At 35.0% G+C, this 141,130-nt stretch overlaps 15 protein-coding genes and 3 long non-coding RNA genes across 29 annotated transcripts in view; 6 read left to right on the top strand and 12 right to left on the bottom strand.

The window, feature by feature from the left end:
* LOC113719346 (uncharacterized) overlaps positions 1-1,376 on the bottom strand; it is a 2,565-nt gene extending 1,189 nt beyond the window's left edge. The window contains exons 1-3 of the mRNA XM_027244555.2: positions 1,239-1,376; positions 211-471; positions 1-49 (exon numbers count right to left, since the gene is read on the bottom strand). The exon at positions 1-49 is cut by the window's left edge and continues 15 nt beyond it. Coding sequence (XP_027100356.1) covers positions 1-49; positions 211-410 — 249 coding nt within the window. The 5' untranslated portion in view covers positions 411-471; positions 1,239-1,376. The remainder of the gene's footprint in view (positions 50-210; positions 472-1,238) is intronic.
* Positions 1,377-14,718: 13,342 nt separating this feature from the next.
* Positions 14,719-18,456, bottom strand: LOC113719514 (large ribosomal subunit protein uL15c). The gene is made up of 4 exons (XM_027244729.2): positions 18,282-18,456; positions 17,745-18,123; positions 16,631-16,782; positions 14,719-15,273 (listed from the first exon to the last, which is right to left on the bottom strand). The coding sequence occupies exons 1-4, from the start codon at positions 18,363-18,365 to the stop codon at positions 15,052-15,054; spliced, it is 837 nt and encodes a 278-aa protein (XP_027100530.1). The 5' UTR covers positions 18,366-18,456; the 3' UTR covers positions 14,719-15,051.
* Positions 18,457-18,746: 290 nt separating this feature from the next.
* Positions 18,747-19,486, top strand: LOC140021568 (uncharacterized). The gene is made up of 2 exons (XR_011825452.1): positions 18,747-18,905; positions 18,975-19,486. It is a non-coding gene; the product is annotated as an uncharacterized lncRNA (long non-coding RNA).
* Positions 19,487-20,698: 1,212 nt separating this feature from the next.
* On the bottom strand, positions 20,699-23,353 carry LOC113719290 (WAT1-related protein At3g30340-like). The gene is made up of 6 exons (XM_027244498.2): positions 23,101-23,353; positions 22,878-22,940; positions 22,641-22,757; positions 22,178-22,568; positions 21,798-21,949; positions 20,699-21,160 (listed from the first exon to the last, which is right to left on the bottom strand). The coding sequence occupies exons 1-6, from the start codon at positions 23,289-23,291 to the stop codon at positions 20,995-20,997; spliced, it is 1,080 nt and encodes a 359-aa protein (XP_027100299.1). The 5' UTR covers positions 23,292-23,353; the 3' UTR covers positions 20,699-20,994.
* Positions 23,354-29,998: 6,645 nt separating this feature from the next.
* Positions 29,999-32,762, bottom strand: LOC113719289 (WAT1-related protein At3g30340-like). Of its 2 annotated transcripts, XM_027244497.2 has the most exons (7): positions 32,409-32,762; positions 32,189-32,251; positions 31,926-32,042; positions 31,463-31,853; positions 31,046-31,197; positions 30,486-30,699; positions 29,999-30,414 (listed from the first exon to the last, which is right to left on the bottom strand). In XM_027244497.2, exons 1-6 carry the CDS (start codon positions 32,597-32,599, stop codon positions 30,528-30,530), a joined length of 1,086 nt encoding a protein of 361 aa, XP_027100298.1. In that variant the 5' UTR covers positions 32,600-32,762; the 3' UTR covers positions 29,999-30,414; positions 30,486-30,527. The 2 variants fall into 2 exon arrangements, with proteins under 2 accessions (XP_027100298.1, XP_027100297.1); XM_027244496.2 differs by having other exon boundaries at positions 30,387-30,699.
* LOC113719292 (uncharacterized) lies at positions 30,689-31,405 on the top strand. The gene is made up of 2 exons (XR_003454814.2): positions 30,689-30,822; positions 30,967-31,405. It is a non-coding gene; the product is annotated as an uncharacterized lncRNA (long non-coding RNA).
* A 973-nt stretch (positions 32,763-33,735) lies between the features above and the next one.
* Positions 33,736-36,104, bottom strand: LOC113719288 (WAT1-related protein At3g30340). The gene is made up of 6 exons (XM_027244495.2): positions 35,793-36,104; positions 35,626-35,688; positions 35,354-35,470; positions 34,868-35,264; positions 34,506-34,657; positions 33,736-34,266 (listed from the first exon to the last, which is right to left on the bottom strand). The coding sequence occupies exons 1-6, from the start codon at positions 35,978-35,980 to the stop codon at positions 34,050-34,052; spliced, it is 1,134 nt and encodes a 377-aa protein (XP_027100296.1). The 5' UTR covers positions 35,981-36,104; the 3' UTR covers positions 33,736-34,049.
* Positions 36,105-40,215: 4,111 nt separating this feature from the next.
* LOC113717627 (zinc finger protein JAGGED-like) lies at positions 40,216-43,324 on the top strand. The gene is made up of 5 exons (XM_027242396.2): positions 40,216-40,467; positions 40,621-40,718; positions 41,275-41,409; positions 41,777-41,876; positions 42,314-43,324. Coding segments are annotated over exons 1-5 (897 nt in total). The 5' UTR covers positions 40,216-40,465; the 3' UTR covers positions 42,876-43,324.
* Positions 43,325-50,960: 7,636 nt separating this feature from the next.
* On the bottom strand, positions 50,961-54,744 carry LOC113719500 (uncharacterized). Of its 3 annotated transcripts, none has more exons than XM_027244714.2 (6): positions 54,570-54,744; positions 53,915-54,047; positions 53,715-53,818; positions 53,054-53,225; positions 52,817-52,957; positions 50,961-51,598 (listed from the first exon to the last, which is right to left on the bottom strand). In XM_027244714.2, exons 1-6 carry the CDS (start codon positions 54,617-54,619, stop codon positions 51,239-51,241), a joined length of 960 nt encoding a protein of 319 aa, XP_027100515.2. In that variant the 5' UTR covers positions 54,620-54,744; the 3' UTR covers positions 50,961-51,238. The 3 variants fall into 3 exon arrangements, with proteins under 3 accessions (XP_027100515.2, XP_027100516.2, XP_027100517.2); XM_027244715.2 differs by having other exon boundaries at positions 53,915-54,058; positions 54,570-54,741; XM_027244716.2 differs by having other exon boundaries at positions 53,915-53,995; positions 54,570-54,724.
* Positions 54,745-55,689: 945 nt separating this feature from the next.
* LOC113719483 (caffeoylshikimate esterase) lies at positions 55,690-60,396 on the bottom strand. Of its 4 annotated transcripts, XM_072072851.1 has the most exons (9): positions 60,012-60,396; positions 59,843-59,872; positions 59,334-59,463; positions 59,066-59,212; positions 58,663-58,793; positions 57,686-57,823; positions 56,643-56,741; positions 56,398-56,515; positions 55,690-56,228 (listed from the first exon to the last, which is right to left on the bottom strand). In XM_072072851.1, the coding sequence occupies exons 1-9, from the start codon at positions 60,300-60,302 to the stop codon at positions 56,206-56,208; spliced, it is 1,107 nt and encodes a 368-aa protein (XP_071928952.1). In that variant the 5' UTR covers positions 60,303-60,396; the 3' UTR covers positions 55,690-56,205. The 4 variants fall into 4 exon arrangements, with proteins under 4 accessions (XP_071928952.1, XP_027100485.2, XP_071928953.1 ...); XM_027244684.2 differs by having other exon boundaries at positions 55,690-56,515; positions 60,012-60,395; XM_072072852.1 differs by lacking the exon at positions 57,686-57,823 and having other exon boundaries at positions 55,690-56,515.
* A 7,719-nt stretch (positions 60,397-68,115) lies between these two features.
* LOC113718602 (LOB domain-containing protein 23-like) lies at positions 68,116-69,262 on the bottom strand. The gene is made up of 2 exons (XM_027243496.2): positions 68,827-69,262; positions 68,116-68,427 (listed from the first exon to the last, which is right to left on the bottom strand). Exons 1-2 carry the CDS (start codon positions 68,980-68,982, stop codon positions 68,116-68,118), a joined length of 468 nt encoding a protein of 155 aa, XP_027099297.2. The 5' UTR covers positions 68,983-69,262.
* An 18,154-nt stretch (positions 69,263-87,416) lies between these two features.
* Positions 87,417-89,819, top strand: LOC113717724 (adenylate isopentenyltransferase). Its single transcript, XM_072071686.1, has one exon. It carries the CDS (start codon positions 88,147-88,149, stop codon positions 89,428-89,430), a length of 1,284 nt encoding a protein of 427 aa, XP_071927787.1. The 5' UTR covers positions 87,417-88,146; the 3' UTR covers positions 89,431-89,819.
* A 6,261-nt stretch (positions 89,820-96,080) lies between these two features.
* Positions 96,081-99,255, bottom strand: LOC140021415 (uncharacterized). Its single transcript, XM_072072178.1, has 3 exons — positions 98,759-99,255; positions 97,998-98,651; positions 96,081-97,230 (listed from the first exon to the last, which is right to left on the bottom strand). The coding sequence occupies exons 1-3, from the start codon at positions 99,253-99,255 to the stop codon at positions 96,081-96,083; spliced, it is 2,301 nt and encodes a 766-aa protein (XP_071928279.1).
* A 1,124-nt stretch (positions 99,256-100,379) lies between these two features.
* LOC113718601 (uncharacterized) lies at positions 100,380-101,289 on the bottom strand. Of its 2 annotated transcripts, none has more exons than XR_011825491.1 (3): positions 101,069-101,289; positions 100,804-100,917; positions 100,380-100,630 (listed from the first exon to the last, which is right to left on the bottom strand). It is a non-coding gene; the product is annotated as an uncharacterized lncRNA (long non-coding RNA). The 2 variants fall into 2 exon arrangements; XR_011825492.1 differs by having other exon boundaries at positions 100,804-100,910.
* Positions 101,290-110,670: 9,381 nt separating this feature from the next.
* On the top strand, positions 110,671-111,665 carry LOC113717710 (VQ motif-containing protein 8, chloroplastic-like). The gene has a single exon (XM_027242507.2). It carries the CDS (start codon positions 110,764-110,766, stop codon positions 111,373-111,375), a length of 612 nt encoding a protein of 203 aa, XP_027098308.2. The 5' UTR covers positions 110,671-110,763; the 3' UTR covers positions 111,376-111,665.
* Positions 111,666-121,307: 9,642 nt separating this feature from the next.
* LOC113718768 (uncharacterized) lies at positions 121,308-129,254 on the bottom strand. 5 transcript variants are annotated; one of them, XM_072071649.1, is made up of 9 exons: positions 126,617-129,254; positions 126,402-126,473; positions 126,236-126,303; positions 123,857-125,168; positions 123,514-123,547; positions 122,636-122,770; positions 122,411-122,542; positions 122,203-122,323; positions 121,308-122,108 (listed from the first exon to the last, which is right to left on the bottom strand). In XM_072071649.1, the coding sequence occupies exon 1, from the start codon at positions 129,037-129,039 to the stop codon at positions 128,026-128,028; it is 1,014 nt and encodes a 337-aa protein (XP_071927750.1). In that variant the 5' UTR covers positions 129,040-129,254; the 3' UTR covers positions 121,308-122,108; positions 122,203-122,323; positions 122,411-122,542; positions 122,636-122,770; positions 123,514-123,547; positions 123,857-125,168; positions 126,236-126,303; positions 126,402-126,473; positions 126,617-128,025. The 5 variants fall into 5 exon arrangements, with proteins under 5 accessions (XP_071927750.1, XP_071927751.1, XP_071927749.1 ...); XM_072071650.1 differs by having other exon boundaries at positions 125,080-125,168; XM_072071648.1 differs by lacking the exon at positions 123,514-123,547 and having other exon boundaries at positions 125,080-125,168.
* A 5,556-nt stretch (positions 129,255-134,810) lies between these two features.
* LOC113717747 (endonuclease 2) lies at positions 134,811-137,392 on the top strand. The gene is made up of 9 exons (XM_027242546.2): positions 134,811-135,168; positions 135,266-135,440; positions 135,822-135,926; positions 136,099-136,154; positions 136,300-136,383; positions 136,467-136,559; positions 136,652-136,719; positions 136,871-136,944; positions 137,057-137,392. The coding sequence occupies exons 1-9, from the start codon at positions 135,055-135,057 to the stop codon at positions 137,149-137,151; spliced, it is 864 nt and encodes a 287-aa protein (XP_027098347.1). The 5' UTR covers positions 134,811-135,054; the 3' UTR covers positions 137,152-137,392.
* Positions 137,393-137,431: 39 nt separating this feature from the next.
* Positions 137,432-139,820, bottom strand: LOC113717748 (universal stress protein A-like protein). Its single transcript, XM_027242547.2, has 4 exons — positions 139,197-139,820; positions 138,818-138,909; positions 138,206-138,324; positions 137,432-137,700 (listed from the first exon to the last, which is right to left on the bottom strand). Exons 1-4 carry the CDS (start codon positions 139,417-139,419, stop codon positions 137,622-137,624), a joined length of 513 nt encoding a protein of 170 aa, XP_027098348.1. The 5' UTR covers positions 139,420-139,820; the 3' UTR covers positions 137,432-137,621.
* Between the last annotated feature and the right edge of the window lie 1,310 nt (positions 139,821-141,130).

Below are 141,130 nucleotides of genomic sequence, written 5' to 3'. Positions count from 1 at the left end.
ATCCAACAACTCAGCTCCAGCTTTTGCATCACAAACCTCCTGCTGATGGCTGTAAAAGTTTCCACCACAGATAATAAGCCCATCATAAATTAATCTTCAAAATCATACCCAAATTAAAAAAAAAAAACAAAACAAAACTTGATAAAGAACTCAGGTAATTTTCTTGTATTGTACAATACAAAAGGGGGTCCATGTTCCTCAGATAATTACCTCACATGCCATCGAAGAGGTCTGATAGGGTCAGCCATAGCCGGATTAAGGCCTCCAACTCGCCTTGGTTTAGGGCAAACAACAGTTTCCCTCTCCCTCTCTCTCCCATGAGTGGTGAAATCTGGAACAATTGAACTTGGGACAGAGATGGCGACAGAGGCTCTCCTCTCCTCATAGGCAGCAAAACCGTTTTGCTTCATTTTCTCTTTTCTTCCTTGAGATTTTTGGATTTTTTTTGGTTATGAAAAAGAATCGCCACACCTGTTTCAAAAGCCACATGAATTAGATGCCTACTGAAGATAAAAGGGGGATTAGAAGACAAATATACCAAGAGACATAGCTCAATAGGGAATCTCCAAATAAACAATTAAGAATTAAAGAAGTAATTTTGAAGTAAAAATGTAATTTTTTTAGATCAGCATGGATCTGGTCAAAGTGGGAGCTGAATAGCCGGCTGCTGAGGAATTTTTGACTTGTAGGTAAAAACAAAAAACATGGCAATTTTCGGAGATCAAGCAAATCTGGATTAATCGATAAATTCAAAGGTAACTCAATATTTCAGATCCGTTCCAGAGATTTCTAAAACTTATTTTTTATATTCACCAGAGAAGATAATTTTTGAGGTTCCTAACGATTTCACCTCGTTCTAAAATATATCCTTGATTTCAAATAGAAACCTACTTTTTTTGGTAGCTGAAAAAAAATCACTTCTCAGATCCGTTAAATTTCAACTACTATTACCAAAGAAAACACAACAATTGACCCAAATCTTACAACACGCACAAAAGATATATTAAAACAAAGGGTCATAAAAAAATTATGAAAACCCAGAAAAATCATCGCAAAGTTGAAGTCGAAACTTGGGCAAGAAAAATTTTTTGACCTCAAAAACATTTCTTCCGACGTCTAAGCTAAAAAAGCTCAAAACTTTGAGCTGAAAATGGAAAAGCCAGAAGAGATCTAAGCTAAAGAGATAGAAGAAAGGGGGTATTTGAGAAGAAGAGAGAGAAAGAAGAATTGCCGGTTACCTGAGCGAGCTGTACAAAATTGTTAAGGAGGTATATTTTCCCCTCCTCTATCTATTGTTACAGGAGAATATTTCAAACAAGAGGGGAACACAAGGAGGAGAGAGGAGGAAGAAGAGTCGGTCTTGTCTTGGACAAGAGAAAAGAAGGTTCACAAAGGAAGCAGTCCATCAGATTTATACACATGGATGACAGAAAGAGTCAGAAAAAAGAAAAAGGATATTTTTCTTTAAATATTAAAAAAAAATTATAAGTCATGTGGAGGGAAGGTGTGGGACAGTGGGAGTGGGAGGCAACTACTGCACAGCATGTCTAAAGTATTCTAATTTATTTCAATTTTTTCAGCAGTACATGCTGTTTCAAAATTTATTTTGCAAGTATACTCCTTTAAGTTTGTAATAATTTGGAAACCTCTTTCCATCTTTTTTTTTAACTAATGCCCATCTTCTTGCCTTTCAAGCAAATCCTTGAACGAATGGATAAAAACGTTCATAGTATGAAACAATATATATTAATGACTGAGGGATCGAATACAAGTAACTTGCACAGCTAGGATCGTTCATTTTTTTCTAAAGGTATCATATCATGCACAAAACTCGCACAATTAGTTCAAATTCCTAAAAAGAGAAAAATGAATGCTAGAGTGTGATTACATGAGTTTGTGAAGAAAAAGTGCTAGAGTGTACTAATTTGATTTTGTAGTGATTATGAAAATCTTTTCCAACCTTGTAATTTGTTGACAAACTCTTGTTTGGAAAATATATACTAGTATGTTTAGATAGTAGATTATTTGGAATAATTTAAAAAAAAATTGCAGTGATATATATATATATGATGCAAGCAAAAGAAGATCGAAAAATGTATTACCATAATGAAATTTTTACAAATAAATAACTATCCAAACAAACCAATAATGGAATAGAAACACGTGATTAGTTCTTTCTTTTAAGGGAATATTTTGAAATATTCCATTGTGGTAACAACTATTGCCTCAGAAGTCACTTGTAGGTACGTAGGGTTCTTTTATTGTTGGGATGTTTTGGGAAAATTTTCTTTTGCTAATCTAGAATAGGATGTGATATATCGACTTGTAATTATTCTAATTGAAAGAATAGTTAAATTGGATCCAACTTATGTAGTATATTATTATTCATAGTGTAAGAAAGTTTTTCTTATAAGAAAAAGACGTAATTAATGAGGTTCACTAATGAAGTACCTAGTAAATTTATTACCTTGGCTCAGCTATTTAGTCAGCCTACTCTTTTAGTTTCCTTATGCTTTATGCATGTATTTTTCTTTCTTTTAAGGATAGCAAAATTGACTTTGTAAGTGCGCGCCATGCTCTTTCAATATTAATTGGCTCTTGCTAATTGTTACTAGTACTTGTGTGACAAGGGAAAAAAAAAAGGGACATCAAATGCTGAAGAAAATTAATCATATAACAATAAATCGAGTCATTTGAAAGAATTTCGTAAGGTAGTCTTTTCCTCTATTATATTTTTTTATCACTTGCTTATTCCTTAATGGTATATGTAATCATCATGTTTACAGTGTCGCAGCCCATCTTTCCAACTACTGCAACAATAGCATATATTAAGCAACAATACCAACACATTATTCTTATTTACTAGCACTCTATTACTAGCTCCATAGCTAAGAACGATGGCTAAGTGCAAAAATTCTTGTTGATAATAATCTCAAATATTTATATTGCATTTTCTTTGTAGGTTTTGGAAACAATCAAGAAATCAGTATTGTCGTTTGGATTGCTTGTTTTCGTGGGAAAATATTATCGTTTTCCGTGATCACATTTCCCTATCACCTTTTTCCCCTCACATATATCAAATCGCTACAGTAATTTTTCCATGAAAAATGACGAAAAATGCAATTCAAACACAACTGACGTCTTCTTGGAGTTTGGCACAACAATAAAAAGCTATTTCCAATTTTTGTAGAAACACTTTTTTCACAAAAAAATAATTTGTAAATGAGTAGGCATTTTGTTTAGATTTAGATTTTTCTCTCCAAATTCATAAAATCCCTTTTTCACTGTTTATTTATGCTGCACATTTATTGCCAATTTTGTTCGAAGCAAACTTTTGATGATTTGTGCCCCTAACCCGTTATTTGCTTTGAAACTTGATCCCTTGAAAACATGACCCAGTATCCGGGGACGTACTTTAAAGGACTATCATGCAATAATATAATGCAGTACAGATTACAGGCATACAAATTTGAAGTTAGAAATTTTGATCTAACCAAATGAGTTTATGGCATCAAGAGATTTTCCTTCTAAAAATGTATACAGAATCAATATGATTTGCCAATTGTATATATGATAAGTTTGTTGGGTTGACTCGTACTTTTAGACCATTTTAGTAATTATACAGTTGCATGTCAAATACTTATTATGGCTATCATGACATGTTACCTAAATATATAAATGATGTCATATTAAAGACTTTAGTTGTTAAAATAAACAGGTACTGGCATATCAAAGATGTTGCTTGTCATACTAGATTACAAGATTGTGGTTGCAGTGATACACTACTTAAGTAAACAAATAATGGCCTCTAAAGATTGTGATTGCTGTAATAAGCTAAGACATCGTAATTACTGTAATATGCTACGAGATTGTAATTGTTAATATATGCTAAGTAAGAGAGGGGAGAAAAATGTAAGAGATGAGAAATGGATCATTCTGATTAAAATCTTTCATGACATGCAAATCCAATTAAATGCACAATTACAACAACATCCATAAAAATTTACTAATGATAATACGGTCTATCTAACGAGTGTTTGTAGGGCATTCGTTAAAATATATTTCAAGTATTATGTTTTTGAAAAATATAAGATTAATTAGGTAGAGTAAATAAATACAATAAATGGTAGGTATGATTGAATAGGGAAATTATACAAATACAATAGAAGATAATAATTATTAGTATGTGTATATATATAATAGATTAAGTGAATATTATATATGTTAACGAGTGCTCTAAAACATTCGTTAGAAAAACCCTTGATAATATATATGACAAGTTAGGTGAATATTAATTGTATTAACGAGTGTACTAAGTATACCCGTTGGAAAAACCCTTATAATAGGTGAATACTATGTGTTGCTTTTATTTTTCGGATCATGATGATCTCCTTTTCACTTATGTACCATTTTCCATGATATCTACTTAGACTTCAATATGAATTTTACACAATTGTGCTCATTAATATAATATTTACTTTTGAGCTTGAACAAATAATAGTTTTAAGAAGTGGAAGATACATTAATGAAAAATATGTAAAGTCTACTTAAATCTATTAATTGAAGCTTGTGAGTTCACCGTTTTTCTTTGTATGTAAGCTACAAACGTTTGGATACTACAATTCGGAAAAAAAAAACATAAATATATTATTTTACTCGTATTATAAGTAGAATATATAATAACCTCTTTATATCATATATATCACATAATAAAAAGTGTTATAATATTATTTCAGATACTTTTTTCAAATTATCTCCTGTCCAATTGTTTTCATTTGAGAAAGTATTGAGAATTAAAAAGAAAAATTTTAGTGGAAAGTTGTGGCAAGTTTGGAAACAAAAGAGGCAAATCACAAACTTTGCAGGAGGTGAATGTAATATCTAGTTTCATCTGTCCTTATCAGCATATTTTAATCTGTTCATGCAGGCGGTGCCTTCTGCGGGAGATCTCATCGGTTTTCACACCAATCCTTAACCTAAAAAATTTCGGATTAGTTTAAATAAAAATCTACTATTTACATATCCTAGGCAAAACGACTAGTTCTAATCGTCTAAACCTCGAGCGGCTGAAATAGAGGGAAAGTTTTGTACGCGCCACAGAAACTCGAAACGTGGAGGGTAACATGTGATTTGATTCACGCACCGACTTGGTTAGGTCGGCCGATCTTGGACCATGGGTTTAATGCGACTCTGTTCTGTTGCGCTTTCTATCTTTGTGCCTCCCAATGAGATATTTTTTTTGACCAACAGAGATTTAAAAAATAATAATTATAACAATAATCAACATCAAGGTACACTAGTGTCTTATGAGTTGTTTAATTTTAAGGGTATTTTTTAAACTCTAAGGCTTTGTTTAGATTGTATTTTTCTGAATTTTTTATATAAAAATTACTATAGTGATTGGATACATGTAAGGTAAAAAAATAATTAAAAAATATGTTAACGGAAAATAAAATAATTTATCTTTAAAAAATTGCAATTCAAACACATCCTAAACATCTTTTTACGTCTAGATGTAACATGAGATGAGATGCAAAGTTGATTGAAAAATATTGTGTAAATTTTTCGTTAAATATATATTTATGAAAAGCATGTCCTAACATATAATGCCCGGTTCACAAGTGTGTGTTGTGTAGTTAGTAAAATTATTTTTTATCCTTTTAATCACATTTTCATCTCACACACACGTTAAATATCAAAAAGTGCTATAGTAATCTCCTATCCAAACACACTCGTCTCTCCTATTATTGTTTGTTACTTCAAAATATTACTAATTCTAGAGTTTGTTAAGAAAATGTGAGTTTTTTTTCAATCATCATATTTTGTGTTTAGAACCAATACATAAATGATTAATATTATATCTACTGATACTCTATTCATTATCAATATTAAATGACAATCTGAATTTGAAATTGAAATTTTACGTGTAAATTAATATTACTAATAATATATATATTTGTTAGTATATATAAGATTAATCGATAAAAAATTGTGATAAAGAAATATTTGGAAGAATAAGTTGCTAAAAATAGGTTTCGATATATATCCATCGCCAACTTGTGGGTTATATGCAGATTGAAAAGAAACGTGTACGTCGAACAAGGATGTGAAAACAAAGGAAATTATTCAGAGTAATAGCCTTTCTACATGTTATCAACTTGTGGGTACTTGTAAATAATTTAATTGCCTTTCTAGCTGTTACTTCTTGTCGTACGTGGACGGTGAACTTGGCTCATGAATCAGAAACTACTCCTCTCTCTAAAGAGAATTAACAAGTTGCCTAATTATATATGCCACAAACTCATAACCACAATTTGTTCAGTTGAATTACAGGTCACAGAACACAGACCTGCTGTTGATGTAAAAAATTAAAGCTCTTTAAGATGTACAAATATGAATTACTTAACACCAATACCCCATGTAAGATTTGATTTGCAGGCGAGTGCGTGTTTGGATAGTAGGTTATTTGAGATAATTTTTTAGAGAAAATATTATATCATATTTTTTATGTAATATATGTGAATAAAAATATGATTAAAAAATATATTGATAATGTAAACAAATAAATTGTTTAGTGTTCTTGCAGGTGAAATGTGTAGAATTAGATGTATAGAGCCATGACCAACCTAAAAACATTTAAAACTTGAATTTCTTAAGCACAAAAGAGGTTAAGACCCTTAATATATTTGGCACTCTCCTTTAATATAATCCTCGGTCCAAAGCCTTTATTTTATTTCATTTTGCCTAAATGATGCAAAAATGGAATCAAGCTTTCTGAGTCCATCTTGACCTTATTGATGAACAGAAAATCAAATTCGATAAGCTCAAGGTTAAGTCAAGCTCATGTCTGCGTTATAATCTGTAACGTGTCGAGTTTTAATTATTTGGCTGCAAAATTTTCCGTGCTCAGCAATATGATCAAAATGTACTCAGTAGTCTAGGGTCAATATGACTAGAGGTGTCAAAATGGGTGATTTGGACGAATTTAGATCGGGTAAAATGGTAATGAATATAAGTGAATCAATCCATTTATACCAATTTAATTAGATGGATATAAATGGGAAAGTCAAAAAATGAATTGTGTAACCTAATTACTCATTTATAACCCATTTATTTTAATTTTTTGTAAATTCATTTTTGCAAACTAAGTTATCAATTTATACAATCATTTGCATCTATCATTAGCTTTAAATATTTACTTATAATGCTCAATAAACCTAATTATCAATATTTTCCCATATGTACTCTATGTCGCAAAATTACATACTATTTAATAATTAAGCAATAAGAACATAAAAATTTGAACTAAGTACTGTAAAAGTTAACATAAAAATATTTTTTCTTGTGTAAATTTAAAATTTAAGATAGGTATTATTGAATAACTCATTTATATCCATATGCCAAAAATTTAAGATATCCATACCAATCTATTAATGGGCGAGTATGAATAAATTTAGTTAAATGGATTTGTTTGACAACTATAAATACGACTGACAAGTTTATCAAGAACTGCCAGAATCTTGGTGAAATTGGAAAGCCCATACTGGAAAAGTTTCAAAAGAAAAGATCAATCATACTTGAACAACTTATTGATTTATTTTGTTTTAAGCCAATTTTGGACATGAACAACTGATTTCAGCTTTGGAAAGACGGACCTGAGAAACTGCAAATACTTTCGAGTTGTTACGTTTTTGGCACGTCATAGCGCACTCCGTTTTGCTTGTTTTTTTATTTTTCCAACTCCAATTAAGGCCCGTAACGTCCATCTATATTCATTCGCCCTGACATTAACGTAAACCAACTCTGTTGAAACCTCTATTTTTTTACCTTTGTTTCTTGACATTCATGTAATGCTCGGACCTTATAATATTTCAATACTAGGGATTAGATATTTTTCAACCATCCGCTGCCATTGAAGTTCCAATGCTCCGTGTTAAAGTTTCTTGCATACCAAATACACTAGTTGCTCACTATTTTCTACCTAAAATAGTAGAAAGCAGGAAATTAAAAACTATCACTCGCCATCCTTTCAGACTCTTTTCTTCCCTATTTTGAATATGGAACCACTCTCAGAACAATACCCGGGATTTACATAATAAAGGGCAGTGTTCTTTGTATAAATTTCGGCGCTCGTTAACGTGGTAAACAAAAAAATCTTAGTCACTCAAAAATTTCTACTTTTTACGTGAATGCATTTTCAATCATTATTTTACCTTACATACATCAAATCGTTACAGTACATTTTTCTATAAAAACTTAAAAAAAAAATGCAAAACAGGTTCTTATACATAAGAACCATGGACTGGTTAAAAATGTCAAACGTTTCATTAACATTTGCTTATTTGGTTCGATGTCACATTCTGAACGTAGTGTTAACCAATAAGAACTGTATGGTTGAAACTTGAAAGCAATAACTTGTAGTATTATGAAGGAGGCAACAACAAACTGTAACTTGTTTTCAGCAGCGTCTTTTAATACATGCATACGGTCCAGCCGCTTGATATGTGAAGCAGTTGGCCGCGGTGCATTATTTATTTTTCTTCCAGTATAGGTTGTTAAATAATTTAAATGTGCAATGAAATTATTTTTCATGTACAACCATAATTGTTTCTTATTTCGTATGCATCAATAACTAAGACCGTACAAACATGTCTATATATGTCCACGGCAAAGTACAAACACAGCCACATAGTCTTTGCCAGCTTCATGCTGTACACTGGAGTAGAAGCAGATTCAATTGCGTCCTTTTGTATTCTGGACCAGCTTTATATTTTTCTTCTGCCCTAGACCAAAACACACATAGCAATATTGACTTTTGGCGGGAAAATTGGAGTCAAAGCGTGAGACGATTGGAACTTATATATATATATATCATGATTTGGAACTTATATATTTTCTTCTCTTCACCTAATCATAGAAGTTGTTGCTTTAATTTGTACTTCAATTTTTGTTTCCTCTATAGGAGAAGGAGCTAGCACATGGCATTATTACTTGGGTAAAAATTCTAATTTCCTCAGCTCAAGAATGTCCTTTGTCACCTTGTCCTTGTTAGAAGAGTTATTAATTTAGTCTTTTCTATAAAGCACATGACAAGAGTTATTTTGTGTCTACATTTAAAAGTTCTTCCACTCGCAATGGAAATGAAGGCCCAAATTTGAAATGCTCAAAGTAATACTCGCAATGGAAATGAAATCGGGTGTGTTTGGATTGTAAATTATTTGAGATAATTTTTGTGAAAAAGTACTCTAACACTTTTTTTGATATGATGTATATGAAATAAAAAGGTAATTGACAAATGTATTGATGATGCAAATAAATCAGTGGGTGTAAATAAGGTGTAAATAAAGTGAAATAGAAGACAAGGTGTAATATTTTGATTGTATCATAAACACATTTCTCAATTCATCTTTTTATATTTTTAATCACTTTTTTTTTATCTCAAATACATCGCATCACAAAAAGTGATACAGTAATTATTTCAAATAATATTTTAAATAACACTCTATCCAAATTGATTTGAGTAAAAATCTGCTCTAAAAACATAACAATATGTCAACAACAAACTCAGAGAAAAAACAGCAATCTGTAATCTTTGCTCTTTCTTTTTTTCCTTTTGGGGTTTCGAAAAAGTATAAAAGAATACCACCAATGCATTAAACAACTCAAAGGCCTTGTTATTTTTGGCCAAGTTTATCTGCTACAAATTTTTTAACAATTCTAACTATAATAATTTCAAAAAACTTTTTAGAATTTTTAAACTATACACTCCAAAAATTTGCACACTCTAAAAAAATTTTCTACAACTTCTACAGTAAATTACGGTAAAATTTTAGATAAACATTCAAAAAATTCACATGCCAAACCAAACTATAATTCTTACATATCGGCTGCTAACGTGCTTGAACTGACATGACAGCTGAGACTCAAAACTCAAAACTCAAAACGCTCCCAACACAAAAGACCAACTCCCCATTCGTTGACATAACTTTGTGTAAATCCAAGATCCCCTGATTCAATATAGAGAGTTAGATTGGAACATGATGACAATGCAAATATAATTATAGAGTTAAGATTGGAACATGATAAGTATTGGCTTATTCAACGCTAATCTAATTTTACATTGGGCGGGTGTCAAATTACGATCAAATCGGGTGCAGATCTGTTTCGGACCCCACCAAACACAAAGGGTTTGGACTTGTTCGCTGGTGACCCGAAAGAACATGTTCTGCTGCCTTCCTTCCTGGAAAGTTCATATTGCCATTTGCCCAAAAGGCCACGAGACGTGGACTAGCAGCTAAATTGATAAGCCTTATTGGCACCAGCCAAGAGTCCTTGGGCAAATTGCATTCGCAGTAACTTCGTCAAGATTGATTGTTGTTTCTGACTTTTTGTGGACCTTATGGAATTTAAAATGCCTTGAGGTCTTTTTCACCAGCTTTGGTCCCATACGTATTACATAATTTACATCTGTTAGATAACTATCAGACTCTATGCTGCTTGCGACTCATGAGAAATGAATATTGTTTTTAAATTTTCAAACATGCGTGTCATATTAATTGACGAAGTTTTTTTTTTTTTTTTTTTTTTTTGCTTCTTGTATTTTCCGTTGTGCATGTATGTAAAAGGAATGGGCGATTCTCAGCATGCTTGCGTGGCAGCCGTGCTGCCGTGAATTCAAAAGGGTTTATCAAGTTTTATCCACACATACTTGAGGGATTTGAAAATTCCCTGCTCAATTAGGAATAATGATAATAATAGTCCCTTAAAAATAGATATGAGTTTTGAGAAGGACAAAAAATTATTGTGCAGATGGATAAAGATACTTCTCATTTGATTGTTATTTTTATGAGTTTTTTTTAATATAGAAAAAATATACTGTAATAATTTGATATATGTAAGATAAAAAGGTGATTGAGAAATGTGTTAGCGAAAAATGTAAAAAAATTTTCTACAGAAAATCACAATCAAAATATTACAGTAGTATTACTTGACTAGGGAAAAGATTAATTTCAAAATAGTGATTGAAGTGGGTCCTGGAAAATGTTTTTGGAGGAAAATGCTTGAAAGAGCATAAATCTTGCTCTCGGTTGCTCTAGATTTTACAAAATTTGATTATAGAAATTGATTATAAAGAATAATTAGAATCAATAAAAATTACCTTTTAGGTGATTATAAATTTTATTTTTTTTGGTCATTAAAAGAAATCTACAATTAGAATACAAAAATAATTGAACACATCGGAAAAATTGATTAACCAAAATCAAAATCTATAATCAATTAAAATAATTAATCGAGAACAAGCCCAAAGTCTCGCATGTCTTGTAATTGTATTGGGCAACTAATTGTGTTTTACTCCCAAACCTCATCACGAACTTTTGAGGTGGAAAAGAAAATATAATTCTAAAAGTAGCATTCTCTTGCGTTTTGTTGCTTTCAGCAGAAGAGGAGGGAAAATCGAGTGCAAAGGTGCAAGTGAAATTGTCTTTGGCTAAGTTTCAACCTTTCACTTATTAAGGAAAAAAGATCTTGGAAGGGTTGAGTTGGATGTTCCTGTAAGTTTCAAGATCATTCACTTATTAAAAAAAAAAAAAAAAAGACCTTCGTAATAGATCTAAGTTTGTTTTGGATGATGAAATCTTTAATTTTTTTTTTTTTTTTTTTTATATAAAAGTTCGTATACACGGTGATACAATTTCTCTATTTTCTAAACAACCTTTTTAAGATATCCGGCATCTCTCCTAACTTATTACTACTATTTTTTTTTTGAAATGGTTTATCATCTTGGAACATGTTACTTGTTCCCTCGTAAATGTAAGAAAGCACATGAGATTCATCAAAGAGCAATCGAAACCAGCATTCTTGACACACGCAAGACTTGTACGTGTATGCTTCAGTCAGCTTAACCGGATTGAAATTTTTGAAGAAAGTTAATTGTATTGAATGTTACGGGAAAGGGAAAAAAAAATTTGAAAGTTTCAAATTGCAAATCCATGGCTCTTGACTTGATAATTGATATACTCTAAGCGACATTTACCTACTACTGGTAGGTTGCGCCTTGTGATTCTCAAAATTGAAATCCTTTGTCTACTTGAAGGGAAAACTTTTTTTTTTTTTGTTCTCAAATATTCCAATGGTTTTCCTCAAATTTGACATGGTAGGTAGCTTGTGGACTAATGTATTTGTACTGAGAGAGTGCGCACAAGCACGTAACAATTTCACAATGGATTTATTTGAAAGAAGCTTTTTGTGCAACTTGTTTCTGATTCGAGCTAGTTTAGGTCGGAATTTTTGAGGGTTTTTTTAAAAATAAAAATATTGTAATAACGTAATATATATGAAGTGAAAAGATAATTAAAAAAATGCATCAAGAGAATATTTTAAAATTTTTTCCAGAAAAAAAAAAGGAGTTATCCAAACGAGCACCTTTCTTTCAGCTGAACTTATGCGGAGGATGTGCAAGAGAGAGTTTTAAATGGGAATAGAACATATTCCTAGACCAATCAGCAAGAAAACAGAGGAATAATTGGCGGATTATTTCATTTGAGGTCTTGCAATTAGCTAACCACCGGTCAATTTGTTGCTAAATAGTACTTGTCTCTGAATAGTACGTAGATTCATTTGTTCACAGTCTTTGTCACTTTGCTGTTAACACGTTTTTCTTTTATTTTGGTTTGCTTAATGAATACTACTACCATGACTCTGGCATGATTTTTGACCATACAAGGTTGAACCTTATTATACTATCCTCACCCTCACCCTCCTTAGATATTTATACAAAATTTATGTTGTTGAACCAGATAATATATTACTAATTCATAGACTTACCTGACCTCCCTCATTGTCATCTTCAAATTAGAAATGAAATTGTGCTATCTAAATCACGATTAATTGGCTTTGTTTGGATATCAAATTTTTTCAAATAATATTTTACTTGCATCATCATAAGCATATTTTTTGATTTATCTTTTTATATTCTCAATTTACTATTTCATCTCACATACATCGTATCAGAGAGAGTGTTACAGTGATTATTTCAAATAATACTTCAAATAATGCAAGGAACGGGGAATATAGAGGTATCTATTGGCAAATTGAGAGGAGCAATGCATATCCCAAAAACAATGAACAGACTTTTTTTTTTTTTTTTTTCTGGTTCTATGTTTGAAGTGCAATTATTATTAGTTTTTTTTTTTTTCAAGGAATGCATGAGTTCATCACGGTAGTGTAAAATCAAGAATTGGTAGGTTGCTTGCAGATTTGACAAAAGATATTTATTGCGGCATGTTATACTACCATCTGTCTATAATTAGACATGGGATGACTGTAATCATGCGGGGCAGTGATTAATTTTGATTTGCGTCCCTGCTGTTGCTTTCATTGAATCTGTCTAGGCATTTTCAAAGCTTTCCGAACCGTCCTCCTCCTTTTTTTCTCTTTTGCTGATTTCTCAAAATGGGGCCATGAGCTCCATCTTTAGTAAAAGCTCAAATGGGCATCTTTCTTTTGTGAAAAAGAAAAAAATTTGCTTGCATAGACCAAAAAGAAAAATCCATTCGTCAAATCCAAACCAATTAGCCAAATGGCCTCCTAGCTCTTGCCAGTTGCCAGTTGCCACTTGATCCGGTTGTCAATTTTATCATAATGACACGACTTAATATTATACTACTAATTCATCACATGACTCAGCCCCTAGTCGTCGTTGTTCTGGTCTTTCTAGTTTTATTTCTTGAACTGAAAATGAAAAGTCCACCACCAGAGCGGGGATGGATGAGGGCGTCAAGGGTTAGGCCTTACAGTATATAATACGACAAGCACATGTTTTGGTGGGGGGATGATCGCAGAGTCTTAACAAACTTCTTCATCTGGAAAGAGACCTCCCCCTCCTCAACTCAGTCATCCTTAATTTGCGTAAGCACCACCCTTCATTGATTACAATGACTTGTTTCTTTTCCGAGAATAGTTTGGGACAAAACCACTCGAATTTGAATGGTCAAGGGAAGGCCTATTAAGATCTTTCTTTCTATCAGATTCAGAGTTTAAATCCATCCTGCGTTTAACAATTTTTTAAAAAAAAGCGATTAAAACGTTACTTAAAAAATAACTGAAAAATAAATAGGAGGCGAGTCATCTTTCACTTCATTTCTATCAAATATGGTTGAGCGCGGTATAGTCTATAAAATCTTTTTTTTTTTTTTTTTCAAAATATGAGAATCAGCAGTGAACTTCACTGACTTCTTGAATAAAAACACTATCATCATTTTTTATGATTTATATTGTTGTTACCTTTTGGTCCATAATTTTGGAGCCCAGAATGGTTGATACAGAGTTCAACGTTATCCTGCCTGAAAGACTTGTCCAAATTCTCAACTGTTTACTGTGATAAATAAATTGATTGCTGGAAAAATCCCTATTGATCAAAGGTGACAAGATAGGGGTTGAAGGGAGTCATTTTCTAGGCTTTAAACTTGACCCAACATGATTCGAACGTCTGTGGCTCCGATAGCCAGTAGGATTCCTCAGCAATGGCCGCCTCTGGGCCAGGAAACAGGTAACAGCCCAAATCAGTTGACAAGCAAAGAGAAGTTTCACATCCATTTCCTTTGTCACGGCTCCTCAATCACTTCCATCCATAGCAGTATGACGTTTTCCCATTAAAATGGAATTCATATGGCTTCTCTAGAAGAAAAGCACGTGCATTGAACCTAACCATGATAAATGTTGCGTTAATAAGGAGGATAATGAATGTTTATTAGTGCTGCAAGAATTACACAATAGTCTAATCCCTGCTGACTTATCTTTATCCTCTTAAAAGGTGAAAACTTTCAATATTCCAATACCTACAACTTGGACCACAACAAGCTTTGAAGGAATCAACAAAATTACCCCTATTGGACTCGATGGGAGACAGCTGATGCAAGAAATTATATTCTGATGATTTTTAGTAAAGAAAGAGTAAATAAGACAGCAAGATTCTAAATGTCTTGAATGTTGCTTTACATCCCTTTCAAAAGGTGACACCATCCCATTTTCTGGGTACTAACAAAATGGTGATCAAGAAGAAGGGTCAGCTGACTCAGCTGCAGCTGCATTTTTCTTTGCAAAATATTCTGCAGCACGAGCTAGGTTCTTGGCAACTGATGGTTTCACCCACTTCTTTCTGCCAGGGAGAACCATTAAAGAACAGCCAGCAGCTTCAAGCTTCTCTTTTGCCGATGCTGAAAAGGCGCGTGCTTTGAAGCTCAGCTTCACGCTAAGCTCTCCATCACCCAAGATCTGAATCAAGGACATGTATTAGCAAATGATATACTTAAAAGGTTCCCACAGCGCTCAAGACATTGTCACAAACAGGGTCACATTCCTTTTGCTAGCAGCTAATGAAAATCAATCTGCAACTATTAAAGTCTGTTGCTTTTCATACCAAGAAGTCCACTTATAGTCTCCACCCTCATAAATAGGAAGGCTAAACATAAATTTTCTTATCTCATTCCACATTTATACAGAATATGACATGTAAGGATTAAGGCCTCTTTAAATGGTATTACAACAGACGGTCAAAGGTTAATTAGAATCAAGGCCTCTTCAAAATTTATGGCTACATAAGTCTTCCCGAAGCAGTCCAATCATAGGGCCAACTCTCACGATCATGAAAGAAACAAACAAGCATAAGATCAATTTTGATGCAATATTTATTGCCAAATATCAATGACTTCATGTTTGTGACTTTGCTCCTTTCTCAATTGTTCAGAACGTGCATTAAACACTAGGGTATGGTAAGAAGAGAAAATTCTAAATAATGAACCAACACTTCAAGACCTTGCAGTATATATGTCGCAAAGTGACGATATATATGACTATAACGGAGCATTCGAATTACTATCTGATAGGTGTGTCAACTGTCTTTGCAAACTCCAGCTGAAACTCAATTTATTCTAATGTGTGACCAATTGCCTAACCAAGTTCGTTTGCCCAGGACAAGAATCTGCTCCAACATTTGCAAATTCAGCATACAACAAATAAGGCATCCTAAGTACGCAAATTTCGAACTCAGAAGAATCTAAAGAAGGTTAACATGACAGGAGCTGCTAGTCCTTAAGTTTTTACAAGTTGAACTAATCATCAAGGTACAACTTGAATGTTTCTTTTGGTGTGTAAATGTAAACCAGAATTCCCTAGCTCAAAAGGCAAACGCTTTTGAGTTAATAAATGCATTAATGCAACAACAGTAGCCATTTTGCCAGAATCTCAGATCCAAAAAAGCAAGGAAACCTACCATGTTATGATATTTTTTGTGCAACATTTTATGATTTCTCCCATTTAGCAAAGACAATCAAAATACTGGGTAACAACACTTCACGTGACATGTACAATCACCTTATTGCTCTGAACTAGTATTTTTGCCAGTTATTCAGGACATTTAGATTGTTGTGACCTACACATAAGCTGACTCATGGGCTGCATGTCGAAATTAAGTGGCCATTCGGAAGAAAACAACTCTTCTAGAATCTCTTTCTTACATGCAATCTTTTTTGCCAATTAATTTGCTGGGTCAAGTTTCCAAAAGCCTCATCTAAAGAAAACATATCCACAAAATGTCGCTAAACCAAATTGTGGTATTTAAGTATTATCTTACCTTTAAAGGAAGTCTCCTTTCTCTTCCTGATGGGTTGATCAGACCCTTCTTCTTCAATGACTCTAGGGATACCTCTTCTCCCTCTTGGAATCCTGCATCCTCTACGTCTTTCAGATTTACTGGGACATATTTTGGTAGTCCAGCATGCATACCTTCATTTAGGTGAAAATTACAAACCTTAGTAATAAAACTGGAAGCACTACAACAAGGCACATAGAAGGAGAAGAAGAAGAAGAACCTAATTAAAGATCAAGCATCCAATGACCTGTTTCTTGATCTCAACACCAAAAAGAATAGAAAACTATGCATCAAACATACAAAAGTTGAAAGGTGATGCCAAAAAGATGAAAGGTGAAACTATGCATCATAAAGATGATGCCAAAAACACATGCAAGTTCAGTTTGGTTACCAAGCATGAAAGATTCAAGTAAGATGACTTCCCAACTCTCATTTCATTACAACATAAAAAAAATCTTCTGCTTCTGCCAAGCTATTGAACATCAGTTACAAGCTGTGATCCTACACTAGTCAGAGATGAAGTTTTTACAAGCATGAAGCTTAACCTAAATAACCCACTCGCTACATTAAGTTTTGAAGTATTTAAACCTTGTCCAGATTCAGGATCTACAGTTGTAAGTCCACTAACACTAATATTTGTTGCATTCATGCCCACAGAAGAATAACAAGTACAGGATTAACCACATGAATCCCATTTTTGCACTCTGTTTGACGTACAGAATCTATCAGGTTAATCAGTTTGAAGTTCTATAACTCAATTCTCAGACCAAGCTAAGTCCTTGTCAAGCAAATATACATGACATCTATACTTGAACTCCATGGATAAATTCTACAAAAGTCATGCTGCTGAATAAGACATATATGATCGAGTAAAACACATTTTCACAAACACAGAATATACAAATTGCTTCCGAAAAGGTGTACTCCATCCATAGTCTCTTGCAAAAGTAAACATGAAGCTAAAGTTCACATAATCATTCAAAAGCTTCCAACTTTACAAATGGCCATCAAATAACCGATATGAAACTACAAGATAAACCTTTCTTGGTAACATCAATAATAAAAAAAAAAGAAACAAGAAACTTCAATGAATCACCTCCAGCAATGCCTCTAAGCTTAGGAATCCTTCGGTACAACGGCATTTGACCGCCTTCGAACCCCTTTCGGACACCTGGACCAGACCTTGATTTCTGACCCCTCATCCCAAATCCACAGCTACCCCCTTGCCCAGCAGAGTGACCTCTACCCTTTCTCTTCGCTTTCTTTGTAGACCCAGGTTGAGGACCTAAATTATTCAACCGAAATCGAAAGCTAGAGATACCAGAAGCAGCTTGAATTGAAGAAGAAGAAGAGTCCGCATAAGCTTTGTTCAACACTATCAATGGTGCTCTTTGCTTAGTCCCAGTTTTATCAGTAATTCTTACACTAGACGGAAAAACAAAACTTGGGTTTGCCTTAAAATTTCTCACATTCCCCTGTAAATATTTCAAAATGAGCAACAAGAAGAAAAAAGGGATTCTTGATTTTTGTCTAAAGTACTAAAGAAATTGACAAGAAGTACAATTTTGATTAGGAATTGTCTTAGAAAGGATGAATACGAATTGAGATATATGGGGGGCAGAGTATTGTTTACCTTGAATGGAGAAGAGGGATGGTGGTGGACGGCTGATGAAGTTCTTGTAGGAGTTGGGGAGGAGAGGGAGAGGAGAGCAGCCATGGAGAGGCTTGTTTTAGCTCAGTCTATCCTAAATGTTTTCCTAGCGGATAGGGGTCAATGTCTTTTCACTCCGGCTCCGGCTGAGAAAGGTTAGCCATTTTGTATTTTGACCTTTTTGAGTTTTGTGTAATTAAACTTGTTTAATTTTGTTTTGGGAAAATTGCACAAATCGTCCCTCACATATTAATGATGTGAAAATTTAGTCCCTGAGAACGAAAACGAACACTTTAGTCCATTACAAACAAAAAATGATCAATTTTGGTCCTTGTTAGCTTTTTCGTGTGAATTCTTGACGGACCCAATCATGTGAACATCACGTGACCAACTTTTGAGGGACAAAAAGGGCAAGTCACTCGGATCTTGACCAAAATGTAGAGGACCAGTATCTTTCTTCCTTCAAAGCACTTCAAATCCCTAAATTTCTTTGAAGTTGCCACGGGAGAACCACCAAACTGTAGTTGCGGTATACCAACCACAGTGAAGATTTCGTGGACAGCTAAGAACCCAAGAAAGAAATTCTATGAATGTGCCTATTATGAAGTAAGTTTTTGCTTCAAAATATTTTGTTTTCCTTTTTTGGAGAATCTGAGCTCCGTTCTCCATGACCAGCATAATAATGGCGGTGGCGGCTGTGGGTACTTCAAGTGGCATGAAACAAGCGGCTATGAGAGGTGCGATAAAATGGTGAGGCACGCACGAAGGTTAACAAAGAAGGTGAAAGATTTGGAGACTGATGTGAAGAAAAGAAAACTCAAAGAGCGCAGAATGAATCTGATGCTATTCATGGCCATTGTTGCTGTAATTTATCAATGGCTTTGGAAGAGTAATTTGGACGAGATTGACATGCCTAATACTGGCAATGACCTCAACCTCGTGCGTGAAAGTGGCATCCCTGAAAGCAGAACAATTCTTGAACCTCTTCAATGCCGCTTCAGAGCTTTCAGGCGACACACCCTTGTACACGTTCCCATACCCTCCTCTTCCAATTATGTTCTCCCTCGAAAAATTCTTGGTGGCAGCCTTAATTTCGTCAAGTGTGAACCTAACTAAATTAGTGCTCTCACTTATTGAATCCAACCTAGAAGTGGCGGGGCCAGAAGCTGAGTTTGCCTGGCTTAATTTCCATCGTTCGCTGGCTTTTATTTTCCTTTTCCTTCTTTGACAGCAGAACCAGAGCCCAGAGTAATTTGGCACTAGCAATGCCCCTTTTGTCCCTCAAAAGTTGGTCACGTGATGTTCACATGACTGGGTTCGTCAAGAATTCACGCGAAAAAGCTAACAGGGACCAAAATTGATCATTTTTTGTTTGTAATGGACTAAAAATGCTCGTTTTCGTTCTCAGGGACTAAATTTTCACATCATTAATATGTGAGGGACGATTTGTACAATTTTCCCTTTTGTTTTGATTATGAATGAGAAAAAAAGATGATACTATCATATGGTTAGAATTTTTGTCATATTGAAAAAATTTGAGTCATGTGACGAGATATAACAAACTTTATCAAAGTGATAATCCACTATAAAATTAAGGTGTTAACTGCTTAAATACCCAATTTTGATATGAAATTGAAGTATGAAATACACACACACACATATTAGCTTATATTTTTTTCTTCATAGATAAATGTATGAAGTACATCCAATATATATGATCCTTGTGTTGAAAAAAAAATGATCCTTGTGTTGAATGTCAAAAATAAAATGAAGAAAAATTTGAGTTATCATTTTCTGGTGCTTTAAACTACTTTTAAGAATCATACTTAATTGTCTCTAATCTGAACAAGTTAAGCCAAGTGTAACGGGAAGGGTAAAACAACAAAGGATAATAATTAACAATTTTTTTTTTGTAATAAAAAATCATTTTCAAATTACCAATTATAATATAGCCATTGCACATCCTGCTTAGAGATACATTTATGTTGTGATATATTGCACTAATATCTTCATTTCCTCTTAACTTTTTAATTGAAATGACTGCTCTAAATTTTGTTTAAAGATTTGATCCTCAAGTAATTAATAGTAAAAGAGGAACTCAATGTTTGCATGCTGAGTTGAGGTGATCCAAATTGTGTGGATGCATGTGAGATTCACCCAACTCTTGGGGTAAGTGATAAATATTGACATCTTTCACTTCTATTTCTTGGCTGCTATATTAGGATATAGTGTAAATGGTACAAATTGTTTGTCTCTCTATGCTTGAGATTTTTTTTATAGAGCAATCAGATTTGAACAAAAGAATTCGTATTCAACGATAATTTGCAATTCAAAGTAAAGGGCAGAAAATCAGGATGCAATCTTGCAAGAACATAAAACGAAATTAAAATTCTATCCCACAGAAATTATTTTCTGTGTGCACAGTCTATTACCTGTACACAACAGATATGATACATGAGAGCCGATCTATGGCTAACAATGGCGATAATGCTTTGCCAGCTACGACCGTGCCGAAAGGAAAAATCACCATGATGCAAAAATCGTTGTCTGTTTATTTCTTCTTGTGATTTCTGAACCTTGAATCTTGGTTTTTGATTAACAAATGTTTTATGGTCAGTTACTGGGATTTTTCTTTTTTGATCAGAAGTCTACAGTTCTTTAAAGATGCAGAGGAGCTTCAGTATAAGAGCAGCAGTTATCCAGAAGTTATTGAGCCAGCAGCTGTTGGTGTAGTGACTGGCAAGGTGTGGTTGCAATCTCCAACTTTTTCAGAAGCATTCTCGTGATCAGGGTCTGCTTCCTTGCTCTTTCCCCATAGAAGAATATACATACCAATTATAACAAGAATGGATCCCAAAATGCTGTCCAAAAACAAGTACCAAAATCATTAGCAAAGAGTAAAAATTGCCATGATTCTGAGGATTTATCACTAGTATGATATGGTCCTCCCAGGTATATTAGCCTGGTTCCATGTAAATAATGCTTCTTTAGCATGTCCATTTACATTCTTTTTTAGTATGATACAGTCAATAGGTTTTCAAGATCATATTTTCTCTTCCTTTTTTAGTATGATACAGTCAATAGGTTTTCAAGATTATATCTTCTCTTTCACACAGAGAGAGAGAGAGAGAATGAAAAAAGAAAAAAAGGAAAAGAAGTAGTGAAAATGTTAATTTGTTTGACCGTTAGTTTTAACGGAAACACTTTAATTCAAATTATGAGGGGTTATATGTAGCTTTTAAACTTGGAGGGGACAAGTGATAAAGTGCCAAACTACTGGGGGTAAAAGGTAATTTTTAGTAATACTAATGGCTAATGTTTGGTAAACTACCGGGGGTTATATATTGGTTTTACTTTTGGTAATACTAATGGCTTTTCTTTTTCCCCTTTTATGTATGATAATACAAGAACCACTTTTGAGAACTGATACAATGGTATATTGATCTGGAAATTCTTGACAAGAAAAAAAGGGAGAAATGGGACTTGAGACAGATTTACCTTCCAAGATTTATCTGTTCATGAAGTAAGGAGACACCAAAGATAGCAACAAAGATTTGTAGGAAAGGACTAAATGCTGCAGTGAAAACAGGCCCCCTTTGTTTTACACACCATGACATGCTTACGTAGCCCAGACCTGATCCCACGATTCCCTGTATAGAATTAACAGAGATTGGCTTGTTTAGTTCTGCAATTCCTTCCTGATAGTTACATAAAGCTCAAAGAATGAATCAATAAGCAAAGAAACGAAAGTAACTAGAGGGTTCTTCAGAAATCAGAAGTTTGATAGTATATAACTTGCTTTTACCCCCTGCTTAAAACTACATGTTGATTAAAACTACAAGATATGTTGATTAAAAACAGGTTCAATGCATGCTTACAGCATAAATGATAGTAAAAATCTGTAATGGTCCTTTGAGGGTCCAAGAATTGGGTCTTTCGACGGCAACACATAAGATGGCTGATTGGATAGCACTGAAGAAACACAAAAGAGCTGTGCTGCAATACTGATAGGGGTAAAATTTTCCAATCCAAGACTGAATGAGAAACCATGAAGCCCACACGATGCCACCCAACGCAAGAAATATGGAACCAATAACCCAATTTTCGGTATCATGCTTGGCTTTCTGGAGCATTGCAGGGGATGATTTAGGCGCATTGATCACTGGCATTCCTTTGTACAGGATTAGAACTAAGGCTCCTCCAACACAAACTATTGTGCCCAACACCTTTGCTCTTCCACTTGAAATTTTCAAGTTAACTTTCTCCTGCCTGCAAGATTTTGTGTAATTGATACATAATTCATAATTGGAGAGCCATCTAAAAGATTTGCTTACAAGTTACCTAAGTGGCAGGGCCAACATAAATGTAATCACTGGCACCACGTTAATGAAAGCGCAAGTGTACGTTGGTGATGTATATCTAAGCCCAACAAGGAAGAAGTATTGAGTAAGGGTTGCCCTGCAAACAACTCATTTCAATAACTGTCTGACATGAATTATACATAGGTAATTTTATCGTAAGCTATGGTGCCAAAATCGAGTAATTATGGCACAGTACTTAAAACAGACTGGCACTAACCCGAGTAGTCCACTGAAAAAAAGACTGCATAATATGCCACAAGTGAGATGTTTCCAGCATTTCCTGCGATAAGAGTACTATATTTTACAACACATCGTACTTCTGTTGGAATAAAAAGTATATTTATTCTCAAGTCTAATTTGGATTGAGCTCAGCCAAATTTGGCGAGAGAAAAAGGCATTACTGCTCTAAACAGAAATATATTCAGTACTTGTCTCTGTACCTTTCCCAGAAACAGACAATGGGGATCAAGAAAATAGCAGAGATGGATTGCCTGTAAGTGATAAAGAGCAAATGGCTCATTCCCTGATTCAGGGCCTTCTTGAGTGATATGTTAACAATGGCCGAGGCAAAACTAACGCCCACCATCGCAACCACCGGTTTCCACTGATCAAAACAATCCCTTTTGGCCATTGCATAGATTAACTCTGGTCAATGCTGAGAATATTATTTACTTAACAAACTAATATAATGAAGTTCCCTGAAACATTTAGAATATGAAAATCAAATTCTCCTTATCAGATAAAATCTTGGAAACCTACTGTGCAATTTTATACTATTTTTAGCAACTATTCCCCCCCTTGGATTGGATCATTCCCATTTGATGGACATATGGAATCACAGAAGCTCATATTCCATCCGTCATCTTCTTATGTCCTTACAGATGTTTCGTGCATTTTTTCACGTTTAGTTCTAATTTGTCCATCATGATTGAGAAGACTCTCGAGTCTGTCAAGTTCTTTTTTACACCGATTAATTATAGTGAATGGCAAGTAATTTGGAAACGACCAATCGGGCATCACTTTTCTTATGCATGGCATCTAATGCTCTTGGCCATGCAGACTAGTTCACTGTTTCTGCATATTTTTGGAAAGAACAATATGTCTAATCTCAAAACGCCAGGAGCTTCATTTCCCCCATATGAAATTAGCGGTGCCACTAAACGTAGCAAGGAAAAAGTGATTAAAAACAATTATCTTGTGGTGATGTTGACGAATATGGTGATTCCAAAACTATAGAAGCACATTAAACATGCAGCAGTATACCAATAACAATGGCGAGAACAGAAAGTGAGTTATTAATGAAATGGACAGTATATTTACATAATTAACAATTACAGCGGATTTTTGAAAATGGTTGACACAATATTCTAATAAAATGGAAATAAATTAAGAGCAAGGAAGGAATATGGGAGATAAGCCATTTTTCAAAAAGTAGAGAAAATATTGGCAAAATTTGAAAAGAATCTCGTGTCATTGGAGCTAGAGGTGCGAGCTCGAGGTCTAATTCAATTTGATTTGCCTTGCTCAAACTCAATCAAATCTAGCTCAAATGGATCTCAAGTGATATAAATTAGCTCTTTTTCAAAATGTAAAGAAGATATTGGCAGAATTTGAAAAGAATCTCAAGTTAGTGGAGATAGATGTGTGAGCTTGAGCTCGAGATTGATTTGATTTGCCTAGCTCAAACTCGATCAAATCTAGCTCAAATGGATATCAAGTAATGTAAATATATAATTATATATATATATATATTCTCTCCTCCCATAAAAAATGTCATGTTTCTTTATTTTGGAATATCCTAAAATGCTTGTCATATTTAGGATTAATCTTTTTTATACTGACAGTTAGACGCTGTCAGCGTTGAATAAATGACAACTATGCAAAACTTGAATATGAAATTTAACTTTTGAACATATGTTAATGTCATGGATTCAAAAGTGATAGTATATATACAGTCAATATATATGGGATTTACTAATTACTAAAGTCAAAGTTATTTTTGATCTTTTCTTCCAATCTTATCTTCTCTTTTTTCTACATTTCATATTAAATTTAAACTTGAAATTTGAATTTTTGAGAGCAACTTTGGAAACAAATCCACAAATATCCCCATCAAACCAATGTTTTTAAAAAATTGGAATCCCGAAATGTGATAAATAATTTGGGATAGAGGAAGTACACACAAAAAATTAGTCTACATATACTAATAATGTACACATTAGCGGATATAGACACACGCATATTTTACAATCTTTCATGCTACATATGTTAAACTCAAATTCAAACTAGTCAAGCTATTTAAGCTGTTCGAATTTGGATAAAAAATTAGTCAACCTGTGTTTGATTTCAAACTTTGACGAGAAAACTCTTGAGTAACTCGATTTAGTTTCACTCATTCACACTCCCAAACTCGAGGTCAAATACGGCATGCCCCAACTCCTACCCCTCTTTAGCTACGCTCCAGCTTGGGCTCAGTAACTTGTGAAGGAGGGGCTCAAACATGTGGGCCCAATGAGGAATTGTTCAGCACTTTTGTTGCCGTGACAAGGGGAAAGGTGGTTTGGGCTTGTATGGGAAGCCTGAGTTGTCTCTCGGTGCGATCTCTCAGCCCTCAGGCTTTCTGCCTTTGAACGGAAAACGAATTTTCCAAGGAAACTGGAGCTTTTGCTGATTCGTTAGACCAATTAAGAGGGAAAAGAATCCCAGATTTCCTTTTTGTGTAATTGGTGCACTCGAACTAGGGGTGTTTCGCGAATCGAGCCGCTCGCGATCGATCGCGAATCGAGCCGCTCGCGATCGGCTCGAATACGAGCTCGACTCGAGCTCGTCAATATCGAGTTCGAATCGAGTTCGAGCTAATTAAGTCGATCTCGAGCTCGAGCTCGAGCTAAAAAATATTAAGCTCGTTGGCTCGCGAGCTCAATTATATATATTTTTTTATTTTTATTTTAATAGTAAAATTACATATATATCCCTAATATTTTATTATTTGTTAAAAAAATTATTATTTTATTCATTTTTTTTAAAAAATTATTTTTTATTTTTCAAAAATAAAATAATAATAATTATTTTTTTTTATTTTTTAAGCTCGAACTCGAGCTCGAGCTCGAGCTCGATATTTTGAGCTCGTCGAGCTCGAGCTCGAGTTCGAGCTTCATAAAATTAACTCGAGCTCGGCTCGATTAGCCAAAGATCGACTCGAGCTCGGCTCGTTTGCACCCCTAACTCGAACCTTTAAAGGTCAAAGCTGGTGATACTGCCTGAGCAGAAATATTGCTGCCAGAACTGTTTGACACAAAAACCCCAAATTGCCCTTAACTAGTCAATAGTCATATCTCCCTAACTAGCCATATTAATCTCTGTCTTCTTTAACTGCGTATAAGCCATGGCACCCAGCCACAGTTGAAGCATATTCAATTGTGAAGTTTGATACCAAATGAACATGACAAAAATATCCCAAAAAGAATATCCACAGCAATTTATCCATCTCATCCATTTGCTTCGAATTTTATCATAGCGGTAAACATTTCCATTGTCGTTTGTTTCTAAAAAATTCTTAAATTACATTCTTCTAGAGAATGGCAATTCTAGCAACATATGTCGTGTACCCTCGACCAGGTTTTCTTGCCCAAACAAATTCATCATTCATTTATAAAACCATAGATCCAGCAATGGTTGGAGAATTGGTTTTACTATTTTGGGACCAAAGTGTTTCATATCGTCCGATAAACTGTTTATAGTTGTAAGAAATCAAATATCATCAATGTATGCACTTCGTATGTAACATTCTCCTGTCTTGAATCCTTAACTAAAACTTGTAAGGAGAAGTAAAAGATGGCAACAATAACTTGTACGGTGAATAAAAATGGTCCTCTTCGTTTGGCCCACGTAGCACAGACTAGGGTTGTCAATGGTCCGGGTCCGCCAACATTTTCCGGGTACGGATAGGTATATAGAACCGCGACTCGGATCCGGACCCATTTTATCTAATAAATTTACGAATCGGATACGAAATATACCATTTCGACCCGTATCCAACCCGAACCCGTTTTAATTAATTAATAATTAAAAAATATATACCTATCTTTACTACTTTCATTCCCAAATTTTTCCAACCTTAATACCCACCGCCGCACATCCCTTTTTCCCCTCACTCTCTTCTCTCTTTTGCTCTGCCTCCCGCCTCCCGCCTCCCGCCTCTGCCAGTGACCAGTCCGCCGTGAAACACTGAAACCGGCGACGCTCTCAGCTCTCTGACTCTCTCCATCTCTAGCTCCAAAGAAGCCCAGCTCCAAAGAAACCGTCGAGTCTGGCCAGCTCCAAAGAAGCCCAGCTCTTCCAGTCTCACTCTCTTCTCTTTTGCTCTCTCCATATCTGACGCCGGCGAGCTCTCTCTATCTCTGATGCCTGACGGTTGCAGCTCCAAAGAAGCCTAACTCTTCCAGCTCTTCCAGGCTTCTAGCAGCCCAGCTTTCTTTCTCACAATCACAGGTCAGTGACAAATTGCTAAGAGGGAAATTGAAAAGGGGAAATATTCATATGCTGTATGTCCCTGCGTATTGGGAAACCCAGACATAATGCTAGATGTGTATAGATGTTTGTCTCTGCTATATAAGGAGGAACCATCGCATTTTTTTTTTTAGCCCAAGAACGACCCCATTTAAGTTATCATTTTTCATGGCTCTCTACAACCTGTTATTTACTTTCTTCAATGTGTTTTTTTTTTAAATTTTTTGGGGGGTTTCCCAAAGTGTTTCTTCTGAGATTGATACAGGAGAAGATGTTCCCAAGAATGCTCCATTATTGTTTAGAAAATCCTTAGTCTTTCTTTATTGTAACGTTCGAGGCTGCTAGCTCCTCCTCCAATAAGGAAATGTGCGCGTGTACATGACTGTGGTAAACACGGATTTAGAAGGACTCCAGTTTTCCTTCTCTTAGAAGTAATTTTATACGCGGTCAATGTTCACAAATTTCCTGAAAATCTTCACGAATATTTATGATTGCTAGTGATTGTGACCCCAAACGCTTTGGTCTCTTGGATTCGCCATTTTTGTCTAGGTATTGGTAGTTGGAGTGGAATTTTCTACCAAAAATTGGGAGTTGCATTTTTTTTCTTGTTGGTAACTCTTGAGCTGTGGTGATGTTAGGAAAAACGATTCATCACCTTGTTCCTTTTTGTTTCTCCTTTGATGTACAAATTTCTAGTCCTTTCTTGACCTGATAGTCCCTTCGATAATGGTGAGAGTATTGATTGGATTGCATATTGGAACCTTCATGGGGTCACTCCTGAGGGGTTAGCTATGCTTTTGAATATAAGAGGAGAATGTGATAAAAATCAGACTGCATTTTCAAGTGCTGAAGTTGTAGCATGAATAGGTTTTTGACGAGCCTTTTGTCGGGTAGGCCCGACACTGATCCGGGACCCGTCGGGTGCGGGTCTGGTAGAAAGATAGGAGACCCGTCGGGTATTCGGGCCGAATCCGAAACTTATGCAGTATAACGGGTCTGGATCCGGATTTATTAATTCCGGTCTGGACCCGACCCGTTGACAGGCCTAGCACAGACCTGCTCCCACAATTCCCCGAGGTTTAATCAAAAGCTGGTTGTTTGATTCAGAAATTTATTCATCTTTCTTTACATAAAAGGAAAAAAAAAGAATGCAAAAGTAAAGAAAAATATCTATTTTTGTCTCTCTTCCACATTTTCACACTAGTTATCTAATTATCTGCAACTATGAAAACAGCAAAAGAAAAAAAATAGAAGAAAAACAGTTTGAAGGGTTAATCACAAAAAGTCCCTTTAAGGTTTGGTCTAAATAGTAGTTTATACCTTAACATTTATTTCTTCTCATTTCATCTTTATTTCAATCCACCTCATCAAGTTGACTATTAAAACATTTGAATTGACAAAAATATCACTCATTGTAACCATTTAAAATTTGTGATGAAAATGCCCTTCTACATGATTTATAAGGAAAGACCCCATAACATTTTTTGGATGTTCAAATTATAAGTTTTTGTTTTTACTATAGAACAATTATTTTTTAATCTTTTAAATAAAACAAATTAAAGTAGTAATATTCTTTTTCTGCTTAGAATCGTCATGCATATAATTACTTTAAGTAGGTAGATTCTGAACTTTGCGAAAAAGGAATAGAAATATGTGTTGTATTGCAATCAAGGAAGAAAAAACATGTGATATTTTGTAAAATTTATCTTCACATATAAGATATAATGCACATGTGTGACTAGATTTGGTCGCGACAAGATCATGGGAGAGAGGAAATATGAGTGCGGGAAGAGGGGAAGAGAGGAAAGAGAGAATAGGAGGATGGTGGGTAGAGGAGAAGAGAGCGAAAGAGAGGAGGGGAGGGGAAAGAAGAAGGACGTGGGAGAAAAGAGGGAAAGGGAAGCAAGGGGTGGAAGGAGAAAGTGAAAAAGAGGAAAGGAGGAGGGAAGGGAAGGTGGAAGAGGCACTAGGAAATAAGAGGAAGGGCGGTGCAGGTGTGCACAGCAGCAGTAATGGAAGTAGAAAGGATGAGGAAGAGTGGTGGTGGAAAAAGAAATGGCATATGTGTCTTTGGGTATTTTGAAAATTTTAAAAATAGAACTTAGACTGTTTTAACAAATAAATGTAGATAGAATTTTAACAAAACTTTGTCTGCTAAAAAAAGGCCTAAAATCATGGTCCAAATACACCTTACACTTTTCTTAAAAACTAGTAACTGAGAACCCTCTAAATGAATGCTTATTGAGCACCAATTAGCTAAACTGTTTAATAATTTTCTTATCAAAAAGCATTTTCAAATTACCAATTATAATATAGCAACTAAAATCATGCTTAGAGGGCAGCTATTTTGGTGGGATATATTCTTTGATCGAATTATATACACTTGTGATATATTGCACTAAGATCTTCATTTTCTGCTAACTTCCTTATTCAAATGACTGCTCTTGATTTTTTTTTTTTTGAAAAAAATTGATCATCAATTAATTAATAATAAAAGAGGAATTAAAAAGTTAATCTTTGCATGCCAAGTTGAGGGTTGATCCAAATTGTGTGGATGCATTTGAAATTCATTTAAATCTGGGGTCTGATAAATATTCATATCTTTCTCTTCTATTTCATGGGTGCTGTTTAAGGAAATAGTGTAATACAACCATCCATATTGTTTCTTTGTTTTAGAAGGGATTTAGACACCAAATCCGCAAATTCTCCGTGGTTGATTTAATTCTAGAGAAATTAAAAATGAATGCAAGAACTTTTGTGGAGCCACAATTTGCATTTCAAAGTAGTGTGCAGAAAATTAGAGATATGCAATCTTCCAAGAGTATAATATGGAAATTGGCCTTGTTTGAATTGCTATTTTCTAAGAAAATTTTTACATTTTTTGTGAACACATTTCTCAATCACCTTTCTATTTTACATATATCAAATCTTACATTACATTTTTCTACAAAAACTCCAAAAAAAATTCTATCCCACAAAAGCTATATTCTTTTTAGACAATCTATTACATGCATACAACAGATGCAAAGTATCAAAGGCAATCTATGGTCAACAATGCAGATAATTCCTTGGCGGCTATAGTCGTGCCCAAAAAAAGAAAAAAAAAAACACGATGGTGAAAAAATCATTATTGTTTCTTTATTTCTTCTTGTGATTTCTGAACCTTGAATCTTGGTTTCTGATCAAGAAATCTTTTGTATCCACGTAGATTTCCTCCTTTGATGGAAAATACCGAAATATACTGTCTGTTTACCAAATGTTGTCAGTTACTGGGATTTTTTTTTTTGGGGGGTAAATATTTCATGAGAAACCTTACAATTCTTGAAAGATGCAGAGGAGCTTCAATATAAGACTTTAGTTATGCAGAAGTTGTTGATCCGGCATCTATCGGCGTAGTGACTGACAAGGCGTGGTTGGTATCTCCAACTTTTTCTTGAACATTCCTGTTATCAAGCTCAAGGTCTACTTCCTTGCTTTTTCCCCACAGGAGTACATACATACCAACGACAACAAGAATGGATCCCAGAATGCTGTCCAAAAACAAATGTTAAAATCATTAGCAAAGATCAAAATTATATTATGCTTCTTTTTAGCATAATTATGCTTCTTTATGATTCCGAGGATGCATCACTAGCATGATATGATCCTTGCAGGTACTTTAGCGTTGTTCCATATAAATTGTGCTTCTCTTTAGCATGTCGACTTATGCTCATGATTCAACTTTTTTGTTTTTCGGTTTTCTTCTTGTAATACTTTTGTGTTTCTTTATGTGTGATATGACATGATCCACTTTTCAGAACTGATACAATGGCACATATTGATCTGGAAATTCGTGATAAGGAAAAAGGAGTAATGAAACTTGAGACACAGGATTACCTTCCAAGATTTATCTGTTCATGAAGTAATGAGACATCGAAGATAGCAGCAAAAATTTGTATGAAAGGGCTAAATGCTGCAGTGAAAACAGGTCCCCGTTGTTTGACGCACCATGACATGCATACATAGCACAGACCTGATCCTACAACTCCCTGTGCAGAATCACAACAACTAGTTTAGTTTCGTCTCAAATTCCTTTACTTTTGATTACATAAAGCGAAACTTAGTAGGCAAAGAAATGAAACTAGCTAGAGCGTTCTCCTCTGAAATCAACAGTTGATGTGAAAATCTCATAGCTGGACATTCTTTCTTTGAAGAGTTAAATGATCGCAACAGCAGGAGGATGGGTATTACTGTTTCTTCCCTGTTTAAAATCACAAATAGTGTTGATGAAGAACAGCTTGAATGTTCACTTACAGCGTAAATGATACTAGAAATCTGTAATGGTCCTTTGAGGGTCCAAGAATTCGGTCTTTCGATGATAGCACATAAGATGGCTGATTGGACAGCACTGCAGAAAGACAGCATGGCTGTGCTAGAATACTGATAAGGGTAATACTTTCCAATCCTAGCTTGAATTAGAAACCATGAAGCCCATAGAATGCCACCCAAAGCAAGAATTATCGAACCAATAACCCATTTTGCTGTGTCATGCTTGGCTTTCTGGAGCATTACAGGGGATGATATAGGCGCGTTAATCACTGGCATTCCTTTGTACAGAATTAGAACTAAGGCTCCTCCAACACAAATTAGTGTGCCCAACACCTTTGCTCTTCCACTCGTGTTTTTCAAGTTAACTTTTTCCTGCCTGCAAGATTTTGCATAACAGATAAATTGTTCACTGTTGGAGAGCGATCCAAATGATGTGCTTAAAACTTACCTAAGTGGCAGGGCCAGGATGAATGTAAAAACTGGCGCCATATTAATGAAAGCACAAGTGTATGTTGCTGATGTATTTTTAAGCCCGACAAGGAAGAAATATTGAGTAAGCGTGGCCCTGAGAAGTGCAAACAAGTTATTTCAAGAACTCAGTCTTAGATGAATTATGAAAAGATTCACTTTATCCTAGAGCCAAAATCAAATAATTATACATGGCAAGATACTAAAGAAATGGGAGTGCGGGACACATATTATGGCACTAACCCAAGTAGTCCACCGAAAAAAAGACCACATAATATGCCACCTGTGAGATTGTTCCAGCATTTCCTGCAATAAGAGTACAATATTTCAGTATGTGGTAATTCTGATGGAAGAAAAGTTTCTGGGTTCTAAAGTCTAATTTGAATTGAGCTCAGCCAATTTTGGCAAGAGAAAAAGCATTAATATTCTAAACACAGATATACTCGAGTTTTTTCCTCAGTACCTTTCCCAGAAATGGGCAAGGGGGGTCAAGAAAATGGTGGAGATGGACTGCCTGTAAGTGACGATGAGCAAATGGCTCATTCCCTGATTCAGAGCTTTCTTGAGACATATGTTAACAATAGCCAAAGCAAAACAAACGCCAAACATTGCAGCCACTGGTTTCCATTGATCAACACAATCCCTTTTGTCCATCGCCTCTGGTAAATGCTAAGAAGATTATTTGCTTGACAAACTTTTATAATGGCCTATAATGTTTCCCTGAAACATTTAGAATATGAAAATCTAATTCCCCTTATCAGATCAAATCTTGGATCATTGACGGTGCAACGTTTTGCTTTTGCCCCTTCTGGTTGGATCATTTCCATTTACTAGATATATGGAACCACTAGAGCTCATATTCCATGCATCATCATCCCATGACCTCACAGGTATCTTTCGTGCATTTTTTTCACATTTAATTCTGAGTTGTCTACAATGATTGACAAGACTCTCGATTCCTTCTATTTTTTTTAATTACAATTTGGAAATGACCAATCAGGCATAACTTTTCTTATGCAGGGCATCTAATGCTCTTTGGCCATGCAGACCAGTTCTCTGTTTCTGCACATTTCTGGAACTGGAATTGAGAACAATATTCCTTATCTCAAAGTTGCAATTATCATGCGCTAGGAGCTTCTTGCCACAAATAAATATCAGCGCTGCTAATCGAAGCAAGGGATGATTAAAACTACAGCATCGCAGTAAACATGCAATAGCATATCAAATAACAATGGCGCCGTGAACAGAAGTGAGGAGTATATTTACCTTAGTGACAATGACAGCGGCTTTTTGAAAATGGTTATCAGAATAGTCTATTAAAATGTAAATCGATTAAGAGCAAGGAAGGATCATGGGAGATAAGTTCATATTTGAAAAAGCAGAGGAAATACTTTTTATTCAGGTTTGTGGCCTGTGGAAGACAAAAACAATGGCCAAGCTGGAGCTTTTGCTCATTCGTAGACCATTTGAGAGGGAAATGAAGATGGTTTGAAGGAATTCCTGATTTTCTTTTTGTTCAATTGGTGTATTCAACCTTTACGAAATTCAAAAAAAAAAAAAATCTTTAAGATAGTTCGAGCATATGCCAATGAGAGGTGTGATGCCAAATAAACATGACCCAAAAAAAATTCCGGCAACAATATATAGTACACTAAAATTTCTGGCCGAAACAAATTCATCATTCATGGCGCAGTAACGGTTTGCAGTTGTAAAAAATCCAATATCATCAATGTATGCATTTCGTCTGTAACATTCTCCTTTCTTGAACCCTTAACTAGAACCGTCCGAACTGGATATAAATGGAAAGTTTTATCATAGCTGCCTGTTGAAAAGCTTCTAAAATCTCATGCTTATACAATTTTTATGTAAATTACAAACTCACAATCTGTATCTATACAAAACTTTCCTTTTCTACCAAGATATCATCACATGGCAGAAGTAGCAATCCTGTTATTTTTTTCCACCAAAAGTTCTGTATTTTCCACTTCTTTTTTTTTTTAATCGACAAATATCTGCTGCATTCTGTAGTTTTCACTTGTACATTCAACACCGTTGCTGTAGTATGCAGAGGATATTTTTCTAACAAGAACAGAGTCCTTTCATTTCATGCAGAATTTGTTGAGCTGACAGCAGTTGGTGTAGTGACTGGCACAGAATTTGTTGGGCTGACAGCAGTTGGTGCAGTGACTGGCAAGGTGCGATCGCAATCTCCATCTTTTTCTTGATTTGCTGGCGGAACATTCTTGTGAAGGTCTATTTCATTGCCTTTTCCCCACAGAAGAGTATACATTCCAATAACAACCAAAATGGATCCCAGAATGCTGTTCAAAACAAGTATGACGAAATTATATGAGAATAAAAAAAAAATTGCCGGTGATCGCGAGGGAAAATCTCGATGTGACATGCTGCTGGCAGGTATGATTAACCTATATGTTAAATTTTTCGTACAAATTAAGTTTATCAACTTAGGCCTTCTGATTTCGGAAATGTTCTCGTGTCTGTTTGTGTTTGAGATTGAAAAATCACAAGTAGAACAACCAATTCAGGAGATGTAGATTACCTTCCGAGGCCTATCTGTTCATGAAGCAAGGAGGCATCAAAGATGATCACAAAAACTTGTATGAGAGGGCTAAATGCTGATGTAAAAACAGGTCCTCTTTCTTTCACACACCATGACATTCCCACATAGCCTAGACCTGATCCCACAATTCCCTGAGGGTTCACAAAAAATAGCTTGATTGATTCTGAAATTTATCTGTGTTTGTTTACATACAAGAAAGAAAAGAAAGAATGCAAAGGCCAAGAAAAAGAACCTATGTTTCTGTGTCTCTCTTCCTTGTTTTACTAGTTGTTTTTAACTGTGAAAACAGCTAAAAAACATTGAAGGAAAAAAAAAAGAAAGAAAGAGTTGAATCTACTTACCGCGAATATGAGACTCGATATCTGAATTGATCCTTTGAGAGCCCATGAAATGTGTCTGTCAATGACAAGACACAGAATGCCTGACTGGATGGCGCTGAAGAAGGAAAACATGGCCGTGCTAGAATATTGATAGGGGTACATGTTGCCAATCCGAGCTTGCATCACAAACCATGAAGCCCACAAAAAATTACCTATAGGTGGAAATGTGGAACCAATTATGCTAGCCCAATTTATCCTCCCATTCTTTGCTTTCTCAAGCAAAATAGGTGGTGATTTAGGAGCATTCAATACAATCCTTCCTTTGTATAGTATCAGAACTAAAGCTCCTCCAACACAGACAAGTGTGCCTAACACCTTAACCCTTCCACTTTTCTTTTTCATGTCCAATTTCTCCTGCCTGCAAGAGATTAATCTTAGTGACATATGCAGTTGAGAGATTAGGGGTACAAAAAATTGTAGTCTTGTGAATTTTGTGCTTGAACTCACCGAAGCAGCAGTGCCAAAACAAATGTAAATACAGGGATCATATTGCTGAAAGCAGTAGAATATGTTGCTGATGTATATTTGAGTCCAGTGAGGAAGACATATTGAGTAAGTGTGACCCTGCAAACAACTTGATCAATTCAAAAATTGATTCTTTTGCTTGAATGATAACAAATTAAAGAAAAAAAAAAGTAAATTTATCCATTTTTGTCTGTAAAAGATTGGCCTGAGATATATAGCTAGGACAACTGATACAAATTATTAATGCCACTAACCCTACTAGTGCATTGCAAAATAGACCACACAATATGACAGCTGTGATATTCCTCCAGTATTTCCTGCAACAAAGTAAATTAGGATTTATCAGCTCACCCAAATTTGGCGATAGAAATGAAAATAGTGGAACTTGAAATGGAGAAAAATGTTATATTCATATTGGTACCTCTCCCGGAAATAGGCAATGGGGACCAAGAAAATAAGGGAGATGGATTGCCTGTAAGTGACAATTAGCAAATTGCTCATACCCTCAGTTAGTACCTTCTTCATAGCTACATTAACAACTGCAAAAGCAAAATAAACTCCCAGCATTGCAACCGCAGGTTTCCACTCATTAAACACCATTTTAGTCATTGATGAAAATGACAAAGAAGAATTAGTATCGCTAGCTTATATGACTGACTTCCCTGGAACGCGATGAATATAAAAATCAAATTGCCCTTATCAGATATGCAATATTATTTTTTACTCCCTTTTGCTGGATCATATTGAACCAGCGAGTTCATATTCCATGCATCATCTTTTTGTAACGCAATAGTTTTGATGCGTTCTTTTCACATTCCATTGTTCCCTTTCCATGATATTTGAGCGGTTCCCTAGCCTTCTTTGGTACATTAACAATTTACTTAAGAATAATTTGCGTCAAAGTGGGAATTTCTTGAAAGTATATTGGAATTGACCAAACGAAAATAACTTTTTGTTGTGCATGGCATCTAATACTACTTCTTTTGGAAATTGGGACCTCTTCTGTTCTTCTGCACCATTTTCTTTTTCTATATTGGAAATAAAGAACATTGTGTCTAATCTCAAAAGTTACAACTACCATGTGTTGGAGCTCCAACAAAAGGAAAATAGTAAAATACATGTGTGGGTTCCGCCTGTAACTGTTTTTTTTTTTGTAACCATACAGTGTATGCAATAATCACATACGTATGATAATTTAAGATGAAATAAGAAAACTGATGGTGAAAGAAGTATAATGACTCAAGAAAACTTATGTAATCATTGTATGAATCATATGCTCTACAAATTGGTCCCTAGACTAAGCATTATAAGTATTTTGCAAATACGTTTTGATTCAATTGATAAGAACGAAACATTTTCTTATAAAAAATAGATCGTGTATAAGAACTCCTCTAGGATCCAAACTAAGCGTTATAAGTATTTTGCTTGTATGTTTTGATTCAATTAATAAGAACGAAACATTTTCTTACAGAAAGTAGATCGTGTATGAGAACTCTTCTAAGGTGTATGCCCTAACCCATGGTGACTCATGGGTGATTGGAACTGAATCCATCCAAACTAATCCCTACCAAAGAAAAGGAAAAAGCACGCAAGTATTTTCGTCGAAGAAATTAGAGAAAGAGACTGTGTGCCCACTATTATCATGCGAGTTTCGGACTTTAATTTGCAGCCCCCTATCAGTTGGAGAATATGGGCTATAGCTTCAGGATTCTGTAGGAGCCTGAGCTGTGTCTTTTGGTCTGAGGAGACAACATCCATTGTTACGAAAATTTAGTCAGAGGACATTTAATGGGCTTGGCCTGATGTATAATAGTTTACTGAGGTTCAGTTAGAGGCTATTGCACTGGGCTTGGCCTGATTTAGAACCGTAATGTTGAAAGCCCAAATGGAAAAGAAAGAAAGCGGGGAAAAGTAAAAACCAAAAAAGAGCAAAGAAATAAAAGAAATTCAAGCGTGAAGAGATTAAAATGAGTAAAAAGAAAAACTCAAGCATGCTCTGTTTAAACAGTTAAGCGTAGTTAGACTTCAACAACTGTAAGAAAACACACACACACACCCGGATCTAAGATAACGCCACCAATTTACCCAAAAGGTAATTGCTGTTAAGCGTAGTTAGACGCTTTGTCAAATTTTGTAGCAAAACCGCTCTTTTGCTCATTTGAGGGATCTTTTTGGAGGCAGGTAAAGTGAAAGAATTCCCGAAGAGAGATGATCCATTGACCTTTAAAGAAATTGAACGGTTCCCTTTCATCGTCCGAGGATATACCAACATGAAGTTTGAATACCAAATAAAGTTGGTCCTTCAAAACTCTTTATTTTTTTTGGAAACTAATTATGAAGAAATGGTCGTTATGAAAATCATCGAAGAATTCTCCACATATGCATTAAATCTTATGAAGAAATATTGCTTAGAGAATAATTTGCTAATTTCAAAGAAAAATGTAGGATATATACCTATAACAAATTTGAATTCTACCAATTTCGTCGTCATCAAGATCTGCATTTGTTTTCTGATGATTAAATAAGGGATCGTGCTGCAGTGACGACAAGTCACCTCACGAAATACTGAAATAATGCTAGTTACTGGTAGTTGTCTAAATTACCCACCTTTAGCAACAATTTTGGTCTTTTAGCGTCTTTTCTGATTCCATTAAAATAATGATTATAAATTCTATGTAAGTTTTTTTTAACTAAAATGGTAGGTTTGTTCACTAAACTAGTAACTTTAATCATTCAAAAATTTACCAGTTTATTTATAAAACTTACCATTTTTAACAAAAACTTACCATTATTTGAATTAAACTTACTAATTATAATTGTTGTAACTTTCTTAAGTAAAATGGTAAGTTTGGACAATTCACCAATTTACCAGTTCATTTGTAAAACTTACCATTTTTCAACAAAAACTTACCATAATTTGAATCAAACTTACTAATTATAATTGTTGTAACTTTCTTAAGTAAAATGGTAAGTTTGTGAAATAAAGTAGTAAGTTTGGACAATTCACCAATTTACCATTTTATTTGTAAAACTCATCATTTTTCAACAAAAACTTACTATTATTGAATTAAACTTACTAATTATAAAGTAGTAAGTTTCATTAAAGAAGTAGTAACGTTTGATATTTAAAGAGTAAATTTCATATCACACTTATAATATACCAATTTTATTACCAAAGTTACCATATTACCACCTGATGTTACTTTGAATATTGGAAACCTAAATTAACAGTAGTGCAATTGTTACTACAGATATCAATTTTGGATGTGGAAACCACTATTAACCGGTTGTACCAGTATTTTAATGTAAAATATTCACAAGTTATTGTAACGATGGGCACTATAGCATTATCCCAGTACTTCTCCTTGTGTTTTCTAGCTCTTCTTCTAACTTGTAGCGTGCTCAATTCTCCCCCACCATCCCCCTCCTCCCCCAACGGGCGACCGGCTGCATTATTCCCCCCCCCACCACACAAACCCCCAGTCCAATCGATCAAGTCATTCCATGACGTTACATTTAGGAACACAAGTTCAGTTTAGGTTCGCCTATTTGATCCGTTTGCGATATATGTTACTATTTCGAGTTGGGTAACCTGAAATTCTGATTCCACCATTCAACATAAGAAAACGACTCCTTTTTGAGTGCAGTTAATATTGTCTTTATTTTTCTTATAAGTTGCAACTGTACTGAAATGAAAATCCTTGACAAGATTCATATGTATCCTAGTGATGGAAACACTTCAATGATAAATGGGAAAGTCAGGATACTGCATTTGATACCAAGAGGCCCTAGGCTTCCTGTACGCATCATAGTATCTATTCTGCAGCATGCATGCTCGATCTCCTACAAATGATGCCAGTTTATTATGACTAGACAGCATGAGTTAGAGGCAAGGTTTCCGGCCCCCCTCCTCTTTTTGTCTTGACTGCCTCCAGAGTATGAATGTCATCTTCTGCAGGCGAGGACCCTTGTGATTTGTGAAGTTAGACCGACTGATTAATTTAAGAAACGAAAATTGATGTTTATTCCATCTTGTCTTGTACGATATAGGATTTTTTGTTGTTAGATTTAGCTCTTTAAACCGGACCATGAAAATCATTATCATTTCAAAAGTTGTTAAAACTATTGAAGGTACATCTCTTTTTCTAAACGTTTGAAATGCCAAAAGTTGTACTTAAAAGCACTTCAAGGTCACTTAAATTAGCTTTTTTTGTTTTTTGTAAAGTGGTTTTTAACTTCAAACCTTGACTATAATCGAGAGATTATATGCCATTTTCACATTTTGGGGTTCAACAATTAGAAGTACTAATTGCATGAGAAAATCGAGATACAATGGCATTTAGTGTAGAAACTAAAAGACTAGAGTGTTGAAATCGATGTTCTTCACTGCGGTATCTACCATATTTTTAAACCTTTTCTAACTTTCACTCTTTACCGCACAAAATTCAAATGAGAAAATCTCAACAATGGATTTTTTTTTTTTAAATTTTTTCCAAACAACTCTTGATAAACACTCCCCCGACTATACACGAAGTATAAATGCATGTTGGCTTATACACATGCAACAATTCACTATATCATTGGACATGAGACTAGTAAAGATCCTCCAGCTAGGGCAATAAACCTAGCAGGTAAGGCCAACACTTGCACCTTAGAATGCACACAAATACTTGAGAGGCCACGTCCCTCTCAATATCTCTCTCCCGCTCAGTCCTAACCAAATGACAGCACCAGCCCCAAGCCCTCCTGATCCCTCCTCTCAATCCTATTCCTCTATCCATCTCCCACACTCCTTTTTAAAGTCACGAGACTCTCTGTTCCCCCCCCCCCTCTCTCTCTCTCTCTCTCTCATATCTATATGCTTTTTCAATTGGAAAGAAATGTCTCAAGAGAGGGTGGCAGTAGAACTGCGAGAGAGATTTTTATAAGCTCCTTTCTTCATCATCACTCAACAACTCAACTACCCCTTCTCTCTACATTTCAGTCCCAAACTGAAGTCTTATAATTCCCCAAGTTTTAGTTATTATCCCTTCATCTGTAGAACAATTTTTTTAACCTCATATTTCCTTCTGTCCTTCTCTGTCGGTCGGTGCCATGTAGGTTTCCAACACACACACTCACACTCACACACAAGAACAACAACATTCACACACACATACTTTTTTCCGTTTATCTTCTTCCTTATGTCTTGTTTCTTTAAGCAAATTTTGCATTTTTGTTATTTCTTGCCCTTTATTTGTATTTTCCAGGAGATCAGAAGAAAACCCGCTAGACCTCAACAACTTACCAGAGGATTATAGTAAAGATGGCAAACAAGTCATAGAAGACAGCTCTTCATATGCTGCTGGTACATCACTTTGTCTAGTGTACTATTTGAATGTCCCTCACTCATGAGTTCATATATCATCATCTTTTCCTCCCCCAACTCAAAAATAAAGATGGTTGTCAAAGAGAATAAGATCTTTCCGTGATTTTAACTTGAAGTAATCAACGAGAATCAGCTAAACCTTTTCCTTTCCCTTCTGTTACATTTAAAACAAAATATTACATTTTTGGATTTCCTTAAACCATTCCTGACTTCTTTGCTTTTGTGTAAAAAGAGTCTAAAGACATGATAATTTTTTTTTAATGGAATGCCCTTTTTTCCCTACTGTGATTCAAGACTTCTTTTTTCTTACTACTTTCTTCTATCTGTTGATGATTTTGGACTTGATCGAAGAGCCTAGCTAGCTAGGTGGAAGTTTTTTCTTTCTGTTGTTTTTTTTTTTTTGGTTTTTTTTTTCTTTTCAATTAATAGTTGAATTCATCTTGTGCTGCTTAGTGGCCTTAGGGTTGTCTATGGTGGTTTAGTAAGGTACAAAAGAATGGTCTCATCAAGGTTTCTTGAACTGGCATTTTTGCAGCAGGCTATAGGAGAAAGAAAAGCGGCGCTAAGGATGGAAAAGATGACAGTGGGAAGGTCTACGAATGTAGGTTTTGCTCCCTCAAGTTCTGCAAGTCTCAAGCTCTTGGGGGACACATGAATCGTCACCGCCAGGGCAAGTCTTTTCAATTTATTGCCACTTAATTTTTTTTTATATCTAATTGCCAGTAATAAGTTCCATATATAAGAAGTATATTTATTTATCCGTTTGTTCCAAATTCCAACCAAGACTGATGGAGTAAGAATTAAAGTGAAGTCTTGAGTCAGTTGGCATTATTAAATTTGTTTAACTTGGACAGAGTAAATTCCTCCAATGATTTTCCATGAAACGAAGTCATGTCAATCTTGTTTTCCACGAAAAAACAGAAAATTTTGAGAGGGAATTTTTTTTGCTGAAATTCTTGGTGGGGTTTGGGTTTGTTTCATTCAGCAAAATTTTGATCTGATATGATTTGATGTTTTGTTGTATATTTGTTCGTCAGAGAGGGAGACAGAAACACTGAACCGGGCTCGTCAGCTGGTCTTCAATAACGATCCCTTATTAGGACAAGGACCTCATCACCACCACCACCACCACCTAGGGTATGCATGCTCTTCTTGCTGTGCCAGTGCCATCTGTCTAGTCTTTTCTTTTCTCCTCAGTTTTCCCTAAGATTACTTTCATTGATATACACAGATTTTGATGAGGTTTTGTATACCACCTAAAAATTGCAAGTTTTAATGTTTTTGGCACCAAAACATTTGATCCTTTTAGGCCCTCATGATAAATCCCACTTTCATAGTCAAATGGTGTTTTTCTTTCTTTTTTTCCATTTTTCACTAGGGCTTTTAGTCCACCTAGTATAAAAAAGTTTTCAGCTGATGCAACTACTTTTCTTGGCACCAAAACCTTTTTAGGCAAAGGGGTTATTTTTATAATTTACTTCTTTGAGACGGACTCTTGATAGCTTTAGCATTGTTCTATTCTTGATCATTTTCATCAAACATGTACGAATGAGCGTGTAATATATAATAAGCAGCCAGCCAATGCAACAAGGAGGCTTTCATCAAACCGCGAATTTAAGTGATCCAACAATGCCATTTCGATCAGTCTACCCAACAAGGCTATTCTCGGGTTCCACCCCCACCTTGCTTCCACAAGGGCAACCATCACCTCAGTCACCCTACATGTATTCATCGCCTTCCCGGCTCGTTCCCTTTCCATCCCAGTTTCCAGCCGTGAACGACTACTTCGTCGGCCATGTCGTCCAGGGGGGAAACGCTGCTTACTCAAGCTGCAGTCCTAACCAAGCAGAAATTACTGGTAACAACTACACTTGCATTGGTGCACCGGTTATAGGGCACGCATTTAATGGAAGCATCACCCGAGGGAGTAGTACTACTGATCATCATGCCTCAGGAGGAGGAGGAGTTGGTGCTGATGATGTTGGTGGGGGTCGTAGTAGAGAAATGACACTGTATAATAATCATGACGAAGGATTAAATTGGGGACGGAGCGGCAGCTGCACAGGAGGAGCAGGAGGGACGACACAGAAACGTTTGGATCCTTCATTGATCAATCGGTTTCAAGATGGATTCTAGTAGTAATTAGTATTAGCTAGAGTTGTTATTGGTATCGGTATTTTTTTTTTTTTTTTTTTTTGGGGTGAAGTGACAGTGGTCTGGCTGACAAACCACTCAGACAAGAGCGAAGGAGAATCCCAACAAACTGACAATGGAGGGGTCGGGGAGAAAGAGAGAAGTTTTGGTTTTTCTACAGGTCTGGAAACAGCTTTAAAAGAGCTAGGACTTATGCTCGCAAGATGGTTTGGCTGGAAGCTAGGTGGGACTTGGGGAGGGATTGGCTGGATGAGAGACTTTGGGAGGATTGTCTTGGAATGTAAGGTTAGACCATACTAGAACGAATTGTCTGTAGAATGGGAACTAGACATGAGGAGAATTGCTCGTGCAAATGAGACTGGGACTTGGATTTGAACTGAAAGTAAACAAAAACCCTTTTGCTTTTCGTTCCATGCATGAGATTTTTACCATTTTCTTTTGTTTTTGCTTAAACACAGACTCTCTCTCTCTCTCTCTCATGTTTAGTGGCTTTCATCATCTATGTGGATCTTCTATTGACGGTAATTAGTAATTACTAGCATTTAAACATGAAGCCCTATCTGAAATCCACAATATGCAATTCAAGTTCTCATGATATAAATTTCATTCATTTCTAAAGCAATTTGGTGCTAATTATCATTCCATTATTAAGTCTAGCTTTTTGCAAATGATTGTGAAGATGTCCCAGGGAATTTTTTTTCCAATATCTTTCTCCATTTTACCTCTTCATTTTTAACATTAAAGAGTTTTATTTCTATGCTTAATTGGAGCTCAAGTCAAGAGCTATAACTTTTGGAAGTATGAATTCTTTTTGAAAACTCACTTGCCGATTCTACAGAAACATTTACGTTAATATATGATCATAATCGAAATCTTTAAAAGAGATAGCAAGTATCCAAAGAAAATAAACTATGCCATTCACAAGGTTGTAACGGCAGTAAGGCGTTTCTGTCAAAGAGTTTAAAATTAACATTTTGGATAACCGTTTTTAACATTTTCGGATGTGACTTCTTGATAATAATTCTCCAAGAATTTTCGACTGAGTTGACTAAATAATGAAAAAAACACAATGCATACTTAATTCATATCTAGGATTTTTTTTCAGTCCTTATTGTGATTTAACATATCACATGAACTTGTAAGAGAAATATATTTTTACACCAACAAGTATATACACTATTCAATGATTGTTTTTGTTTAGAAACTTATAGAAGCAATTTTGACCAAGCAATTTTCTTGATCTTGTATAATAGATCAATTACGATGGGAAGGGATATTAGCCTCATTAACAACTAATTCTAAGAGGGCTTATTTATATTAATTTCTTCCCATTTATAGGGTGTGTTCACTTATGCATATACGGTTTATAGTATATGTACCCCTCCCATTTGAGATGAAGAAAATTATTATTTAGCTTAAGAAAATGCAAATAAATCAAATATCACCAAGAAAGTAAATATATGACTAAAAGCTCAGTTACCACGGACAATTATTCTATCTCTTGGGAAAAGCATTTCTAAGTGCCCAAGTACAATTTCTATTACATTATAAAATCTCAAATACAAGTGTTCAAAAGATGACTATCTAGAACCTTAACGTAAAGCATTGTTGACCCCCAAGAGAAAAACTAATGAGTTATAAGGAGCTGTTACTGTAACATTTCCCGAAACTCCACTATTCCATATAAAGTGATGCAAAGGTTCCTTAAAGCTTATAAAGGTAGTTTAATTCGCTAATAAGGCCCCAGTTTTCTAGTAATGTTAGAGAAAAAGGATGGACAATGCTAGATATTGGGTTGCAGCTACACACCACAGAAGTGTAGTTTATGATCTAACAATACATTTGTTCCTGTGTTACTTTTTGTATACTAATCACTATGGCTCTTACAGAAAATGGAGAAAGATTATTGAATATGGTTTAACTCGGAAGAAAAGCAGATGAAAAGGTATGATTCTTCTCTTTTCTCCAATGAAGCATTGTAATTTGCGTTTCTTGATAACAGTCCCTTGGTTTTACACCCTCTATTAAACTCTTCATAGTCTCATTTGGCAAGTGAGGATGTTTATGATTTTTTTGTATTCTCAAATTTCTAATGTTTTAAATATTTTCAGAGGTTTATGATTAGTTTACAGAAATCGTCGTCGGACCAAATAAAAAAAAAAAAAAATGGGGGTATAACAATTAAGACAACTGACCTAGCTATTCACCCTTTGCTCTTGTGTTTGATGAAACCAAAAATCAATAACAGTACTGCTGAATGATGTCCATGTCGATGTCTTCTAACCCAGAGTTCACTCCAGGCCTAGCTAGCTTGATGCTTTAAAGTTTAAACCGCAGTCATCAGACTCCATTGGTTGGTCATTGATATAATCAAACAAAGACCCGGATACAATTGCGGACAAATATTTTTCGGCTAAAAGCTGCATCAGTTTTTTTTTTTTTCCCTTGGTTAATGAGAATCAATCACTGAGAACAGCTATCTAGCTAGAAGTGCCAAAACTAGGATCCAAGTGTGCTTGAGCCCAGAAGATGGACTCTAATTGGCAGGTCAACTCTTATAGAGCTGTTAATTAACAAAGACATATGGAAGTAAAAACCTAACACTAGCTCTAACATGACTTGTGAACTCATACACTGCACTAGGTTATCCTGGACTACACTTAACCAGCATCGCTGTGTGCATGTGTGTGTGTGTTTGTGATTATTTTTAAAAATCAGTGCTATCCATTATATTGATTTGGGTAATGACCAACTCTTAACCAGCAATTGTTTGGTCTCTTATTTTTCTTCCCTCTGATTTTATCATTATGTTTTTTTTTTGGGAGCTTATGCAATAGCAAGCACAAACATAGAAATGAGCGCATGATGATCCTCGTGCTAATTGGTTTGATTTATGAAACATTTTATCGAAGATCCTCTCAAATTTAGAAGTGTAATATCAAAATATTCGTACAAAATGTTAAAGCTATTATATGAAACAAACTTAGAAAATTGCTAATTTTTCATGCTATGGTTAGTTCTCTGCAAGATAAACAAATGAACTTTTTTTTTAGACACTACAAATGGTGTTGCACATTTATTCACAAAATATTCATGAAGCATTACACAGTGACAATAATGCCACACATTCCTTCAAAGTATTTGATCAGTTCACTTTTGGGATAAAGATTGATCAAGACGTGGGAAGCAACAATTAAAAACCTAACCCTCTTATACTCTCCCAAGGCTTAAAATGTAACTCGTCGTCACCCTGAGCTAACATTCTATCAGGTCTCTAGCTATATATGTGCAAATTGAATTACAATTTGCAGGATGCGCCTGCAATCCTCGCAGTTATTACGCTTTACCACTAACTTTAACTAAAGGTGACAACCCTTCCTTGTCCATTAGTTGTTTCACATTGTTCAACTTGGTTGGGTCCCAAATCCGATTGTAAGTATGCTAAAAACTTAGAGTTAGGGACCCTTTTGCAACTTGTCCCCACATGATATATTATAGTGAAATGTTTTGCTCATTACTGTTGCACTACAAGAGAGCTACAGAAGCACTATGTGTTGCGTCTCTCTCCAGGCCGGCTGAGATCCCGAGATTTTGTTTTAAAGTAAGGTACAAAACTGTTGATTGACAAACATCTCCTTGGCCATCATCCAAAGCTAAGATGATGGAAGGGGAGGGAGAGATTGTGGACCGAAATAAGCAGTGTTACAAATAGGTCAGAAACTACACTAAAAAAGTTGCACCTCTGATTCTCCATATATATTGAATCTGAAAGAGAGTGCAATTTGCAAATTGGCAGCAGCAAAAGTCGACGGCTACACCGCTACTAAAGAAAAAGACTATATAGACACTGAGCTCCTTCCTCCCTCCAATTACACCAAGTCCAATATTTATAGTATAGTAGTAGTAGTGTTAGGGGTGTTTAAAGCTGCTGCATTGGCATGAGGCTTGAACCCTTCTAGCTTTAAGCTTAATTTTAAAGTATAGGAACACTGGTTGTGATCTTTTCTTCTCCAGATTCTGACATTCATACCTCATTCAGGCTTAGCAGCCTTTGCAGCAGTTTCTTACTCTCTTTCACACATTGCATTAGTGGTATACATCTAGCTAATTAAACATGCATGGTTGGTGATTATGTGGTCATATTCATTCGTATGAAGATAAGTCTTGAAGTCTTTATACCACAATAGGAGAATACATCCGTATTATTACATATTGCCATAATCATCTTTATAGAAACCCTAAACTCTATACTAATAGTATCTACAATTTAATCCAAATAGATAGGGATACATGAAAGAGGGGCAACTACAGTAATCGTTCTAAATAATTATTTGAAGTAGGAGAGATGCTCACATGTATGATTTTAATGGCAATTGGGGTAGTTCAACTGGTAAGATTGTTTACCTTGTGTAAGGGAAGTATGAGTTTGAGTCCTGCTGCTAGCAAACCGTCTAAGTCACTTATAAAATATGCTCGTTACTTGGTCTAACTTTGGAAATGGCTAACCTTTTCCTCTGATAACATTTTTAATTTGTTCCATTTACTACCAAAGAAAAAAAAAAAGAAAAAAGATTGGAAAGGTTGAATTGATTATGTGTATATAATAGAGACTACTATATTAATGTGATAGTAGTTCAAGTTGCTAATTTCTTTACGTTTCCGGAGAAAAAGGTACCCAAAAAACATGTCCTGCTACGTTTTTCATGTAGAGATGCTCCTTAATATGTGTTCCGTTCTGTATATGTTCGGTTCTCGAGCTTAACCTACTTTTGCTCGTGCTTTAATATCTTTCTCTGTCTCAGTCTGAGTTTAAGTAATTGTCTAACTTTTATCACTTGATTTCAAGTTCGTACAGGGAACTAATGTTCGGATCAGAGATGCATGACACTGAGATGAATGTCTTCCTGGGGCGGCATAATAAAATTATGGTCGTACATTTCTTAAAAGTAATGAAAAGCAAAGTGAACATGGGGATAGCCGAGGAGATGAGATGGCATCCCTGTTGCAAAGAGTTCAGCAAATAGTCTGCTGGTCTCTCTTTAAAAATTGATACTACTTCAACTTGATAAAATCATTTGCATATTGTTAAAGAAATACAGGAAAATTCCTCAACTTGTATTAATTTCTCAATAAACATAATGCTTTACATTTTAAATCTTTGGAATAATTATAATTTAAGGTTCAAGAACACTTATTTCACTATACAATGATTAATTCAATTTGAAAATATGATATACTTATTTCACTATACAACGATTAATTTAATTTGATTTGAAGGTTACGATACTTAAAAAAGAACTATATAATCTCTCAGAAGTATACAGTTCCTGTGCCATAAATTTTATTCTCCTCGTTCAATCTTGAAATACCATAGGATAGTATGTTCAAGAATGAGCAACTACAAGTGGTTGTTTTTGAAATGCCCTGAGATAAAACTTTAACTGTCACAGAAAAATCTTCAGTTGGGTGTTTCATCATGTTAGTAGATAACATCAATAAACAACTATTGCAACAAAAAGGTTATATGATTTTTAAAATCTATCTGGATATATTTCAACCTAGTCATCAAACAAGGCTGGTTTCACTTTAATTTGTCCATTACTGTAAAAACCACCTATCACCATCTCTTAGTACCATCACCAATTTCTTTCCTCTCTTAGCGAAGAATTTCGGGACATAAATGGGATTCCACCTTGAAAACGAAAACCCATTGCCTTCCAGTTAACCATCCTCACCAGAATTAATGAATCCCTTTTTAAATCTCTACTTTTGGGATAAATCGTAGAGGCCAAGACCAAGGATCTCATTATCACGCAGTCACTCAAGAATTCAATCGATATCTTCTTCCACTAGAAGTTTGAAGTTAAAAGTTTTCGTGGAAAGCTCATTAATTGTCTTCCCTAAAATGAGAATGGAAAGAAAGTAAAGCAGAAGATCTTCATCTTGACCAATGGAAATATGTCCGCATTAGTAAAAAAAACGAAATTCAAGACGAAAACGACTGTTCATTTCAATAAAATCAAATGTAGTTTCAAAGTAGATCTCTCTCAGCACGGGGTTGGTTGAGTCCCACATGATCAAATATCAATACATGCATATATATATATATATCAGTCATTATCGTCCAAATGAAATGGCTCTAGCTTCTCCCTTTATTGAATTTTGTTTACTTGTGAAGTTGCGACCTTAGTTTCTCCTGCTAACTATTGTTACATCTCTTTCATTCACTACGATACACACATGTGTGTAGGTTTCTTGAATTTTCATCTAAGAGGATGTCCTTTTCGAAGAGGACGTGGGGGTTTAAAATTGCATGGGAATAAGGTTAAAGAAAGGTGGAAATTGACATAAATTGAGATAGACAAGAATAACTGTCCCAATGCTGCATTCTTGTGCAAAGTGTGGGATGCAACATGACCAGACGAGGTATCAATGAAAATTCAGGTATCCTTGCATATATAACCTCGAGGGAGTCCGTAGAATTTTGCAATCAGTGTGTGTAGTGCGTGCAGATGATATATATATATATATATATATATATATATATATATATACATATATATCTGTGTGTGTGTAGATAAGAGGCACATAGAAAAGCAGCCACAGGTGATTTTTGGGTAATGGTTGTGACTGATGGGATCATGGGGCTGGCTTTGTTGTGTGGACGGGTTTGTTCAGCTGTTTACTCAGCTTCTTGTTCCATCGCTTTATCATGCAGCACTTTGTCATGTTGTTGGACTTTTATGTCTCTTCCAGAAGATGATGCAGCATAGGACAAAAAGATTTCAAACAAGTTTTTGTTGTCCTCGTCAGAAAGAAACAAGGAACAAATTTTGGAGCATTGTTTATATAAAATAATAATAATAATAGCAGTCGCAGCAAAAATTTGAAAAATGAAAAGTTCTCATTTCATATATTTGTACGAGTCATATACTTTTTTATTGTTGTTATGGCTTTATGCTCTATAGTTGTCCCCTCCGTGTATATACTTAGGTCAATTTTCCCTTCCCCAAACATAATCTTTTCCTCTTATTCATTGAGAGATTAATTCCTGTTTTCTTTGTAATTCTAAGTTACTGGCTTCACTCCCTCTTGGACAACAAAGTTCTGATTGATCTTCCTGTGATCATTTCTGATTGAGAATTTGATAGAATGGAGTATTCATGTGTATCTTAGAACATAATTATTTTTTTCAGGAAAAAAAACTCCGATTCCCTTTATGTTTCACAAATACACTATCCAAATTATATTTCTGTACTCATCAAAGTACAGAAATTAAGGCAAAAACCTGAAACATCATATAAGCTTCTTCCACTGGTCTTTAACCATTCAACTTTGGTTCAATGGCTAGGGATAACCTTTTTAGTGCATTACAAGAAATTCAAAGCCAGCGCACTTGTCTGATTTGAAAGCTCATCCTCAAACTCCCATACAAGTTCAGATGGGCTCCCTCTCCCCCATAGGATAGGAGTAGTGTAGATTAGTATCGGAAGACGCAAAAAAAAAAAAAAAAAAAAAAATTTGCACTGGTCTTTTTCCTAATAATATTACTTCTCTTTATTGCATCCGTTAAATGTCCGAGTATTGTTTGTGGGAAGTGCAATTCTAGTATGCTGCTGGAAGAACTTCTTATACCCAATTTCTTTCGATCTTTAATGAGATTTGCGCAGTTCTGCATTTCACCATCAATATTGAAACATATGGGTAATCAGCTTTGTACGATAGAATAGGCCCAGTCCAATTACTTAGACCCAGGCTTTTAAAATTTCAGCCCACCCAAAGATCCTAAAATCCAATGTCAACCGACTAGGAAATTGCAGGAGTAGAAGTAACAAGAAAGACAAGGAGTCGAGGACAATCTTTGTTGCATTGAATGACAGGCCTGTACATATTCAATACGGACTATTCATTCCAAATTAAGTGCCAGGGCAGAGTATGGCAAATGGCACACTTCCAATGTAATCTATCCCCACAATCTTTGCAAAGCATATCATTTCCCTGAAAATGTTCATAAGTAGGAAAATGTTATAGTTTTTGACAAATTTAAAGGAGGATGGAAATTGTCAGTGAGCTCTGAAAATTCATTCCATTGAAAACATATTGGAGCATCCAACAGAAAGGGAAATTAGAAGTAACAGGTGTTACTGGAGGATAATAAAAATATATACACGCATATTCCTGTAGGACTTGTCCAATATTTCCTCTTCCTTAACTCAGGACCACCATTTCAGCCTGTGATACCCTTGTTTTTAACAACACAAAGGCATTCAACCGTCTCAACCTCCTCTCCAGTCCTCAAGCCAATCAAAAGGAAAATATGAAATGGGTATTAGTTAAATCAACTCTTAGCTAGCTCGAGCTTCACTGCTAAAGTTGAAATTTACCAACTCAGCAGCAGCACGAGCAGCAGCTGATGCACGCTCTGCTGCAGCTATAGCAGCTCGAGCTTTCTCCAATGGATCAGATGATTGCGACCTTGTTTCTTTGCTTTCAGTCTTTGGTTCCACGCTTTGATCCTTAAGAGAGGGTGGTTTAGGCTTGTTGGTGGCCAACCGGGGTATATTGTTGACTGCAACTGCAGATTGATTGGAATGCCCTTGTTGACCATTTAAAGATGTATTTGAATGCTCCAGAATAGGTGGACTGTGGACAGCGCTTGATTGAGAAACAGACAAAGAAGGTGCAGCTATGTGCTTTGGTCCGTTCTACAAATGTACATCACAAACCAAAAGAAGCACTATTATGTACAGATGAAGAAAAAGAAGGTAAATGTTTTGAAGGCAAAACTGGTGCATATGTTAATATCAGCCAACCACACAGACTTAGGAGTGAAACATATAGATAATTCACAAGCAGGGATGACAATGCTATCGAATACTTCAGATGATATAAAATTTACCATTGGTATCTCTGAATAGAGAATGATGATTCATGTGGTTGAGAGTCTCTACACCACAACTCATCATCACTTAGGATTAATAGCAGGAACTCTTGGGTAGATCCGGGTCCATATAAACCATAGCTTCAAGTGCTTATATCATGTGAACCAAATTTGTACCTTTTAGAACAGTACAAGCACTTAAAACTATAGTCCACTCCTAAAGCAGGTATATCCAAGATTTTTGTAATAGTTAGCTACTAGCCCGAATAAGCTATATAAGTGGATTGCTTATCTGTTTGCCTATCTCTCTTTCCATTCACCAGCTTGAACGTGATCAGATTATCAAGTTCTGTAGATGCTTCAAACTTGGGATTATGAGAGAGTAATCCAATCATCAACAGGGAAGGAAAGAAGAGTTTTCTTCCCCCACCGCCCCCCCCCCTCTCTCTTTCTCTCTTCCGGAAAAAGTATCTGACTGTCTAGACAGATAGGAAAATAGACATCTCATTGTTCTTTTCTATTATAACCTCTTACATTCAGCATTGATTCCACTTGTTCTGGCTTAGTCTGTAGCAATCTACAAAACAGATTCAAGTCACTTCCAATTCCTTCAGACCATAAGTCTTAGGACCTTTCAATAGTTTCCCCAGCTACCTCTCCCTTTGAACCTTTTGTTTATTCTCTCAATTTGAGTAAGAAAATCCAGTTAAATTCTGCTAGCATAAGAATAATTGAGCAGAAGGTTGATGATGGGACACAAACTATTGGTTAGAATCACAATTGTTCAGTATTAAAGCATCAATAGACCCAACTATGAACGAGATGAACTTTTTCACCTCCCCCCTCCCCATCCACCCTTCCTTGGCCCCAACTCAAAGTAAAACAAAAGATGTGTAAAAGCAAAGAGCACCTAGGAGTCTAAAAATCAGGGTCCAACATCCCCTAAGTGACTGCAAGCCCTTAAGCAGTTTGATTTGAAGAGCAACTGATTCTAGAGATCGAGTCAATAGTACCAGCAAAGAAATTCATATTAAGTCATTACCAGAAGGTCCTCAGGTTTTTTAGAAAATTCTGCTTCAGTTTTGGAAGAATTCCAGTTTACATTGTATTCTCGTGCAATTTCCTTCAGAATATTCATCTTCACTTCTGCAGATGGTGCACTAACTGAAAGTTTCTCAATAATCTGACAATTCAGAGAAAAGAAAATGAAATTAAGAAAAGGGAATCTACAAAATACATCTAGAACTTTAGTGAAAGATAAAAGATAAAGCAAATTAACTGTACGGTAGACACTAGTGTCAGGCCGAAGCTCAGAAGCAGCAGCAATGAACTCCTTTCCATATTTTGCAGCAAATAAATTACGAACATGTACTAAATCGGGTAAATCCGAACATCTAGGAGCAGCAAAGATTATGCTGGCCACAGCTTCACGCAATTCAGAAGGACACTCCCTATTTCATAAAATTAAAAAAAAAAAAAAAAACAGAAAGTGCAAAGTTAACCATAGCAATCTTTAATGTCTAGAAGTAAAGGGATCAATAAGTTAGAGATTAGTCAACCACAATGACTGTATCCCAATGGCCAGATAAAGTTTGCATGATCCTGTCCAAGTATTATGGAAAAAACTTGTAATTTAGTGGTTTTCTGTCTTTCACTAACTCTCATCACATCTAACAATAGGTGCCAGGATAGCCATGAGAACATTACAGTGAAAAATCTCGTCACTGAATCATTGATATGCAGGCTAAACACAGATGATGCAAGCTTCCATGGAGTAAGGCAGAAGAATATAACTCTTTTTCGTAAAAGCATAAAGGAAACATAACCTAGAAAAGATCACTAAGGTCAACTGTAACAGACCAACAGCTGCAAGTGAGCACAAACAGTACTTATTTAAAATACAAGAGTAGACATACTCAGCCAAGTTTCAACCTACTTACCTTTGGCTTTCAAGAATGGGAACACGGGCAAGAACAAATTCACAGAACATTTCCAAGATCTCGTATGCATCCCAGATATTTCGCTCTCGTATAACATGCTCCACCTAACCAACAAATACATACGTTAAATACAAGTAAGCTTTGCATTAGAATGGCAAAAAAGAAGAGCCAATACACGAGCAATAACAACAGAATTATACCCTTATTCGCGCAATTGATTCTTGGCCAGCTTGGAGAAATTGGGCAATCTCCTTCCGCATAATCTTGAGCTGCCCATCTCTCTTGTTTTGCAGCAATTTTATACGGGAAATAGTCAATGTCAAGCATGTTTTACTACAAAAACACTGATCAAGATTAATTTTTACCCAAAAAAGAAACATAACAATCAACTTACTACAGCAATTCAGAAAGATATGAGTTAACAATGATGCTCTTGCATATGATATCTGGATAAGTCAAAGCTCTAAATAAATACAAAGCTGCAAAAATCTAGCTTTGCATCCAACACCAAAATTCATATTTATTTAAGCATAAAACACGATTACTTTCCTAGAATAAATCAAGCATGCATTGGTAAACAATTTTTCCAACGCATCATAACACCTGTATAGGAATATATTACATGATTAAGGATGAGTATGACGAAAGGATTAATAAGCAAAATAAAAACATGGTTTTTCTCAGAAAACAAAAACTCATAAAAAAAAAAGTAAATTTGGCTTAAAGATACACAAAAAAAAAAATCCCCAATAAAGAATAAAGGTTGCTAAATTGATTCGAGAAGGAAACAAACGGGAATATCTAAAAGATATAGTAAATTGCGAATAAAAAGGATAAGTGGAGCTGTGAACTAACCATTTTTGGCCGAGGAGTCCTCTGTTGAAGAGTTGATTCAATAGCGACATCAATCAAGATTTGAGATTCTTGTAGATTAGATTTATGTCAATTAAGAGTTCAATTACTAAGAAAAATTTAGAGGGCTCCGACTTATGATCATCGATCAGCGAGAGGTGGCAACTAAGATTAGGAGGCCCGAGCTCTGTTTGGTGCTTGGTAAAACCTCAAATTTACAGATGGGTCCTTGAAGTTATCGGTTAATATTAATTTTGCCCTCGAAGTTTGGGGAATCATAGATTGTCCCGGAGAGTTGAATGAAGTCTATATTAGTCTCATTATTTCAAAATTCTCGGCCGATGATTTTAGTTTTATAATTCGCAATTGATATATGTGTTGGTGATGTGTACAAAAGTTGAGGTATAGGGTTTGTTTTCCAGTACAAGCACATTCTTGTGTTAATTGAATAAGATAAACTTAACAAATAGGTGTACGAACCTTGTAGGGTGATTCGTGTATTTAGAAATTACTTTCATTTAATAATCTTACCTTTCTTTCTGTTTAGAAATTGAAAAATGGCATCATTAATTGGTTACTACATGCCTAGCCATCTTAAAAGACACATTTGAAAGTAGGATTACTTTCAAAGTTCTTGGATAATGATTTATTGGTCTTTCTAACACCGTTTGCATCTTTTCATGGCTTTCGTGTATTTGTTACAACTGGGTAAATGGAATTGTTTGCTTTGATAGACTACAGGAGGAGCACGCCAGAAGACTACTAGTTTCGAGACAATCAGATCCCTTAGGCCGTCTAGGGTCTTTTTGCTTCATAAATGGTGCTGTGGAAATGGTTGAGAAGTCACAGTTGCTTGAAATGCCCAACACAGATCAGGCCCTTTTGTTCTTAGAGTGCCTTGCTGTGCTACAAGGAGTACCAATGGCTTACCATTATTTCTAAATGAAATTCTTGGGGGTTTCTTTCCCCAGTTAGGAACTGTTTTATGTGATGATTCCAGGGGTGTTTCTTTTCCCACACAAATATGTGATGTACTGACTTAATTATTTTTATTTTATGCAATCCTTTTATTACCAAAAAAAGAAATTCTTAGGGGCTTCTATGTTTTATACTTCTCATTCCGTAAGGGGAACTGAGATGATTTATTAATCTTATCTCCATGGAAAAGCACAAGTATGATACACCACTTTCACAGAGTTACAGGAGAAGGCCTGACTTTGTGCATGTAAACCCATCGTCTAATATCCCCCTCAAACTTAGCTAAGAAATACTAAAATTCACATAAAAAAGTCAGAACAATAGAGCTACAAAGCTGTCTGTTTTCATATTCTCAATCATTCATCCTTATAGGTCCTCATAAGTTGGCTGCTGATGTAAAAACATGGTTCTTGATCAGAGGCATTCTTTTTAATCAAACTGATGCAACCTCTCCTTTACGGAAAGCTATATCCCAGAACTTATCGTTTCTGAATGCTACTGCTTTATATCTTGTGATGAAGAATCTTGTTTCTTTTCTCCGAAGTTTGTAGCATCAACTTTCATTTTCCTAAACTACATAGCTGTTGGGCATTGAATACTTTGTTACCGAGGAAACAAATGATCTCTTTCTCCTGGTTGCAGAACAGTCGCAAGCTGTGACTTAGGAAAGAATGAAACTGATGGCTGCAAGATGACAGCGAAACAAATAGAACAGCTTGAATAATTCAATGCTGAAGAAAAGGATTAAACTAGTTCTTCATGGAGCATCGAGAATCAAGCCAGGATATTATGTCACTGAGTACTTCTAAAATTCTATCATCAGGTTCCCCTTCCAGAATGGAGTGATATGCACCTTCATAAAGCTTCAGAGTTTTGTCCTTGCTAGATGCCCTCTCGTATAGAAATTTGCTAACTTGAGGATCAGTTACTTTATCAGCAGCACCATGAAGAATCAGCATTGGAGATGCAACCTGCATGATACCAAAGACAGTTTAATTCAGAATTAAGACTCAAAACTTCATTCGGTATTTCATGTAGTCATGTGTAATAGCATATTGAAATGAGATCAGGCTCTACAAAGAAGCAATGGATGCTAACCTTATCTACTTGTGACTCTATATATCTTGTTGCTTTCAGAAGCTCGACAGCAGTCTTTAATCGTGTTTGATCAGAGTAGCAAATTACATTGTAGTCAGCCTTTGAAAGAAGGAAAGGAAAGAAAGTCTCTTCAGCACATATTTTCCATCAAGCATATAAATAAAGTCACAGAAACTTTGCAAGCCAAGATATTTAATTGGCTGACTTCAAGGAAACCATTGGCTATCAGGCTGCTACACTAATATGAACCAGCTCATGATGTTGGGTACATCTTTATTTATTGTTGTAGAGAATTCACTAATACACGATAATAAGATCCCATACAGAGATCACCACGTACTTCAGCAAGATTGCAAATTTTAGCAAAACAAGAGAATGTGAATTAAGGCCCCAAATGCAAGATATCAGAATAAATAGTCAACTTTGATGTTACTAATAGTTCTTGTTTGAACTCTAATTATGGTAGAACTGCAAGATTTGAAGGCTTTTTTTAAAGTCAAAATTTTCAATTTATGCCGTTTTAGCACCAGCTTTGTTTTTCCCTGTTCATATTCTAACATCTTACATTAATTAAAATGATTTCTCCATGATGTGAAATCAATCCACAGAATCATGTCAGTGTAACACGCCAGGCACTATCATAGTTTCTGATTAGTGTAGAGTAGAATGTAAATCATCCACTATATGGAAAGAAACTTTAGTTGGATGTGTTCACAAAACTTAAAAATGTTTCATCTTGTTTGCTGAAGACATATGACAAACAACATAAGCTTCAAGGCTTACATGTTCTGATAGAGATATGTTTCACCACATGATATCCCATTATACAGAAACCACAGATTGTCATAAGTTTTCCACTATAATGTATTATTAGTATCTTTGACCGTGTAAAGCATGAGTTAGTTTTTTACATTTCTCCTATTTCATATTAACTACAAGTTTATCATCCAGCAGCTGTTAAGCCAATGGTGGGAAGTATCAGTCCATAAATGTTGTAGTTTTCAAAGTTTAACAGACATTAATACAGAAAGGAAAGAACAAACCATTTTTCTCTTCTTCAACTCTCTGAATGCTAGCTCTGCTAAATCTTTCAGGGGAACAAGCTTTGCTGTTGGCATAACCCTAGATAAAAGAATCAAGATTTTCTGAAGGGGAACTGGAGGAGTCATTTCCTCTGCAATCTAAGTAGCAGCTCAAGGTCAGCAAATAATTTTGTAGGAAAATTAAAATGCTTGATTTATAATATTAAAACTTTGATTATAGTGCCTTTTAAAGGATTGTGGATGATCGTCAACACAATAACTTTTCCTCAGTTACAATAGTGAAAAGCAACCCCCCCCCCCCCCCCCCCCCAACAACAACAAAATAAAAAGCTTTTCCCTTCACAATTTGTACAAGTTTTTTGTGAGGATATTGGATGCTGAAGTTTGGGAATGTGCAAAGATTATAGGTTGAGAATCAATTCAATACCAATCAGCAATAGGCATATAGTAATGCAGAATTTCATTACTATCCTAACTGCAAAGAAAATCAGCAGGGCCGATCTGGAGATATGATGACATTTCACAAGTACACTGTCATAAGCCTACAATTGCCAAAACATCTCCGAAAGTACAAACAGCATTTGACAGAAAGAAAGCAGAAACTATAAAAGACTGCACTTTTGTGAATGAATTTTATCAATGCATATGAATCCCGTAGTCCTGGAGTTAAGTATTGTTTATTTACTACCCAAGAAAATTGTGTGAAAGGTTCTTCACTTTAATGGTAAAGTTTACATTACAATCATATTGTCATAAGGAATCCAGAACTAGAAAAGCTTACCTAACTCCCTTCCTATCATCTTCTTATTCTTTTCTTTTTCTGGGGGCAGGGGAGGACATGTTTGCTTCAGTTAAGTGGTTGAAACATTTACTTCGAGACAATTGGCCAAATAAAGTAGTCAAACTGTGCAAGTTTGAAACCACAAATTATCATGAAGTTCAAGCTGGTAAAGCACGAAGGCTTTAGAGTGCATTACCTTACACATTGGCGCTACAAGAATTATGCCATCCCATTCATTTGGATCCTTCAGCAGAGCTTTTAGGGCAATTGCTCCCCCCATCGACTGACCAAATACAAAGCGTGGAAGCCCTACTATCTCTGGCCTTCCTGCCAAATTGTTCCAAACTAGCTTCGGTGATGTTACATTGAAATATTCTCAACAGAGTTATATGAACTGCATAATTAAACAGGTCAATAATGTGAATGCAGTATACTCTAGGCAAGCAGAATGTTGAAAATATCTGATTGCTTCGGATTATTATTGCAGTTTTGGAGAGCAGCATCAGTTCAATTTAGATAAAAGGGATGATTTTCAAGGTCTCCGATTCTTTGATTGTCCCAGTGATTGAGACAGCAAAAAGAAGCAATTTACAGCAGACCTTTGATTATATTGTATAACTCGAGTGCATTATTCACTATGCCATCAAAGCTTGGGACATAACCATGCAATCCTTCAGATAGACCAAAACCTGGGTGGTCAATTGCATAAACGCCATAGCCAGAAGCAGCAATGTACTTAGCTATACCTGAAACACCAAATTTTGAGTAGATGAGATACATATCCAATTCCCAAACGCATCAAAGATGGACTTCAAAGCAGATTAATGGCTTGAAGCAATGGATTCTATGGAAGATCCTATTACATACCTTCAAAGAAAAAAGTGCAAGTATCCCCATATCCATGGCAAAAACATAAAGCACCTTTAATTCGTACACCAGGCTTTGGCAACCAACTTTTACAGAAAATTTCTTGGCCCTTTGAATTTATTTCATACCACTGCAAAACCCATAATTTTTCACAGCTAAGGAAAGAGTTAAAATGACAAAGTAACAAAACGCATTAAGTTTGCATTTTGTAAAAAAGGATACAATTTTGAGCAGCCTGATCTAATCAATCAGAAGTTCTATTCTTTTTTAATATTCAACTGTGTATATTTTTGGTTTTATCCAGCACGTTCATTAAGTTATTTGGAAATGTCAGTAAGTCACAATCAATTCAATTGAAGTGCATTACAGCTGTAATATGCAACAACTGGAAATTCATTAATCTTCTCTAGAAATCAAAAGCTAAAGCTGCTAAATATGGAACTAAATTTTAGACATAATACATTTCTATGCAATACATGTTCTGTTCTCAAAGCAGCATGATTACTTACCTCATCTGTTCTGATCCCACTTGGAGCCATCTAGTAATCATTTCAACAGTTCAAGAAAAAAAAAAGGAACAACAATAATCAAAATTCAAGACAAAGAAAATACCATATTGACTTCAACTATAGCTCAAACAGTAAAAAGCGATGTATTTTTCAATAAATAAAAATATACCTTAAACAAGACATGATCAAGCTGCTGCTGAACATTACTGAAAGCCAATCTGACCCTTCTTCGAGCAGGAGCAAAATCCAGGTTCTGGGAAGCAATTGAGTTCAGCTCATCACTGACACCTTCAATCTTTGGCTTCTTTTTCTGGGCCATCATGATCACAGTCTCCCTCATTCTTGGAGTTAATGTAACACTTGGCCGGAAAATCATATTGGATGAAGCAAGATTTTGGTCAAAAGGGGACAATTTTGGCGGCACCAGTGGCCGGAAAGTTGAAGTCAGAGCAAGTTTCATGTTGGATCAGAGTTGAAAAGTGCAGCAGATAATAGTCCACGGGAAAAAGGGGAAAGAAACAGATGTGAAGTTATTTGAAATAGTCCACGAATAGCGTATTGGAGCACTAAACTATTTAAAGGTGGCATGTGCTACCAACAATGTGTTAAATTATCATTGTTAAATTATCACCGGATAGCTGACACCACTAACCTAAACTATCGGGTGTGAGAGGTCAATTGGTTAGATCGATCGGATTATTTTTAAAAATTAATTAACGTTAGTTTGTTGTTATAATTATTTTATATTTTTATAAATTTTAAAAATAATAAAATTAAGTTTTTAGATATATTTGGCCAACCATACAAGATGTTACAAAAAAAAAAATTAGGCTTGCAATCAAATATACATCTAAAAATTATATATAAAAATGTGAATTTATGTCTAAAGTATGTATATTCTTCAAAATAACTCGAAAAACTAAATTCAAACAAATCATATCCAATTCGAGATCCTTTTGTTGAGAATATGGCTTTTTAATGCAAGTTAGAATTGTTGATAATAAATTGATAAGATGATAGGGACGAGAATTTCTTGATTTAGAGATTATTTAGAGAAGGGAGTGATTTTGATTTTTACATTAAGTGAGTGGCACTTTTTTTTTTATTAACAAATGAAAATTTTATAATTTAGATAATTCAAATTATGTTTAAAAAAAAAAGAAAATTTTGAAAATCGAGTCAAATAGTTGAACCGAATTATTAGTTTGGCCCATTTTTTTTTATAATTTTAACTGATTTTTAACCGACGTGATTTTATGTTACTAACCAATTCGAAAAAAGATCAGTTCACGATTGAATTAGTTGGACAGTTCAGTCCGATTCGAATGTAGCAGCACTGGCGACCACCACTTACCGATCAGTGTCAAATTGGCAATTTTTTTTTCTGGTTGAGTTTAATTAATAGTACCATTTTGTGGAAAACGTGGATCGACACCATAGCCAACCACCGCTACAACTCCTGGTGTAGAATCGCACAAGGGCCCACTGATATCATCATCGTTGATGCGTTTAGTGGCATTTGTTACTCTGCTCCACAAAGTCGTAATTGTAACGTTTATCAGACAGATTTTAATTAATGAGAATTAATATTGCAGCAGTAATTAGTTATCTTTGATTTAGCGTTTTAATTGACAAACTTGTCAATCAAATTAGTTACCTCTATTTCCTTTAGATTGATTACAGTAGTATGATTTGAGTAATTATTTTGACAGAGAAGTAGCTGAACAAGTTGTGTAGCGTAAACAGTTTAGATATAATTTTCGCTTGAAAGAAAACCTTGATAATTAGATTTATCTTTTATTTTTTTTAAATGTTTTTAGCTAAAACAAAAAATAATCAACAGTAAGACTCTAATTAGCCTCTTGGTGACTTAATTGAGACGTATAGATTAATAAATGAACCGTCTTACTAACTAAACTTGATGTTGGTGCAGGATTAATACTAGATAGAATATTGTTCATTCTATGTTTGTACTTTGTAGTCCCTTCTTGTTGATCCGGTAGTCAATTATATATGGAAGATTGATAAGACTGTTGAATTAGAGCTTACCAGTATTCCATGCACATGGATCGCGATGCAGAGTTTTGCCATCCTTGTTCACTCTAAATGCCCCAATTTCTGTCATTGCTCCAACTCCAGAAAATGTGCATGCAATGTCTTTTACTTGCAACTCAGTAGTGGAGTATATTTGTAACCCTACTCTTAAGTGTTAGTATATAATATGCGTGTCCCTATTTGACTTTCAATGAAGGACAGATAATCATATGTCAATATATGATGTAACAAACAATGTAAGATTTTCTGTGCAATAGAGAACCTAAAACTTAACAAAGTAGATAAGTCCTGATAACTTAGTAGGGATTATTAACTGTACTTAATAATATTTCCTCTATTTTATTTTATTATTTTTGTCAAGAGACTGTATGAAAGAGATAATGGTGGATATGTCATTATGCATAAGTAGAGTGCCATTAATGATTATTTAACTTCAGATTTATCTACTAGATTAATCAATGATAGCTTTATTAATTTAGTAATAAAATATTTGTTGAGTAATTCGTGCAGGAGGATTTTCAACAAATTTAAAAATGAAATCTTCTTGATTTCTACCTTATATATAAGAAGGAAAGGAGGTTTAGTTCTTTGCCTCCCTTGTTGCCACTTGACTTTCCAATAATTTGACAAGTGGCATAAGTCTAATATTTTTCTTGCACATGGTTTTCTTTCGCAACGGATCTTCTGTCACACACCCTGTGCTATTCTCTGTCCCATTTTTTATTATATTGCTATTTCTCTTACATAAACACTATGTTTTAATTCTTTTTTTGTTTCCTTAAGATCCAATAACTATTAACTAAGTAATATACAAAATTTAACAAACTCAAAAAATCAAAATGCATAAAAAATCTCATTTTTTATGAAATTTCTGCTGTATTTTTTAATTTTCTATTATATATTGCTTTTTTGAAACTGTTGTATTGATTTTTTATTCAGTTAATAGTTATTGGATCTTAAGGAAACAAAAAAAGAATTAAAACATGGTGTTTATGTAGGAGAAATAGCAATATAATAAAAAATAGGATAGAGAATGACACAGGGTGTGGAACAGAATATCCGTTGCGATTTTCTTGCCTCTTGCATATCCCTTTTTTTTTTGTTTTTTTTTTCATGCCAAACTGAGCAAGTTTGGCTCCTTTATTCTCCTTTTGAGCCCAACGAATTTTTTTAACCTTAATTATTTGACTAAGTGAGTCTATTGTTTAATTCATCACCGTTAGATTAGTTTTAATACAATAACACTACATTACAACCCTTGGATCATTTTCATTCGTTCTAATTGTCTACCTATTATATAAGAGACATGGGAATTTAATGTAGCACTCTCATTTATTGACATGTGATGTAACTCTCCTTTGAGGAATCTATGATTTTTCTCCCATTTTTTATTTTCCTACTTCTATCTTGATGGAGCAAGACAAAAGATGTACCATACAGGATAAGACAAAAGATTTCAATTGCAAGTCATGTTGCATAACTACAAGAACTTCTACTGTTTTTATATATTGTCTAATTTATGACTATAGGATCAAGCTTCATAGATTAATGAAAAAAATTTTAATCCTTGGATATTGATTAATTATGTTTAATTAGTAGCTAACCAACTATTACATTTAAACAACTCTTTTATGTAATCGATTAAAGTCTCTTTTTCTATTTCTTTATAAATCGTTTCTCAATGTTGCATAGAAAAATCAGATTTCTTCCTTCCCAATTGTATTCAACTATGCAGTTGTTCATTAATCTCAAGATTAGTGATGGATTTAATAGATGCTATGTTTATTGTCTCCTTGATTTAGAAGAGTTAACTTCATAGATGGAATTTCTTCTGATACTCAATTTTTCTCATATTTTTGTCTATTATGTACCAAAAAGTTTTGCTGTTATATGTTCAATTAAGTTATTAGGGGGCCTAGGCTGTGCCTTGCACATCTGAGGTCTCTCTAGTAATAACTATTATATAAGATCGAGTTGATTTTTGCTATAACAACTTCAATAGCTGCCATGTGGCACAAATGAGAAGCGTGAGGAGCTTTCTTTGTTTTCTTCTTTTACTTTCAATACTTTTGAGTCAATGCTTATATATAAACTTTTCTCCTCCCCGCTAATTATTTTGTAGACCAAATGAACCAACCTATTCAATGATCATTTAGGTATGTAATAGTTGATTATTTATTACCTCTTTAGTCAAGAATAAATAATTAACTGAGAAATATTTGATATTAATATATTTAATTCAAAAATAAATTTATCAATTATTGCTTTGAATAAATGTATAAGCATAACAAATTTAAGTGTAAATGCAAGGTTAATATTTAGAATGCAACCTTATTTTTCTATAGATTTTTAAAATTATTTGACTTTGAGGGAAAATAAAATACCAAAATAAATATTTTTTTCTAATGAGAGTAGACACATCATGACAAAGGTTTTAAATGCTAGATTAATTATTTACAAAGCATATATAAGTGCATCGCCTACTTCAATTTATAATTTTATTTAATTTTACAAATACTCTCCTTATTCTTTAGGATTAGTGGCAATAAGAGATACAAAAATTGATAAATTTTTCATATGACGAAGAAATTGGGTAAGAGATGATTTAACTGATGGCATAAAAATAAAAACAAATATGCCAGTTATGAGCTTTATTCATTTAGAAAGAAATTTTTTAGGTTTTTATTTGTCATGGATTTATTGGAAAAACTATGATAAAACACATATTTTTATGGTGTGGGAAAAATATTAAGATGTCTAAATCACATCTCTAATAAATATTTAAAAAGGAATATGGAAAAAAATGATATTTTTTTGGAATAAGACTGTAAAGCGTTGTGCTAGGGAAGATGTATATAATCTATTTTACATAATTAAAATGAAACAGTCAATCTAAGAATTATTTTAGCCAAGCCATATTTAAATCACAAAGCAAATTTTAAGGTTTTTTTTTATTTATTTGAGGTTTTTCACTTTTTTTAAAATAATTTTGATATCCTGCTTAACTTTGGACCATTAGATTTGTAGTGGTTGATTGCTTTCCTTTTGTAATCGTTAGATCGTTCAATAGTCAGACAACATACTCATCTATTTTGGTAAAATTCGAAATAGTTGGCTGCTCTTTTGTTCATATCGTTCTTGGTTTCCATTTTCTTCTTGTACAAACAATCTTTACAAAATCATAGGCCATTGTTCTACTTTCTTCAATGACTTGTTACGATTAGATGTTTACCATTTACCTAAGAGTTGGTTTGTTCTTTGTATAAATCATAGGCTGCTGGTTTCCACTTGATTAATTGTTCTTTGTACTTTCATCATACATTCACCATTATATTGGGCCATAAATCAATGGAGTGGTTTACTTATCATTGACTACATGAAAATTTTGACAACAATAAATCAAGAGGCTACATTTGACAAAGTAGATTAAAGCGTAGAAGCTTTTATTCATTTTTTTTGTTCTCATAGCTTTCTTCCTGATAATTTTCGTAAAACAAAGATCGCAAGTGTGTAGCTTCTCCTTCAATAATTTATCACCAATACAACATAATTAAAACCAAAAACATTCTAAAGTTTACAGAAATCAATATATTTTTTCAACAATACACATTTGTATTTACAAGTTAAACAAAAAGAAACAAATGTGAATTTACTTCTACACAATGCAATTACTAATAAATTCAACAAAACAACTTATTATTTCTTGTGAAAAATATAACTAAACTGCAACAAAGCTATTGTTTCATCAATTATTACCAATGAATTTATTCCAATGGGCACTGGCTATGCATAGCATAGCCCACCCCTACTAGTTATATATTAAAAAAATCAATGATACCTTAAGGAGACCGAAATATTCGTACAAATGGCATACACGAACAGACGGTCTATCAAAAAAAACAGACGGTCTATCAAATGACCAAGGGCAAACAAGGCTGCGCCATGCCTGGTGGTCCAAATTAGGAATTGCTTTATCTAATTATTAACGAACATAACCTCACAAAATTGATCGACTTAAAATGCCATTAAAAAAGCCAACAATAGTTATTTTAATAAATAAAAGGAGCTCTAAGTTTGATACTTGATCAATTAATCTCAATGTTTGGGTTCGAACCAAGGTAATTTTAATTACTAAGGTTTGAGTTGGCCGAAATGGTAGAGTTGGTGTCATACCTTCCTATCAATTCCGATTTGAAAGGTTCGAACCTCTTCTAGGACATCTGCCTGTCGCACAGGACTTGCCTAGTGTGTCTTATCTTTCCGTGTGATTGTCGGGTTATATAGTATGGAGTAGGATTTACCCAGTACGCACTTTCGAGTAGCGGTAATTAATTTAAACTCAAGTAGAGCTATGTTTGTGCTTGATCTTTTTAAAGCCGTGTTAAGTGGACAATATGACTAAAGAAATATAAAGAATTTCATTTAAAGTAAATCATGTGGGCTAATGGCGGGTACTCTCGGATAGCAGTTGCGAATTTTCTTATAAATTTTTTTTAAAATTAATTGAACTCGGGCAGAGCTATGTTTGTGCTTGATCTTTTTAAAGCCGTATTAAGTGGACAAGATGACTAAAGAAACCTCAAGAATTTCATTGAAAGTAAATCATGAGGCCTAGTGACGGTAGTACGATTGTCCAGATGTTTTTTACTCTAAAGTTGAATGTGCACCTCCAAGGCTCCAACCAAAAATTACCCCTCATGAAGAAGATGGGATTTTCACAGGCTTGACATTCGACCATGGATTCAAGAGCGAAAAGTTTTTCTTTCTTCACCTCACCACCTTGAGAATCTTCCTTCACCATTGCTGCAAATTACTACATTCATAAAAGTTTCTTATTAATTTCTTTCTAGAAATGAGAGGTCACGAGCTCCAAAAACTAGAAGATATACTCTCTCTGTTTCATTTATTTAGTCATGTTTGGAGAATCCAACTTTTTACAGATAGTGGTTTGATTGTGATATTTGTGCTTTTTTTTCCAATTTTATCTCCACAAATTCATAATTTAAATTTGAATGGTAACATACATATGATTAGAAAAAAGGACTATATTGAAAAGAAAAACTAAAAGGTGTTTTGACTTTTCTAACATGACAATTGTTTTATAATATTTCAAAATAAAAAGTACGACGCCTTCAATAAGATTGAGGGAGTATATAAATGCAAACTCTGCACAAAGTTCATGGTGTCGCTCACAATGATCCGTTATGACCAAACCACATCGCCTCAACTCTCAATAATTAATAAAATAAAAATAAAAATAAAAAGAGGAAACGAAAGCCTGCTTTCCAAGTATAATAGTAAAAGTTAGGAGTAAACTTGACTAGAATACAAATAATTAAAAAAATTGACTAAAATACACAAGCCTCGAATATTGAGTATGACCAAATTACAATTCCATCCAGTGGATCGAATAAGTAATAATCAGAGCCCAGAAACAGTGAGCTTCGGCCAAATCCACCAACAGCAACGAGGCCTCCCAGATGAATGAAGAATTCTGGTTTATTTCAGAACACAACTTCTGTGAGAGTCAAACTCACTTGCCTAGTGTACTGCCACATCAACACAAGCAGCTAGGAGGATTCCTGCTTTGCTTTTCGCAGTGTCACATGTCCAGGCAAAACTATCACTGAAATGGCCTATGATCTCCATCTCTAAACCCTAGCTATCCCTTCAATCGCAAGATACAGTGGTGGATTATGTTTACAAGGCAAAAATTTTACTAAATTCTTGTCACTCTTTTTTGTTTCTCTTTTGTGGTTCGGATTAGGGTGAAAGTACATTTTCTTAGAGTCCAAGATGGCTTCTTTCTTTTTTTCTTTTTTTTTACCTCCCACCTCTCCCACACCCTTTTCACCCGTAACTGGTAGATCTAGAATTAGAATTTTGAACGTGGCAGTGAGAAAAAACTCACACCCTTTCTATCAATGTCACCACACTTGCTAAATTCAGACCCTTCTTATATTCACTATTAATACTCTTACATTATCAACACTTCAAGGCGTGTATTTCGGACAAAATTGTGTGAAGGGAGGTCGAAGGAAAAGAAACTAAGATGAGCAATTTGGTTCTGATTATTTAATCATATAATGTTATTGAGATTATATCATAAACAGAATTAAGTTGCTGATCACAACAAAAAGAAGGCATAATCTCTGAGCCTTATATACATTCGAATTGCTACTAGGAATAAAATCTAACTCGCTAACTTATAAATTTTACTAACTGTTAAGATAAAACTGAGGGAAGGAAGGGTCATGTGTTGCTGGAAAAGCTCCATCTCCCTCCACAGGGTAGTTAGCAAAGCTTGATGCATCAGTAATTTGCTGGTACGGAGGTAGTATGTCTGCATGGTGACCATTAAGGGCAGCAATCTCTGCTTGGATTTTTGCTAGTTCACACTGAGCATCATTAATTTGTTGGTTCAATAATGTGATGATTCCAGCACATCCATAAACAGGATCTTTGATTCGACAATGTGCTTCATAATGGATTGAATTTGCAGCTTCAGCTCGTTGATTCACTGGAGCTTTCTGTTTAATTCATAAATGCAGCAAAGGAAACACGAAATCGTTTGTTGATTCTTTCTTGTATAATGGTAACATTCAAGCATACAAACTGAAAAAAGCATGAAGTAAACAACACTACTAGTATCGTTACAAACTTCATTACGATATCATTTCAAAGAAGTTGTGTGAAAGACATATATACGTGTGTGTGTGTGTGAAAGAAGTTGTTATGTAATTTTGCAACAGTGATGATTCCTAAATTTAACAAGGCTTTATAATAGTTCTTAACCCTATTACTAGCAAGTAGTGGGATAACTCGCAGAAATTTTTTTTATGAGACTGATATTATTCTAATCTATCTTCCCATTATCCATTACATAAGAAAAAATAGCTACGAAAGTCATTAAGATCTGTACTAATTACCTCAAGCATCTTTGCAACGTTGCTAGCACCATAGATTCTGTGAACCTCAAGAAATCTTTGAGGATTATTGGGAGGAAAATAAGGAGAGAAAATACAATCTGGAGAGCATCTTCGTCTTAAATACTTGCATGCAGCACACCTTGTTGAATTCATCATGGAGATCTCCAAAAATATATTGATATTGCTCACCAGACTATTTTTCTTCTGGAATCCAAAATATTGCTAGAATCTTCTGGATTTGCCCTACACCTCTTCTTTTTTGGAGAAGCAATCTAATAGAGATTCTCTTCAAATCACACCGCTATTTGTAATAGCTAATGGCTATAACCCTTTTTCTTTTCAAAAAATGAAGAAGTTTTAGAAGGAAAGTTACCGGTGGAGCCTTTAATATTTCTTCATAATAAAAAATGAAATTTTAGAAGGAAAGTTACCGGTGGTGGAGGTCATTTTAGGTAAGATAAAAGAATTCAAGGATTCGGTATTTAATCATTTGGGCCTGTTCAGGGCGTCACCTTATCTTCATTCAATCATGTGGGCCTCTGCTTTTGGTGTAGTAGTCAAGCTCTGGGCTTGGTCAGTTGTAGTATTCAATCACATCACATTTCTGCTCTGCTTTTCTCCTGCCAAAAAAACACATATAATTGCATGCAACAATTCTATAACTCGCTCATGGAATTTCGATAAACGAAAAAAAAAGGGAATAAAATAAAATTGAAAAATCATAGGGTTGCCAGTCGACACTAGTTGTAATAATACAATCTTTACTTTTTTGCTTTTTTTTTTTTATTTTATGATATTTTACCATCGATATCTTAATCTGGTTGGCACTCCATTCAGAGTAGCTTGTGTAACTAATAATAAATAAATTCAACGTGCATATCCCTGTAATTAATCTATCTTGTGACATTTAAACAGAAGGTCACTAAGTGCCTGAAGTCAAGAGTCAAAAATTACTTGACCTAATAAGACATGGATAATTACGAATTAGTATTGTATAGGCCACCTAAATAACAAAAAATGTATTGTATAGACCTACGTACGATGTAGGCCCGGCCCTCCCTTAATACATGTTATAATTAACACTAACGAGAAGGTAAGTCGTAGATTATCCATTAACCTACCAAGTGACAATTAAGGTTGTGTTTGGATTGCATTTTCCATAATTTTTTATGGCAAAATTACTGTAACGATTTGATGTATGTGAAGAAAAAAGATAATAGGGAAATGTGATCACGGAAAACGACGTAATTTTCTGACGGAAAATGGCAATCCAAACAAGGCCTAAATCTTAAAATCATCGGCATAACGATTAATTTATTATTTTTACTGAGTGGCGTTCTTCAAATATATATACTGAAAATAAATTGCTGACAACACACATTTCATCCGCAAGACTTGTAAAAGGCGGCTTAGATACGTCTTGTATTTTGCCAAGTGCAGTATAAAGTAATGTAATCGATACAAGTTCATGTACATGGATGATAGTATATGTACGTCAACAGATCTGTACTATTTTAAAGCCTAATCTACCATATCTAGTTCAGAGGTCTCTTTCATCTTTCATGCATGATAGAGTCGGGGTCAAAATGTGTTGAAAGAGACGGAGAGATAATTTATATTCATAAGTTTGTTTATAGGCATTGAAAATATAGTATAGTATAGTAGTACTGTATAATTTATGCCTTAGATCCACCTCATGACAATTAAGTGCATTTGGCCTGAGTTAAGTCAACTGGTGTCATACCAATTGCCAACACTAGCAAAATGCTTCAGCCACTGAGAAATGCTCTAACTGTTTAGCATTTCTTCTCATGTAATCTTCTCGTCACTTGTGTTGCAAGTTGGAATTGCAGAGTTTTCTTGTCATTTTTCAGTGAAAGGGAATGGCAATTACTTCAATATGCGGTAAGGCATCTTGTACAGGTCCTACGCAAGTTTAACACACTAATCCATCTTGTATGGGCTGTTAAATGTCCTACAAATTATTGCATTTTTTTGGCCGGGGTGGTGGTGGGGGTATATGAACATTAAAGAACCACTATACAGATTTTGATAATTATAGTGATAGCTTTTTAACTTTTTTTGTGGGGGTTTGGGGGGGGGGGGGTGTATCACTATTAGTAGCTGATGTTATAAAAGGGATCATTTCAGAAACCTCCTCTGAGGTTCCTGACAATTTCACTGAACTTCCTTGAGATTTGAAAAATTACACATACCTTCCTTGTCATTTAAAATGACAATTTTACCCTTAAATGTTTTAATGAAATTCCCTTATTTGGTATGCTTATACTTAGAATGAGTTTTAAAATTATTTTTTCATTCTTTTCCCTTCTTATTCCTTTTTTTTTTTGGTCAATAAAACAGTAGAACTACCACTATTGCTTCTAGTTTTTATTGTAACCAAATGTCGAACTAGTGATTTTTTTGATGAGTTAATTTTATATGTAATCCAATGTTTTTGCTGATCTTTGTTTTCTATTTTTTGGTACTAAAATTAGAAATTAAATCAAAAAAGAAATGACCCAAAATTACTATCAAATTATGATAATCCCACTACCCGAAAAATTTATAAAGTCTAAATGAATTATTTCAACATTTTTTTTCTATCTTATAAATCTAAATCTATAATAAAGTACCATCAAAAGTATCTTATTATGGTGATAAAATTATTATTATAATTGTTTATCAAATAGTAGGTATGGACATTAAAAATTTGGCACCTTTTTCTTATAATTGTATAGGAAAATAAATTAAAACTCATTACACGAGGGCATTTTTGGGTATTCATTTAAAAAAATTGACCAAGTCAATATTATTTTAAGATTCTGTTACTAAAACTATCAAATTGAGGGAGGTAAGTGTAAATTTTTCAAACCTCAGGGGAGCTCAATAAAATTATTAGAAACCTCAAGGGAGGTTTCTGAAATTATCCCTACTTTTTATTTGTACATTTTGCTATTTCGGTAGAACAGGTTTGACATTTAGCTAAACAGTAATCCAGCACTTCAAAGAAAAGGAAATTTAAAACCCTCCAGCTATATTGTCTTTTAGCTCGTAAATCAGGTCTTTGTTATATCTTCCTTCATTGTCCATCATCACCTAATGCACCATAAGCGTGTTAGTTTATTTCGACTTCATCAAATCTGTAATCCAATGCATATTCTAATTAATTTGTGCTGTTCCAACCGAGACCTGTTGAGAAAGCTGCATCTCATATATTACCCAATACGTGCCTTCTCTGGGTCTTCTTTGTTCACATGTTGGTCGTAAATGGTCGGTAGTTAACATTATTGACTTCAAATTTCAACCATTTCTTCTATCACAAGTTCGCAATTACGAATTCTTCCCGGAACTCAAGGGTTATGTCAGATGAAATTAGAATATGTCTGTTTAGGTGTTTATTTATCCAATATATTTTGGTCGAAACCGAAAAAGAAACATTAATCCCAGTTGTGTTCGAATATGACAATAGACTTTCTGCCAACTAACCAGTTTGGCTTCCGGCAATACTAATGCCTAAACCAGGAAGTTTTTTCTTCGCTTTGTTAAAATAAAATCCAGTTCATATGTCCGTTTTAAGGACAGATTTTTTTGTCTGATGGGACCCTACATTGCATCACAAGCCTAGTTACAATAAGATTATGTTATCCTCAAGCTGTAATGAATATTTTGGATCATGAAGCGTCGTATTTATATTAAGATGACACAACGATTAAGACATACCAAATATTCCATTACTTGTATTCCCAACCAATGAGACGTTTGTGTGACCGAACTAATTTTTTGACCTGCAAAATGAAACAAAAATGCGTCCCAAGATTGTCGTGATTTGCTGTCATCAATGGTCTAGCAAAACATCGTGATTTCCAGTAATATTATCTGTTTAATCTGTAGCCTTTCTAACACAAAAGGCCAGTTTTCTTGCCCTGAATCTGATTCCAATTTGCAAATTTCACATGTAAATTTATCACAAGACTGAAAATTTTGCGTGCAACGTCTAAACTTTTTCCATATTGACCTCCAAGAGGTAATACAAGAGATACGGTTATCTTTAATAGCTGTAAATAACTCCCAGTCATGGTTTCCCGGAAAGAGAAAAGCATGATTAATTGAGTTGAGACAAGAGCAGCTCAAGAACAACGACGGACTGACTTTTATTAATATAAAAATGTTTTCTTTTTTTTTGCTAGATGACACGGAGATGAAGGTTGATCTCTGAAGGACCAGGGGCAGGAACAGTCAACAGAAAAATCGTCCGAACTGATTTTGTGCATTTTGCACAAGATGTAACTCAATTTGCATACGATGTAATTCATTTCACACAACGTGTAACTATGGAACAAAATTTTGTGGGTCTCACATATGATGTGAAGAACGATGTATAAAATGAAATCTAAACCTTACATTTTTTTTTAATCAAATCTTGGCCATCAATCTTGCGGAACAGTTGCACTGTTCCTGCCCCATTTCCATCTCCAAATATAGAAATTATTTTATTTAAACTCTGTTAATCCAGAAAGTTCGGCATTAATTGTGCTTAGACGGCTACTCACAAGTTTATTCAACGAAGTTGTGTATTATATAACATGATTCGAGATCCCTAATCTTTCGTCAGATCCTTAGTTATCTTAGTCGTGAACTTGATCATAGGAATAAAATCTCAAAAAATGTATTCGGATTCGGGGAGAATACTTAACTATTTTTCCTGGCACGGGTAGTTCATAAATTCAGCCTTTTACATCCTTGTCAATGGAAGATCAAAGAAGGAGCAAAAGCTTTAGCTTTTCATTGTACGAACCTTCTTTCCAGTTTCACTACTTTTCCTTGCGCCTTTTTCTCGTTCCCATGCGTGCGTTCAAGTGAGATAAGTTAGTTGCAATGATAGGAAATCATATCAAGTCGATTAGGAGCATCGAATCGAGGATAAATCAGCTCATACTAAAGCTTACTGCTTCCATTTCATTTTGTATCATCAAACCTATCTTTAATGGGATTTTTTTCTCTTGAAATGACTAAGAAAAGGAATGAGGATGTGATTTTATACAACTTACACTTGGTATGCACATTTGTGTGCTTTCAAGTCCAAGCGTGCGGGCGCTTATGTGCTGGACAGTGTTGAATGATTGTAGCATGATAGAAAATAAAGGAGTCGCATCTTTAAGTCTTTAAATCAAGCCCCACAGCTTTTCTTTTCTTTGTTAGAAAAGAAGAAGAAGAAGAATGTAATCTAGGTAATTTGTTTCACAATTTTAAGGGGAAAAAAAACGATAGCATTATATTGTATCAAGAGGAACATTGATAAACTATAGTTAAGCTGAAACTGAAGGTCCCTTTTCTCTTTTCTTTTTTTTTTTTCTTTCAGAATAACTATAGTTATCAATCAAGATATAAATAACTTTTGAATTAATTATAGGATTAATTATATATACATCATCATCATTAGATATATGACAGACTCTTGACTAATGAAAGCATTTATAAATTCTTTATTTAACTATACCAGCTTGACAAATTAATCAAGGCCCGCACCATATCTAGAGGAACCCTCCTAATAATTTCCAGTCCATCATTTGGGGTAGATGATAAAGGCTCTTTTCTTTCAAAGATAACCACAAGAAAAAGCTCCAAATAATTACTCTTACATATGGTTATATTCTATTAGTAGTTGTCCCATCATCTCCATTCGAATCACAAATTCCTCAAACGTATTGGGTGCTGTCACAATCTTTTAGATCTTTCATCTTTACTATCTTTGAATCTTTGAATCAGGGAAATGCTTGATAAAGAAAGTCGAAACCATACTCACCATGATTGGTTTGAATATAAGGTGACTATCTCTTTTGAAGTACTTAACTTGTCAAAGCAACTTTTTCATTTTTCTTCTTCGGGATTGAGCTTGATCTTCTCTACCAGATGAACATGACTGGCCATACATGGAATTATTGAATTAAATAGGCCCGAACCCTTTGACTATTGTGGGATGATTGGTAACGAAGAAGGGGTGATCTTGTCCATAATTCGGTATAGGTGGACTACGAGCTGGAGTTCACATTAACGGCAATGCTGTGTTTCACTTCGAGAGAATGCATCACAAGACATTTTCTTGGAGCATTAATGCCAAAGTCATATCAAGCTATCAAAATCTCTTCATTGAAGCATAAAAAGGTCAAGTAATAATAGTACGCTGCTACTATTCTATGTCACCATCAGATGGAATTAAGTTCATTACCCTTCTGATAATGCTATAAAGTCATGTCAATTCAATCATGGAAGTTCATTTTGAAACAATCAAACTAGCTTCCCATCTTTAGACAATTATGACTTTTTTTTCTACAATCCGTTCATCGAAAATCACATGCTTTCATTCACTGGATCAAGTATATATCCAAATGATCAACAACTTTTTCCAATTAGGCATGTCATTTAGGAAAAAGAAAATGGGTAATTGAGTTAAGTGCTTTCACATGTATGCATGCATGTGTGTGTGTGTCTATATATACATATATATATATATATATACATATACATATGTGTGTATATTGTCATGTCGACCTTTTTTTCTTATACATGCAATATTTGTCTGTGAAATTTGATAGAAAATTTAAACATTTCTACATCAACTAAAATTTTCACAATTTTCTTGATTAAATTGTGTTGCAGTGAATTTGCAATTATTGCTATTCTATAGCGTGTGAAACGCTGTGATAAAGTAGCTAGGTATAGATTATGGCGGTGTGTCAAAAGGAGGGAGGAAAAAACTCCCAAAGAGTTTTAGTAAGTAACGGCGGCCAGTGTTAATGGTTAGGAAATGAACTTTTGGCCGCTAATACAATAATTCCTTCAAGAATCTCACAAACTTGAGGGTTAATTGATCCAGATAAATGCCAGTCTTGTAACAAATAACTTTTTTTGGTAGAGAAATGATAGTATTTAGAAAGTGACGAAGGAAAAGGAGAATTGGAACCCAGACTTACAGGTCTTGAATTGTGACAAATAGCTTCCTATACTAAGTCCATGCCATTATTGTCGAAAAATCCAAATAAAGTCGCGTATAAGTTTGATGTAGTATCATCAACCAAGTGATCACCGCCTACATTAAGTTTGGAAGAATAAGGTAATCAAGATATGAACAGTGCTGCGCTATATTACTTGTCAAGGATAACTGGAAAACATTCAATTTTGTGATTTGGCATTTCTTGGGATCGGACCAAATGTTTTCCTACGAGATCTTACTGCCTTTGTGTTTTTTTTTTTTTCGGTTTATCATTTGGAGATGTCTTATATAGCATGTGTTCAGTCCAGAAAGGCATGGGAGTTTTTGGGCATTACTTGGGCCGAGTTAAGTAAAGATTGTAAAATTGCTTCTTCCAATTTGTTAAAATAAAATATGCAGAACATAACAATTTATGGCGAAATGCACTAGCTAGCTGCAAGAAAATAATGAAACAAATGTAGGAATTGCAATTGCATGTAAGACTATGCTGCTGCCATATAAGCATGTTTCATCCCAGAAAAGTCACAAAATGTATGCCAAAAACCTCGGGTCCTATGTTTGTATTGGTCCTCCGTTAATATCATCCATTATCTTTCTATAATTCCAAACAAGAACGAAATAAGCAAAACAAATTTTGTCCAACAGCGCAAAGATTATCCCCTTGAAATGTTAGACATGTTCTCTTTATCTATTTTTACGTTTCAAGCGACCTATATTTATCTCCAATTTCTAGGTTTTTTATTCTAACAGAAATGGTCTAGCTTGTACAGAACAAAAAATTTCAACAAATTGTGACAAAGACCAAGCAGAAACATAACTGAGATTCGATAATTAATGCTTGTCTTTGTGGTCTCTTATATTTGACCCAGCATGCATTATGGGAGGTTTTTTTTTTTTGACAAGGGAACTTACAGTCGCTACTCGAGAGTATGCATTAGGTAAACGCTATCTCTTGTAATAGTCAGCCAATCACACGAAGGGTTAAGACACACTAGACAAGTCCTGTGCGATAGGCAGATGTCCCAAGAGAGGTTCAAACCTAGATTGATAGAAAAGCATGACACCAATTCTACCATCTCGACCAATTCAAGGGACAAATGCATTATGGGAGGTCGTCTAAACGGAATGCAAGTAATAGCATGTTCCAAAGACATTGGAAACAAATTCTGTGGGATGCACAATGTTTCTTTAAAATATATTTATTTTCTTTTTGACTAAATGAATCTGATTTTTTTTTCATCATATTTTTATTGTCATGAATTGCCCTCGGCTGAAAATATTAGACACTGCAGGCAACTCAAAAACAACGCCTGACTTATTAAACTCCTTTTGAATTTTGATACCGCCCATTTCAATAACATCTTACATGCCTGCCCCATTTCCATTGGTTGGTAGCCATACAACCCCATATTTCTAAAAGAAATTAATTACTAACTCAAATACGTCATCAGCACATAAAAAAATAATTAATTTCGCAACTAGACCGTCAATACGTATGAAATAATTTTTTATAAAAAAAGGACAAATTACGCTTTATCCCCCCATGGTTTAGCATTTTTATACATAATTCTCCTATGGTTTAAAAAGTTATGCATAACCCTCTTATGATTTAGATTAAAGTATCAAAGTAACGAAATTTACAATCCATAACGGAGTCATCTAAAATGTCAAAAATACTCCTATGAAAAGTTGAAAATTATTTATTAACCATAAAGGAGTTATGTGTATATTTTAAAAACCATAAGGGAGTTATATGGTAAAATATTAAACTATAAGGGAGTTATATGGTAAAATATAAAATCATACGAGGTTAGTGCGCCATGTATATTATGTTTATATATTTGATCACTTTAGTCATTTTAATTTTTAAACAAGGATAATTTCGATATTTTTAAAGGTTCTGTTATGAATAATCATTTCCGTTACTTTGACACTTTAATTCAAACCATAAGAGAATTATATATAACTTTTGAAACCATAGGAGGGTTATGTACAAAAACATTAAATTATAGGGGGTAAAATGTAATTTGTCCAAAAATAAAAGGAAGAGATGGGATTTAAGAAGTTGAGGAGAAGCATCATTTGAACCCATGACTTCTAATAATTCAATAACTTATACTTTTATTATTTTCTAATTTTCTAATTTCCTGTTTCTAGTTTGTTGTAAAGAGATCATGCAATTTTTTCTTCATGTTGTTTAGAAATAGCGTTTCTAAAATCATCATCACCAGCAGTTGATCAATATGTAGAAAACTCATTTCTTCTTGGTCTCGCTAAATAATTCTTCCCACTTCTCTTATATTAAGGTAAAAGGGGAAAAATCTTATCTAACCTTCCCGAATCATTATTACCATTTAGTAAATAAGACTCTTGAAAGATACAACTTAGAAATGAATTACCTGGGCAAGATAATATGAAACGTAAATCTCTCTCTTTAACACGCTGCATTTTCAAACTATAACAATTTGAATCTTAGCAAAACGAATTTCAACATAAGAGTATAGAAAATTGACTCGCCATACAAGTGGATTTAGCTGATAAGGACAGGTGATTTCCTACAAAAAGTTGAATTTTACTGTGAATGTGAGATTTTTTTTTTGGGTTGACAAGGGAACCCACAATTGTTACTTGAGAGTGCGCACCTGATAAATTCCGTTCCGTGCAATAATCTACCAATCACACAGAGGGATAAGATGGACTAGACAAGCCTTGTGCGATGAGCGGATGTTTCAGGAGAAGGTCAACCCCGAATTGATAGAAAGGCATAATACCAACGTTGTCATCTCGGCCAACTTAAGGGATTATCAATGTGAAAATTATATTAATAGGTAATCTATAAGTACTCTTCTAAGTGACTTATAGTCTCATATTCATACTTTTTCTGCCAAAAAAAAATTAACTAGCACTAACCAATTTTTAGCAATTTTTTTTTATCCATAGCACCAACCAATTTATGCGTGCTTCCAAATTTCAAGTCTAAGCAATGAATATGAGTTTCCCCAATGCATTGCACAAACATGCAATGCGGCGGCAACATCCCGCGCTCACAGCTATCCGAATTTAAGCACCAATCAGGTGTGGATCATGTCCCCGCGCGTCGGTGCATCACTCTGACCACCATTCTCCCGCGGACGGCACCATCCCACCCCTCTTGGTCTTCGTCACGCGGTCAATGGTGCCGCTATTTATCCCGTGGGGGGAACATCATCACATTTCACAAATATGGCATGGCTCAATGAGAACCCCAATGTTTTTCTTTTCTTAATATTTTTGTAACACTTCCACATTTTCAAAATTTTCAGCTGCTTCTACCACTTGATTTAGAATGTTGAAAAGTGGGTATGGTGCTTTATTGGAGTAGCAAGTGTTTAACACATGGGGAGGTTGGGTTGAGTGATAAAACAGGAGGAATTGTAAGTAGGAGATTCTTGATTCAAAACATCCTATTTATAAAAAAATAAAAAGTGTTTTACGCATCATTTTTGTCCAAATAATGGTATGTGTTAATATTTTCACCTTATTCCGATTACAAATTCCAATATAAACACGCAGCGTAATGTTTACAAATCAGAATTTATTTATCAAAATTTTGAAACAATTGGTCCTATGGTGGAATAATGACGATAAATTCACATGTAATTAGCATGTCTAAACAACTATATATAGGATTTCATCTTTCTAATAGGATCTATTTTCGAAGCAAGCAAGCAAAAGATATAGTACAACACAAAACTTTCAAATGTGAAAAGACTAATAAGGTTTGGTCCAACTGTTAAGATTGAAACCCAAAATTTAAAGATTTTGAATTCAAATCTACTGCACACAGGTTGTACAGTTTAACTATGTGAGTATTTCTGTCACTCTCTTACTCTCTGTAGATTAATTTCGTAATAATCGTGGATTGTAAGTCACTGGTATCTGTCGATCCCACCATTTGTGGACAGACTAATCAAAGCTAGTGGGGAAATGGCAATTTCCTGTTGGGTTGCAGCACGGATTGTTAGAATGCAAATGTGACTGTCCCTTTTTTAAGACACCAGCAATGTGATTTCTCATTTGAGTTTGCATCTCCATTACATAGTAGGTGGACTTTATGCAGCTGGAAAAGTTATCAGCTCCTAAACTACCCTACTTTCCACATTCTAGTTCTGGAAAAAAGTTATCGGTGACTTGTAAAATTTGACTAATATTTCCATAAGAAAAATGTTTTCGTTGAAAAGAATTACTATACCAGTAAAGGGTTTGGGTAGAAGAGAGAAACTTGACATAGATTGGTAGAAAAAGGTCAGTGTTATTGCTCCTGTCCTCTATTATAATATCTGTAGAAGGGAGAGAATTTTTGTAAAATTTCAATTCTTTTTTTGTTAATCTTCTAGATGAACATTACTAGTAATCCAAAAATCAATCTCAATAGGAATAAATCAACCCTTTGATACTTCGGTAAAATTCATGATTCATCATGCTTACAATCGTAATTCTAACTTCTGAAGGAGTAGGTGAAGACTTGATAAACATTTTCTTTTCGAGAAATATCACTTCCATTGAGGACTTTTTCCTTTTTTAATCATTAACCTTGGTGAAGGAAAATTACCCTTTAATTTAATATATTGGTACGAGAAATTTTGCACAACTGATTCCCTTCTGATGGTTGTGATGACACTAGTGACGGAGCCAGAACTTCTTCCTGTGGGGGGGCCAAAATTTTTCCTAACAGAATTATCTTAATATGTTATGTTCAAAATAATTTTCATCTATTTAAATATATGACATCTAAAATATCAAATATTAACATTAATTATAAAGGTATGTCTATTTTATAAATATACAACATAGTCATAACAAAAATTAAAATAAAAAATAACCTTTGATTAAATATTTTATAATATCACAAACTACCCAAGTTGCACATTATGATAAGATGCTCCAATATGTCACCTATGAAATATATATATATATATATATATATATATATATATATATATAACGATGTAATATAAAAATAACTATTTTCAATTAAAAAAAAAGATAACAGGTATGTTAACATACCTTGAAATTTCAACTTTTTTTCTTAAAAGTAAAATGAGATTTACGTTTTTTCATAGAACTAAATTCATCTATGATTAAATCAATGTTAAATTTTTCAACAACTTCCTTTTCTATGTACACAGTTAGGCAATCATTCAATAAATTATCTTTGAGCTTATTTTGGAGCTTTGTCTTGATTATCTTCATAATTAGAAATGCTTATTCTGTAGTTGCAGTTGATACAGGAAGAGGAGTGAGAAATCTAATCAATTGGATTAAATTGTATATTTATATATAGGCCAATAAAGTAATTATTTTTGTTTTAGCCCATTGATAATTATGTATTGGGTCTATTATATTATAAAATATCAAATTGGGTCAATTTACTATGAATCATCAAATTATGTGTTTAGGCTTTCGAAATTTCATAATATAAACTAACATTGTAAAAAATTAAAAGGGAGGCAACTTTATTTTACACATATATTTGCATACTTTGAACTAAAATTTTCAAAACTTGGGGGGCCATGGTCCCCCTCGGCCCTCCTTGGCCCCGTCATTGGATGACACCAAAATGCCGACATTATGCACAGGCCATGAAGTTCATCCGAGGTTTCAAAGTAAATGTAAAAGTAAAAGATGTAGTTTCAAACTAATGGATTCTGGACTAACTGAAAGCTACAATACCTTGTTGACAAAGTCGTCTGGTTTTGAATTTTCATGGTACAAGGGACCAAGTCGGGGTATTAAAGAACAAGGAATTGGAATTTGAGGGACTAATATTCTGACGGGGTATTAAATTAAAAGAAGTTAGAATCAAAGGGACTAATAAATCGTATTTAAGTAGCTTGCAGTTATACTTTTTCTTCCCTAACTAATATGCTAGAATTCAACTTTTAGTACTGTTCAATATTGTTGCTGCCACTCCCTCTTCCCCTTGGATAGAAAAGCAGTAGTAATCACTCAAGAAAGTTACTAATCCCTCATTAATTTATAATTCGATACCCTGAATCCATGAATCTACCAGAATTCATGAGCTAAATAGCCAAGGTTAAAAGCCTTCTTCGAAGATTCATTCTTGAATTACAAGTGGAAATAAGAAATCAAATAAAAACTAATAAATGTCAAATCAATATATAAATATACACACACACATTCCTTTCCAGTTTTGCTTTGATTTATACAACCAGAGATGGCATCAAGAATAATGGTGAATGCGTATTATTTTTTTAATTATTCAAGAAAACAACATATGTGTACTGCATGCACTGATTGTCTAGGAAGCTGCTTAAAACTGAGTTTTCAACTATTTTTCATGGTCGTGGGATTATGGTTATAATATTGTCTACACACCTTGTCTGGCACTCGTACAATTATCCGGAAAATCCATGCTTTCAGCAAAGAATTTTCCTCTTCAATTCTTTGTTACATTTGCAATTGGATAACCCAATAGCGTTGAATCTGTTCGTCGTTTTTTATTTCGTGTCGATGCCTCCAATTACTTGCCTTTTATTCCGAGCTAGCAACAAAAGTAAGAATCCACAATTTCATATTGACATTCCGCATGTTAATTGCCACCAAATTTCTGAGCCAAGGAAGAAAACCCCCGAAACAAGTTATGGGAACATCATATGGTCAAGAAGTCTAATTTATCAAATCTATTAAGATGGAGACAAGGGAATTGTAAGTTTGTCTTTAACTTTGGTTCTTTTATTCTTGGAGAAGTTTTCTGCACTTGTTTTTTTTTCCCTTGGATGGCACTTCCCATAGTGGCAAAACTGATTAAGGATGTTTGAAAACAAGATTCACCAATGATTATGAATAGATTTCCAAGTCAATTTTATTTTGTGGTCAGTTGTCTACGTCTATATACAGAAACAACCAACTACCAATTTTTTTTAATTGGTCTTCATTATTTTCATCGACGTTGACTTCCTTATCTTATTCACACCATTTCATTGGCCTAAATTTCCTAGAATATGAATCTGAAATAAAGCGCCATTTGTTTTCTATTAGACCCGGAGTTTAAATTGTTAAAAAATTGTTTACCACGGAAGATACACATATCTTGATGTTAACCAATGAACCATAGATGATGAATTGGACGACGGTTGTATTTCTTTTTGATTTGATTATTGATCATGTGTTGATTGAAAAAAAAAAAAAGATCAGAAGACATGATTACATCTATTCTAGATAAAGGATATATTTATATCACAATATCTCCTTAATAGAATTTGAACATCAAATACTTTCTTTTCAACATGCTCTAAGTATTTCACCAGTCTAAACAGATATCGTTATTGATATAGAGTAGCCAACCAAGCTATTTCACCGAGGTTTCAATCCTCTGTAACCGGTCTATTTTGAATTGAAACCAAGGATTTTTGGGTAGGTGAATTGAAACCTAGGATGGTAATCCATAATCTCTGAAAATGACGGCCAATTGAAATCGTTTGTGATCTTTCGGCTTCGATCGGCCACACCTTTTCTAACATTATTTCCGTAATCCTCCTAAGAACCTAATCGTACAGGAATTTACATCCGATTCTCGGCTGAATGAGAAGATTAAAGTGACCGACTTTATAATCTGGCTTATCATCCTCATGTTGAATGGAATATGCTTTTGGAGTTTGGTGTGGACCATCATAAGGCCATATTTCTTTTTCTTCTTCTGAGGATGCTTATTCAGATCTTTAGCCGAAAGTATAGACTGGATGAAACTTCAGATGATCAGGGTCAAGCATAGAAATCTAAAATGTACTAGAAAAGAAAAAAAGGTGCTATTTGAAAGAGAAAGATTTATTGACATAGAACTTGCATCATGGATGAACTCAAGTGACAATGACAGTCACTGTTTTCCTTGGAAATTTATGGGATGTAAACAGAAATTTGTGACTGGTAATTTTACACATCACTGTAGCCAATTGGGAAACAAACTTCTAACATAGTGTACCATACCACCATATTGTTCAGACAAAATCGGACCACAAAAAAAAAAAAATACATATCAAACTATTTTCTTGTTTTGTGTTACATTTACTTACTATTTCAAAGTCCAAAGCTTGAAAATAAAACAAGGGTTTTGTGTTCATTGATGTCTATGACATGGATATAGATTCGTAACACTGTTGCTTTGCTATCCATAAGTTGCATAATACACGACTGATGCTTGAGTTTTGGGGTTCTATATTATTGAGGCTGTTTAGACTTTTTTTCTTTTTTTTTTTCGTTTTTGTTGGGGGGGGGGGGGGGGGCGCTGTAAATATCTGTATATAGGGAGGGAGTGGAAGAGTGAAGAAACAAGAAGGGGGAATTGAATGACACATAGAATATCGTGGAATCTAGTTAAACTAGAAGAATAATAAGTTCCAGGGAGCAAAATTTTCACAAATCAAAGTTTGAAATACAAAGTGCCTCCTGCTAATCATTCGAGCGTGTAAAGCAATACTCTATTAGTTTCGTTGAACAGTTTGAAGGGATGCTACCAGTAATCAATGAAGTAGAGGTTGGTCTCTCTGGAGATTGCATTAATGTTTGTATGAAGAAACTGTATCTTTTAAACCACCGAAAGGCGGGGAAAAAGAACGAAAACAAAGCTTTAATTTGAATCCTTTTTGTTCCTTGACATTTCTGTCTTTCTTTTCCAATTCGCATGAAGTAGCAGACCGAAAGCATTTTCTGCAAGTAGAAAAGACTTTTAAGGCTTTTCGCGTAAGTTGTTGCTTTCGTCGACATGTCTCTTGAACTTATTACAATGTGAGATAGGTTAGGGACCAAAAAAGTTACAGATCAAAATTTTTATGGAATATGTCTTAAACGTTTATACATAGGGGAGTAATTATGTTATAATTATTTTCTTTTTCCTTGTTTCTCCTAAATGGTGACTCAATTTCTTGTCTTTTTTTTTTAAAAAAAAAAGAAAATCAATAATAATGATTCTCCATTTATTCCTTTACCAACTTCAACAGTCAAATTAACCTTGAGTAGATGGAATGCAAATCTTAAAAGATCTATAGAAGCTGGCTGTGACACAATTTTATAGACAATAAAAAATAGAACAAGGGAATTAATTAGAAGAAAAAAAAACATCACATATTTGCTAACATTCTTCTTGACAATAATATAGCAATTTCCTGTTCGATTAATCCAAAGGTCTATTTTTGAACTTCTCTTTGGAAAATGAATATTCAAGAGCACTTATGATGGTCCAAATTACGTAAACAGTTATTTGAAATTTTTATTCCCTTTCCGTGAAACAGCAAGAGTTCTACGTCTCCCACCTTCTAGGGGCGGTATGGCTGTCTAAACTCTTAAACAATTACCATTTTTTTGTGAGTTTCATCAACTTTTCTCCCCTCTTCCTCCCAACAGCCCAATCGATTCTGAACATTTTCAAGGCAGGGATGCACCTATTAAGAGAGAATCAGACAGTATATTCTTGTTTTTTTTTTTTTGAAATATTATAGCTTAGTTTGACACAACAAATTATCACCATATATATTTGTTTATTTAAGTTGACTAACATAATTGTCCTTGTTTTTGTTGTGAAGTTACGGACTAAAAACCTAGCTAAGTTGTAGTACACAAGTACCACCAAAAAAAAAATTGATAATAATATCACAGCGGGCGAAAGTACCAAATTTTAGATTATATCTTTGAATTGATCTTCTGGGGTGAAACAATTTTCTAACACCCAATTCATCCCTCCCTGACTTTGAGCGAGCTCAAATCCATACCAATGTGAATAAGAAGATGTTTCAAGGTCTAATTAATCAAGAATGATTCAAGTTCTAGTTAATCAAGAATGACGTCATACCCAGAAATACCCATTTATGTAAGTGAAAAGTTTATAAGTGAAGATGTATAAAAATTGATTCATGTAACCTAAGTATAAACTTTGTCGTACTAGCTGATCTATTTCTCAATAAGTATACATATGATATCTTCAAAAAAAAAAAAAAAAAAAGGGCTAGTCAATTGTGAAAATCTCCTCTATCCATAGCTAATCATTCTTTTCCGTATGGTAAAAATGGGGTTCCTATTTAGGAGGCCTAAGTCCTAACAATAACCTTGAAGTTGTTTAGAGAATTTAGCTCATTTTAGGCCTTTTAAAATTTTTTTATAACATTTCGTCATCATAATTAAGAGGGTTTATTGCATTTATGATGGACAATTCCAATGAATTAATGCTTTTTCGTTACTACTATTTTCCAATTAAAGCAGAAGAGAAGGGATGAAAAGGATACAAGCAAATAAAAAAAAAAAGCACAGGTGATATTTTCCCCTTGATGGCTATTAAAATAACTAGAGATGCAAAAAAGAAAACAAAATAACTCGAGAAGTGTTATTTTGACAAGTAAATGTTATTTATGCCAAAAAAGGCATAAATGATATTTTGACAAGTAATCCTTCGATTTTGGAGTAAGGTGTACCATGACAAGAATTCAAAAACAGCACCCCATTCTAAAGTAGAATTGATAAAACTTCTAAATAAATTAAGAAAAATGTTATTTGCATTTTTAGTTTTGTTAATCACACTCCCACTATCGTTTTAATCATTTAATTTTTATTTATTACATTATATGATAAAACAAATAATGAGACTGCAAATAAGATTACCTATAAATGAATTCGAAATGCATGACAAAAAATAATAGAAAAAGAAAAGCAGTAACACTTCATATTTTAAATACATGGAAAAAAAACTTCTATAGTGATACATAAGACCTACGTACGAATACATAAGCATAATCATTTTTTTACTAGCATTTAATATCTACATAAGAGGCGAGTGTAGAGATGAATTTGGTGGCACGGCAGAGGGAATGTAAGTGAGAACTCTCGAGTAGGAGTGACAATGGGGCGGGGTGCTGCCCACTAATTTCCCCCGCGCCCCCGCTCCTCTCGCCCCACGTCTAGCCCTACCCCGTTTCCTCTGCGAAGCTAATAAAAATTTGTCATATAATTTCATTATAGTCAAATTTTAGCAAATAATCAAGTGCTAAAGTATGAACACATTACCAATTTATTATCCATTGTAATTTCACGATTGAAACCCATAAAAACAATTCAACAAAAGTTATTTGAATACAATCCAACATGATGAAACAAATACAATTAAAGTAGTCAAGATTTGACTTTTGACACAAATACAATCACTAAGTCATTAATTTTTTTTTTTTGAGAAAAAAGTGTTATTGTGTTAAGTGTAATTAGAAATTCAGTATAAATGTATTAGTAAATTTATTATAACTAATTAATAAAATCTATTAGTAAACATGTATAATTATTAGTATAATTAATAATATCAATTATATTATATATACATTATATAATATATATAATTAATAATATCAATATTAGCTCCGCTCGGGGCAGGTACCCATCCCAATTGTATTAGAACCTCCCTCTTGCACTAAAAAAAAAAAAAAAGAGTTTAAAAAGAAAAAAAATGCATCGCAGGCAGGAGTATGGCAAAGCTGGCCATTGGCCACGAACGAGCCCTGCCCGAAACGGGGCTTATATTCTGTTTTCTGGCTGGTACGATAACCCACCCAAGAGAGTCCATCGCTTTGACACCACTCCCTCTACTACTACGCACCCAAGAGAGTATCTGTCCCTCACTCTCCAGTCTCCTCTCTGCTCTCTCCCACTCTTCCTTTCTTCTCCTGTCCGCTATCGAACAGGACACCCTCGCCACACCGTCCTGCTACCCTTTACCACTCAGTAGTCATGGCATAAACCTATAAATAAAAGTAGAGCTTTCTGGGCTTCTTTCATTCCTAATTTCCTCCTGCAACTGGCTTTTCCCCTTTCTTTTTTCTCTCCTACGTCTAGTGCATGAGGGAATGGTAGTAAAACTGACTATTAATTACACGACTCCGAAGCTCTTTATTACTGCTATAAATTTGATCATATTTACTCGAAGATGAAGCAAAAGATTATTACGAAAGCAATAGCGAGCATGAGGAGGCTTTAATGGCTAATGCCAACAAACGGCAACTGTTCATCCTCATCCTCAAGACTTCAACAACGTTATCTCTTCTTCTTCTTCGTCAGGATCAGCATCAAATTAATAGAGAAGAGCTTCAAGACAAGAAAACACACTCTAGCTCACATAGTGGTGTCGTACGATCATATATATATACATATACATATACATGTATAAATACTTATAGTGTCTCTCCTCATCATCCATCCCAATAACAAACTCGTCCATCGTACCACCACCAAAACCATTTCCGTTCTTCACCCCAGTCCTAACAGTCCTTCATCTCTCACACTCTTTTCCTCGTCTCATGTTTCCCGTATGTTTTATGTGCCTAGCTAGGAAACAATATCAGAAATATTCTCAGTCATCACTACAGCAGCTGCTCCTCCACCCCCTTATTTTCCGTACTACCTTAGTACTAATCATCTCCTACTCCCTATTTCTTTTTTGCCCTTATCATTACATCCTCCTCCTTATGAACAGATTATCCTCGCTTTTACCCAAAAAAACTACTAATATCAAGACTAGTACTTCCTCCACTACTATTAATCACCGTCCTCGTCATAGTCTTAGCCAACTCTCCTCTATTTTCTCCTTCTTCAGCCTAAAATCCACCTCATCGCCAGAAACCGACATGACCGCCATGAACTCCAACAACTCCTCCTCCTCCATTCACCGCCGTCAGAAGCTGAAAAAGCTGGTGGTCGTTATGGGCGCCACTGGCTCTGGAAAATCAAAGCTCTCGGTCGATTTGGGAACGAGGTTCTTTCCCAACTCCGAGATCGTCAACTCGGATAAAATCCAAGTCTACCGTGGCCTGGACATCGCCACCAACAAAATCTCAATGCATGACCGAAAAGGAGTCCCACATCATTTCCTGGGCGAGTTTGACCCGGAAACCGAGTTCACCCCGTCCGATTTCCGCGAACTCGCTCCGAAAACCATTGCACAGATAACCTCCAGGCGAAACCTCCCGCTCATCGTCGGCGGGTCCAACTCCTTCATCTACTCCCTGCTGGCGAAGCGGTTTAACTCGGAGACCGACGTCTTTGACGAGTCCAGCGCGATAAACTCAGTGTCCTCCGAGCTTCGCTACAGCTGCTGCTTCCTGTGGGTGGACGTGTCACTGCCCATTCTCAACGAGTACCTGGACAAGCGAGTTGACGAGATGCTTGACTCGGGGATGTACGAGGAGCTGGAGGAGTATTTTGCTCGGGAGGGTTTCGCTGAGTCTGAGTCCGCGAGCCGGACGGGGCTGAGGAAGGCGATTGGGGTGCCGGAGTTCGAGAGGTATTTCAAAAGGGTCGGGCTGGGTGGTGGGGCGGATGGTTCGGAGGCGGAAAAGCGACTCTCATATGAAGAAGCCGTGAAGGCGATCAAGGAGAACACGTGTACGCTGGCGAAGAGGCAACAGGAGAAGATCCAACGACTGAAAGATGCCGGGTGGGACCTACAGAAAATAGACGCCACGGAGGCATTTCGGGCAGCTATGGGGATGACGTCAGATTCCGGCAAGAGAGCGTCGGATATTTGGGAAAAAATGGTGGTGGAACCAAGCGCGAAGATTGTGAAGCGGTTCTTGATGGAGTAGGTTTTCCAGCTGTTTCCAGCTCTCAACCCTCAACAATCTCTCTCTTGTTTGTTAAGCACCATTTGCTCTCCATCTTCTTCTTCTTCTTTTTTTTTTTTGTTTTGGGTTTTCAATTTTACATTTCTTTTTTCCCTTTTCCTTTTTTTTTTTTTTGGTGTAAAAGCTTTTTTTTTCTTTCTTTTTTAAATTGGATGGAGTTAATTTCAGAATTTGGCGGCCAATTTTGGCGGAATATTCAGGACGCCTTCTGACAAAAAGTGTGCTGGGCTCTGACGGTTGAGGTGGAATTGGAGGTTGTGGCGGTGACGGTGGAGTGGTGTAGCTTTGGCCGTTGTTGCAGATATTCCTAACTTTATAAATACAGAAATTCTGGACAAATTCTCCTCCTATCTTTTTTCTTTTGCTCTTTTTTTTTTTGTTTTTGTCTTTTATTTTGTTTGTACAAACAAATGTGGGGGGACTTTTGAAAATTAACCAAATCCCATAAGATGGATGATGAAGATTAGTGGATGAAGGAGGCTTTGGAATTTCTTGAACAGAGGTCCCGATCCAGTAATCAACAGTTTAAAATGAAATCATCGATTAAAAGGGGAATGAATGAATGATAAATGTGGATTAGAGTTTAATAAAAACACATAGAAGTTGTGATCAAGTTCTCAACCAACCAACCAAGAAGATTTGTCAAATTAAATCACCCTCTTACAAGCTGACGTTAACTCTGAGAATAAAGCAAAGCTGAGCTTACAGGAAATGGGGTGTGGTTGTTGCAGAAGCATACAAATTTTGCCTTTTTGGAAAGAGTTCCCTATCCTTCCTGCGTCGGCGGAGAGGAATTGAAGGCCCCCACGGCTGAACAATTTCGGATCCCCAATTTAATTGAAAGGAAATGCTGAAAAACAAAAAACAAACAAAAATGAGGTGTCCCCTACCTACTCAACAGTGTGCACCTTATAAGCAAAAATCAATCGGTACCCTTTTAGGCTTAGGATTTTAACTCTATGGGTTACTAATGATCAAGTCACAAATTATGGAGCCCATTTGTTTCTTTTACCTCGGCACCTTTTTATTTTACGCACGTCAAATTATTATAATACATTTTTTTTTAAAAAAAAAAAAAAAGTCAAATGGGCTTGTTCTGTATCGAGTTAAAATATTGGGTGCATTTGACTATAAGCAATTTAAATTTATCAACGCCAATATTGGATGGAGAGAATAAAGTTCATAAGCCATGATAAAATTTGGGAGTGCTCAGAGCACTAATGCAACTGACGGTACAAAATTTACTCAAATATGTTCCTTTTAATAATAGGATTTGGTGGTGTCTGTCTTTTTTAAGCTACAGTTTAGCCTTTGGTTTAGCCAAAGTACTGCTTATAATGAGCATTTGTGGTCATAATTTCTTTTGGAGGACTGGACTGTCTATGGTCATAATTGGATGGCATATTTTCTTAATATTTTTGTCCCTGATTAAGAAGCTGCTTAATTAAGTGATACTTTCTTTTACATTAATTACGTCTAATTGCCTTCCTCATTTTTTTTTCAAAAAAAAAAAAAAAAAAACTTGTTATACCCTGTTTCGCTAATCTTGTTTTCCTTTTTTTCTGATACACATACATTCAAACTTGTCATGCAATGAGATTCTTTCAATTTTTAATCATAAGATTCAATATTCATTTAAGTAAATTTGCTCAAGACGATTACATCGAAAGTTCCCTTGATAGAAAAAAAATTGAGTCCACACGAAAGGGAGAATATTCTATTCCGAAATTTCCTCCTTTCTTTTGTTCCGTCTCAAACGAAGTTCATTTTCAAGGATGAGTCAAAACATGCGTTAAGAAAGGTAAACAGCTACAAATTCATGGATGTATGTAGTTGGAACAAAAATCAAAATTGTTGTAAAGGGTCAAAAGTCAAATAGTTTTTTTTTTCTTTCAAATTATTGGAAAAGGAGTATTCAAATATTTGGACCTCAGGAGTCCACAAGTCGTTTTAGATGTAGAACAACACCAACCTACCCAAAGAGATTTAATGGAATAGGAGTGTGGTCCTAATCCTACTAAACTTCCATTAATTTGTGCTTCTTCTTTGAGGTGCTAGAGGGGGAACTGTGTTTCTTCCACCAAAGGCAAATTCCTTGTGTTGTCCATTTTAAAAATGTAAATGAAGCTCCATAGATGGGGAGTTGGGACTATTGACATTCTGTCAATTTTCTCATCTAGAATGGCACTTTCTCTTAATTGGATTTGTCAATTTGGAGAACTGAGGAGGTCCATGTAAAACACAAACAAACCTTTCCAAGTCACTTCTTTGAAAAATCGAACTTACTTGAGCTGAAAGTCTCCTAAGGTTTGAAAAAAAAGGGGGGGGGGGGGTTCAAGATCATACATATGGAAAATTTTTTCGATTGGGATTTGCCGACAAAGTATTTTCCACATGTAAAATCATGATGCACGGTTAAACACTAGGTCACATTCCACAGTAAATTTTTTATTTTGGTACAAAAGAAACAGCTAGCAGCAAGAATAGAGAGTAGCATGCAGTTCTGAGTCATCCATCACAAGGTAATATCAATAAGGACTTCAGGCCAATAGCATAGGTTGTAGAATGAACGTCTTTAAGTCTGGCTTTTGCATCAACTCTTCAATTGGAATTTAATGTAATAAAACAAAACATTGTTGTACTAATGTGGGTGTTTGTGTAAACTTTCAATAGATTAAGCTCATTAACTAACTAAAGTTGATTAAAAACAAAAAAAGGGTTAGTCCAAGAGATTATTATGCTTACTTTTATTATCCAAATCCAATTTTACTGATCTTGAGCATGGAAAAAGAACTTGTCGCTGATTGAACACTAGATAGAAGAGAAATCAATTTTTTCAACAATAGCTTCATTTCTGTAAGGTAACTTGATGGTGGAAAAGACGAATAAGAAATTATGTAATCTCCCTTCTTGCACTTGTTTAACAAGAAAATCCAGCTTTATTTATCAGTTTTAATAACTGATGGGGAGTGGTGCAGAGACAATGCTCCTTCTATGGTCGATTAACAAGGGGACCAATGTACCCGAAATCTTTCTTTACTTGCAGCTTTCCTAGCAACGTGATGGAGAAACCTTACATCAATTTGAAGGCTGCGTGATCTTAAATTTTTCCATGGAGGCTAGTTGATAAAGTTTTCAAGTGATGTTCATGTTGGAATTAATTTAAAAAATAATGGGTGGAATTGTCTCATTTTGGTATCCATGGCCTCTTGGGATTGGCTAGACGGACGCGACGCTTGGAATTACGTCTCATTTTCTGTTTTCCTGCAGTACTTCCAAACCTCAAACATCAACGTTTGGAACATGAGATTATCTTAATTAAACACGTACAATGTTTCATGCTTATGATAATTTAGATAATACATTCTTACGTGGGACATGACTAAAGCACACTTTGTGAATGGTGATGAAAATCAGGCCGTGCATGCATATGAGAACAAGCACCAGCATTGATTGCAATCATGGTATTAGAATTTCCTCAAGCTTAGTTTAGCTGGTGAGGACATTATTCAAGTAAATATAATGTCCGATGATTTGATTCTCAAATCCTCCCCTTTCTCTTTCATTTTATTTTTGTAATGTTAGAAATCTCCTCTTGAATATTAGAAAAAAAATCAGGGTATTAGATCAGAAGTTGCCAAATAATGTCCTGGGAAAATAAACTGGCTTGGAATATCTTGTTGAATGTATTCAATCAGTTTATTTAACTTCTTTCGCTGATTTTAAGTGAGAGTACACTTAACATGCTACTAATTCAGTACTATGAAAAAAGAAACATGATTCTAACATCAACCACTTTACCAGCAGAATATGGTTGAGGAAAACTATTGCCAAATCTTTCTGAAGCAAGAGGGACATTAAGATCGATCCTTAACTGACACAAACAGGCGTCAGGCTTTCCATAAAGATAGTGATTATAGATGACATAAAGCACGTAAAGATAATATAGTGTTTTTTGTATTTTAGAATATGGAAGCATTAATCAATTATAATTAATTTGTTGTATTACGAGTTTATCGCCCAGATTAATAACCAACGGACCACATAGCCCAGCTAGCCATGCATCTTAAGAACGAGTCACCTATACATGATAGGTGGCCAATTCTCGTAGTCTTTCCTCCCTTAATTTTGGTGCACTGAAAACGATGGGATTCATTGCATGCAAAGTTGTAGCTGTTCAGGCTTTGGACAATTGTCGCATTGCCAATTATGGGATGGAAGGGACAAGCACTAATGTCCAAGGTTATGAACCTTCCAGCCAAAAATAGAAACTCAACCCTTCAATTCTATCATGTCATTGTCTCCTTAACTCCAGAGTTAAATTTCTTGAGACGCACAACTCCTGGTACTTGAGAGGGACCAAACTACGTTGCACGGACGAGGTCGCTATCACATTTGATTCCTTTTTTGTGTTCCCTGATTCCATTTTTCTGCATGATTGATTATCAGTTTCCTAAATAAGCAACCTATGCTTGGATCGTACTGCAGATGGAATGGTGTATTCATTTGATACCAATCATAGGTAGGTCCCATTCTTCTGTTGTATGCATCAATATCTCCACCTCATTTTTTCAAAGCATGAGCTTTGGGATGAAGACCCTCGAATCGTGAGGTTAGATTCTGGAATCAGACATGGGCTCGATCTCTTGGAATTGAATCGGCAACGACCTTACTGATTGGGATTTATGGTCAACTGTCGAATGCTAGCTATTGAAGGAAAATGTAATATAGAAGTACAAGACTGTATTGAGTCAAACCAGAAAAATTCAAGAGAGAATTCTATAGAAATAAGTTTACATAAATGAGGATCAAAACTTGAAGAATTCAAGGCGTGTAATCACTTTCCTTGAAGTTTGATTGCCCCCACTATTTTGCTAATCTGGTTTCTGGGCAAAAACTCTAGGATACAATGAATTCTAATTAGACAACCAAGTAGCAAGTTCTTGGATTTGTCTAATCAAGAATAAAAATGCTTAAGTTAGTTTTCTGGTGTTCAATACATTGATTTATATACCCACAATATTCAGAAAACTGTTAGAAACTGTTCGCATAGAATCTTTCAAAGGAACATGCAGTTTCACTATGAAAAGGTGCTTCAAAAGGTGCAAACCTTTCCTATTTTGCAAACTACATTAACAATCCCCCACTTAGTTTGCAAAATAGAAAGTCAAACTAACACTGAAAGTTCATGCATCAAGGAAAGTAACTCTCGTCTTAAACTCCCCTTGCTGAAAAATTAATTTTCGGTCTGATTTGGTCGTTCTGGATTAGACGTAGGCACATCTAACTCATAGAAAGTCTTCTGTTTTGTAACTGGAACTCTGATCTTTAAGCGCGATCACTTAGCGTGGGCACGCTTAACTCCTAAGGAGTCTTCTGGTCACCAGACCAAAATACACATTTAAGTGAAGCCCTTGGTGGCTAGATTGCTTAAACCAAGATTCACAAAAATAAGAAATATTACATACATGAATCATGTAGCATTTATATATTCACAACCGTCTGTAGCACTATTACCGGCCATGTGCTCATCCTATTGATGACCATATACAAGAGATCACCCAAAACTCTTGTTAAAAGCGGCACCACTTCTATGACCATATAGGTAAATTATATTTCTAGTTTTAACAAATAAAACACAAGAAATATGTTTATTAAGAGTTACTTCTCATCCTACTCACTTAAGAGTAACACATAATACTATTAATTGGAATGGTCTACATACGAAAAAGTAGTGTTCACTATCACTTGAAGTAACTTGTTATTACCCTTTAAACCTTCCAAACTAGGGGTAGTACTAGAAGAAAGGTTGGGTTACCATTACTAAGTGATTTTAGTATAAGGATTTTAATCTCATTCCGGATGTTGTCACATTCACTAACTCTCTTGTTAGAGGTTTAGTCAACGGATCCGCCAAGTTTTTGTGTGTTCTTACAAACACAATACTGACAACATCACTTGCAAGCATTTGTCTTATAAATGCATGTCTCAAACTTATATGTCTAGACTTACCATTGTAAATTTTATTCAATGCTCTAGACATAGTAGCTTCACTATCACAAAAGATAGTTGTTGGAGGCATTGGTCTAGGCCAAAAATCAATATCGAGTAAAAGATCTCTTAGCCACTCAGCCTATTTACAAGCTGAAGATAGTGCAATAAATTCAGCTTCCATAGTTGAATAAGTTATCACCGTTTGCTTCTTTGAAACCCATGAGATAGCTCCACCACCAAGCATAAAAATCCAACCACTAGTCGGTTTTTGCTCACTAATACTAGTAATCCAACTAGCATCTGAAAATCCCTCAAGAACACTAGGAAAACTATTATAAAAGAGCCCAAGATCTTTGGTTCTTTTAAGATAACCAATCACTCTACAAATAGTTTTCCAATGATTTTTACTTGGATTTTTAGTGTATTTAACTAGTCTACAAACGGAGTATGAAATATCCGGCCTAGTGCAACTCATTGCATACATAAGACTACCAATAACACTAGCATATTCTAGTTGAGCTATTGGTTTACCGGTATTCTCACACAGCTTAAAGTTAGGATCAAAGGGGGTGCCAACTTCTTTCACACTTAAATGTTGATACTTCTTTAATATTTTCTCAACGTAATGTGATTGAGACAAGGCAAAACCCCTCACTATGTCTTTTAACTTTAATCCCCAAGATAGTATCTACTTCACCAAGATCTTTCATCTTGAATTTAGAAGATAAATACTTCTTAGTTTCTACTACACCTTTAAGTGTAGCACTAACAATTAGCATGTCATTCACATACAAACAAATAATCACATTATACTCACTATTGGATTTAGAATAAATGCACTTATCAGCATTATTGTACCGAAATCCACTAGAGAGTAAAACAGATTCGAATTTCTCATGCCATTGTTTTGGAGCTTGTTTCAAGCCATATAAAAACTTCACTAGTTTACACACCTTATGTTCATTACCCGAGAGTACAAAACCTTCCGGTTGATTCATGTACACCTCCTCATTCAAATCACCATTTAAGAAATCTGTTTTAACATCCATTTGATGTACATGAAAGCTAAAAACAGAAGCTAAAACTAGTAATACTCTAACAGAGGTTATCCTAACCATAGGTGCATATGTGTCAAAATAGTCTATTCCTTCCTTTTGTCTATAGCCTTTAGCCACTAATCTAGCCTTGTAAGCAAGAATAGTTCCATTAGTAGCATATTTCTTGCGAAATACCCACTTACAACCAATAGGTTTAGAACCTTGAGGCAATTCAACAAGAACCCAAGTATTGTTAGACAATATTGAGTCTATTTCATCATTCACAGCCTCTTTCCAAAATGCAGCATCACTCGATTTCGTAGCTTCATCATATGTCTTAGGATCATCCTCTACATTCAACAAAATTGGAGTTTTATTCAGTAGAAAATCTCTATTTCCTTCTACTAGAAAAACAATAGCTTGAAGAGACACAAAGTCCGGGGGCAATTGTTTTTCTTTTCTTTGTCTTTGACTCCTCCTAGGTTCACTAGGAGTATCAATTTCTTTTGTTTTTATATCACTAGAAGAGGTTGCATTTGGAGAGGATGGACTTATAGTAACTGTTGAGTCTTTAAAAAACTTATATTCAAAGAACTCAACATCCCTTGACTCAACTATTATATTTGAACCAAGATCAAGTAGTCCATAAGCTTTCGAATTTTCTGCATAGCCAACGATCACACTTTTAAGGGCTCTAGGTCCCAATTTAGTTCTTTTATTATCAGGAACCCTATAGTAGGATATACAACCCCAAATCCTTAAATAAGACAGATTTGATTTTCTATTTTTCCACACTTCATAGGGAGAAATTCTAGTTTTTAAGGAAGGAATTCTATTATGAACATGACATGCAACTAACAAAGGTTCACCCCACAAATTATTTGGCAACCCTGAACTCACAAGCATGGAATTAACTATATCTTCAAGAGTTCGATTTTTCCTTTCAGTCAAACCATTTTGTTGTGGTGTGTATGGTTCATTGTTTGGTGTACAATTTTACTTTCTTCACAAAATTTCAAGAATTCACTAGGGAAGTACTCACCCTCTCTATCACTTCTCAAAATTTTAATTTTCTTATTCAATTGATTTTCTGCTAAAGCCTTGTATGTTTTAAACATACCAAATACTTCTTCTTTGTGTTTCATAAGATACACATACACAAACCTAGAACAATCATCTATGAATGTGACAAAGTATCTATATCCTCCTCTAGTTAGAAAACCATTGAATTCACACACATCAGAATGCACAAGATCAAGCATTTATATTTGTCGTTCAACTTTAGGAAAAGACAACCTTGTAATCTTGGTTTGAACACAAGTTTCACATTTCTTATTTTCAAGGTCATTATATGAAATTAGGCCATCTTTAGACATAAATTTCAACACTTTATGATTCATATGTCCTAACCTACCATGCCATAAAAAATAAGAACAAGTAGAAAAAGTAGAAGCCAAAGAGTAAATAGAAATATCATTCACTCTATTAATACTCAACTTGAACATTCCATTACAAGAATAGCCCTTCCCTACAAATACATCATTCTTTGACAAAATTACATTATTTGACTCTAGTACAGCCTTCAATCCTTTCTTGTTAAGAATGTCTGTAGACACTAAATTCTTAACAACGTCATGAACATGAAGTACGTTGGTAAGGATTAACTTTTTACCGGATGTGAATTGAAGATGCACATCCCCTTTGCCATGAACCTTGGCTCTCACTCCATTTGCCATGACAACTTCATGACCTTCAAGAAGTTCATAACTCTTGAACTGATTCTTTTCATTGCAAACATGAATTGCAGCACCAGAATCATACCACCAATCCTTTGAAGACGTAGGTGTCGTCATATGAAGTTCAGTCAGCGTACCAAAAGTCATCATTGCTACAATTTCTGCACACTCATCAACAAGATTAGCACTTGGAGCAACATTTTTCTTTTGTTTCTTGTTGAGTTTGTGCTCGGCCTTATAATGACATTTCTTACCACAATTGTAACAATTTCTATTTTTTTTCTTATTGTCTTTTGAATTAGTATTCTCAGGCCTCTTTCTCTTACTACCAGAATTCATTTTCTCTTCAACCATATTAGTCTTAGAAGCATTGTCAATTTCTAGTTTTTGAAGTATTCTGGCCCCTTCTTCAATTCTAAGATGTTTCAAAACACTAGATAAAGTTAAAGTTTCAGAAGTGTGAAGTAACTTCTTTTGGTAATCATTCCATAATGGTGGCAACTTCGCAATTATTGCACCAACTTGGAAAGATTCAAAACTTCAACACCATAATCTTTAAGTTTAGAAACTATCACTTGAAGATTATGAATTTGGTCCATCAGAGAAAAGGAATCAGCCAACTTAAACTCAAAATATTTCTTAATGAGAAACTTATCTGTGCCTTGCTTTTGGGTTGTATACTCTCGCTCAATTGCAGCCCAGATTTTTCTTGGATTTCGTACTCCTTGGAACATATCGTAGTAACTATCCGAGAGGGTGTTGAGAATGTGGTCTCGGCAAATAATCTCGTCCTCTTCACGCTTTTGTCTTTGCTTTGTCACTTCCTCGGACTCACCCTCCGCTGGAGCAGGAATTTCTGAAAGATTCGGATTGAAAATGTAAGCCACCTTCAATGCAGTGAGGAAGAACATAAGTTTGTCCTTCCAACGGTTGAAGTTGGTTCCGGTTCCATCAAGTTTATCCAACTTAACGAAATCTTGGTTCATAACTTTGATGGCACTCTCTTGTGTAGACTCCATTCTTGTCAATCAATCAAACTTCAAGATTGAAGGAAAATGTAATATAGAAGTACAAGACTGTATTGAGTCAAACCAGAAAAATTCAAGAGAGAATTCTATAGAAATAAGTTTACATAAATGGGGATCAAAACTTGAAGAATTCAAGGCGTGTAATCACTTTCCTTGAAGTTTGATTGCCTCCACTATCTTGCTAGTCCGGTTTCTAGGCAAAAACTCTAGGATACAATGAATTCTAATTAGGCAACCAAGTAGCAAGTTCTTGGATTTGTCTAGTCAAGAATAAAAATGCTTAAGTTAGTTTTCTGGTGTTCAACACATTGATTTATACACCCACAATATTCAGAAAACTGTTAGAAACTGTTCACATATAACCTTTCAAAGGAACATGCAGTTTCACTGTGAAAAGGTGCTTCAAAAGGTGCAAACCTTTCCTATTTTGCAAACTACATTAACAGCTTAGATCCTCTTCATTCGATGCATTTATCGAAATCTTCCAAATTAAAGCTCGGATTCAACAATATCGAGAAGATTTGTTCGTCCAAAGTTATTAGTTTATTTTCAAGGCCCTCGTAAGATGCTTTGAAGCATTTGATACCATTTGACTGATGAATCATCAGTATCTTTGTTGTGCAGTAGTTCTAGATCTAGAACAAAAATGGCTTTTAACGACATTTAAAAATATCAGTATAGATAATTTAACCTGACACTTTATCTATCCTCACACCTAGAGCGAGTGTTGTCCCTTTCAATATGGGGATAGACTCATACTATTCAACATGTCAAGAAAACTATGCTGTTATAACATTCCATCTGCCAACAAAAATTCATTTTCTTGATAATTGAAAGTGTCAGGATAGGTATAATACAATATTAAAATATCGATTTCTATGCTGACACTTTTAATTGTCAGGAATTTTTGTTTTTTTGAGATAGAAGCAACCTGCAGGTAGTGCTCCTTGCTATACATTCCGTCAATCAGAAACCCAAATGACTTTTAAAATTATTCCAAAGAACAGAATGCATATAAGATAATATGCTATGATGCAAAAATCTAGAAACATCAAACTTGAGCAGTATCGTGATTATGAGAACTGAAAATGCCAACTCCCATAAGCAAGAGGAGATTTGTCATCATGTTTCATACATCAAAAGCAGAATGCAAATGAGACTAAATGATATACAAGCCAACACACAGTGAAAAATCTCAGAATAAATGCAAGCGTACTTTGTTTATAGCAATAACAATTCGCACTCCAGCTGCTTTGGCATGAGCAATGGCCTCTTCTGTTTGAGGTCGAATTCCATCATCAGTAGCAACTACAATAACAGCAATGTCTGTTACTCTGGCTCCACGAGCTCTCATTGCTCCAAATGCCTATCCAACCATTTTTACAGTTATGTTAGATAATTCATCTTGATAAAGGCCTTTTAAGATATGTCTGCAAAATCTCCAAGAAGAGCATTTGACATAAAAATTTTAAAAAAAGAAAAAAAAACTTGCATGAATAAGCAGTTAAAAGTTAGAACCAGTGCTACATCATTAATTACCTCATGTCCAGGGGTGTCAAGGAAAACACAAGTCTGTGGCTTGCCATCAAAAGGTACTTGTACCTTGTATGCCCCCATGCCTTGAGTAATTCCACCTGCTTCAGATGCTGCCACCTACAGTAGGTTGTCTAAGATTTAGTTCCCAGCTATTCAAGTATCATAACATAAGACAGAATAAGGTACTTCTTCTAAAGTCATCAAATGATAATGGCATTACAAATAATGTACCTCAACGTGAACATCAATAAAAATAATCGATTCATACCTTGCTTTTCCTGATGTAATCCAAAAGTGTGGTCTGCCAACCCAAAAGAAAACCAGTAATATATTAGCTAAAGATTGTTATGGGACAATAAATCTAGAATGACTCTCCTAAAGATCAATTAACTGGAAGCACACAAAATGTTCATAGGCAACAATCAAATAACAAAGAAAGGTAAAATTATTTCATGCGATGAGATCATAATGACTTCAAAAAAGGTCCATTAACTGGCGATTCTAGTTGACAATTTGCAATAAATCATTATTCATGTTCTTTAAGGTACAAATATCACTTTTCGTTCCTTGAAATTAATGGCATTGTAGCTGTGGATGATAACAGTGTGGGGCCACTTTACAAGCATATTTTTCCTCCAGCTTTAGCGCCATGGCTTTCATTCGTTGGGTTGCCGTGGAAGGTCTTTTGCAAATATTCCATGTTCTCAGTTTATGAACTGTTCTGGTTGATAATGCATTTAATTGATAAAAGCGATTTTTTTTCCCTTTGACTGCTAGGTTGTACCTTTCCCCTTGTTTGAATTTCAGAGCAAGTGGATAGCTGGTACTCTGTGTGGTCGGCTTTCACTTCTTTCTCCCAAGGAGATGATGGCTGATATTCAAGCTTTCTACTCATCAATGGAAGCATCTGGCACTCCAAAGCGGTATACTCATAACATGGCTGGTTATCAGGTAGAAAATGCTCACCTCCTGCTGATTTGATTTAGCTGCAGCTCTTCATTGTCATCTTTCACCAGTGTGACCCTCTTTGCACTTGCTTTTCCATGGACCTAGGCTAGAGTTTTTAATTTCTGCCCAACTCAACTGATGCGTTGTTTTATATCGCCAGTTCAAATATAACGATTGGTTGGCTGCTTAGTGTGGTTGTCTGCCGACTGAAGAATGGAGAAAGCAGATGTATGTTGAAACTTCCATGAGAAAGAGGTCTCAGCCTGAGACATACAGAGACCAGTGGGAAGATGAACACTTGGTCAGACAGGCACAAGCTGATTTTTCACAGTACTTTTCAAAAGTTCCCAGTAGCTAGATATCAAAATCACCCTTCTAATTGGTTGATTTGTTGATGGGGTTTGTTTATTGTTTAATCCTTGATTTTCTCAAAATCATATAGACTGGTGAATAGTGGCAACGCAGTGTCACGAGTCTGTAATTCTCATGAACGTAACACTTGCAACCCAATAAGCTGAATAAGAGGACTAGATGTTACATTTTTTGTCCAGCTAATGAGAATAATACCTTGAACTTTATTTATATTTTCATCTTAAACTCATTAGCTAAATGGGATATATTGTAAAAAATAGTATCAGTTAAAAGACTACAAAAAGATTAGCATCAGTTAAAGGAAGAAAAAGCCATCTACCACAGCTTGTTCTTGCACCACAGAACAAGATATTGTCCACAGAATGCTGCTTTTGGTAGCTAGGCTTAAACCGGTAATGTACTGCACAAAAAGGTATGCACCAGCCATAAGTAATCGTCAACTACATGATCACAGACCCATAAGTAATCTACCAAAATCACAATGCCGAACAAAATAAGAATGACTTAGCACAAAGCCCCATTATACAACTATTAGAACTCAAAGCATCATACACCATTTTTTATTTTCGCCACACAACAGAAACCTCAAACTATAAAACAGGAAAAAAAATCAAATTTAATTCATAAATTAGCTCTTTAAAAAATCCAAATAGCAATTTTTAACTGACACCTAACTAGATTTTCAACAAAGATTATCAAGGCATTTCATCAAACATGTCGAAGGCTATTACTAATTCTACACAAACAACTCCATTTCCTCTTTCCCTGTCCTCTTTTAGCTTATAAACCTCTGAAGCGCTATAATTTATAACCATCACATGCCTATAATAGCACAAACTTGGTCAAAATTTTGAGCCAAAAATAACTATAAAACAACGTTCCGCGTACAATTTCAACAAATAGGGGGAAAAACACACACACACACAAAGATGCACTGCATATCTGTGCAACTACAGGAACGCAAAAACCACGAATTTGAAGTAGTAAGTGGGTTTTTGGCTTACCTGGACACCTTCGGAAGCAGTAGAGATGGGGGAAGAGGTGAAATCGGAGTCAAGGGTAAGAAAAAGGAAAATGACGAGACCGAAAAATGAGATTGCCATTAGTAAAAGTAAGCCAATGAACCAGGAAGTTTGCCAAAAGGGCAAATTGAGATTGGACTTGGAAGACAATTCTCGATAAACTATTCGAGTCGGGGGAGAAATTTGTTGAGCCGAATTTGAAGAAGAAGATGATGATGACCTGGAAGTGGGTTTCCTTCGAGAGAGATTTTGTTGCTGATGCTGCTGTTAGCTGCCTGAGGGAGCCACGGTTGAAGCTTTATGGAAACTGCTGCTTGACTGCTACCCATTTTTCCCACCAACTACATCGGAATCTGACAACAGGGAGATAGAGAGACAGAGAGAGGGGGGCTGGAAATGGTGGAACTGAAAAATGAAAATTTTGAGCAAGTGTTTTGAGTAAGTGTTTTGGCCGGCAGAATGAAAATTTTGAGTGTTTTAGAACGAATGAATCTTCTGCTAAAATCAAACGATGCCGTTTAGTGTCTTTCTTTTTTTATGGTATATCTCACATTTTCTCAAGTGTCATGTTAGATAGTCTAAAGGCACATTATTATTTTTATATCTAATAAAATAAAAAAATTAGACTATATATTATTGAATTGCTAATAAGTGTCATGATAGGAGTGCTATAATGACACAAACCAACAAGTGTCCTTACAGACATGTCAAGAAAAGCCATTTTTGTTGTAGTGGACCCCGTTTTGTTGTAGTGGACCCCGTCAAACGAGACCTGGATGACAACTGGTTTTTATGTCATGAACAGGTTTTTATATGTGCAATTCAGATCAAATGCCATTTGGTTAGTTCCAGAAATAAGCAATAATCTACCGATTTAGCATCGATTAGTTGGATGATAGGTGAATAACCAATGGGCCATGGTTTGATTTCTACATATATGCAAATAAATGCATGCATCTGACCGTAAACTTCTCTAGACGGACATTGAAATGAAACCCAGCTTGATAAAAGAAAAAGTTGATCTCATGATCATATCAGAATAGTGCACGTTGAGCTTCTAACTGAGAGTTCACTTCATCACTGTGATGACATGACAAATAGACAAGGATCGATCATGTCCATTTTTTGGGCCAAATGAATAAACATTTTTCAAGTAAGATTTGATGTTAAAATAGTAGCATGCACGACTTAGTTAGACTTGCTCATAAGAAGCTATACAGCATATGCTTCCATCATGAACTCGAAAGCTTCGAAGAGTAAAAAAAATGAGTGTGTTCTCCACTCCTAAGTCATATTGAAGACATAGTTTTGTTAACATGAAATTTAAAATATGAATGTGATTATCGTTCTAATGACTAAGTATGGGAGGTGGACCCAATATTGGCGCATGCCTCAGCCACACATACTCATGTCATGCCTGTTTCAGCAATGGCTAGCCGAACTTGGACATGCTTCTTCTGACCAAGGTTGTTCTCTGTAACATTTTTTTTTAATGGAAATTTCATATAAACGAGGTACGTGTACTTGTACAATTGTATTTATAATCTCGTACTCATTCAATCACGCAAATTCTTGCTCAATGTCCTCTCATTCAACATATAAAACATGAAGGAACGTATACTAAACAGCAACCTACATGTTATTTTTAAATTAAATCAACCTAAAACTTTTTTCTTGGATACTATAGATTTTGTTGTAGCTTGAAATATAGGCTAAGTTTATCCGTAAAAAGATCTCTTTCTTACAAAAAAAAAAAAAAAAATTTGTTTGGGGGTACAAAAGTACACGCATGTCTATGCGCATACCTATATGGTAAACAATGGAGGAAATGATGATTGAAGAATTGGGAGATCCAAGAAGTGTAACAAAAAGAGTGAAAGACAAAGATATCGAAAAGTGAGAATGAGTGCCTTGGAAGCATTTTGTCATAATTCATATGCAAAAAATACATTGCTCCCTATGGATTATTCTTGAACCCTACATTGTATAGAAGCATACGTACAACACATCAAATGAAACCACAATTGAATAATGTGCAACATGCTGGCAATTTTAGCGGCAATCCAAGAAGTGAAGTTGCCTCTGCCTAAAAACTACAAGGAAGAGGAGTGGCAGTGAGTCAGTCGGCGTGCGGTTCCTTTTGCGCATGATCCTATATATTTCGTGCCATCCTCAAACCACGTACCATAAAACTAATACTATATTTGCGTGTAGCGTACGAGTGTGTGTATTAATATTTGTCTTATATTTGCACATTTCGTGAGGTGAAGGGTAGGGCACTAATTGATCATAAGTACTTCGAGTTCGCAGAACAAAATGTTACGATTGGCCTTTGTTGCTAGGTATGTTCTTTGATTATTTACGAGGAACATTGAGAGGATTAATGCATGTTGGTTCCTTGCATGCTTACATTTTTTTATATACCAAGTGCGAGTTCGAGTGTCTATCCACTTGGGCTCCTCTAAGTAGGAATATATGACAAATGTTTGTTTTCTTGCGATTGTTGAATTTTGTTATAATTAGGCAGAAATCGAGGATACTGTTTGAGGTTGGTTGGTGAGTTTCTTATTTCGAGGATATATTTGGTTGGTGAGTTTCTTATTTCTCGGTTGTGTCCTCCTGTTCAAGTTTCTAGAACATAATTGGCAGGGTGGACATTCGATGCTCGAAGCAATGGAAGGATGGTTTGCCTTGTTCCATTTTTCTTTTTCTTTTTTTTTTCAGAGGGAGGGTTATGCGATTTAAATTTCATAGTATGTTCATTAGTTGTTATGCTATTTTATAGATAGTTAAATTTGGTGTCTAATGCGTCTCTTTCGAGCATGCATTTCCTAGTGTTTTTGACAGACAATAATAAATTTGGTTAACGAATTTGTGTTTTTATGAACCGACAATTTTGTCCCTCCATTCCGTTAGCTTGACTAGCAAAAATTATGTTGTCAATCCAATTATAATCTTATGAAAGCAACGCAGCATCACTAGCATCAAAAAATCTGGAAACAATCGCCTTTTAATTGATCTCGACTCATGGCTCAATTTCTCCATAGATAAGAAACTTCAATAGGGAAATATGTGCATGTAATAATAATAGGGGTGACAACAAGTCAATCAAATTCAAATATTAGTGGACTCGAGTTTGAGCTTAAACGTATTTATTTGAGCTCAAGCTCCATGAATACTATATTCATAAGTTCGAGCTTGACTTGGATAAATTTTTAAGGAGCTCGAGCTCAAATTAAGCTCAAACTCGAATTGAGTTTGAGTTTCTAAATAATAATCAACCGTAGGATTAATGAAAATTTTGTTAATTTCTCTGTTTTAAATAAATAAATAAATATATATGTATATGTAAAAAGTTAAATACTTTAAAGTGTAAAATGAACTCAAAAAATGGATCGAATAGTTTGAACTCGAGCTCAAGTCGAGCATGTCAACTAAGTTGTTCAGTTCGTTGCCACTCCTATTTGATAGGGTTTCGAAGATTACTACTTGTGGATTCCCTATGAGAAGTCCAATAATAAATCGTAATCCAGAATTTTTGATCAAGTTCCTCTACAAGTTCTGTCGGAAAAAAAAAATTTTCTCTCTACAAAGCTGGTACCGGATATAAATTTTAATTTTTTTGCAGCAGCAATGATCCTGCATTTCAGGCCTGGCCCGTCTTACACAAACCAACCCAAAAATTACAAAGACTTCCTTAGCTCCAAGAGAGTGGGTTCGTTTTGTTTAGGATCCAAACAACATCTTCTCGTCTGATGATTCAAACCATATCAGTCCGCCATATCTTGGAAGACTGGTTCAATTAGAATTCTTATTCCTTCTCTTCTAAAGTTGGATCCAAAGAAGATATAAATTACCTTCCATCATTAAACATCAGTGGTGGACATGGGCCACGTTCAAATAAAAAGATTTTAACCTATACAACTAAAATACAAATAAAAAAAAAAACAGTTGTTTCATATCTATTCATTTGAACTGCTTATGCAATTTAATGGTTCGTGCAATAACGATGTGAATTAATTACCCTGCATCATTAAACATAATATTGTTACTTATGTAACTATAGAATACACCACCAAATGAGTTTGTAAACCAACCCTATAATCGTATTTTTCAAATTGCTTAACTTTCTAAAGCAAAGGATACATGTTCGTTTAGTGATATAAAGTGTTTAATAAATAACCAGATCAAGTAATTTTTACACCCGAAAATTCTCAAATCTTAGCCTAGATACAAATTTTTCCTATTTTTGGATTTTTAAGAATTGGCTTCCAAGCTTATTGTGTCAACAAAATTTGATACATGACAATTTGGAACTTAAAATCTTCTTAAAATTAGTTGATTGGAGCTCTACTTGATGTGCTCATCCCAAATCTTGTGCTAATTTTGTTTATAAAGCTGATTAAGTCAAGTGATAGAATGAGTTTTTTTTATATATATATAAAAAAATCAAATGCAATTATATTCAAAGGAAAAAATGGATTTGAGCTGGTAAAAGGTTTCAAAATTGTATATTCCAAGTTAGCAAAGGGTTTAAAAATTGTATACTGCAAGTCAAGTCATCCCTTCGTAATTCTTATTTCAGCTTTAAGGAAAAGAACAATACAACATAGAGGCAATATATATATATACGTATTCACACACACACACACATCAGGTAAACGTAAGTGCAAGTTGAGAACTTTTGGTCTATAATTCACTTTCTCAAAAGCGCAGGCAAATTATTTTAATGGAAATCTATTCAAGTAATATAGTGTATTTATTAGCCAATAGTCAGTGAAAGTCAACCAAAATACTTTGAAAAATAGTTAACCGGGAAACAAGTTTCCCTGTTTGTGAATTATTTAAATTGATAGAACGCCGCATCAGACCATGGAACAGCAAATTAACAAATTAATCTCTTTTACGGGTTAATAAAAGTGAAACTAAGAATTATTCTGTGGCAACTTGGTGTGATTCTATTATTGTTTAATGGTGAAATTTTTTTTTTTTTTTGCCCGCACGGTTCATTCCCCATTGACTTAGTAATTACAGAATTTTAATGACATCATAAAAGAGCACACTTATAAATAATCATGAGATTATATATGCATATTATTAGTGCAAGTCAATTTGAAAAGTAATAGAATTACCATTCAATTGAACAAATTTGCTTTTTGTTTCTACAAATACAATAATTGCAAACTGATTCAATGCCTAAGATTAGTCAACAGATATATTGTCAATGCTTAATAATTCATAGTTGAAGGCCTGCAAATAAGGGGGGTTTGAGTTGGGTGACAAGATAAGCGAAATTGTAAGTAAGAGGTCTTAAATTCAAGACCTCCTACTTACAAAGACTAACAATGACTAAGAAATATGAATGAACAAAAGTAAGAGAAGGCTTTCCCTTATTTTACCGGATAATCTCCTTATGACCATGAATTCCACTATTTCAGCATGTTCTTCCCCAATAATTCTTATATATCCATGGTTTTCATCATGGCACAACTAATTTGAAGCAAATGATTTCGTACCAAGACCTTATCTGAGGGAGGGAAAAAAACACAAAATCAAGCTTATAAGTGTCTCTTTTATTCTTCAAAATTTGAAAACAATAAAAAAAAAAAAAAGGAAAGGAAAAACAGCAGTGCCTATTAAAAAAACTGAAATTGGGAGAAAACAGAGAAGGGGAAACTGTAACCAGATTCACTTTCCAACTCTCTTACAAATTACCTTGATTCATACTGCTTAACCACCATTTCTCAAGATTTGAGAACACATGTGGAAAATGTTAAAAATGATGTATCATTAATCAAGTATATATCCCTAAACAAAATCCCAACCACCAGCTCCCTTCTTTCTTCATCAGACAAAAAAAAAAATTTTTTTTTTTGGGTTCATTTCCATATTTTTTGCTGCTCTATAGAAAGTCAATCCCTTTTGCCTCATTTCACAGCTATAACTTTCACAAATTTTCCAACTTGAGCTGCTTCGAGCAGTTTGAAATTCAAGATAGTTGTATGCAGTTTGCACATATCTCAGAAGTCAAGGTTTGTGAATAATTCAACCCGACCGCCACACTGACCCGACTCTATTATAATTGCCTTTGTCTTTGAGCTGGTTCAGGGTCAAAGTCTTCCTTTCTGTTTTTGATTTCTTCCGTCGATGCTTGTAGAATTTTGTCAGCCGGCGAACCGGGAAGGTCAGCCGGTTTACTAGTTCGGAACCTCCCACAATAAGGCATGAGTTGCCTAATAGCCAAGAAGCTCTTGAAGCCAAAAACAGTTTCTTCTATTTTCGCAATTTCTCCACGTGCAAATAGATTTTTCAAAAAATTATTAATTTATGAATTATGACTACATAAATTTTAAATATTCATTTTACACTTTTGTCATTAAAAAGGCATTTTTGTGAAGTAATAAATCTTTTAACAGTTCAATACAAAACTCAGACGTTCTGATCCGAAAAGCATCCTAGAACAAAATTATATCCACCCTTTATGGTAAAAATTAAGCTATACGTGTCAAACCTCATATTGTTTGGAGTGATCACTATATGTAAAAGAAATTTTTATTGTATCGTAAATACATTTTTCTGTCATCTTATAATTTCACATATATCATATAAAAAGTACTAAAATAAGAATGTGGGGGAGAACGGAAGGGTTAAAAGGAAGTTTTTTTTTTTAAAAAAAAAAAGGGCTAAAATAATATTTCAATTTTTTTTCAAGTAATCTTCTACCAAATACACATTGTTCCTTAAACTCCAAGGCTTTGACTTCTCCAATTTCCCATTGTTCAATCTGTCCCTACTCAGCTCTCTATTTAATTACAAAAATAAGTCATCAAACTAGGAAACAAATCAAATTATTGTGGCCAGATTCGGACGACAAAATAATGTACTTTCTTAAACTACAAGATCAATAAATTATTGGGTCTGTCGACTATTTCTATACAAACTTTCACTGAATCAGTATAAACAGGTTGACCCGGTTCTTCATTTTAATATTTTGAAGCACATTTGTCTTTCATCAACCGTGACTATGAATCATAATCTCTGGTGTAACAACTGACTCAGTTACCCCGAATACAAACTAACATTCAGCAAATAAGCAATAAAATGCAAATGCTTGCTTTGTTGACCAAGTAAACCGACGGAATTGTAAGCTAAAAAAATCAAATACGTAGCTGAAGTAATCAATACGGTACCTGTACTACAAAATATATACACTTTTATATATACTTGCAAGAATTACGTATATAAATTATGTACAAACATTTCGGTGTATATGTATCATGTAAAAGTAAAAGGATAGGTTTACTTGCCACACCGGCAACTGCGTCTGGCTAGGTTAACAACTGCTTTCCGGTAAACCCTAACATTTCAACAGCACATGCCTGGCTGAAAAATGTCAACGGTCAGAATGGTTGGCTAGTCCAAATTATAATAATCTTTATTTTTAGCCGTACAATTGATCTTTCTCAACTGTTTCCTATATATCAGACTTTGATCTTCTCTCCTTCGATATATACGCCCTCAACAAACAAACATCTCTAGCTAGTTTGTTCCTTAGTTTTTGGTCATATATATTGTAGCTAGCCTCATTCTTAGGTACATACACTAGTTGGCTCCCAAAGTCATGGATCCAGTGAATTTTTTCCGTGAAGAACCAAGAAGGGTGATCAATGGTCCTCATCCATCACCATTGAGGATTAACAAGGATTCTCATGTTATACAGAAACCATCTTCGATGAATCAAGTTTACAAGAAGGCTGCGACGGAGCAAAATACTAGGTTGAGTACTCAGCAGCCGAGACAGCCCGTGATTATTTACACTCATTCTCCTAAGATTATTCATACAAAGCCTAAGGATTTCATGGCTTTGGTGCAAAAACTTACGGGTTTTTCGCGGTCCGAGGAGCAAATTGTTGAAGCTGAATCTAAGAGGGATGATCAAACAATTACCATCAGTCAAGAGGATAATGACTCGTCTTCGGTTACAAGTGATGACAAGTATGAAGGTGATAATGCTAGTGATGTGATTAAGGAGAGCTCATCTGCAGTGTCCCCTGTTAACAAAGGCCTAAATCCATACTTAACTGATATCCCTCTATTTACTCCAAACTCAAACTTATTTTCTTCACCTCAGCCTGTTTTCAGATACCCTGATGTGGTATTTACCTCCCCAAATATCGTCAGTTCGCTGTCTCCTTCGTTTGTGGAGTTCATGAAGGGTCTTCCGGAGTACTGATTGGAGTCTCTTGGATATGGTGATGGAAGTATACTTGGTCGGGTCCTTCCTCAAGTTGGTAGAACAGTTTTCTTGTCCATAGGTTTGACTTCTTGTTGTTTTACTCTTTCATTTTCGTATATTGTTGTGTTGATAAAGTTAGTTTACTGATTAGATGCTAATTAATCACTTAATGAGCGCCAAACCATGTGCACGTTACAGCGGTCGAATCATTCTTTAGGTATCCATGTCAAAATTTATCTCTGAATGGCTCTTTATTTATTTAATTTTCTGTTTACCGTTCCATTCTTAGTTTCATAGGTGATATACCTTATATACTGCATTTGGATGCTCATACTTCAAAATTTAGGTATAAATTGGCAATAATAACTTACAAAAATAAATAATAAAGCATATTTTGACAAAAATTAGTTTACATCATTGAGGTTGCAGGTCGAACGATTTAACTTCTCACTGGGATTTATAGGATGCTTAGATTTAATTGAACTTTGATCCGTTCACCTTTTGAAAGTTGTTAGAATGCACATATAACTTCACATGTTGTATATCCCAAATGCGGGGCATTTTTTTTTTTTTTTTTTGATTGAATTGCTTGGACAGTGAAGAGCTGGAGAAATTTTTTTAGTTTATAATGGATTTCCAGATAAGGATGAAGGGGTCATTGCATTCAGAATTTGTGGTGTCATTTCTCAATTCTGGGTTTCCATACTTCTCGAAAGAACATAATAATTAAGATATCGCATTCCAAGCTGATTCCCAAAAAAAAAAAAAAAAAAGAGTTACAAGAGAAATCATCTAGTAATATTTGAGGAACACTTCTTCTCAATCTCTTCCCCCGGTTTTTTTCTTCCTTTTTTTTTGTGGGTTGGGGGGTGGGGGGTGCCTGTGATCTTCCTGGGTAAGACATATTTGTATTTGACTATTTGCAGAGGTGACAGGGCGGTGGATGATGGGATAGGATATTGAAGTTGGATAAACATATTTTCACTTAACTATTTGCAGAGTACGTCGCATATACTAACTGTTTAATTAAAAAAAAAAAAAATTTTGATGCAAAACAATTTGTATTTGACCGTAATCAAATTCTTTGGATCGCATTTTATGCCTGAGTCAAAGAAAGTACATATCAAATATGCACCCAATAAGAGTTAAACCAAAGTTGATAATTGAATTGAAATTGCATTTAGCTAATCTGCATTGCCGTGTAAAATGGCACATTGACAAATGCCGGAATGTAACATCAAAATGCCACTTTTATCTGGTTGTGTGGATTCATCATTTCAACAATCTAGATTTCAAAAACCGGAATGTTGAAATATATGCAGGAACAGAAAAAGAATTCTGGAATTTTCTATACTTTGTAGCTACGTAAAATTGATTCATTGGACAGATCGATTCAGTATTGAGAAGTTGTATCAGATGTCCTCAATAGCTCTAAGAATGAAAATAAACGAGGATTGCCAAATAAATGGCAAAGTCATTCGATTACATCAAATGTACTTACCAATTAAGTCAGGTCCAAATGACAGGGGAACCGAACGGTAGTTATCCCATCTGCACAGTTCTTAAAGAGTATCATATGTGGTCAGCGGAAATGTTATTGCTGGAGCAAGTTCTTGATTGTTGGACCAAATAGTACGAAGTTCTTACCTCCCATCCCATAATTCATTTTTATTAAAGCGTTGTCTTTCTTTGCACACACACACACACAAATATAAATATATATATTATTAGATTTTTTCTTTTTCTTTTTTTGGAACAGAAAAGATAGAATATTATTAGTATTTGACACACAAACTTTTTTTTTTTTCTTTTGGGTTCAATGTAATAGATGGAGATTCTTCGTGTTCCTCAGGCTTCCAAGTTAGCCAGCTGAATGTCGATGTGCTCTTCATTTTTAGAAAATTTTCATTCCTACGTAAGAGCTCAAACTACCATTTTGGATCGATAGTTTTGATGAAACAAATAAATTGATGCTAGACAACAGCGTCCCAAGAGAACAATCTTCAATTGTTAATTCGCAAGACAAATTAAATCCCATCTTATTCTTTTCTGCAATCGCAAGACTAAGATATTCTGATTCCAAATATTGATAAGTTCAAGAGGACCAATGTTCTACGATTCGATTCAGAGGTTTTGATCTTCAAGTAGAACAACTAAGATGTTGCAAGCACAGCAAATAGCTTCTCAAGCCAGGTTATGCAATAAGAGTGGATTCTGGGCGTCCGTCGTCAATTTTTTTGAATGGCTAATGCAGCAAATTTGTCCTGGATTTTAACATCTCAAGAAAAACCCATTACCAAAACACAAAATAATGATCTCAGGTACCTTTTTAGTTTTTGATGTAAAAAAGAACGAGCTCATAGCTTGCATAGTCAGTCATTTAGAAACAGTTGTATAGCTTCGATGAAACAAGGCACAAATTTTCAGTCAGAAAGACGATTATCGTCTAATTATGAATCAAAATTTGTTGTAGGATCTGATTACTCTTCGGGTTAGCGTAGAGGTTTCGTTTCTCGTCTCGAATATGGATCTATATATATACATACTAAGACCTTACGACGAGATGTAATTTCTAAATGTAAATGATCGTATGAAGCAAAAAATATATATATACGTATATTGTGATATTGGGCAAGGGCAGAGCCATGACCGCACAGTAAGTGGAGTCAGATTTTAGTACAATAAAACTTATTTTTTGTCAAAAAAATGAAATAAAAACTACTAATATTACGCATAGATTATAATTGTACCCTACGACTACTCATTTTTTTAAAACATTACAAAATCAATCCATTATCAATTTTGTTGAATATATCTTTTCCAATGTAAGTAATTGAATGTCTTGATTTCTTTTAAATAATTTGCAAACTGCCATCAACTTGATATTCTATGGGTTTCTTTTACGAAATTTATCTTTACCTTGTTATAAATAAAAATCATTGTAACTTAATTTCATATTACAAATAAAAAATTTAGCATCCACCTGAAAATGTCTTGTTTTTGGAAACTTTGAAGTTTGAAAAAATTGGTTTTCCCACTCCACTCAAAAAAGTTCATCCCTTGTTATTGGAAATTTTGAAAGAATTTATTCTCGGACTAACTTTCATAAATAACTTGAAATAAATTCAAAATTATTATGATGGTAAGAATTATGAATTTCCAATTATTGGGGATCAATGTATACAGAAAAGAGAATTTGATAAAATTTAGTGGAGTCAAATAAGACGCAACATCAAAATTTTCTAAACCTAAAAACATTCTCAAAGTTAAGAGTGGTGAATTGACCCCACTAACTTGCATGTGGCTCTGCCACAATACATGTGGATTGTGAAATTGTGGATCATTTCTTCTCCGACATATAATCGAGTAGTGATACTTTCAATCCAAGCATATATCCATCGGCACCTTAACTTATTCCTGATCGCTTGTAAATTTGAATGAAATGTTGGAAGATTATCAATCATGTTGCCGCTGTTCAGAAAATGGTAACGCTATTTTTACGTACCATATACCATCTTGCAGGTCCTAGTCATCTGTATATATACATAACAAATTAACGGTTGTTACCTAAAAGTTTAAGGAATCAAACAGAATTGTGATGCATCAGTCTTTTTGTGTTTCTCGTTCTTCAGACCAGAGGTTCCTAGAAAAAATTGATTAAAAAAAAGTTTTCGTTGGGATTGTGTTTTTTGAAAATTATTGTAGAAATTTTTTTTGAGATGTAATGTACTAGTGTGAGATAAAAATATTGTTTTGATAATATATATATATATATGTCAGGATCACTAGTGTGCATAGCATAACAGTCTTTAAAAATAAAAATAAAAATAAAAAATAACAGGGGAGGGAGAAAGGGGGAATTAAATTGAGGATCTCTAATTCTTAAAATCTCAACCATAATGCCACTCAAAAACCAAATTAACAAATTAAGCTTCTTAGGACTTTTACTAAAAATAAAAGGAAAAGAAAAACTCTTACTAGAAGTTCAGTGATAGATGTGAAACTGAAGTTTCTTCCTTTTTTGTAATAAAAGCCCAAACTTCCATCACAAATTTCTCTACCAAACTTGTATCAAGACACGTACGTGTAACACATGATTTAGATAACTTGGGAACATGACGACCCTTTTATTGTTGGAATCGTGTGAAGTTATGAAAACGTCCAAATGGAGGAAATATTTTCAAATGAGTGAATTTGAATTGAATGTAGACTTGAAATCCTTGGAATAAAAATTCCTTGTTTGATTCAGAATTTTCATAAAGTGACAAGAATTTAGAATTAACAAAAAAGAAGTTGGGGTAAAAGAACAAGAGATAGAAAGTCTAGGGATTGAGTATCAAAATTCCGGTCTTTGCTTCCTTCTCCTCACATTTGATGCCCCAAAGCTCGACTGCTGCTTATGTTCCCGTCTGTCTCTAGCAACAGCACCAATTATGGTAGCCAACGTCGATTCTCTCATGTGGACTTGCATTTTTTTTTTCTTTTTAATAAGAATCCTCAAATCGCACTCACCACAACTCTTTATGAGTTCACCTTCACAAACAATTGGAGAGATTGGCGTACGTGATTTCTGGTGGTCATTTACTTGATCAAACACATGCAAAGATGAATATATTGGGGCAGATTGAGAGAAATTGAAAAGAAAAATTTTCAAATGCACCTAGTTTAGTCTTTTACATGAATCTAAAATCACCGATTTTAAGCTTTAAAATTCCTCTCCTTAGTAACTATATCTCAAATATAAATATCTCCTAATTTACCCAAACAGCACTCGACGATATGGATTTCAAATCCCTACCCAAATCCACCAACACAAACAGTCCCTAAAATTATTCCTCCAGAAATTTTTAACATTAAGCACTCCCAAAAGATGTGCATGGTAGTAAGAGACATGCTTACATTTTTTCTTCCCAAATTTTTGGTGACTTCGGGAATTGTCTCGTAGATGTTAGGTATGCACATAAATTAACTATAGGGCAAAATGCTTCAATGACCCTCAAACTATTATAAAATTCAATTTTTGGTCATCAATTATTAAATCTCTAAGTAATTAAAATGTGTATTCATAACTCATCCGTCAACTTGAGTCATTATATTCGACACAACAGTGAAGGTGGTGCCTGACACTTTTGTGCTGTTTTTGTTTTTAGTTTTTTTAAGTAAAATTGTAAAATTTTATTGATAGAGAACGGAAGCATATACAAAGTAATACTCCCCCGTCCCACTTTGATAGTCTTGTTTTCCTTTTTCGTCTGTCCCAAATTGTAGCCCACTTTCCCATTAAGAAATGTAGTAATCTTTCAAATTGTCTAAAATACCCTTATTATTAATACATTGTTATTAAATACTAACCCACTACATTGAATACATTGAATTTTTCCAATACTAACCCATTAGCTGTAACTGATATTAATTGGTACTCTTCGTGATTAGCATAAGGGTATTTTAGGAAATTATTAATCTAAATTTATGTTTCCAACCAAATTAATTACACTTTCTTAATCTGTGTGAAAAAAAAACCAAGACTAATAAAACGGGACGGAGGGAGTATATACAAAGTAGCTATCTGTACATCAATGACTCTCTATGGCTTTTTAGAACCCAAATTTCTATACAACTGTCAAACTCTATCAAAGCATTTACGAGAAATACCCCACTCAACAATCAGCGACCAAATGTCCTGAATCTTTGGCACATCTCTCCATGAGGCTCCAATATATTGGATGGTATCAATGATCTGACCGACTATAGCCACAGTAGATACATTTTCATTTTGGAAATAGTATCCGATTCCTAGCTTTCTAGATGAAGTACACATTCTATCTTCGGTATATAGTCTGTTCTTACATAACAACCAAAGAATAAATGAGAATCTTGGATTAGACCCCTTATCCCATACAAGTTTATGCCAAGAGACTTTTTGTGAAGTGGGTCTAACGATCTTTACAAACCATCCTCGGTGTATAGTCTATTCTTGTGCTATTCTTGTTAGACATGACTCAAATAGATGGAAGGATTATATATATACATTTAAAATAATTTGAGAGATAAAACTGTCCATTTAATAATTAAAGGGCCAAAAGTGCTGATAATGATTTGAGGGCCACCGACACATTTTACCCCTATATACATATATATATATATATATATATATATATATATAGGCCATCGAAATTAAGACTAATCTTTTGTTGCATTATGGAGTAGCTACGTTCAACCAATTGCTATTTTACAAGCCACGGCGCTATTCATTCACCATCTTAATACTTTTACAAAAAAAAAAAAAAAAAAAATTCTCTTCTAGACTTCTAGTTCACTAGTGGATGTCAAACTCAATAATCGTACATAATAAAAGCCGAAACTTCCATCATCATAAAATTTCTCTGCGAAACTTGTGACATTTTTTAGCAAAACGTGCAGCACATGTTTCAGATAACTTGGGAGAGTCGGAAGTCAAAATGTTGCACAAGAAGATTGAAGAAAAACTATCGAGTGAGTGCTGCAGAGTTTGACAAGAAGCCCTCTTTATGGTTGGAATCGTAAAGTTATAGGAAGAAGTTGATCCATGAGAATAAATAACAAAGACCTTAATTTCTACGTAAAATGCCTTTCACGTTGTCAACGTAACGCTTGAAAGTAAATTTCCTCCACTTTGATGTCAAAATTAAGTTGGGCTTTTTTTGCTTTCACACCCATCTTTGTACGAATTGACTGTGACAATTCATTACTCAATTATCCCACGAAGAAAATGGATGCAAAGAAAGAAGAAAGAAAGAAAAGGTTTGTTTCATTGGCATTTGGCCCCTTCTAATCTCCATGGGACAGTTTCCTCACTTCCCCGCATACAGTTGGCAAAAATGTGAAAGCTGATCACAGGACCAACTACCTGGTCGGTGCCTCGGCGATCACATGGTATTCTCGAGGACGGAAAAGTTAGTACTGTTCTAGGATTCAAAGTCCAGAAGTACCAAGAATGGTGGTCTAATTTCGGATGAGCACATTTTGGTCCAATCAGTTCAATTTTTACAAAGCTCATTAATTTTATAGAAGAAAAATGTTTTGGTTTCTCTCTCTGTGTGTGTGTTTTTTTTTTGTCTTTTTTTTGGGGGGGGGGGGGGGTGTATTATCAAAATCTGATGTTACATTTCATTTGTATCGAGTTGTGGTTGATGTTAGCCACTTGTTTTGATTGTTTTTGACCATTAATTTATCAAACTCCTGAATTAATTGGGTAGTCAAAGTAACGAACCAATTAATCAACATTCAAAATTGGCAAGCCAATAGATTGGTCATTTTGAGTGGATTTTATCATTAATGACCGAAAGAGAGAGGTTTTACTACATAATAGTAATTGATAGCAATTGCAACTTAACCAAAAAATAATAATGCTAATAATAATAAGCGGACAGTAACAGCCAGTCCAAAAGTATTTAATGAATTGAAAGGAGTTACAAATTCTTGACATCAACTTGTGCTTATGACAACCTAAAACATACTCCTCCTGGACTTTAGATTCTGCTAAACTGATCGAGGTTTCACTCATCTAATCGGCCTCGAATATTGCTTGCAAGTCACAACCAATATTACTAAGATCGATAATTAAAAGGTGTACTAACAAAAAAAAAATTTGTGACTCCAACAAACTTGGTACTTCAGACACAAGTGGGAATAGAATAATAACTATTTTAGTACCCTTTGGTTAACAAATTAGTTGAAAAACAAAACTAGACGTCTTCTCTTTTATTTTTCAGTAGAGATGGATTTGGATTTAAGAAGCAAAAGAGGAAAAGATGATTTGAATCCAAAACCTCTAAATTTTGAGATTTCAATCACTAAACCAAGATTTCATCGATTGAGAGACATCTTCTTAATTATTCTACTTATAAATTTGTATCATTTGTACATAACAAAGTAGTATTTGTTTCCGGTTCAACTTTTATTTTTTCCATTTTCCTTCTCTTTTGAAAGGTTTGTCATTTTCACTGAAACCAAAACAAAGGGAAAAAAAAATTACTCTCTCCATCCCATACTTTTTTTTTTCTTGGATGTTCTGAAATATTCCTATTTGAATTACAATTTTTCTGAAAATTTTGTATAAAATGTACGGTAGGAATTTGATATATGTAAGATAAAAAGTTGATTGAAAAATGTGTTCATAAAAAATATAGAAATTTTTTGGTGGAAAATGGCTTTCCAAACAAGCCCAACCAAATTCAAAGTAACGTTTTTTGTGATGTTTTTCTAATATTATCCTCACCTTTATCTGTATTTCATATTAAATTTAAATTTGAATTTTAAATTTTAGATGATAATTTTAAAAATAAATTCACTAACACCACAATAAAATCACTATTTTTAAAAAAGTTGGGTAGATGAGTACTAACTAATGAGATATCTAATCAATAAATTACTTCTGCGTCAAAAAGAAGGAAAAAAAAAAAGAAGAAGAAGAAGAAGCTAACCAACCGAAAGACCAAAGCCAACAACCATTAAGATAATCTTGAGTGTTCTTATCTTAAGACTAGAGATTTTCTGGCTGTGCAAGGCACAGCCAATGCCCAATATATAGTGTCAAAAATATTGAGAAATTTGCTGGTATTCTCATTTCTTTAAAGAATGACATGTAAATTCTTGGCAAGTTTTATGTAGTGTCTATGCAAATGCGTAACTCGGAGAAATGAGCGCATATGCAATATGAAAAATAAACATGAATGAAGAAGACAATAAACTCAAGTTAATTAACTCACAGCACACAATGTTTCTTTCATGCAGAAAGATACACACTCACGTATGATTCCAGATTTTTACAATAATTTGTACAGCTCGATCACATACAATTCCACAGTTTTACAATAATTTGTACAGCTTGCAGAAGAATTATGACCAAAAAAAATTCAAATCTTTGGCTAATTCAAGCATGTTGGACTTTGAATTACCAAATATTGATAATAAAGATATCTAGACAACACCAAAACAAAATTAACTGAATCGTAGAACAATGGTGCGTAACTTTACAAACACTTTGAAATTCCTTGCAGCCCAAATGTTTGATGGCAAGATGTGACGTTCATTGCAGCCCCAAATGGCACCATGCGAATAATAGCTTTCGCACACCACTTTGAAATTCGTTCATAGAGTCCTAACAATGTGAGGATTGATATTAAAAAGGTCATCTTTAGTCATTGCTAGTTTCCTATGAACTCGAACAGGAATGATTAGAAGGTCGATGCTAGTGAGGGCATCCTGCAATTTCCCTTTCTTTACAAAACCATGCAGCTAGAAATGTAAACCATAGATAATCAGTATATGCGAAATTCAATAATTTAGAACATAAGAATTTATATAGCACAAAAAGGGACATCTCAATTTTCACTCATTGAATTTCATTTTATCAAATTCCTGATCCCTGGATTTACCAACAAAGTTAAGGTAAAGTGAAGTAAGATGAGATAATGCTATGATGCTGCAGTCTTTTCGTTGACCTTAAGGCCAATTATGTGAAGAAAAGCTTACTGATAGGTTGTGTCCCCTGATAGAAGCAGCAACTTTGATTGCAGCAAGTAGGTGATCTTCCTTGATCATACTCGTTTGCTTCCAGTACATATAAATCTATTGATTAGCCAACCTCACCATAATCGTATAAAGCATACGTTCAATTAATAAGTGAGATCAAACGAACCTACAACTGAAAAAATTATGAATAATAGATGAAATATAACAAAACTTAAGCACAAACATTATAGCGTGTAGTCAAGGAAGAGGAGAAAGTGACCTGAAATTGAAGCAATTCCTTAGTGCAAATCTGTGAACCCCAAATAAAAGGCTTTTCTGCACCAACACTTTCAACTTGTAATTAAATGAGTGCAATAAAGTAGATATATGGAGAAACATATGTAAATTTTTAACTTATATGAAAAGTAAACCGCTCATTTGGAACGTATAGAAGTACTGCACATATTATTGATTGCTAGAGAAGCTTATATGACATATGAGTATTAGAATGCACTACTCTATCAAAAGATATTGGAGCAATGGATTCTAATACTGCATTTTCAGCTTGACAAAGTCATGAACCTAGGCTTTACAGGTTTATGGTTCTGGTAATAGGAGTTGTTAGCAGGTGAGGGAGGAGGTACTAATTCTAAGTATTAGAATGCATTGCTCTATCAAAAAATATTGGAGCAATGGATTCTAAAACTACAATTTAGGCATGATAGACCTGCTAAGTTCTTCTCTAGCAATATCAAAAGGTTTTAGTAAGGGTTGGGGAGTGTTCAATTCCCTTTTCCTTCCTGTTTTGGTTTCTTTGTTGGGCTGGCAGCAGTTTCGTCGATTGGGGTGGTATTTGGTGAAGCTGAGGTAGCAGTGTCTTCAAGCAGTTTGTGGCTGGTTGTTGCAGCAGTTGTTGATTTAGTGATGAAGCTTTTTTTAGTAGCAGTGGATTCGGCTATTTCTTGAAGGAGCAACTTGGCTGTTGGTGTGAACGTTTGTTGTTCTATGACTTGTTTTTGCTTGGTGTTTGATGTTGTTCCAGTTTCTGAAGCTTGGAGAGTTGGTGGTGAATCTAATAGAGCCAATGATATGTTGGGGACTTCAGCTGTTGGGTAGGCTTTGATGATTGCATTTCTTCTTTGAAGTTGTCCTTGAAAAGTTGTCTCATATGTTTTGATAAAACAGATCAACCTGTACTTTTTCATGATGGCAGAGAGTTCTTGGTTCATTGTTATTCCCTGAAATGATAAGCATCAATGTGAGTGTTTATATATTAGTATTTCTGTATATAAATGTTGAACGAAAACTTGAAAGTTAGGTGTGCTGATGTACATGTGCCTCTGCATCCTTAAGCTGCGCAGCAGTCAATTGTATCAGTCTTTCAGCTTCTTTTCCAGATATTAAGCATTGAATGCTTGCAGTTGGATCGGTCACTGTTATTCCAATGCGACACCTTATGTGCAATGTCCGAGTTTTAGTTTATTGTACAATGTATAGTATAAAAGAGTTAATTTTAAACAGGCTAGATGAGAAACAATACCTTAGTTCCACTTTGGCTTCTTGTCTGCATGATGAACATTTTATGATCCAATCTGTATCTGCTTCTGGAGCTTATAAGCATAATACTCTCGCACGGAAACGAAATCTGGATCTTCTTGAAAGCTACTCATTACTGTGTAAAGTGAGAAGAAAATTTTTTATTAGTTGATATTTTTGTGAAATTTTACATTAAAGAGTGCTGATTAATAAACTTGTATTTACTTACCAGCCTCTTCATTCTCAAGTAATTCATCTACATTAGAGACATTGATGGGGCAAATAGATTCGGTTGTAAGTTTTTTTTTTCTCAATCTCTTAGTTTGTGCCTTTATTCCCTTTTTCGGAATGCCTTGGTGCCATCCTAGATCACCAAAAGGAAACATTAGTGGGTATTGAAGTGGATCATAACATCCATAATAATATTGAATATTTTTTGAGGTCCCACTATGAGTGTGCACTCTAATGTCTCGCTTTCCTGTTTGACTATTGTCTTCACCTTCAATCCACAAAGCTGCTACTTGTGAGCTTGTAGGTTTATTATAGACTCTCTGGTCTAGACCAGGAATGCTCTTTAGGACAATGTGATAATTATCAAGATTAGGCACTCCACTTAAAGTTCGAAAAAATTTAGCGTATGGATTGTTTTCCAACACGCACATGAGTTTCTTAACTAAAGTTTCTGATAACCTGGGGCAAGATGCTATTCGATTGGCTAACTCAATTTCAGGATCATGAAAATATAATTGAAGGTTTTCGCCATGATCATTGGCTGAGTTTAAGTTGTTTAAAAAATGATAAATTTGCCCTTGAATTCTAAATGTATAGATTCCTTTATTTCTTCTACAGAGTTTCTTGTCATATTTAACACCAAAAGAGGTGACACCAAAGTGGTTGTTATAAGTTCTAATCATAGTTCTAAAGGTTTTTGCTTTTTCTGAAGTTGAAGTTAAGAGCTCTTTTAGAACATTAGGGAGTTTATTTTGAGAGAGAACTACTTCACCGCTGGAACAACAGAAATTCATTGTCTCAGAATAGAATTTCTTTGCTCCGCAATGCTGACACTGCGGCTCCAATGGTAACCTATCAGGGTAATCAGGTATGAACCTTAGCAAATCTCTTCCACTCGGATGCGTCTTACCTATAATGTGATTTGCATTCATTGATTAGTAATTCTAAAATCTTGCAAATTTTTGTATCCTAAAATTGAAGAGAAGTGAGTATAAAGCTGAATGGTTATTATTGGAGGATTTCTTTGATGATCGAATCAATGATTTTTCAGAAGAATTATTGATAGTGTTTATTTCATATTGACTGTATTAAAGATGGTCTGAAAGTTTTTATGAATTTAGAAAAGATGGTTTGAAAAGGTGTTTTAAACCTTTTTTTGTATAAAAAAATTTATAAAAGAAAGTGGAAATAGACAAATCTCAGATAGAGAATTCATTACCTTTTTGGGTTAGTGATTGTACATCGGATTGTAATGCAGAGTTGGTAGCAGCTGTGCAATTCTCAATCCTTTCCAATCTCAGAGCTGGTACATGTTGGATTTTAGTGCAACCATGTCTACGTAATTTCTTAGATTTCCACTTTATGTATGCTTGTCTTCTATAATTCTTTTTCTCGAAGCGTTTTTCTTCAAGATCATATGCAGAAGGATGAGAAAGAATAGCAGAGAGAGGTAGTACTGAGGAAGTTGGTTGAGAAGTGGAAACATTTGCTGTTCCACTTATACCACGAAGTCGAGTGACTGTGAGATTATAGTTCTCATTAAAGCTGTCTTGATAAGAAGATGTTCTATTTGAGCTTGATCTAAGATCAATATCATTAGGTTGAGGGCAGCTCTTGATATGAGAAGTATGGATTTCAGGGATACATGTAAAATTGATGGAAGGCGAACTGTGAGAGTGAGCATAAACCTCGTCAATATTAGAGGTTAATAGGAGCTGGTTATGATTTGATTGATTTAAGGTCCTTAAATGAGAACTATCTAATCCATGCATAGATGCGACATTGGAAGAGGATAAATGTTTAGAAACAGGGACAACTTCATTAGTATAATTGTCATGATCCTTCCTAATGATGTTACTATTTGGGTCTGTCATAAAGTGGAAGGTGGGACGAATTAGATGAGCGTTATTTCCTGAGGTCTGAATATTGACATATGTAGTATCAGAATGCATATGGATTGGATTAGCAGGATGAGCCTGAGAAAATGGGAGGTTTGTTGATAGCTCTTCAGATTGTTCTATTGTATGAGAGCTATTTGCGTTCCTTTTTAATGAAACCTCAGCATTGTAACATTCATCGAGCCACTCATCTACTAAACTAAAGGGTTTATTTACATTCCTTTTTCTTTTCATTTTAATGAAAGTAGGAGTAATAAAATGTCACTAATGATAGCTAATGAAGAGAGTAAAGCTAACTTCTATACATATGAAATCCAAACTGTTAGATACAAGCAGCTGACCAAGAGATACAAACATGAGATTAATTGTTTCAGACCGTCATATTCAACGAATTAGAGTGATTAAATAGTAAGAGGCAAAATCTGAGAAAGAAAAATCATATCAGCATAGAGATTCAGTTATGATATTCTCCAGGGTGTAGTCAAGCAGAACAAAACTTAAGCACGAAAATTGTAAGATGTAGTGAAGGAATAGAAGGAATAACCTTGAATTGAAGCAATTCCTTAATATGAATCTGCCAACCCCAAACCAAAGCTTCTTTAGCACCGACTCTTTTAAATCGTAACTAAACCCCTGAAAAAGGTTGGCAACCAAAATAAATTGTACAAGAAAGGCATCAATGTAAAACTATACAAATTATCCAATATGTTTAAACTATACTCAGATGAGAAAAAATTAGACAGAGGCGAAAATATAATTAGGCACACTTTAAATGAATGTCAATCTGTTAAGGAGAAAAGTAGCTGAAATATTAAGAAATACCACCCACCTACACCTACCCTCAAGCTTGTATCTGAGGATTTCGAATATTATATTAGAAGCTGAACAACAACAAGCACAAGAATCTAATCCAATTAGAGGAATGATAGACACACTAACTATTAATTTTTCTAATAAACCTGATACAATGAATCTAATCCAATTTTTGTGCCTGTATAGTATAGGTGTTTCCGTTTGTTTTTGACCACCAAGAATCCTTTTTGTTGTTGGAATCCTTTTTGTAATAAAAATTTGTAATTTATTAGTAATTTTTTCTTTAAAAACAGCTATAGTTTATTTGGTAGTTATAATATTTAAGAGTGTTATGGGAGATTATGTTAGCAAATCTGATTAGAAGAATAAAAATTAATTTTTAAGGACAAAATTAAAAATTCATAAAATGACACAATATTTATTCCAACTACCACCTCTCTCCATTTCCTATACATATATAAAAAGCAGTTATAGGAAGTTAGAAAGCCAAATATATATTACGTACATAGAAAGCTAAAGTCCAACTTGCATATATATATGATTATGCATGTCCGCCTATTCCACAACTTCTGTCCGTCTCACTCACTGCCGTGTCCAACTTGCAAATCCACGACTTTAGACCCCAAAAACATGGATACAAGTAATTACCAAGTATCAGACCATTCCTTTGCTCTATCAACAACCAAAATCTATTTCACCTACACAACCTTCTATCCCATCCTATCCACCACTCAAAAATACCATATTCGTTGAATTGGAGGAAAAAAAATAGGAGAACTTACAATCTATGGACTTGATACTCGCAAGGGAACTTAAAAGTGATAACAAAAAAAGTAAGGGAAAAAAAATTCAGTCGACAAGTAATAACTGAAAGCAAACGAACTTACAACTGAAATCTGTGAACGCTAAATCAGAGGCTCTTCTGCACCAATTCTTTCAAAGTGCAATTAAACCCCTGAAGAAATTTGGCAACGAAAATAGAAAGTATATAGATTATCCAATCTCTTCAAGACTGGTGGGGAAAACTATTAGGCACAGAATATGAGTAGTTACCTTTACTCGGAGATGTTACAGAGCAAAAGGAGGAAGAAGCGTTGATTTTTTTTGTGAGCAGTGTTTGTGTTCCTAATGTATATAAAGACACAAAATTGATGAGTTGTTAGAGATTTTTCTTCTCACTTTCGATAATTTGTGAACTGGCAAATGAAAAGGAAGGCAAAAGGACAAACCCTATATCTCTAATAATAGGTGGAAATCATAGCTCATACCTGACTCTTTGTGGAATAATCGCATAGTTGGGATATGGATGAGCAGCCACAATTGACTCTTTCTGGAACAATAGCACGATTGGGATATGGATGAGCGGCCATATTTTGGGGGAAAAGATGGTCAAATTATTGACCAGGTGTTGGAGCAGATAAGTTGGTACTTTTGTTTGTCCGATCCAGGAAGAAAACAAAAGAGAAACAAAGGAATGGAAACAGAGAGGGAGGGACGAAGGAGAAAATGTAGAGCTTAACATGAAAAGAAAATGAAATCTGCAAATATGCTTCTTCTGAAGCAAAAAGAAAACGAAACGGAAAGAACGGGAAAGAGAGGGCAAGAATGCTAGGGAAAAAGTCAAAAACACTTCTAAACAATTGGCTACTGATGGAAGAATTGAAGTTGTACTTTTCTTCGTTGAACCAGCAAGAAAAAAAAGGAGAAATAAAGAAACGGGAAACAGAGAGAAAGAAACGAAGAAGAAAACAAAGATGATGGGCTAAAGTTGTAAAATGAAGTGCAAATGAACATGAATTCCTTCCCTGCCATCGGTGCTAAAGTTGTTTGACTTTTTGGCTTCTTGTCTTTCATAATGGAGACAAAGAATAAGTGGAGAACAGAGCCAATGCCAACTACCGGTTTCTTTGGTCTAAGGAAAGAGGGGAAGAGACGTGAAAGACTGAGAAGTAAAAGCAAAAGAATATGCGCGGAAGAGACGTGAAAGACTGAGAAGTAAAGCAAAAGAATATGCGCAAAAAGTCAGGCATAACCCTCAATAGTTTGTTACTGTTTTGTGGCTAGTTATTTTTCTTTGGGCAAGATAGTAATTTCATGTAAAAAGGCCAAAATGCCCTCAACAGTGATATACTATTAGCGGAAGTAGTAAACATTCCCAGGACATAAAAGGAAGAAAAATTTTCTCCCTCCTCTAATGCCGCCAGGTGGATCAATGTGGGAGAAGAAGTTTTAGGCCTTGCTTGGATTGAAGGTTTTCGTCGGAAAATATTATCGTTTTCCGTGATCACATTTTCCTATCACCTTTTTCCCTCACATATATCAAATCGCTACAGTAATTTTTCCATGAAAAATGACGGAAAATGCAATCCAAACACAACCTTAGCTTTTTCTATATATGTAAGATATGAATAGGAATATTCCTATTTTACGATGAAACAAATATTTACAGACAAGTGTGAGGTCTTTCCAAAAGACTTAACTATGTGGATTTCCATTTTCCACAAAAATAAGATCAAATATATTTTATAATTCACCGACAACTGGTCCCAGTCCCGAGTTACAGTCGATGATCTGAATCTTCGTACAAATTTATCTATTCATGAGTCTTAACAGACCGCGTCCACACGATCCAACAACCGGGTCGTCAGGCCCAACTGAGTAGGAGCTGACCGAGCAGTTATTTTGAACAGTCAGCAAACTCGTCCTCGAGAATAACGGCGTCAGCGTCCCACCATAAATCGCCGTCAGTCTCCGTCACAGTTTCCAGCGGAGTCTTCACTCTCCGCACGTCACCTACCGTTAAAGCCCCGCTGACGTCATCCCTAACGTAAACCTTATCAACACCGCCGGATTTCAGACCGACCACCTTCGCCGGCGAGCTTGACCGGCCCCATTCCGCGTATAGAGCTGGCTTTTGACCTCCCATTCTCGTGTCATAGGCACCCAGTACGACGCCGTTGCTATTATCACCCGCCTTAGCTGACAAAACCACCGGGCGAGACGGCACCGCCGCCACAAAAGCCTCCGGAGAATCACCCAAGCCACCAAAAGCATCGCTTATCTTCTTCTCTTTATCAAAATCCCACAACGAAACAACGCTGTCGGAATCCGAATAATCATCAAAAGAATCGAAACCTAAGCTTAATCCTAAACTGTCCCACAGCTTAACAACGCCGTTTCCGGCGCCAAAATCTGGCCATGCCAATCCCTCGCAACCACCGGAGCGTTCATTCTGGCGGTGGCGTCGGATTCTCAAATGACCATTTTGCCCCTGGCTTTTGTAATAATTAGTCGAGCCCTTAAGGCGAAAATCTCTATCGCCTGAGAAAGGATTAAGAAACGACGCCGTAGAAGTCGGGCTGTCGTCGTCATCCTCGCTATCGGATGAGGCCCGCGACGAATCATTGGTGGAATCATCATCGTCGCTGAGGTCCAAATCAATGTCGAGGTGTTGGAGGAGGGATTCCGAAGAGGATTTGATCCTGCGAATGTGAATGACTTTGATTCTTTTAATGATGCTGCTGAAAGTTGCAAAAATGGCTATAATTACTGCACCCCATTTCCAGAAACTGTACACTTGGGTGGTTAAGTTGGAGAGAGAGAAGACTCCAGAAATTAAAGATGGGTTTTGCAGGCAATCCATTCCAGCAGCTCCAAAATCGGTTATTATGCTGATTTCTGGGATTTCCATTTATATTGAACTCCCTTGTTTCTTTCTACGTATGTGTATATATGTGTATAAAAGCGTGAATGGCTGGGTATGAAGAACGTGTTGAAATGGGGAAGATGCTTGGAATGATGCCGAGTAGAGAGAGAAGAAAAGGAGGACGAAGAAGAAGAAGAGGAGGAGGCGTGAAGTGGAAGGAGAGAGAGGTCTGGACGGAGTAGAGAATGGTGTTTATAATGGCGTATTAGCTTAGGGAGGTGGATACTAAATTGACATTTTCATTTTTTTTTATCTCCCAATAATGAAAAAATATATATATTATTAGAGGAAGAAGACAAAACAATGGTAAAATACTCTTATAAAATGTTAATGGTAGTCCAAAATCCAAATTTTGATAATCGCATTTCTACTATTTATCTACATTTTACTAGTATAATTTTTGCTATTAAAAATAAAATATGGAAGTATCATTTAAGATAAAAAAAAAAAGGTAACTTGTCATTAACAATCGGTAATTGCGTGCTCTTCTTGGCATGCAACCTAACTCTTTAGGGGACTTTATTGTATATTAATTTACATTTATGTTAACCTTTATTGTAAATGCGTATGTCACTCATTTTTTTTGTTCAAACGGGATTTTAAGGAGTAAGGTTTGAGAGTCAAATCACGAATTTCATCTTTTGTTTTTTGGTTAATATTTGTATTAACTAAGTTAAGCTCTCGAGAGACCAATAATTTCAAATAACACTAGGAGAAATTTTGGAGAATTGGATTTCGGTTATAGTCTTTGAAATGCTGTCTTGATAAAACACGATTTTTGGGAGGAATTAAGGGTCTGTGGATAAAATAGTGGATACGATTTTCGGTTTGTTCATGATAGTGATGATGTGGAGGATGATGATGGGTCTAGAGGAGGAAACTGTTGGGACAAGTCAGAAAAGAGCAAAGGCGAGTAGCGAAGACAATGGTGGGACGATCTAGTCATGAGATTCCAACGATCACAAAATCCGGGTAGCGTATGACTCAGCACCTGGCGGAGGCATCTCCAATTTTGCGGTGGTTGAAATTTACTGAGAATTCTGACCATTCACACGTTGCCACGCCATTACAGCGCGTTTGCTTCAAGTTTGAACATGACTTGACTCTCGATTTTAATACTCTGACCAGCAGCAGAAATATAAAATATGTTGCTTTTTGATTTTCTATGATGTACTTGTGTGAAATAAATATATTTTTTTAATGTTGGTTGTCTGTGCAGGGCAACAGATGATGTCTATATGTTCTATTGTTTAGAGGTTGTAACGTTTTTTTTAGGCAAAAGAAAAAAAAAAGTTTGCGTGAATTCGATTAATTTCGATTATTATTACGAGTCCTCAGGACTATACATAATAATATAGATCATTTATAAAATTTTTTATAAATGATTCATTAATACAATTATCATATCGATAACAAATGCATGATGTTTTGTACTTTTAAATTTCTTATAAATGATTTATCAATAAAATTTGAATGCATAACGTTTTGTGATAAAATTACTCGTTCTCACTGATTGATTCAATTTTTTATGGCTACACCATAACGTTGGTGTCAATCACTCCAAGCACACGCACTGTTGGTGGAAACGAGGGAATGGACGGCATAAGATTTACCACGTTGGGCAGTTTTTTCGTAAATTAGTACGGTTTTTTTTTGTCAGAAAATTAGTACGGTTTTGACTTTTGGTTGAATCAGTTAATGCTTATCCAAGAAGATGCAAGAACCGCCAAGACGACGAGGCTTATCGGTATTTTCTTCAAAGTTAGGCTGTGGAAAAGCTTATAGAGGTTCAATAATTCTTTTTTTTTTTTTCCAAACGATAATTATAGAGGTTCAATAATTCACTTGCCATTCTTTTCATTGAAGGATACTAGGATTTACATGACACCACCATTTTGCTTGTTATCCCTTGCTCAAGTTCTTTTTTTTTTTTTTTGTTTAGTTTAGAAAGTTAAGGTTGTGTTTGGATTGCATTTTTCGTGATTTTTTATGAAAAAATTATTGTAGTGATTTGATGTATGTGAGGGAAAAAAGTAATAGGAAAATGTGATCACGAAAAATGACGTAATTTTTTAACGGAAACCGGCAATCCAAACAAGGCCTAAAATTGTCCGTTTGGACCGTTTTTTCTGAAATATTTTTTTTTATTGAAAGTACTTTCTGTGAATGTTTATTTGAGAACAGTTCCAAAGCTATCTTGCCCTCAAAAAGGTTATAGAAATAGCCTTTTGTTTTGTAATTTGAGCTCTAATGAAGTAGACTTTGCATTTGTTAACGAGGTCACCCAAAACCTTTTTCGATCTTGACCATCCAACACTGAATACTATGGAAATCTTTTGTGACCTTTAGTACAACAGAAATCTATTTATTGTAGCCGATGACCAGTCTAGGGCTGTCCTCCCTTGACACGGAGTTCAGATGCTAGGAATATGCTAAAAAATGAAGCACAGACCAAGAAATTAAGATAAGAATTTGGCATATATCTAAATGATCTGAGGTGTAAGTGAAGCTGTCGTGTTCTCTCAAAAAAAAAAAAAACTGTCGTGTTCATTCGCGAAATTAGTTCTATCTATTCTGAGTTCATTGAACAAGCAAAGAAGGATACTACAACTATAAAATATATCCACATTTCTGTGTTTGTAGTTCATGTCAGAAACAACAATTGGAACACGTTCGGATTATTGTTTTCTAAAATTTTTTTTAAAAAAAATGAACTGTAACAATTTGATGGGTGTAAAGTAATAAAGTGATTAATAAAAAATTTAAAAATTTAAAAAAATGACAATCCAAACAAAGTTTGTCACATTGGTTTTGAAATTCACGAGCAAGATTGAACTAACATATCATCATCATTTTTGTGGGTGTTTTTTTCCCCGGAGAGAGAAGGGGGGGGGGGGGGGGGGTGGAAGCAGACAGGGGAATGGAACCAAGGAATATGAATATGCAAAGTACACATTTTGGTCCTGGATTCTACTAATTTCCAAAAAGATCAGGCTTGAACATTCAAAGCCTTATTTTTTTATTGTCCAGTTTTAGACCGGAGATAACTCGGATTTGGTCTATTATACCATTATTTTTGTTGTCAAAATTTTACTTTTAACTACTATGAATAAAAGAAAAATCAAAGTTATACTTTTAAGTCTTCATATTCAGTCTTACATGGCTCCTTATCTCAGTCAAAATGACCTCTTTCCAGGAATGCCATAGGCGGCTGCTGAATTGATAGAGATAATAAAGGTTTAACATGCAGGATGTTCTACGGAAAAATAGTGCAAATTCATAAGTATCTTCTATGAACAGTTCGCTAAAACTTATATCATCAGTAACTAACTTGAAATTCAATTTGTTCACTTACTTGAGATTGTATATCTTGTGGACTTCTGGTTAGTAGTTACAACAAGAAAATAAAAATATGGTACGTCGGAGGACAGGGCAACCCCTTGTTTCCAGCTTTCTTAACTTATGCTTAAAGTCTATAGTCACTGCAAGCAACATTGGGGAAGATGAGAACCTAAGAGTCCATCTGGATTGCATTTTTTGAATTTTTTTATTTTAGAGAAAAAGTGCAGTAACACTTTTCATAAGATGTAATGCACGTGAGTTAAAAAAGTAATCGAAAAATACGAAAAGAAATATGCTCACAAATACCAAAAAAATGTCTGAAAAAAAATACAATCTAAACAAGGCCTAAGAGCTTCTCTACAGTCACAATTGCTTTAATTGTTTCCTCATGCTATTATTTCCCATCTAGATGATGGAGGAAATGTGAGGAGGGTTGTCCAAATTTGCCATGGCTCCATACACAAAACTCAAAGCAATTAGCTGTCGAGGATTTCAATCCACGAAATTGAGCTTGTAGCGTGTATATCTTTCTCAGATTTTCTTTAAGCACACTCCAAATATGGAGTCGTTTGAGTGCCGGATGACATTGTTGAAACACATCATCATCTTCTGCACTAAAGAAACATTTCCTATGGCTATTATTTCACATTACATGTGGAAGAGGATGAAATGTTAAAGGTTGCGAGTTTTTTTTTTGTCAACACAGAGGTATCTGGTGTCCATGGACTGGTTACCGTACGACCCAACTATTCCTCTACGGGTCGGGAGAGGCTGCCCAACATCACCGACCGTTGCACCCAAGATTCGAACCTTTGCGGTGGTACTCACCTAACTAGGCTACTACCACCAGCTCTAGCCCTGGGGGGCTTAAAGGTTGCTAGTTTCTACTAACCCATTTTCTCATTTTTACTGTTGATACGTTCGTGGTTTTGTTTGTACTAAATTTAGACAGCTAGCTTCCTGTGGTTTTGATAGGTTTTATGTTGTATATTCGTTTTTCTATTGGTTTTTTTTTTAAATCAAGGATTTTAGGATTACCTGGTTAATTTGCCTAGTGAGGTGAGGTGTTGGTGACATGTACTCCACTTTGCTTATCAGTAAAAATATAGAGCTGATATTAAAAAAGAATTATATGCAGGAGATAAAAAGGTGATTGAAAATTGTATTTTTTTATGCTAATTGAAAAATATTCAAATTTTTTGTTTACAAATGATGCTAATCAAAAGGGTCCACTAAGCTAAATGTTGTTTAATTTGTATCCCGGCCACACACAAAAATTCATCCTTAAGTATCCAAGGTTGCACTCTACTGATTTGGGCTTGACATGTTGAGAACTGAATTCAGCTGAGATTACTGGGTGTGTTATTGATTGCTAAGTCCTTTATTGATTGCTAAGTCCTCTATGTCAGCCGTCCTTTGTTTCAAAAGCAACAGGCCGTTGGCCAGCCAGAAAGTCCGCATTAGGACGGGCTGCCCATTGGGCCTTGTTGCTCCTTTTTTGGGAAACAATAAAGTGGAGACTTTTTTTTTTTTTTTTTTAACAAGTGGAAAGTCTAGAATCCGCAGTCTCTTACTTGTATTTCTTCTTTCCGTACCATCCAACTCATCTATTTCCCCACAAAGTCGAGACTGTATAATGGGTATTTAGAAATTTTCTACCCAATTCTTTCTATTTTTTTCAACCTGACCCTGCAATGCTAGAAAATTTAGGGAAGAATTACCCATTTCTAGGATAACAAGTGTTAATTTGACTAAATAAAAAAGTCCAAAATACCATTTGTCTATTGCACAGTTAAAATCATGGACGAGTCTAATTTTATCGAGAAATGGTGACGCACAAAAATTTCTCTTTAAATTTTAGGGGCCTTTTGGGAGATTTTATTTTAATGTAGCACTTTTCGAAGATGTAATGTGGGATAAAAATGTGATTTTACAATATATAAATACAATATTCTCAAAAAGTATAAAAAATTTTAGGTGAAAAATACAATCCAAACAACTTTAGTATGTATATAAAATGTCTAAGTATAGCATAAAGTGTTTGTTACTAAAAATCCACGCTCTGCATATGGCAAAGGTTTCGGTGGCACATTATTAAACAAACGTTTCGCCAAAAATGAAAGAAAGTGATTGCAAGAATATTTACGCTCTGGTTATGGAAATCCTCCATAAAGCCACCCACCAATTTGGTAGATTCTGTATCAATTTTCCATATCTAAAATTAACCACAAAACATTCTTTTTAATATTAAAAATGAATTTAACCACAAAACGTTCCTTTTAAGCATTACGTAATATCTTCTCCAATTAAAACAGACAGCTCTTTTCCGTTCCAATCACGACACTCAATACCATGCACTTTCTCCCCAAAACCGAAAGTGCCCAAAGCAGACTCCCTAAATGGAGCCTTGTATTATAGTATCATAACTTCATTCCATTTCATTTCAGCAGAAGTGTGAACAGAAAAACACGCCTGTAGCGTTGTAATCAGCATCAGAAAGAGTTAAAGATTGAATTTTTGTTCACACAGTTTCACACCATTTTTGACATTAAAACGTCTTGGATTCACACACACACTCCCACTGCCAACGGTCGAACACCGTGACAGACCATTATATGTGGCATAGCCCTTTTCAGTGTGGTAATCAAAAGCAGCGGGATGAAGCTCTTTGAAATTCAGATTCTAGTTTTTGTGGCTCTATTGTTTGTGTGTCCCTTGTTTGTTCATGGATGGGGGGTTGATGGGCATCTCACAGTTTGTAGGATTGCTCAGGTTATTTACAACTTTGTTTCCTTCTTTAATCTGCATTTGACTTGCTTGTGTGTTCTGCTTTTAGCTGAGTTGTTTTAATCTGTGTACCACATTGCAGCCGCGATTGAGTGAAGCAGCTGCAAATGCTGTGAAGGATCTGTTGCCAGCGTCTGCGGATGATGATTTAGGGAGTTTGTGTTCTTGGGCAGACAGAGTCAAGTTCCACTATCCCTGGTCATCACCACTTCATTACATTGATACCCCTGATAATCTCTGCACTTATCTGTACTCCAGTGAGCGTTTAATCTTACCCTTCTCTAATTTTGGCCGTAATTACTATTGCTTCATGCAATTGACCATTCATGAATTCAAACTTTTTGATTGAAGATGTGTAAATCAGTCACTGCATCATTGTTATCGTATATATCATATACTCAACGACTGAGAGTATTCAATAGTTTAGAGGAAAACATATCTGTGTTAGGATGTAATCATGTATGGTATCAGGAAATATGTTAAGAATTTTTAGTACATGACAATCTTATGACGTACTTCTCAAAGTTGAGTTATGCAGTCATCTCATATTAGTTAATCTTGCTTGGAATAGGGATTAAGTACCACTTGAAGCATTCCACACGATTTTACTGACTATTCCAGGCTAAACATATACACAGGGGATTGCAAAGATGAAAATGGCACAAAGGACAGGTGTGTAGCAGGGGCAATCAACAATTACACCTCCCAGCTCCTCAGTTATGGAAAAGATGCTGCTTCTCAATGTAGAACTTCTTGATTACTTTTTATTTCTGCTGTTGTACCAATTTTGTGTTGCCTTCCTCTTTTCTCTGCCAAATTAACATCCTTTTAAACTACAGACAATTGAAAAAATGGCTTGATAACCGTCAGTTATCAAACTAACCAAAATCTCTTGATGAATCTAATCATGAACAGATAATCTCACAGAGGCCCTTCTATTCCTAGCCCATTTTGTGGGAGATATTCACCAGGTAAAGTAAGTTCTCTAAATTTAGCACTCAAACCAAGGTGTATGGACAAAAGCATAGACTAAGCTCGCACTAATCTACCTAAATTCATTATTGCCTTGGTGCTTTATTTCCCCTATTCCTTACTGAGTGGGCTTTGTCCATGCAGCCTCTTCATGTAGGATTTACTTCAGACAAGGGAGGCAATACAATTGATGTCCACTGGTACACAAGAAAGACAGTTCTGCATCATGTAAGTACCAGAAAAGGACTACCGTTCGCTTTTGAAGCTTAGAATCTGCAAATAGAAGTCATATTCATGTTCTTACCCTGCAGGTCTGGGATGATAACATCATCGAGACGGCTGAACAAAGATATGACAACTCTGATGTGGATGAGTTGATTGATGCACTCCAAAAGAACATAACAGTAAGCTATTAGCAGCCGGACTTTCAAAGACTTTGCTCAAAATTTTTGATCTTTTACATGCTCTTATTTCATGTGGGCTTCCTACTCGATAGGCTGAATGGGCAGATAAAGTAAAGACATGGGAGACCTGCAGCAGTGGCAAGCCACCCTGCCCAAATGTGTACGTTCTGTGAAAATCTTTACGCATTTGTTCAGCATAACTATAAACAGTATCTGAGATACTCTTCTATGTAACCCCAGTTAGATGTATTCCCAGATGACTACTCCGATGCTTCAAAAACTTACATTTGAAAGCAATTCTCTTCCTGCAGATATGCATCTGAAAGTATTAAAGCAGCCTGTAATTGGGCTTATAAAGGTGTCAGTGAAAATTCAGTACTAGAAGGTAACTTTTCTTCTCTCTCTTCCTTTCTCGTTTAAATCTTCTGTCAGATAGATATCTTTGTTTTAATGATACGTGTTATCCTCACAAAATTAATGTGATTACCAAATTGCAGATGACTATTTCCTGACTAGGTTACCAATAGTCAATTTGCGACTAGCTCAAGGTGGAGTCCGCCTGGCAGCCGCCCTGAACAGTATATTTGGATGATAAAGAATGTAAAACGTCATCACATATTACATAAATACATAGCACCATATGGACTTTTTGCATATCCTAAGAATTGCTTGCCAATCATTGGGAGCAAAATGCCATAAGCTCTAATGCCACCAAGGGCTTTCTTGGTAATAACTTTCGTCTTTTTCTTGGAACAAATGTGGTCGAGGCCATATTTGATATAAATTACAGTTTGCAGGGAGAAAGGACAAACGATTGGAATGGCATTGGTCAAGCATGTTGGCATAACTAAATTGGTTTTAACGCCTGGGGATTATTCTGTACCAAATTAAGTCTAATAACTTCCATCCACTGCACACATCATAATAGTCAAATAGATACACAAATGTTCCTAGTTACAGACACAAGAACAAGCAGCATCCCAACTAGAACTTTGAAAGAAAAGGGGTAATATAATGACTGCTGCAATCATATTTGCATCAAAGTTGCTGCTGAGCTTGCCTTCACTCTGGTTTCTTCACAACTAGAACAGGGCACTTGGCGTTAAAAACACAATGGTTGCTCACACTTCCTAGAAATACCCTGCATTGATGATTTTGTCAATGCTTAGCGACACAGCAAATCCGATGAGGACCAGAGTCATGAAACGAATTTAAGTGTAATTATGTTAAACATCCATTCACGAAAAGATCCATTTAAGCAATTACTTAGTAAGAACCACACTTGTCAAATATGCCAATGGATATCACTCACTTCATGTTACAAGCTAAAGCAAAAGGACCTCTTCACGCTTATAAAGATGATCTGAAAGTATAGAACTGCTAGGGTGTATATGATGAATTATCAGGCTTCCATATTGAGTTCAGAAAAGGTGCATCTACAGACTCTCGCAATATCTAATATTATTATCGTCTGTTGTTATTGCAATTAGACAATACAAGTGCATGCATGCTAAAAACCCAGAAAAAAAAATTTTAAGTGCACGCTATAGTTGCCGGGTAAAGTAATTAAACATTCCTTGCTAAAAAGGAGAAACAAGAAAAATTTGTCACTGCTAGATCTGAAAACACCACCAGTGACAGCTTACCTTTTGAGTTTTCCATCTCCATGATCACCTAAAACAAGTAGATCAACGTTTAATTTTTGCACAGCGTCACATATTGCCTTCTTAGCATCTCCAACAGCTAGCTGTGTCTCTGCATTTACCTATACAAGAAAGCAGTTCTCTTCAGTTTCTTCAAGGAATGAGTCCAAAAGTTTGCATATAGGCTAAAAGCAGGCAGTTTTAAGCATGCAAGTGTAGAAAATTTTTTTTTTCTTTTTTTGGGTAAATCCAAGAAACATTAAATTAAACCGAGGGTAGAAAAGATATTGGCCCTAGTGGTCAGCAGTACCGCCCTTTGATGACCACAATACAGGTCACTTTAGTTTACAGAGCTTGTCAAGTGTAAATATCTACATCATAAGAAGAGTTGAAATCATCAAGCCCACCATTTGCAGGAGAAGCAAAAGCATTGAAAAGAGTAAGAAGTCATTTGCTTTGCGACTGTCCCAATTTCTAGATACTTAATATTCTTTTGCAAAATTTGAATGAATTTTGTTGTCTCAACAAAAATTTCTCCACTGTCATACTTGTAGTGGCTCAACAATATAAACTAACTGAATTGATCATAGTCATGCAAGAGGGTTTTAGCCCTACCCCATGGCTGGTGCAGATGCTCTTAGCTTTCTCCAAAATACCACTTGAAATAAGGCGATTTCGCTCCTGGACTGCATTAGCATAGTCTGGAGCTGCCATCAGAAACTTATAAACCAGTGAGATAAATTCTCAGATTGCTCCATATTTTGAAATCTATCCACCGCTAATACAGAACACATGTGAAAACTCCACAGAAGAGAGTTTTTGGGGGTTCAATCTGCCTCCCACAAGCCCAGTGGACGAAATTCCAAAAGGCCAAGAAATAAAGCTCCCACATATCAAGCAAGAAAGATCACACTAACTACTCTTTTACACGAATATGTAAGCTTCAGTGAAACAAGCAGAGGAGGCAGAGGAAAGAGAAGGAGAGTTACTTAACTGGGAGAGACATTGCAGAACATGCGGGCAGAGCCAAGAGAGGCAGCAAAGGTGTTGTTGGAAGGAGGAGGTGGCTGAACCATGAAGAGTATTAGGGGATGTGAGGACTTCAAGATGGATTCTTGAAAATTCTGCAGATACCAGACGAGGGCATGGTAACTTGTCTCGTTTTCATCTATGGCCACCATCACTTTCTTATCGGATGATCCATTCTCAACTGCCATTTCTGCAACTACCACTAGTACTACGAATTAATGGAAAGTTTCGAATAAGGCTCGCTTCTACTTTTCTATGATCGTACTTGTACTTCTATTTGCACAGCTGAGCATGATACTAGGCTTTGAATGAGTTGACGAATGGGAAAAGGCCTAGTTTTATGGTGTCTAGAGGAGCAAGGAAGAACAGTTAAACAGTTAAAACAGGCGGTGGAGTCGTCGGCGGGGTCACTGTCCATGGATCAGTTTGGACCGTGGTGCTTTGCCCACTTCACAATGTGGATCCCAATTTTCATGGCAAGAATTGGAAAATTGTTGTCAAGGAGGATTGGATCCCTATGTGCTTTTCAAGATTAGACATCTACTGCGCGTACAAAAGTGTCATGCTCGTTGCTACAATAAATCGATCCTATTGCATGGATTCTTACAATTTTAGTAATATGTCAAATGGATCGGCTATAATGTGAATTTGGGTAATATTGTAGGCTATGGCGTCATTTCATATAATACTTATTAAACGAATGGAGTAATACTTATTTGTCCAAATGCAATATGAAACGTAGCGTTGCAAACGAGTCGAATCGAGTCGAGTTTTGATCTAATCGAACTAAATTTTGATTTAATTTTATCGAATTCGAACTCGAACTCGAGTTCGACGAGCTGATAATTTTGAAATTCGAGCTCGAAAAAATAAAAATAATTATTTTATTTTAAAAAAATTAAATAAAATAATTTTTTTCTTAATACATAATAAAATATTAAGGATATTTATGTAATTTTACTATTAAAATAGAAAATAAAAAATATATATTTATTTATATATACTCGACCTCACAAGCCTAACGAGTTTAATATTTTGACCTCGAGTTCGAGCTCAACTTTGACTCTCGACCAATTCGAGCTTGAATCGAGCCGCTCGTGAGCCGCGTTTGCACCCCTAATTAAACGAATGGAATAATATCGTGTAGGATGGTCTAGACACCAAAAACTAAAGGGATAATTACACAAATCTCCCCTAAGGATTTTGACAATTTCACTCAACTCCCCCTTCAGATTTAAGAAATTACACTAACCTTCCTTAGTGTGTTAATATGACTACAATGCCCTTCACTTAATAGATAATTCACAATATGATGCAAAGGTTAAATAAAACCAAGAAAAAGAAACCCTGCCTCTTTTATTCTCCACCAACGGCCATTCCTTCTCTCTCTCTCTCTATCTTGTAAGCAATGATTCTTTCTTCCTTTCTCTTACTGTCTCTTTGCCTTTCCTTTCCTTTTACTTTTTCTTTATATCCACATCTCTATTTTTTTTTTTTTTTGTCAATCGTCAACCCTACTTCTACTCCTACTCTATTCTAATCTAACTACGAGGGAGACCCAACTGGGCCTATGAGGGACCGATAGGGACAGAACCACCACCGGACCAGACGGGTGTACCACCGGACCGATGGAGATTTTTTTTTTTAAGAACCGTAATTGTGGCAAATTGGTGGGAGGCAAGGTTCAAACCCTTGCCTCCCATGGTGGCTATCAGCCTAAGGCTAATGGTTTCCACATCTCTATTTATTTTAATGATAACTTACTATACCATAACCATCTCTGTTTACTTGAGAAATATGGCACTATTTTACTTATAGGAACAGATTTTATTGTCAACTAAAGATAAATGAATATGATTGTAGTAATGATAAAGAAATTAATAATGCAATTGATAAGTA

This window comes from Coffea arabica, chromosome 11e (genome assembly GCF_036785885.1).
Source record: "Coffea arabica cultivar ET-39 chromosome 11e, Coffea Arabica ET-39 HiFi, whole genome shotgun sequence".
Taxonomy (NCBI): domain Eukaryota; kingdom Viridiplantae; phylum Streptophyta; class Magnoliopsida; order Gentianales; family Rubiaceae; genus Coffea; species Coffea arabica.
The sequence above is the reverse complement of the archived record's forward strand: the minus strand, read 5'-3'. Positions and strand labels throughout refer to the sequence as shown.

Coding starts and splice junctions, on each gene's coding strand:
- LOC113717747 (XM_027242546.2), top strand. CDS start 135,055: ATGAAGCTCTTTGAAATTCAGATTCTAGTTTTTGTGGCTCTATTGTTT. Junction 135,441..135,821: donor CTGCACTTATCTGTACTCCA/GTGAGCGTTTAA, acceptor ACATATACACAG/GGGATTGCAAAGATGAAAAT. Junction 135,927..136,098: donor AAAAGATGCTGCTTCTCAAT/GTAGAACTTCTT, acceptor AATCATGAACAG/ATAATCTCACAGAGGCCCTT.
- LOC113719288 (XM_027244495.2), bottom strand. CDS start 35,980: ATGACTAAAATGGTGTTTAATGAGTGGAAACCTGCGGTTGCAATGCTG. Junction 34,658..34,867: donor TATCGAGTCTCATATTCGCG/GTAAGTAGATTC, acceptor GTGAACCCTCAG/GGAATTGTGGGATCAGGTCT. Junction 34,267..34,505: donor GAACAGATAGGCCTCGGAAG/GTAATCTACATC, acceptor TGTTTTGAACAG/CATTCTGGGATCCATTTTGG.
- LOC113719483 (XM_027244684.2), bottom strand. CDS start 60,302: ATGAAACTTGCTCTGACTTCAACTTTCCGGCCACTGGTGCCGCCAAAA. Junction 58,794..59,065: donor GTTATACAATATAATCAAAG/GTCTGCTGTAAA, acceptor ACAATTTGGCAG/GAAGGCCAGAGATAGTAGGG. Junction 56,516..56,642: donor TAGAGTCACAAGTAGATAAG/GTTAGCATCCAT, acceptor GGTATCATGCAG/GTTGCATCTCCAATGCTGAT.
- LOC113719514 (XM_027244729.2), bottom strand. CDS start 18,365: ATGGCTGCTCTCCTCTCCCTCTCCTCCCCAACTCCTACAAGAACTTCA. Junction 16,783..17,744: donor GCTTAGAGGCATTGCTGGAG/GTGATTCATTGA, acceptor ACCTAAATGAAG/GTATGCATGCTGGACTACCA. Junction 15,274..16,630: donor AAAGGAGACTTCCTTTAAAG/GTAAGATAATAC, acceptor TCCTTGATTCAG/ATCTTGGGTGATGGAGAGCT.
- LOC113717748 (XM_027242547.2), bottom strand. CDS start 139,419: ATGGCAGTTGAGAATGGATCATCCGATAAGAAAGTGATGGTGGCCATA. Junction 138,910..139,196: donor GTTCTGCAATGTCTCTCCCA/GTTAAGTAACTC, acceptor TTCTGATGGCAG/CTCCAGACTATGCTAATGCA. Junction 137,701..138,205: donor GGAGATGGAAAACTCAAAAG/GTAAGCTGTCAC, acceptor TCATCAATGCAG/GGTATTTCTAGGAAGTGTGA.
- LOC113717627 (XM_027242396.2), top strand. Junction 41,410..41,776: donor CATGAATCGTCACCGCCAGG/GCAAGTCTTTTC, acceptor TTTGTTCGTCAG/AGAGGGAGACAGAAACACTG. Junction 41,877..42,313: donor CACCACCACCACCACCTAGG/GTATGCATGCTC, acceptor TATAATAAGCAG/CCAGCCAATGCAACAAGGAG.
- LOC113717724 (XM_072071686.1), top strand. CDS start 88,147: ATGTTTCCCGTATGTTTTATGTGCCTAGCTAGGAAACAATATCAGAAA.
- LOC113718768 (XM_072071647.1), bottom strand. CDS start 124,769: ATGAAAAGAAAAAGGAATGTAAATAAACCCTTTAGTTTAGTAGATGAG. Junction 122,771..123,856: donor ACAATCACTAACCCAAAAAG/GTAATGAATTCT, acceptor TTGGTGATCTAG/GATGGCACCAAGGCATTCCG. Junction 122,543..122,635: donor ACTTGAGAATGAAGAGGCTG/GTAAGTAAATAC, acceptor CACTTTACACAG/TAATGAGTAGCTTTCAAGAA.
- LOC113719290 (XM_027244498.2), bottom strand. CDS start 23,291: ATGGCCAAAAGGGATTGTTTTGATCAGTGGAAACCGGTGGTTGCGATG. Junction 22,941..23,100: donor ATTGTCTGTTTCTGGGAAAG/GTACAGAGACAA, acceptor CTCTTATCGCAG/GAAATGCTGGAAACATCTCA. Junction 21,950..22,177: donor TTTTTACTATCATTTATGCT/GTAAGCATGCAT, acceptor AATTCTATACAG/GGAATCGTGGGATCAGGTCT.
- LOC140021415 (XM_072072178.1), bottom strand. CDS start 99,255: ATGGAGTCTACACAAGAGAGTGCCATCAAAGTTATGAACCAAGATTTC. Junction 98,652..98,758: donor GAAGTTTTGAATCTTTCCAA/GTTGGTGCAATA, acceptor GAAACATCTTAG/AATTGAAGAAGGGGCCAGAA. Junction 97,231..97,997: donor TCTTGTAATGGAATGTTCAA/GTTGAGTATTAA, acceptor ATCCTACTATAG/GGTTCCTGATAATAAAAGAA.
- LOC113717710 (XM_027242507.2), top strand. CDS start 110,764: ATGGATCCAGTGAATTTTTTCCGTGAAGAACCAAGAAGGGTGATCAAT.
- LOC113719500 (XM_027244714.2), bottom strand. CDS start 54,619: ATGTCGCTATTGAATCAACTCTTCAACAGAGGACTCCTCGGCCAAAAA. Junction 53,226..53,714: donor CCCATTCTTGAAAGCCAAAG/GTAAGTAGGTTG, acceptor TTTATGAAATAG/GGAGTGTCCTTCTGAATTGC. Junction 51,599..52,816: donor AAAAACCTGAGGACCTTCTG/GTAATGACTTAA, acceptor GTACATTTGTAG/AACGGACCAAAGCACATAGC.
- LOC113718602 (XM_027243496.2), bottom strand. CDS start 68,982: ATGATGAATTCAACAAGGTGTGCTGCATGCAAGTATTTAAGACGAAGA. Junction 68,428..68,826: donor ACGTTGCAAAGATGCTTGAG/GTAATTAGTACA, acceptor TGAATTAAACAG/AAAGCTCCAGTGAATCAACG.
- LOC113719289 (XM_027244497.2), bottom strand. CDS start 32,599: ATGGACAAAAGGGATTGTGTTGATCAATGGAAACCAGTGGCTGCAATG. Junction 32,043..32,188: donor TTTTTCGGTGGACTACTTGG/GTTAGTGCCATA, acceptor TGCACTTCTCAG/GGCCACGCTTACTCAATATT. Junction 31,198..31,462: donor TTTCTAGTATCATTTACGCT/GTAAGTGAACAT, acceptor GATTCTGCACAG/GGAGTTGTAGGATCAGGTCT.